The sequence below is a fragment of the Balaenoptera acutorostrata genome, chromosome 2 (genome assembly GCF_949987535.1).
Source record: "Balaenoptera acutorostrata chromosome 2, mBalAcu1.1, whole genome shotgun sequence".
Taxonomy (NCBI): Eukaryota; Metazoa; Chordata; class Mammalia; order Artiodactyla; family Balaenopteridae; genus Balaenoptera; species Balaenoptera acutorostrata.
Genome location: NC_080065.1, coordinates 160,661,222 through 160,805,400, shown reverse-complemented (window position 1 = coordinate 160,805,400; position 144,179 = coordinate 160,661,222). Strand labels below are relative to the sequence as shown.

Below are 144,179 nucleotides of genomic sequence, written 5' to 3'. Positions count from 1 at the left end.
TATTTCTGATGGGTGTGCATTTCTCCTTCAATTGATGATGCAGGGATTCAGATTCCTGCCATTCTCTGACTCCACCATCTTTAAAGCTTGACCTCCAATATGTTCGTCTGCATCAGGTCACAGAAGAGGAAGAATGGAGGAGGATGCAGGGAAGGGTATTATGGGTTGTGCTGGAGGTGACATGCATCACTTCTGCTCACATTCCTTTGGCCAGAACTCAGTCACTGGGCCACGTGGAGCTGCCTGGAACATGTAGCCTAGCTATGGGACCAGGAAGAAGAAGACAAGCCTTGGGGAAAACCAACAAGTTTTTGCCACAAGTATAAGTCATAAATAATGATCCTTCCCTCATCATATTATTCCAATCAGACAGGCTACTCTGAATAATTCTTTAAGCCTCATTTTCAAATATGACTACCTGGCTCCAAGTTTTTTAGGAAACTGCCTTTAGTTCTATGGCTTCTCAGAGACCCTCTACAGAACCAAAGCAAACCAAAATCTTACGTTGACTCTCATTCCATTCTTGAGTCAGGGTGGCATTTTCTGGATTCATTGACCAAGATCTATGAAGCCTTAGTGAAAAGCCCGTGAGGAAGGTGTTCTAGGCAGGCTTCATTTTAGAGACGCGGAGACGCAGAGAGGAGGTGAAGTCATGTGGTTGCACACAGCAGAGTCCAGATTTGAAACCAGCTCTGGTTGGCTCAGAGTCTTTGTACCAGAGTGTAGTTGCAGTGACTCTTGCTTTCAATAAGTGGGAGCCATTGTTAGAGGTTTTAATCTATCTTCGGTTAACAGGAATTTTTGGTTGAGTCTCAATTCTGCCCTTATTATCTATCTTATTGTCTCTTATCTCTTATCTAAGCTTTGTGGTCTTGGGTGGGTTTCTTTGTTGTTTGGAGACTTTTTGCATCTATTATATGGGAACGATAATACCTAACTCACAGAGCTTTCTTATGGGCTAAAGAAGATGGTACTTGTGAATGGGCTTTCTATAGTGCTCCGAGGACGTAAAATAGGGGACTTGGCTCACACGCCTGTTGATTTGAGGCTGGAGGTGGACATGTATACAGTGTAAGAATAGGAACTGTGGGGACTGCAGGGACTGGCGGACACATGACAGATGCCATTGAAAGAGACAAGGGGCAGCTGCAATTCATCCCCAGCTGACTGTCTCCACATGTGGGAACTAGACCTCAGGGTGTAAATCATCTATTTTCCAAGAGATGCCAAAAACCTCAATTTGTTTATGAACTCTCTTGACTTTCAAATGTTGGCGTCTTATTAAAAAAGAGACCCTGTGAACCAAACCACAAGTTCTTGACTTCAAGGGAGACAAAACTTTGGTCACGGAGCTCCTACAATGTGCCAGGCTCTGTGCTGGGCTAGCAGGAGACTAGGCAAGTCAGTCTGACCCCACCCCCACTCCCCCCCCCCCCCCCCCCCGCAGGGAGACTGTAAACCAGTGGTGAGAGAAGCCTTCTGCATTGGAAGGTGATACTATAATAGGATTTGGTGTAATGGGATTTGACCCACATTATCTTTGAACTCCTTAGCTCTAGGTCTGCAGAACGCTCTTTGTAGCTGAAATTGAAACAGTATAGCAATTTGTGGCACTCGGAGGGGATGTCTTGGGAAAAGTTTCCAGGGCTTTAGTGTTTCCTGAGGGCTTTCACTATCTCACTTGATCCATTCTGTTAAATGAACGATAATACAACTTTCCTGGTGGGGCAACCAAGGCTTATAGGAAATAAGGGTCTGAGAGTCACATGAGCTGGCCTGGCACCCAGGCCACACAGTGGCTCAGGTAGAGACTGGGGAAAGGAACTGACAAGATTTGAACACTGGGTGTTCGTACTGAGTTGACTGGATCTTCCCTCAACCCTGTGAGATCAGCCTCATTATCCCCACTTTAGAGCAGTGACTGAGGCTCAGAAAAGTGAGGTGACTCATCCAGAGACACAAGCCAGGATGCTCAGGAAAGGTACGAGAGTGTCCATGAGCTCTTTGAAGTCATCTGCAAAATATTTCATGTTTGCACTTTTGTCTGTTTCTCAGGGAAAAGGGCTAAAACCTTCAATAGATATTTGAAGGGGTCAATGATTCCAAAATGATAAAGAACCACTAATTTAAGCCAAGGTCTTTCTGACTCCAAAGCCTGTACCCTGAGATCCCTCCACAAGATAATGGTTAAAAGAATATTCTTTAAAGTCCAACTGAGGGACTTCCCTGGTGGTGCAGTGGATAAGAATCCGCCTGCCAATGCAGGGGACAGGGGTTCGATCCCTGGTCCGGGAAGATCCCACATGCCATGGAGCAACTAAGCCCGTGCACCACAACTACTGAGCCTGTACTCTAGAGCCTGCAAGCCACAACTACTGAAGCCCACATGGCAAAACTACTGAGGCCCACATGCTTAGAGCCCGAGCTCCGCAACAAGAGAAGCCATCGCAGTGGGAAGCCTGTGCACCACAACAAAGAGTAGCCCTCGCTCTTCACAACTGGAGAAAGCCCACGCGCAGCAAGAAAGACCCAACGCAGCCAAAAAAATTTTTTTAAAAATTAAAAAAAAAAAAGTAAAGTCCAACTGATATAAGCTCTGGGTCTGGGTCCCAGCTCTACCACTTACTAGCTACAAGACCTCATTTCCTCATCTGTAAAATTGGGATTCATTTATTCCACAAATATTTTATCAAGCTTCTGAGAACACAGCAGTGAACAATGTCCCTGCTGTCATTGATCTTATATTGTAGTGAGGGGATAAAAACAGCAAACAGATATATATGAGGTGGTGCTAAGTGCTATGGAGAAAAACGAAGTGGGGTAAGGGGGTCAGGTGTGCTGTGGGGTGGGGTTAGGTAGTGGTCAGGGAAGCTCCTCTGATGACCATCTAAGCAGAGACCTGAATGCAGGGAGTGTCACGTGGCTATCGAGGGGAGAGCCTTCCATGCAAAGGGGGAAAGAATGATTTGCCACAGGTGGGGGAAGATGAAGAAGTCTCCGTGGCCCACAGGATAAAGGCTGAGATCCTTAAATTGACATTCAGAGCTTTCCTCAATCTGGTCGCAGATAATTTTCTGATCCTCCTCTGGGTTTCCTTCCTCATCCCTCATGGGTTTGCTTGAGCTTTTTTCTTATTAGCCAATTCATTAAACATACATTCATTAATACCCACTCTGCGTCAGGCCACTACGGACACAAAGGAGCTCCCTGTCTGGTGAGGGAGGACAATAAGGACATGGTTAATTCCTTAAATGCCATGAGGCAGGGCCACCCAGGGCCTGAAGGAGCATAGGAGAAGGGATAACTGGCTCTGACCAAGAGAGAGGGGAGGTCTGTATAAGACTGCAGTGCAGAGGTAACAAAAACCTATCTGCAGGGTTCAGACAGGTGAATGGGTCCAGCTAACTTGGTAGGAACTAGGGAGATCTGGACAAAAAATACACTACCTAAAGGGGGTTATTGATTGTGGCTTTTCAGGAGTGTGGGTTCAATGTTGATAGAAATTACTTTTTCTTTTTTTTTTCAATCGAAGCCTAATTTACATACAGTAAAATTCATCCTTTTTAGTGTATAATTCAGTGAGTTTTGACAAAAATTATACAGTTATGTATCCACCACCACCACAGTCAAAATATAGAACAGTTCTGTCACCCCTCAGATGTTCTCCATGCCTTTTGTAATCAACCCTTCTCCCCACCCTTAGTGTCTAGAAACTACTGATCTGTTTTCTGTCCCTAAAATTTTGCCTTTGTGAGAATGTCATATAAATATAATCCTAACATTTAGCCTTTTGAGCCCGGCTTCTTTCATTTAGCATAGTGTATTTAAATTACATCTGTATGGAGAGGGAGATGAAGATGGTGGAGGGAGGATATTGAGCTCATATCCCCCTATGAACACATCAAAAATACATCTGTGCGTGGAGCAACTCTCACTGAAAACAACTTAGAGACTGGCAGAAAGGCTCTTCAACAACCAAAGCTGTAAAGAAAGATCCACAAAGAGTTGGGTAGGAAGGGAGGAGAAGTGATAGGATTAGGACCTGCGCTCCTAGCAGGGAACCCAGAAGAGGAGGGGGATATCATGGGCTTGGGGATCCTCCCTGGGGAGTGAGGAGTTCAAGCCACATATTGGGTACCCCAGTCCTGGAGTCCGACACCAGGAAGACGAGTCCCGTTAGCTGGTTTGAAATCAGTGGGACTTACTGGAAGGCTAGACTCTGCTTGTGAAGAGCTCATGCACATGCTTGCTTACTCCAGGGAACAGTGCGGAGGAAGCAGATTGAAAACTGCCTGAGGCTCTGGCTGGTTTCCTGCAACCACCCCAGCGTGCACCCCAGCCTGCACCAGGCGTCTGCTCCTGCCGCTCTTGCTCTGCTGCTGCTCTCCACTGGGGCGGAGAAGCTGTTGCCAAGGAGAGTGCACACACTTAAAGAGAATGGATATAAAACTCTTAGAGGAAAGCATAGGCAGAACACTTTTTGACATAAATAGCAGCAAGATCTTTTTTGACCCACCTCCTAGAGGAATGGGAATAAAAACAAAAATAAACAAATAGGACCTGATTAGACTTAAAAGCTTTTCCACAGCAAAGGAAACCATAAACAAGATGAAAAGACAACCCTCAGAATGTGAGAAAATATTTGCAAATGAAGCAACTGACAAAGGATTAATCTCCAAAATATACAAACAGCTCATGCAGCTCAGTATCAAAAAACCAAACAACCCAATCAACAAATGGGCGGAAGACCTAAATAGACATTTTTCCAAAAAAGACATACAGATGGCCAACAAACACATGAAAAGATGCTCAACATCACTAATTATTAGAGAAATGCAAATCAAAACCACAATGAGGTATCACCTCACACGGGTCAGAATGGCCACCATCAAAAAAAATCTACAAACAATAAATGCTGGAGAGGGTGTGGAGAAAAGGGAACCCTCATGCATTGTTGGTGGGAATGTAAATTGATACAGCCACTATGGAGAACAGCACGGAGGTCCCTTTAAAAATTAAAAATAAAAATACCGTGTGACACAGCAATCGCACTCCTGGGCATATACCCAGAGAAAACCATAATTCCAAAAGGTACATGCATCCCAATGTTCACTGCAGCACTATTTACAATAGCCAAGTCATGGAAGCAACCTAAATGTCCATCAACAGAGGAATGGATAAAGAAGATGTGGTACATATATACAATGGAATATTACTCAGCCATAAAAGGAACAAAATTGTGCAATTTGCAGAGACGTAGATGGACCTAGGGACTGTCACACATAATGAAGTAAGTCAGAAAGAGAAAAACAAATATTGTATGATATCACTTATATGTGGAATCTAGAAAAATGATACAGATGAACTTACGTGCAAAGCAGAAATAGAGACACAGACGTAGAGAACAGATGTATGAATACTGGGGAGGGGGGATGAATTGGGAGATTGGGATTGACACATATACACTACTATGTATTAATAGATAACTAATGAGAACCTACTGTATTGCACAGGGGACTCTACTCAATGCTCTGTGGTGACCTAAATGGGAAGGAAATACAAAAAAGAGGGGATATATGTATATGTATAGCTGATTCACTTTGCTGTACAACAGAAACTAACTCAACATTGTGAAGCAACTATACTCCAGTAAAAATTAAAAAAAAAAATAAAGAGAATGGAGCCACCTGGGACCTGACCCAGCCTCTGAACAGGGCAAAGATGGCCATTACCAGCATGTGCATGGAAACAACAGATTGAAAACTGCCTGGGGCTCTGACTGGCTTGCTGGGGCTGTCCCAGTGCATACGCCAGCCTGCATCAGGCACTGATTCCAGTCCCTCTTGCTCTGGCACTGATCTCCACTGTGGTGGAGGCTGCCATTGCCAAGGAGAGTGTGCACACTTAGAGGAAACAGAAGCAGCTCAGACCTGACCCACAGGGCTTCTGCTCCAAAGCCTTGGGCCCTGAACCCTCCTCTGATAGGGAGGTGACTGCCATTGAGCAGAGGAGAAGCTTTGGCTCACACTTGGCTATGGCTCTAGCCCCTCCATCTCCAGCCCTACCTCCCGCTAATGTGTAGCATACTTACACCTGTAGCATACTCTCCAGCATACTCCAGGAGAAGATGTGACCCATGCTCACTTCAGATACAGCTCTCCCACCAAAGCCACTGGGCACACACAGACTGCATAGGGTTGCTCCCACACAAAGACACCCCAAGACAAGGACAGGTAATTATTGTTTCACCTAATTTCATAGAGAGAAAGTCAAATGAGAAAACAGAGGAATATGTTTTCAAATTAAAGATCAATAAAAAAAACCCTGAAAAAAGTCCCTAATGAAACAGAGATAAATAACTTAGTAGATAAAGAGTTCAAAGCAATAGTAATAAGAAAGCTAACTGAACTTGGGAAAAGAATAGATGAACACAGTGAGAATTTTAACAAGGAACTAGAAAATATAAAGAAGAACCAGTCAAAGCTGAATAATACAATAACTGAGATGAAAAATACACCAGAAGGAATTAACAGCAGACTAGGTGATACAGAAGAACGCATAAGTGACCTAGAAGATAGAATAATGGAAATCATCCAATCAGAACAGGAAAAAGAAAAACAAATTTTAAAAAATGAGGATAGTTTAAAGTACTCTGAGACAACATCAAGCATGCTAACAGCATTATACAGGTCCCAGAAGGAGAGGAGAGAAAGGGATAGAAAAAGTATTTGATGAAATTATGGCTGAAAAATTCCTGAAGTTGAAGAAAGAAACAGATTTCCAGGTAGAGGAATCACAGAGTCCCAGACAAGATGAACCCAGAGAGACTTGCACCAAGACATATCATAATTAAAATGGCAAAAGTTAAAGAGTGAATTTTAAAGACAGCAAGAGAAAATCAAAGAGTCATATACAAGGGAACCCCCCATAAGGCTATCAGTTGATTTTTCTTCAGGAACTTTGCAGACCAGAAGGGAGTGGCATGACATATATATTTACATATATATATATATATATATATATATATATATATATATATATATATATATATATATTTTAATGTTTCTTCCATCTCAGCTAAGCACTTACCATGCACTGAGGCCATAACTTTTTATTTATTTATTTATTTATTTATTTATTTATTTATTTAATGGCTGTGTTGGGTCTTCGTTTCTGTGCGAGGGCTTTCTCTAGTTGTGGCAAGCGGGGGCCACTCTTCATTGCGGTGCGCAGGCCTCTCACTATCGCGGCCTCTCTTGTTGCGGAGCACAGGCTCCAGACGCACAGGCTCAGCAATGTGGCTCACGGGCCTAGTCGCTCCGTGGCATGTGGGATCCTCCCAGACCAGGGCTCGAACCCGTGTCCCCTGCATTGGCAGGCAGATTCTCAACCACTGCGCCACCAGGGAAGCCCGGCATGATATATTGAAAGTGTGAAAGGGAAAAGCCTACAACCTAGGATACTGTACCCAGCAAAGTTATCATTTAGAATTAAAGGAGAGAAAAGAGAACTTCTCAGACAAGCAAAAACTAAAAGAGTTCATCAATACTAAACTGACCTTACAAGAAGTATTAAAGGGTATTCTTTAAGTGGAAAAGTAAAGGTACAACAAGAAGTAAGAATTTATAGGAAAGGAAAGTTCCACTAGTCAAGGAAAATATATAGTAAATGCTATGGATCAACCACTTAAATAAGCTAGTACAAAGATTAAAAGACAAGAATTGTAAAATCAACTATAACTACAATAAACAGTTAAGGGATAGCCATGAAGATGTAAAATATGACATCAAAAACACAAAATATGGGTGAGGGGAGTAAAAAATGTAGATCTTTTAGAATGTGTTTGAACTTAAATGACTACCAGTTTAAAATAAGTAGATATAGTTATAGGTTAACATACATGAACCCCATGGTAATCACAAATCAAAACCTGCAATAGATACACAAAACCTAGAGAGAAAGGAACACAAGTGTAACACTAAAGAAATCATCAAACCACAAGGGAAGAGACTAAAAGAAGAAAAGAACAGAGAAGAACTACAAAGACAATCAGAAAACAAGTAACAAAATGGCAATAGGTATATACCAATCAATAATCACTTTAAATGTCAGTGGAATAATGCTCCGATTAAAAGACATAGGGTAGCTGATTAGATAAAAAAATAAGATTCATCTATACGATGCTTACAAGAGACTATCTTCAGAGCTAAAGACACAGAGAGACTGAAAGGGAGGGAATGGAAAAAGATATTCCATGCAAACGAAAATGACAAGAAAGCAGGTGTAGCAATACTCATATCAGACAAAGTAGACTTTAAAACAAAGTCTATAACAAAAGACTAAGGAGGGCATTATACAATGATAGATAGATCATTCCAAGAAGAGGATATAACATTCATTAACATATATGCATCTTGGGCTTCCCTGGTGGCGCAGTGGTTGAGAGTCTGCCTGCTAATGCGGGGAACACGGGTTCGAGCCCTGGTCTGGGAGGATCCCACATGCCGCGGAGCGGCTGGGCCCGTGAGCCACAATTACTGAGCCTGCGTGTCTGGAGCCTGTGCTCCGCAACAAGAGAGGCCGCGATAGTGAGAGGCCCGTGCACAGCGATGAAGAGTGGCCCCCACTTGCCACAACTAGTGAAAGCCCTCGCACAGAAACGAAGACCCAACATAGCCATAAATTAAAAAAATAAATAAATAAATAAAAATTAAAAAAACATATATGCATCTAATATAGGAGCACCTCAATATATAAAGCAGATACTAACAGACATAAAGAGAGAAATTGACAATAATACAATAGTAGGGAACTTTAACCCCCCACTTACATCAATGGAGAGATATCCAGACAGAAAATAAACAAGGAAACAGTGGCCTTAAATGACACGTTAGATCAGTTGAACTTAATAGATATCTACAGAACTTTCCATCCAAAATCAGCAGAATACACATTCTTTCCAAGTGCACATGGTATGTTCTCCAGGAGAGGTCACATGCTAGGCCACAAAGCAAGTTCGAACAAAGTTAAGAGGATAAAAATCATATCAATGAAACTAGAAATTAATTACAGGAAGAAAAATGGGAAAAATACAAACATGTGGAGACAAAACAACATGCTACTGAAAAACCAACAGGTCAATGAAGAATTCAAAGAGGAAATCCAAAAATATCTGGAGACAAAAGAAAGCAAAAACACAATGATCCAAAATCTATGGAACACAGCAAAAGAAGTTCTAAGAGGGTGGTTTATAATGATATAGGCCTACCTCAAGAAACTAGAAAAATCTCAAATGACAAACCTTTCATCTAAAGGAATTAGAACAAGGAGAACAAACAAAGCTCAAAGTCAGCAGAAGGAAGGAAATAATAATTATCAGTGTGGAAAAAAATAAAATAGAGACAAAATAATAGAAAAGATCAGTGAAACCAAGAGCTATTTTTTAAAAAAGGATAAACAAAATTGATGTCTTTAACCAGACTCATTAAGGAAAAAAGAGAGAGGACTCAAGTAAATACAATAAGAAATGAAAGAGGAGAAATTACAATTGATATCACAGAGATACGAACAATCATAAGAGAATACTATGAACAGTTATATACCAAAAAATTGGACAACTTAGAAGAAATGGATAAATTCCTAGAAACATACAATCTTCCAACACTGAATCAGGAAGAAATAGATTATCTGAACAGACTGATCACTAGTAGTGAAATTGAATCAGTAATCAAAAAAACTCTCAGCAAATAAAAGTGCAGGAACAGATGGCTTCACAGTGGAATTCTACCAAACATATAAAGAAGAGTTAATACCTATCCTTCTCAAACTATTCCAAAAAATTGAAGAGGAAGGAACACTTCCAAATTCATTCTAGGAGGCCACTCTTATCCTGATACCAAAACCAGACAAAGACGCCACAAGAAAAAGAAAATTATAGGCCAATATTTCCAATGACTATAGAAGCAAACATCCTGAACAAAATATTAGCAAATTGAATTCAACAATATATAAAAAGCATCATACACCAATGCACCATGATCAAGTGGGATTTATTCCAGGGATGCAAGGATGGTTCAATATCCACAGATCAATCAATGTGATACACCACATTAATAAAATGAAGTATAAAAATCACATGATCATCTCAATAGATGCAGAAAAAGCATTTGAAAAAATTCAACATCATTCATGATAAAAACTCTCATCAAATTTGGTATAGAGGGAGCATATCTCAACATAGTAAAGGCCATTTATGACAAACCCACAGCTAACATCATACTCAATGGTGAAATGCTGAAAGCATTCTCTTTAAAATCAGGAATGAGATAAGGATGCCCACTCTCACCATTTCTATTTAGCATAGTACTCGAAGCTCTATCCACAGCAATCAGGTAAGAAAAAGAAATAGAGTCATCCAAATTGGAAGGAGGAAGTAAAACTGTCACTATTTGCAGATGATAATATATATGTAGAAAACCTTAGAGTCTCCACCAAAAAACTATTAGAACTAATAAATGAATTCAGTAAATTTCAGGAAATGAGATTAATATACAAAAATCTGTTGCTTTTCTCTACACTAATAATGAACTATCAGAAAGAAAAAACAAGAAAAAAATCCCATTTAAAGTTGCATCAAAAAGAATAAAGTACCTAGAAATAAACTTAACCAAGGAGGTGAAAGACATATACTCTGAAAACATATTAAAAAACTGATGAAGGAAATTGAAGATGATACAAAGAAATAGAAACATATCATGTGTTCATGGATTGGAAGAGTTAATATTGTTTAAATGTCTATACTACCCAAAGGAGTCTGCAGTTTTAATGCAATCCCTATCAAAATACATGTGACATTTTTCACATAACTAGAACAAATAATTCTAAAATTTATATGAACCATAAAAGACTCTGAACAGCCAAAGCAATATTGAGAAAAAGGAACAAAGTTGGAGGTATCTGCAGACTTTAGACTGTACTACAAAGCTACAGTAATCAAAGCAGCATGGTAATGGCACAACACAGATACATAGGTCAATGGAACAGAATAGAGAGCCCAGAAATAAACCCACACAAATACGATCAATTAATCTATGATAAAGGCAAAAATATACAATGGGGAAAGGACAATCTCTTCAATACGTGGTGCTGGGAAAACTGGACAGCTACATGTAAAAGAATGAAATTAGAACATTTTCTCACACCATATACAAAATGAAACTCCAAATGGATTAAAGACCAAAATGAATTGAAGACCTAAACCATAAAACTCTTAGAAGAAAATGTAGGCAGAACACTCTTTGACATAAATTGTAGCAATAGTTTTTGGATCTGTCCACTCAGGCAAAGAATACAAAAGCAAAAATAAACAAATGGGACTTTATTAAACTTAAAAGCTTTTACATAGCAAAGGAAACCATCAACAAAACAAAAAGACAACCTACTGAAGGAGAAAATATTTGCAAATTATATGACTGATAAGGAGTTAATATCCAAAATATATAAACCACTTATATAACTCAATATCAAAAAAAAAACCAACCTAATTAAGAATGGGCAGAAGATCTGAATAGACATTTTTCCAAAGAAGGTGACATACAGATAGCCAACAGGCACACGAAAAGATGCTCACCATTGCTAGTCATGAGGAAAATTCAAATCAAAATTACAATGAGATATTACCTCACACCTGTCAGAGTGGCTGTGGTCAAAAAGACCACAAATAACAAATGTTGGAGAGAATGTGGAGAGACGGGAACCCTTACAGTACACTGTTGGTGGGAATGTAAATTGATGCAGCCACTATGGAAAACAGTATGGAGGTTACCCTAAAAACTAAAAATAGAACTACCATATGATCCAGCAATTCCACAACTGGATATATATCCAAAGAAAATAAAAAAACTAATTTGGAAAGATATCTGCACCCTAATGTTCATAGCAGCATTATTTACAATACTCAAGATATGGAAATAACCTAAGCATCCATCAACGGATGAATGGATAAAGGAGATGTGGTATACATATACAATGGAATATTACTCAGCCATAAAAAATAATAAATTTTCCCATTTGCAACAACATGGATGAACCTGGAGGGTATTATGCTTAGTGAAATAAGTTAGACAGAGAAAGATAAATACTGTATATTAACACATGTGGAATCTAAAAAATAAAACAAACAACTGTAAGAAAATGGAAACAGACTCACACATATAGAGAGCAAACTAGTGGTTGCCAGTGGGGAGAGGGATGGGGAGAGGGACAAGATAGGGGTTGGGGATTAAGAGGTACAAACTACTATGTATAAAATGAATAATATACAAGGATATATTGTACAGATCAGGGAATATAGCCAATATTTTATAACTTTAAATGGAATATAATCTATAAAAATACTGAATCACTATGTTGTACACCTGAAACTAGTAAAATATTTTAAATCAACTATACTGCAATAAAAAGTTGATAAATCATTATTTCTAAAAGCTAAAATAAATGCTAATGTCTAAAAAATACTGAGTCCATTTAGTGAGCAAATAAGACTATCTCGGCTAAAAACTAATGTAAAAATATTTTAATTATTGCAGTAGCAAAGAGATTCATGAATTTAGCCTATGGCTAATAACTGTGGATTCAAAGAAAAATCTGTTTTGCCTTGCTGTACTAGGGTAAAAAATGATTATGCGTGTGTATTTTTATATATAAAGTGTTATGTAACCAAAAAATTATATCTCTGTGTATTACTCATTTCTTTTATTCCTGAGTAGTATCTCATTGAATGGATGTACCACAGTTTGTTTATCCATTCCCAAGCTGAGGGACATAGGGACTATTTTCCAGTTTTTGGTGATTACAGAAAAGGCACTATAAATATTTATATGCAAGTTTTTATGTTTGAATATGGGTTTTCATTTCACTTGGGTAAATATGTAGAAGTGAGATTGCTGGGTCACATGATAAGTGTATGTTTAATATAAGAAACTTCCAAATTGTTTTCCAAAGTGGCTGTTTGTCTCATTTTGCATTCCCACCACCAGCAATGCCTGAGTCTTCCAGTTACCTGGTATCTTTGTCAGCACCTGATATTGTCACTATTAAAAAAAAAAACATTCAAATAGGTGTGTAGTGGTATTTCACTGTGGTTTTAATTTGCATTTTGTAATGACTAATTATGTTGAGCATCTTTTCATGTGCTTATTAACCATCTCTATATCTTTTTTGGTGAATTGTCTACTCAAATATTTTGTCCATTAAAAATTTTTTCTCATTGCTCTGTTTTTAGAGTTGCTTCTTTGAATAACTGTTTTATTGTGAAATATAATTTGCACACCATAAATTCACGCATTTAAAGTATACAATTCAATGATTTTTAGTATATTCAAAGAACTGTGTAACCATCGACACAGTCAACTTTAAGACATTTTCATCACCTTAAAAAGAAACCTCATACCTTTATCTATCACTCCCTACCCCCCCATCACCAATTCTCCCTCCCTGCCCTAAGCAATCCCTAACCTACTTTCTATCTGTGTGGATTTGCCTATTCTGGACATTTCATATAAATGGAATATAATCTGTGGCCTTAAAGATTTCAGGGTTCTTTACATGGTCAAGATACAAATTGTTCTAAGTCAAATATTTGATTTGCAAACATGTTCTCTCAAGTATGCAGTCTTTTAATTCTCTTAACAGTATCTTTGAAGAGCAGAAATTCTTAATTTTGATGGTGTCCAGTTTATCAACTTTCTCTTGTATTGGTCATTCCTTTAGTGTTGTAGCTAAGACATCTTTGCCCAACCCATGATCACAAAGATTTTCTCATATGTTTTCTTGTAGGAAGTTTTTCATCTAAAGAGAGACTAGAAATCTGTTTTTCGTGTGAAATATCTCAATTTGTAAGTGTTTTTAAGATAAAATATGTTGGGCTTCCCTGGTGGGGCAGTGGTCAGGGGTCCGCCTGCCAATGCAGGGGACGCGGGTTCGAGCCCTGGTCTGGGAGGATCCCACATGCCGCGGAGCAACTGGGCCCGTGAGCCACAACTACTGAGCCTGCGCTCTGGAGCCACAACTACTGAGCCCACGTGCCGCAACTGCTGAGGCCTGTGTTCCTGGAGCCCATGCTCCACAACGGGAGAGGCCACTGTGGTGAGAGGCCCGTGCACTGTGGTGAGGAGTGGCCCCCACTCACCGCAACTGGAAAGGGCCCGTGCGCAGCAACGAAGACCCAATGCAGCCAAAAATAAATACATAAAATAAATAAATTTATTTTAAAAATAAATAAATAATAAAATATGTCTATGGGCTAGAAAAGGACCACAGACTTCCAGTTTTCATATATTGGGACCCTCTGCACAGTTGAAAATCAGCTTATAACTTATAGTCAACCCTATGTTTCTACAGTTCCTCTGTATCTGCAGTTTCCCATCTGTGGATTCACCCAGTGTGGATTGTGTAGTACTGTAGTATTTACTACTGAAAAAAGCCTACGTGTAAGTGGACCTCTGCAGTTCAAGCCCATGTTGTTCAAGGGTCAGCTGTATTGTAAGCAAAATTGATTTTATTTGGCTATTTTTGATCTGTTAAAACAGGAGTTTTGTATGTTTCAACTTAATGCTCTTTGCAGGTTGTTAAATTATAGACAACTGAGTCACAGATGTCTGCATGGTACAGTGACACATCTTGGTCTGTCCTTTCATTTTTTTAAATTTTTATTTCTCTGGCCAAGTGCCTTGATTAGCCAAGGCATCCCATGACAGATGTGAAAACCAAAGCCTAATGAAGTGAAGCATCTTGCCAGAGGACACCCAGCAGGGCTCCACTTAGGTGCATGCATTATAAAGCTCACAGGTCACCTGGCACTCTGCTCTCCAAAGCAGAGGCCTCCACAAATATAATACTTGAACTTCACATTTTAAATACGTTTAATTATTTAAACATTGTAATCAATGCAACAAAACCCCTCAGATATGTTGCATGCTAAATATTAATATTTCAGAGACAACCAGCATAGTTTCTTATGCTCCCAGTTACCTGGGTTGTGTGCAAGCTTGACACTAAAGTTTCTCCTTCTGTCTCTGTTTGTGTAATTACAGAGAATACTGGAATTGCAAAGCAAACTTTTAAATGTCACTAGCATTTCCACCTCGTATTCCTTGCAACCTGGGATTGTCTTGGTATTTACAATTTTAAAAAAGGATAGGACTTTAAAAAGTCAGTGCTGAGGGTGAAACATGACTGCATCTGTCATCCATATCAAATATCTAATTTCCTATTCTTTTTGATCCATTAAAGCAACGTCACTGTTCTCAGTGATTGACCTTATAATAAGTAAATGTTACAGTTTGTGGCAGAGGTACCAAAAGTTTTATCATTTTCCTTTTCTTGGTAAAGGAAGATTGCATTTCCCAGAGTTCCTTGCATCTGAATTGAGGCAGGTGACTGGATGCTGAGGACCACTGGGATGTGGGCGGAAGTGCTATACACGCTTTCTTCCCCTTCCACAGAGGCCAGGGCTTTAGCATGGTGGAATCGTAAGATGGTGGTGGGGAGGGATGTGAGTTACTGGCTCAGGGATATGGAAATATGCCAAGAGGCAGAATTTTGATCTATAAAAGATCAAAATCAGTGATTGAGTTTAATACCTAAGTTTTACAGGTGAGGAACTAAAGGACCGGAGAGAAGCAGTGACTTGTCCAGGGTCACACAGACGAGGCAAGGCTAGAATCCAGTGTAGTGACATCTGTAATTTTAGCCTGCCCTTTCTTTTAGTAATGGCAGTCAAATTTTCCCACTCTCATACTCTGGCCATATGCTTCATACAGGACTCATCCCATCCCTCATCTTACGTAATCTATCACTCAGGCTTCAGTGATTAACTTGATGATGGACATATGACCCAGTCTGGACCAATCAAAACTAATTCCTGGATTTTTGCTGGAGCTGCTGGAAAATAGTCACTCTTCATGGGTTGTTGAACCAACAGGATATGTCTTGAGCTGCTGAGGGCCATCTTAGTACATCTAGGTTGAGAATGAAGGTAACACAGGGGAAAGCAGAACTGAAAGATGAAGAGAGAGAGATGAGGTTTGATGACGTTGTTTGAGCACCTGAATCCAGCCATGTCTGAAGCCCAAGCTTTTATTCATGAACCAATAAATTTCCTTTTTGTGTTTATGCCAGTTTTGATTGATTTTCTGTCAATTGCTCCTGAAATTCCTATGACTTATACAAACTGTTTTGTGCTTTCTTCATTAACAAACAGGAATTACTGTATTTTTCTACTTTACTGATATGAAAATGGAGGCCCTGTCCATTTGTAATCAGGTGCTTCACGTCTCATAAGATTCAAAGCTTGTTTGCTCCCTTTTGTCTTGGGAATGCCACACACAGGCACTCTTTGTTGCTTCCAGCCTCTGCCTGGGCATGGACATACTTTATCCTGCTTCACGAGAGGTTGTTGAACACAATATCCACCCCAGAGTAGGTGCCAAAACACTGTTGAACTGAAACAAAGAGAGAACACCCCCCCCACCAAAAAAGTGTACAAAGTGTATGAAGAGGCGGTTCACAGAAAAAACACAAATGACAAGCACATGCCTGAAAGATGTCTAACCTCACTAATAATTAAGAAATAGAAATAGTAATGAGGTACCACTTTTCACCCATGAGTTTGTCAAAGAGCTAAAGGTTGCCTCATACCTGGGGATGGGGGAATAGGCACTTTCCTGAGCTGGCGATGGTGGTGGTTGGGTAGGACAGCACAGCCTTTTTGGAGGGTAATTTAGCAATTCTGTTAAATGTGAGCATGCACAAGCCACTTGGTCTCCTGCTTGAAATTTATTGTACGAATCAACTCCAGCAAGTATGCAAAGATGCAGGTAAAAGGACATTCAGTACAGTATTATTTGGAATAGCAACAAACTGGAAACAAATGCCCATCAAAAGGGGACTGTGTAATGAATCACAGTATATCCAAACTACAGAATAAATTTCAGCAGCTGAGAAGCACAAGGTGGCCCTGGGTGTGTGGGTGTGGAAAGGTGTCCTGGGCATACATGTAGGCAGAGGTGAGCAGGATGTGTGCCACATGATGCTATTTATGCTGAAACAAAAATGAAATCTTACCCAAGTTAACATGAGGTTCAGTTGGAAAGCAGGATCGGAGGGTCAGGGGACTTTTATTTTTAACTGATTCACTCTTCTTTACAATTTGGTTTTATAAAAATTATGATCAACTAAAAAAAATGATACAAATGAACTTATTTACAAAACAGAAACAGACTCAGACTTAGAGAATGAATTTATGGATAGATTGGGAGTTTGGGATTGACATATACACACTGCTATATTTTAAATAGGTAACCAACAAGGACCTAGTGTAAAATAAACAAATAAATAAATAAATAACCCAAAAAATTATGAACATATATTTCCTTACAGTTGACTCATTTGAATACCTAATAATGCATGAGGTAAAAGCATTCAAAAGGCACAAAGAGGAGGGGTACAATTTTCTGGTTTCCCTCTCCCCTACCTGATGTAGAATTAATGTATCCTTAGCATTGTGTTCAGAAGGAGGAGAGGGAGCGGAAATGAGCGAGAAGGGTGGAGGGCGTTGTCTGCTACTCTATGGCCAGACGTAGCAGTGGGCTGCCCTTCCTGCAGTCTCTGTCCTTGACTTCCTGGCCTCAGGCTTCCTGAGACCTCACTGAAGCACAGGCGAAGTCCTTCAGGGATGCCCCAGTTGTGGGTCTTCCAGGTCTGGGTCCTGCACCCCAGCGCCCCAGAGAGTGAGACACTGGGGTCACCTGATGCTGGCCCCTTTCCTGCCAGCTCCCTTCGGGCCAGGTCTGCCTGGTAGATGCCCAAATACTCATTAGGAGAGATGGGGCTGTAGGCAAATATTTATCCCTGTGCAGCTGCAGGCTGAGCCGAAGTGGCAGGTGTGGGGCAGAGTCCTGTTTACCCAGCGCTGAGCCGGGCGGGCGCTGCCTGTTTGCTGAGCTCCCTTCCTGGCCTGGTTCAGGTGCCCGGGAGGAAGCTGGGCAGCAGAGGAAGTGCCAGGCAGGGAGTTAGGGGAGACTTCTGGCCACCAAGCCCTGCACGGGCCTCAGTATAAAAGCCTGACTCCTGAACTGGTCCACCGGGTTGTATGAGGCTGGCCTCTTCTTCTCCCCTCTCCTCTGGCTGTTCTCTAGGGGTGGGTCCTTCTTACTCACCTCTGCCCCCGGCTGACTCCTGCTCATTCTTGGGTCTCCCTGGCCACCTCCCACCCCAGAGTGGTGGCCCTGTTAGTGGTGGTTATGTTAGCCGTTGCCATGGCCCCACAGCTCGTGGAAATCACATACTCATTTCCCCACACATTCCTGGTTAATGTTTGTCGTCTCTGCTAGATGCCAGAAGAGCAGGGATGGGGACAAATGTTCCCATTTCCCCAGCACCTTCCATTGGGTCTGACACCTAGCAGGTGCTCACCAAATATTTGTTAAGTGTGAGCCTGAGTGAAGCCAGGCAGAGAGAACTGCACGGGCAAAGGCATAGAGGTGGGATGGAAGGCATAGAGGCATAGAGGTGGGATGGAAGGGTTGAAAGGGGGGCATGGGGAGCAAAGAGACTGGAGGCTGGAAAGTTACATGGGGGACTCTGAAAGGTCTTGAATGCCATGCCAACGCGTTTGGTTTTATCTAGTCAGAAATGGGAAATTGTTGGAAGGAAAAGGTGATGTAAATAATACAACAAATGAGGAAATGATAAACTATATCTTTCAAGTTGAGCAGTATTAATTCTGAAGCTCTTATGATGGCCAACAAGGCCCTATATCCTCTGCATCCCCACTGTACCCCCTTTCTTATCATTCTTCCCTCACTCACTCTAGCCACACTGGCCTTGCTATTTCTTGAACACCAAACGTATATTGCTGCCCAGGGCCTTTGCACTTGCTGTTTCCTTGGTCTGGAATGCATTTCCTTTCGATATCATGATTTATGTTCATACTCTGTTTAAAACTCAGCCTCCAAGTCACCTTACCAGAGAAACCTTCCATGACACTATAGACAATAGAGTCTCACTCCCCACTGCCCTTATCCTGCTTTGTTTTCCTCTGTAACACTTATATCTGTTTATCTATTGTCTGTCTCCTCTACAAGGATGTCAGCTCCAAGAAGGCAGGAGTGTCATCTCTTTTGTTCACTCCTGTATCTTCTAAGACTAGAACATGTACCCTTAGGCATTATGAATGCTTGTTGAATGAATGAATGTGTAATATTAAGCCAAGCCACCCAGGTCCTGTAATGATGCTGACCGTTGTTTCCCTGCACCTAGCCATTTCCTATTTCCAAAGCCCTCACGCAGCCTTTAGCTCCTTTGATCTGCACATCAGCCAGGTGGGGAGCACTGGGCCGGGATTATTATCTGCCTCAAACAATGATTATCTGCGGCACAAAAATATCGCAATCACATGGCCAGAAACCAGAATGAAATGCCCGCAGGCTCATGACTTGGATAAGTCAATTTTTAAAATTTGATGTGCAGGAATCGTGGCAAAGAGGAAAGAGTCTTCATTTCGAGGCTGGTCTTCCTTGCCTTTGATTCCCAGCTTGGCTGTGTACTTACCCTGTGACCTGGGACGAATCGAGTCCCTTCTCCGAGGCTTGGCTACCCCTTCTGTGAAAGGGAGACAAGATTACCTCAAATAGGTAGAGTGCAGAGGCACTTGAACATAGGCTTTCCCTGGGCCACACTGTCTTCTGTACATCCTTTTTCGTAGCTGTGTAATATTCCACTGAGTGGAGTCACAAGGCTTTGCTTCATCAGTTGACTATTGCTGTGCGTAGTGACAGTAGCTGCTGGTCACTGAGCACTCACTGGGTCCTGCTGGGTGCCAGGCTGAGCACTGCACTTTCATGAGCTCATTCACTCCTTGCAACTCAGGTAGCTGCTGTTTACTCTCCCATTATGCAGAGGGTAAGTGGCTTGCCCGAGGCCACCTGGCCCCTAAATGGGGGAATTGGAATTGGAAGCCAAGTTGTCAAACCTGAGAGCTTTAAACTAACTGTGCTCTCCTGGGATCTTTGCTCCCATTTCTCAGATGAGGAAAATGAGACTCAGGGAGGCCAACGCTTGCCCCCAGGCAACACTGGCCAGGGCTGGGATGAGGCAGAAACCCAGTCTTCCGGTCCCACCGTGGGCTCCTTTGCATCCTGGGGCAGGGCCCGCACGTCTCATTCCTCCGGAACTGGGGACATTAAGCACCCAGGGAGGGAGGAGCCTTCTAGTTTATGCCCCATAACTGGCTGCAGGCTTAAGAACCTGTCACTGGTGAGCAGAGGAAACCTGTTTCTACTCTGGAAACCACACTTCTCTCCCTTCCTCTCTCCTTTCTTCCCTTTCCCCCTCCCCTACCCTCACCTCCCTCCAAGAGCTCTGCACAAATTAATCAGCAGACATCCGAGACTCCAGCTGGGACAAAGTGAGCCGGACTCATTAGCATAGAATGATATTAATATCAAAAAAATGTTGAGACAAATGTGGTGATTCAGGGCAGGCGCCTGCGTCGGCCTGGCTCTGAAGCTGGTGCAGCCCAAGGAACCATGGTAAGAAGCAGAAGGGAACGATGTATACGTGGAGAGCCAGGCCAGGTCTCCTGGACGCCCAATGGGAAGACTGGAGAAAAGCCACAGGGTCTGTTCTCTCGTGCAGTCTGACTTGTCCTCCCTTCCTGCTCAGGGGGCCTCCGTGGATTGTGCAAAAAAAGCATCCAGGGAACAGAACGCCCCTTCCCCGATGGTCATCGTAACCTGGGGCCAGTTGGCGAGGCAGCGCCGTGCATCCCAGCCCTGTCTCCTCTCACCCCTCACGGTGTGACCTTCTGCAAACGGATCCATCTCTTTGGGGCTCAGTTTCTCCATCTGGACCAGGAGGTCATAATAGCTGCCTCTCAGGGCTGCTGAGAGGATGGTGACGTGCGTGTGCCTTGTGGGATGTGAACCAGAGAGAGGAACGGCATGTTCACCTCTTCCTCCTGCTTCTCCTTCATCCTTCTTTCCTCAGCAGCGCCAAACGGCAGGACTCTTTATCTTTAGGGAGGATAGGGCTCAAACCAGCCCCTACAGAGAGCCTTAGACTAGAATTCGCTTTGTTTCCTAAGCTAGTTAATTCTTTGCTCACTCACATATGCACTTCATTCATTCATTCACATTTACTGAGCACCTCCCATGTGCTAGCATCGACCAGGCACTGGGGATAAAAAGGGGAACGGGACACGATTCCCACCTTGGTGGGTTCCCTAGACTAGTGGGGATGCCTGTAAGGGGAGAGGTAATGGCTCTGATATAGGGTAAGGAGAGCTGTTGATTTCAGGGACTCTGCAGCCTGGATTTTCTCCAGATATTTCAAATCTACTGTCTCATGGTCCTCATTACCCTGTGGCTCATCCCTGTCACATTTTTTTTTTTTTTAATTTAGGAAATGTGGCCAACGTACCTGCAGTTCTTTGGAGCTGTGGGAATGTATCAACCAGGACGGGCTGGATCGTGCTGCGACAACGGGCGGCCCCGGCCGCGGGGAGCGCAGGCGAGGGGTGGCGTCCCCTGCCTGGAGCCCCCACGTGTGGTCAGGAGAGCCTGGCGGAGGAGAGGCCCAGCGGGTGTCCCTGCAGCTTGAGGAGGAGTCGCCAGGCCGCCTGGGGGTGGGACAGCAGGGACACCATTCATTCCAAAACTAGTTACTGAGGACCTACGATGTACCAGGCACAGTGCTAAGTGTGGGGATAGAGTTGTGAACAAAACAGACAAATCTTTGCCTTTGAGGAGATGGCTTTCTGGGGGGAGGGGACACGGGCTGCGGAGAAAGATAAGGCAGAGCACCGATGGTGCTCCCTATTTGGTGTCGGGTGGTCAGGGCAGGCCTTGGTGACAGGTTCCATCTGAGCAGAGACCAGAGGAGGCAGGGAGGTGGGCCAAAAGGTGATTTAGGGGAAAACTCTGTAGGCGGAGGGAACCGTCCCTGAGGCAGAAGAAACGCTCGAGGGGCCCTGGGGAAAAGTCAGCCAGAGCTGCAGGGGAGGGTGGGGGTGATGCAGGGGGGAAGGGGGAGGGTGGCGGAGGGACGTGGAGGTGGGCTCAGATCATCCCGGGCCTTTATGTCTGGCTGCTGGAAAAATACAGGACACCCAGTTAAATTTGAATTTCAGGTAAACAATAAATAATTACAAGATTTTTTTTTGTCTGCCTTGGGTCTTTGTTGCTGCACGTGGGCTTTCTCTAGTTGCGGCGAGTGGAGGCTGCTCCTCCTTGCAGTGTGTGGGCTTCTCATTGCGGTGGCTTCTCTTGTTGCAGAGCATGGGATCTAGGTGCGCCAGCTTCAGTACCTGTGGCTCACGGGCTCTAGAGCGCAGGCTCAGTAGTTGCAGCGCATGGGCTTAGTTGCTCCGTGGCATGTGGGATCTTCCGGAACTAGGGATCGAACCCGTGTCCCCTGCATTGGCAGGCAGATTCTTATCCACTGCACCACCAGGGCAGTCCCAATAATTTTTTAATAAGTATGTCCCAGGAAAATTTTGCCTTTCTCTGAAATTCAAATTTAACTACGTGCCCTGTATTTTTTTTTTTGCTAAATTTGGCCACCCTTACTGTGGGCCACTGTAAGACTTTAGCTTGACTCAGAGATGGAACCCGCGGGAACGTTTGGAACAGAGGAGGGACAGGACGTGGCCAGTTTTAAAAGGATACCCTGGGGGCTATGTTGTGACCAGACTGAGGTGGACAGGGGTAGAAGCCAGGGGACCTGTCGAAGGTGAGATGGGACGGCAGTGTGGAGTTGCTGAGGGCGAGTCCGGATGGGTTTGGAAGATGGAGCTGGTCCATTTGCTGATGGGTTGGTTGGGGGATGGGAGAGGAAGAGAGGCGTCAAAGGGGACTCCAGGGCTTTTGGCCTGAGCAACTGGAAACATTGAGATGATAGCAGGAGGAAGGTGGGTGCATGTGTGTGCATGTGTGTTTGTGCATGCATGAGTGTGCATTTATGTGCATATGCGTGAGTATGTGTGTGTGCGTGTTTGGACACATTGTTGAGATGCCTACTTGACAACCAAGATGAGACATCGAGTTAAGAGGTTGGACTCATGGGCGTGGCATGCAGGAGAAGATGCCATTCATCTGTCACCAGCATAGGTGTCATTCAAGGCCATGCCCTTGACTGAAATCACTGAGGCGTACTGTAGACAGAAGTGACCCTACAACAGGCATCTGCAAAGGCCTGGAGGCTTGAGAGTCTGGGGTGCGCTCGGGGCACCGGGAGGGGTTGAGCACTGATGGCTGGGCCAAGTTGGAGAAAATGAGGTTGGCATGGTCTCGAGGACCGGAAGCCAGGGAGGGTCCTAATCAGGAGATCACTGTGGTCAGACCTGTGTGTTACGGGGGGGCCCCTTAGGAGCAGGACAGAGCTGGACAGAGTGGGGCCGGAGGGCAGTGAGGAGACTGGGGTGCCAGCCCTGGCAAGAAGTGGTGAGGCCTGACCCAGGAGAGCAGCTGGGGGCCAGGACCGGGGCTGCAGAAGGGAGGGCTGGCTCGTTGGGACTGAAGGGGCGGGGTGGCAGGCTGGACGTGGGGAGTAGGAAGATGTGTGTCCAGAGCCTTGGGGTGCTGTCACAGGGCTGTGGGGGGCAGGAAGGGGAGCACAGAACCTCCCCCCTCCCCAGCACCCCATGGCCCCTGTGCTTGTTAGCAAGGAACACTCCTCAGAGGGAACATGTGTGCTGTTATTTTTAGGTGATTAGCCACATGTCTTGAAACGTTTGTTTGCCAGTCGTGGGTAAACAAAAGCCATTTGTCAAAATGAGATGTTCTAGCCTCTCCTCCCCTCCGCAGGCCAGTTGCCCGCTGTGAATTCCTGTTGCATCAGCAGCGAGGCTAATTAGCTCCTCCGCTCCTGAATGATAATGGCTGCCTTCACGGAGAGGTGTCTGCCTGCCAGGAGCCGTGCAAACCTGGAAGCTCCACAGTATTGATGGTGCATCCTTATTGGAGTTGAGGAAACTGAGCCTGAACGTCTGTCCTCCCCCACCCCCTGAGTGGGACTCAGCAGTACCACCAGTCACCATGCAGCAGCTTAGGTAATCAGACTGACATTCCTAGTATGGAGCCCAAATCTGGATGCTGTGAATTCCATGAAGAGGCCTGCTCGGTGTCTCTCCTTCTGGCTGCTGCACGTGTGGACTTTTTGGGTCTCTGGGTAAAAGAGACCTGACGCTCTAGAGGAAGGCGCACCGGCTTTGGGCCAGGACAGCAGTCCTGCCATGTGTCTCTGCCTCTCGAGCTCAGGGAATGACCTTGGGCTGGTCTCTGTGATGCAGCATGCAGGGGGGTTGTTAGGCAACGCTCTTGAGATCAGTGTCTTTGGAAGGGAGGACAGACACAGGACCGGGCAAAAGGGATTGCCGACCTATGATACCGTCTCGATGGAAGCTCAGAGGGCCATGCAGGGAGGTCTGAGGACAGGATGGCGTTTCAGGGGTCCTGAGTTGAGGCAAAAGTGCTGGGCCTTTGCACCTGTGTGTCGATCGGTCATTGCATGTAGGTTCCCCCACCCCGGGAATGAAGTGGGAGGGGCTGACAACCATCTGCCAGTGGCCGCCCGCTGCCTGGTGATAAGTCCTCTCTTCCTGCAGGGAGACCTCGGAGGTACCTGAAAGAGCCCGCTGCAGTCCAGTCCCGGACCACTTCTGGGAGATGCTCCTCTGGGGGGAATTTGAAGGGAGAGGCTAGTAGATGAACTACAGCTCCCTCGCTGAAGCTTTTGTGGTCTCAGGGCTGCAACCGACACTCCTCAGCAGCCCCCTCCACTAACCCTCACTCTCAGGTCTCATCTCTGCAGGGACTGAGACCCTGGTCACCCTGCTCTTTGCAGGCTGGGATGGCTGCACCTGCCAATCTACTGTCCAAATGGACAAGGAAGCACCAAGGGGACCACCTAGGTGTCACCATATTCTTCCTTGTCCCCAGATGTGACTGCCTTCTGATGACCAAGGTCAGTTGCTCTGGCCAGGATGGAGACTCCTCTTCTTGCTTGCTGGGCCCCTGACACAAGGAGCCTGAAGTGCCAAAGAGGCAGCTGTAGCTTATAGTTTAAGGGACTCTTGCTGTGTCCACTGGCAGAAGTGTCCTCCCTTTGGAAACGAGGGTGTCTAAACCCACAGAACCCAGAGCTGAGGGATGGAGAGCAGAGATTCCCTAAGTGGGTCACTGGGAGGGATGGGAAGCAGGGCCTCTTTGGCCTCCACCCCTTGGTTCTTAGACCCACGTGTCCTACCCACAGGGGACGCAGTATTATACAAGGGATTTGATCTAAAGTGATACTGCATCTCGGAGGACGGTGCCAACGCCTCATGAAGTATTGTCTCTGAGTTGGCTTTTCCGCTGCGTCTTAGCTCCACCCTGGTACACTGCTCCATCTGGCCGCAGCTTTTGGGTGGTGGTGGTGTGTGTTGTTACCTGTGGATCCCATGGTCGTGGGCCAGCCCACTCCCACAACTCCCAGGTTACTGCTGTTAAGGTGGGTTGTTTGATCTGATGTGATGTTATGTAGGTTCACGTGGCACTGGATCAAATATTTCATAAGCCCTTGGGTAGAGAGCCGTGGGCAGGAAAGACAAGTCGATGCCTGAAACATATCTCTATTCCTGGTCTTTCCAGGGTGGAGGGGTCCAATGTAGTCATTTGCCACATACTGACCCAAACCAATCTAGGGTTTTGTCCTCCTCTTCAGCTGGTGGCACAAGATCCCTGATGTGGCGGTTTATACGAGCTGAGGGTGCTGGTGCGATAGTGGTGGGTGACAGGGGTCTTTCTACCTGCGGTGTAGCTTGCTGTGAACTCAAATCCGGCTCATGTTCAGTTCAGGATGTGCCCACTTTCTGAGTTGGTGGGTCTGACAGACCCAGCTCATGAGGGGCACTTCTGGCCACATGATCACTTGGTATCTCGTGATTGGGTGCCCTGTTTTTTGGGAACACACCATGACCTGTTTTTCAAAAGGTGTGTAATTCTTTACTGTAAAATATACACTTGCTTAAAAGTCCCCAGGGTCTCCATTGTGGTTCTCTCCTTGGAGTTTGCCATACTTCATGTGGCAGCCTTTCCTATATGCTAAGTTGGATGGCCCAAGCAATAAGGCTGATGATAGCAGCAGCTGGAAACTTGTGTGAAGTTCTTTCTTGCTCTGGGCCTTGGCAGCCCTTCATGTCACTGGCATATAGGATTGGAGCAGTACTCCCAGCGAATGGAATATGCTGTTGCTTCCAGACCCATCCATCAGGTGTTGTATTTTCTTCTTTATGATGGGAGGTGAAAGGTGAAAGAATTTGTCTTTATTGTAGAGGTATACCCCAGTATTTACCAGACCACTAGATCCCCAGAAATTTTACTGATGTGGTGGGTCCCTGGATCTTATTGGTTTTCTCTCTCACCCTCTGGCCTCCAGTATGCTGGCATCTCTTGCTCATCGGCCCGATCAGCATGATGTGGTCTGTGTAATGGATCAACGTGACATTCTGCAGCATGGCTCAATGGTCCTGATCTCCTTGGACCACCAGGACAGAGCCCTGGTGAAAGTAGTGAATGTATATTGTCATCTGTTCCTTGTAAATGCGTACTCTTTCTGACTCTCTTTCTTGATTCGGATAGAAGAGAATGCATTTAGCAAATGAATGGCTTCATAACACGTACCCGAGTTCATATTAATCTGCTCTAGCAGTGACGTCACACCTGGCAAGGCACCTGCAATTGGGAATGCCACTCCTTGCATTTCTGGTACTCTACGGTTTCCATGGGGGCCAGACTGGTGAGTTACATGGAAATGAAGATAAGAATGACCACCCTGCATCCTTTAGATCTTTTTGAATGACACTAATCTTTGTCGTCCCCTGGGGATGAAATACTGTTTTTGATTTACTATTTTAGCCAGAAGGGGCAGTTTCAGAGCCCCCACTCATCCTTCCCATCATGACAGCTCTTACCTCATAGGATAAGAAGGGTGTGTGTGCCAATTACTAAATATGTCTGTTCTAATTTTACATTTGGAGACCATTGGTGGGGGGATGCAGTTGGACCCGTTGTGAGCTGGTCCTGGGCTAGAACTCCATTTATCACCTGGCCACCTTAGTAGGGAGCATGATGATGCTTAGTTTTCCAGGTATCAGTGTGAATTTCAGTTCTGTGTCCAGGTGTCCTAGAAATGCTTGGGTAAACCTTTTCCCCAGCATTCAGTTATCTGAGTAACTTTGAGGAAGGACTGGGGTCCTTCCTCCTGGGGACATGGGCTTTCTTTCAGCTAATGGGTTCCAGGTCCAAAAATCTGCTCAGGTGTGAAACTGGGGAAGGGATTATTATTTCTTATTGGGGTGACCATTGTCAGCCTCCTGACCACCCATCCCTGATTTTTTTTGAAGTTGCAGATGTACCCTTGTTGGCTGCCCATCTGTGTTGCCCTAGGGATGCCGTGTTCCAGTAACGCCATAACTCTCTGCAGGCCAGGCTCCCGTCTGCCTCTCTACCTTACCACTCCTCACAAAATTGCCTCTTCCTGCCTTTGGATAGCTTCTGTTTTTGCAGGTTCCTATCATCCCCATCGCTGTGAGCAAGCCCAGTTACGTAACAGTGTCTCCTATCACCAGCCCCAGCCTACACGGAAGAGCCATCGTTGAACTTCCAAGTGATGCAGGGGGCCGCTCTTCACAGCCTGGCTGAGCAGTGTGTCCTCTGGGTACCCTGTGTAACACCAGCCTCTGGAGGTGGGGCGGGGCTTCCGGTCTTACATAGTACATCTCCTCTGGCGTGCCCACGTCTCTGAGTCTTTCAATCCCTTCTTCCCCCATCTGCCATGGCACTTCTCATTTCACGTGGGCCACTACTTTTTCCGTGCTTCTAGGAGCCATCGCAGTAGTGAGTGTGGATCATCTCCTGGGGTACTTGTGAGGGTATTAAATCCTGCATCCTGGGAGAGGGGGGTGTTGGATGGGAGCGGGGGATGGGGGCAGGACCTCTGCAGGCTTAGAGGTTCAAGGGAATCTGAAGAATCAGTTCAGATGTCCCCATCCCATGTGTCATGGCTCCACTCTTTCCTAACTGGGGCTCTGACCTTGGCATAGCAGACCTACCTTGGCTGAAGTCAAACATTCTTCGGAACCTGGGATAAGTTTCCACTTTCTCTGTTCTGCTGTGGAGGGAGATGGCAGTCTTCCTAAATGCCAGTGGACGGGCCTCTGGCTTTCCCGCTTAGCTTTTAATTGCTGATTAACCACACTCTGCTCTTTGTTATCTTTTTCCAGATCAATTGGGTTTAACAGCCACCCATTTCAATTGTCCTGATAATTACTGTTTCCACCATATTTCTCAAATGTATCACACCAGTTAATGAATTCTCTTTCCCAGGCTGCCATCTTAATTTATCACCCAGGCCAGGGGCTATCTGTGAGGCGGGTTGGCACTGCCAGCTGGGTAGCAGGTGATTCAGCTCTGAACTCTCATCCCAGTGTCTGCTTTCCTGACCCACTTTTGGTACCAACTGTATGTAACAAGTTGGACTCTCCAAAAGCAGACTCTGTGACAGAATTCAGTATGTAGGATGTTTAATTAGAATTATTCTTAGAATCAACACCTGCAGAAGGGAAGGGACAGAAGCAGGACTGGGCAGAGAGGGAAGTCGGGTTGCCATACTCTGCCAATCGAAGCCTCAGCTGACCCTGGGGTGAGTTCTGTAGGTGGTATATGCTGAATACCTTTAGAGCTGTCTTGAGTTGGGGCAAAAGGGCCTGGCTTTTATACCCCCATGTTGATCGGTCACTGGATGTGGGAAGCCCTGGGAACAAGGTGTCACCTTAGGTGAGAAGACCCTCTTCTCCTGAGGGAATCCCTGAAGGTGCTGATAGCTGAAGGCTGTCTGATGGTAGCACTTTCTGCAGCTGGGGTAATAGGTCCTTTATTCTTAAAGGGGTACCTGAGTGGTTCATCACAGTATCCACCCCAAGGAGTTCACTTATTTGTAAAATAAAGATGAAAAAGTCCTTAGCTGGTGTTTGGCTAATTGATAAGGACTCCATAAAATATCCCATACCTTATAGGTGGTTATTTGAGGATATGTACAAATGATAAAACTTCAACTCAAAATAATTTAAGTAATAAAAGAAATACACTGTTCACATAATTAGGAAGATGGCATGGACTTCAGGAATGGATGGATCCAGGAGCTCAAAGGATGTTATCAGGATGGGTCTTAATCTCTCTCTCCACACTCACATACCTGTCTCTCCATCTCAAAGTCCTGATCTCCTCTGCGTTGGCTTCAGTCTGAGGCAGTCTGGCCTTGTGGAGCTACAGATGGCCCCCAACAGCTCCAGGCCCACATCCTGCCAGTTCAGCAACATTGGCAGTCATACACACACCCCCCATCCCACCCAGTGATGAATAGTTCTAGGGTAAATCCCAGAGCTGACACTCATTGGCCAGGCCTGGGTCATATGCCCATCCCTAGAGCTAGGGGGATGAGGTCAGCCCGTCTCGATGGGAAGTTGGGGAGAGGAGGTTTCCCAAAGGAAAACTGAGAAACTGTGAGCAAAATAAAAGAGAGATGCTAGTTAAAAACAAAAACACAAACAGGTATCCATGCCCTCTCCACCTGGGAAGATCTTTTTCATTCTGTCTACAGGATGAAGGGCATCAGACTGGTCTTGCTTATGTAGGGGCATGTGCTGAGTCCAAGAATGTGTCTCACGTGGGAAATGTGTGTGTGGCTTCCTGGCCCACCCGCCATGATGCTGGGAAACGTCAGGCTGGATCCAGGGACCGAGGCTGAATGCGGGTGGATTGAGAGGCCACTCCAACTCCAATTTGTCTCTAAATCATTCTTTCTGACACTCTTGCATCCTACTCAGTACACATTTTTTAGCATCTGCTTTTCCTAGCCCCAGTGCTGAGCCCTGGTGGTGGCGGCTGATGGCCCCTCTCCAGCGAGAGGCCAGGGGTGGCTGAGGAGCCAGCCATATTGTGTTCGCGGGACAAGGTAGCACAGAACTGGCTGGCTGAGGGGAGTCAGGCCCAGCAGCCCCGAGCCTATCTGGCCCTCGGGTATGCTCTCTTTGGCTGGCAAATATTTTAAAACATGTATTTACGTTATCATTACTGTATTATTTCATCAAACGTACTATAATACTGATTGCAAGGTGTGCTTCTATTTTATGTGCCATTAAGGAAGAAAAGCTCACAAACGCTGACACACCAGCAATTGCAAGATGAACCCCAACTTCAGTGATTTTACCATGTGAAAATATGTGCTGTATTGATGAAATACAGTAATCACCAACATTTAAAAATGGGGCTGGGCTTCCCTGGTGGCGCAGTGGTTGAGAGTCTGCCTGCCAATGCAGGGGACACGGGTTCGAGCCCTGGTCCGGGAAGATCCCACATGCCGCGGAGCAACTAGGCCCGTGAGCCACAACTACTGAGCCTGCGCGTCTGGAGCTTGTGCTCCGCAACAAGAGAGGCCGCGATGGTGAGAGGCCCGCGCACCGCGATGAAGAGTGGTCCCCGCTGGGCTTCCCTGGTGGCGCAGTGGTTGAGAATCTGCCTGCCAATGCAGGGGACGCGGGTTCGAGCCCTGGTCTGGGAAGATCCCACATGCCACGGAGCAACTGGGCCCGTGAGCCACAACTACTGAGCCTGTGCGTCTGGAGCCTGTGCTCTGCAACAAGAGAGGCCGCGATAGTGAAAGGCCCGCGCACCGCGATGAAGAGTGGCCCCCGCTCGACGCAACTAGAGAAAGCCCTCACATAGAAACGAAGACCCCACACAGCTAAAAATAATAAATAAATAAATTTATAAAAAAAAAAAAAAAAAAAAAAAAAAAAGAGTGGTCCCCGCTCTCCGCAACTGGAGAAAGCCCTTGCACAGAAACGAAGACCCAAGGCCATGAAGAACCTAGTGGCAAGACGGGAATAAAGACACAGACCTACTAGAGAATGGACTTGAGGATATGGGGAGGGGGTGGGGTGAGATGTGACAGGGTAAGAGAGTGTCATGGACATATATACACTACCAAATGTAAAATAGATAGCTAGTGGGAAGCAGCCGCATAGCACAGGGAGATCAGCTCGGTGCTTTGTGACCACCTAGAGGGGTGGGATGGGGAGGGTGGGAGGGAGGGAGATGCAAGAGGGAAGAGAAATGGGAACATATTGTATATGTATAACAGATTCACTTTGTTATAAAGCAGATGCTAACACACTATTGTAAGGCAATTATACTTCAATAAAGATGTTTGAAAAAAAAAAAAAAAAAAAAAAAAAAAAGAAACGAAGACCCAACACATCCAAAAAAAAAAAAAAAAAAAAATGGGGCTATTTCACATTAAAGTCCTGTATTCTGTTTTCTTCTGAATAATTGCAAACTCCAGTAATGCAGGGCGCACATCTTTGCATGGCAACAGTCAGCTGGAGATGAGTGGGGCTTTCCTCTTTTGATATTTAACATTTTTTATTTGTTTATTTTAAATAGACAATACATTCTTAGAGTTCCGAAATCAAAACAGTACAAAACAGAATAGAACGAAAAGTCTAAACTCCCACACCTGTCACCATCCACTCTGTTCTCAACCCCTCACCACAAATAAACCCTTGTATTAGATTCTCGTGTATCCTTCCAGTTTTGTTAAAGGAATACATACAATAAGAATTAGATATTCTTTCGACTCTCATTTATAATAGGTTCTGCCTTTGCTTTAGATCACTTAATGATGTATCCAGCAGATATTTCCAAATCTGTAGAGAGACGCTGGCCACCCACAGGGGCCGGTTCTCCATTAACTGAAGTCTCCCTGCCACCAGCTTTCTTCTTTACATACCCAGTGGGCCCCTGGGGCATTAGAGTTCACTCTCCTCAGTCTGTGCTGGGAACACTCAGTGAATGTCAGGGCCAAGCAGGTTGGGAGAAAAATGGCTAGATAAATAGGAGTTTTTCTTGGCGGTCAGCATGTGCGTGGATGTTTCCGTCTGGTGTAGAGGCTCTAGGGTGAGTGGATAGGGATGCAGGGATGTACAAGGTCCAGGAGTTCAGAGTCTTGTTGGGGGTGGGGAGAGGAGAATAGAATGAAGCAAAATGGACAATGATACAACCAGGATGGAGGGTATGATCATGGGTAAGTTAATTAAACTCTGAGTTTCTGTTGTCTTATTTGCAAAATAGGGATATTTTAGTCCCTGTCTTTTAGGATTATTGTGCAGGTTACATGCAATAGCACAATGCATGGCATATAGTAAGCACTCAATACGTATTATCTCTGTGCGGGCAGAGTGGAGGGAATAATAAGACTGCTTGGAGGTGACAATAAGTGGGGTTTTGAAGGGTAAGTAGGAGTTCACAAGGTGGACATAGTACATTCTAACCAAAGAAATAGTATGGGGTCTCCTGGCTTGCCTTCAGGTATTAACTCCATTTCAAAAAGAATATAACTGCCTTTCATACAGAAGATGTGGCTTACCCGAGGTTAATTAAGCATGCAGGAATGCAGAGCTGGGTCCCACACCCAGTTCTGTCTGACTCTGAGCCTGATGGTCAACGCTCACTTCAAAATGTGAGTGCTGTCACTCCCAAGACTCATTCATGTTGCAGCTCAGAGTTTATAAGTTTTGTTGCTGTGGGATGTGGGGCGGCCTTGCTCTCTGAAGGAAGGGAGATTGCCTTAAGGGCTCGAACCAGTGTCTCTCACCATAGCTCAGCTCTGTGCTCCTCTATGTGAGCTGCCCTCCCAGGTGGGTTTTCCTCAATAGGAGGTAAATGGCTGCTGGCAGCTCAAGGCTCTTACTGGGCCAGCTCAGCCACTGCACAGGAGAGATGGAGCCTCTTTCCTGGTGGTTCCAGGTAAAGTCCCAGGTAGGGTTCTCACTGGTCAGACCTGGGTCACAGGCCATTGCCAAGTCAATCACTGTGCCTAGGGGAATGGGGTCCTCTCATTGGTCAGACCCGGGTCACATGACCACCCCTGAACCAATCAAATGGCCAGAGGGTATGGCCCTCTCACAGATCAGACCTGGGCATCCAGAACTACAGGAGCTGAGAGTGTAGGAGGAGTGGTTCTCCAAAGTAACATTGGGGTCCTGCACCCAGAGGAAGGGGAGATGACTTGCAGGCAAACAGTGGGAATTCCTCACAGAACCCCAGGGGAGCTCACAGACTGGTTTGTGGAGACAGACCGGTCCATGGGTCTCGTATGACCCAGGCTGAGGGAAGTTGGGTGGTCAGGAAAGCCCTTGCAGTCCTTCAGGGAAGGTAATCAGGGTCCCGGCAGCACACCTGGGGGTACCATAGCCCTTGCTAGTGTACTGGCACGGTCACAGTCAGCCCCGTGGATGGGGTGGGTAGCATCCTATTTCCTCCCCACTCTGTCCGGATTATAGTTTGGAGTAAGGAGGTTTAATGGAAGGATCTGAGCTTCTATGACCTATGGACCCAACCATCGACTCCGCCTGATGAAGCCCTCCAGGGATTTGCAGTGATTAAGCAAGAGGAGGAAAAGGGTTTTCCGAATTAGTACCAACCCCTAGAGGGACGGGAACCAGCCTAGGGGAAGCCAGAGAGGAGAGTCCAGTCCCGCAGCATCCACTGACCCTTTGTACAGAGAAACCTATGTTTCCAGGGCAACAGCCACATCCTGATTGGACACCTGACCTTGCCAGGGAGTGCAATTTGAAACATTCTGGCATATAATTTATTGCAAACATTCTGTGCCCCAGGCCCTGTGTCAAGTGTTTTACATATATGACCTCCTTTTATCCGTCCTGCGTGGAGGAGTATCATCGTCCCCATCTTACGTACGAGAGATCCAAGACTCCAAGAAGATAGGAAGCTTCTCCCAAGGTCACACACTAGGAGGCAGAGACATCCATTTAATGTCCAAGTCCTGGCTCTTCTAAGCTGGGACTCCTTTGGTGCTGGGGGCCAAAGACCCATTTATAGCCCAACGCCCCCAGAAACGTGGCGGGTGGGCTGTGCTGCCTGTTTCCTGCAGCCACGCTGCAAATATTCCGAGGACACTCAAGCATGAGGCAGGGACTTTCTGGCTCCAGGATCCCCTGCCCCAGACAGTTTCCTCATCTTGAAGCCTCTCCCGGAGCCTGGAGCTCCCTTTGTCACCTAAAGCCTGGCAATTTGGGGCCCAGATGGAGGCCCCCAGGCCTGAGTGCTTCAATGCGGAGAGTGGGAGGTTTGACAGGAGGGGTGGGAGTAGGCTGGGGCTCAGAGCCTCAGGCCAGGGAGGAGGCGGGAGGCAGCTTCATTAGTCTGTCCCCAGGGGACTCGGCAGCCAGTTAGTAAATGCTCTCTAAGATGGCGAGCTTGGCGGAGGAGGGAAGAAAGCATCCATGGGAGTTGCGGGAGGTGGGATGAGGTTGCCTCTGCCTCTGTCCAGACCAGGGAACCCCTTCTTCTCATTATGCGAGGGGAAGGCTGAGGTCGGGGGTTCTCCAGGCTCTAAACCTGTCACCATGGTATCAGCACTGCCTTGGCAGCAGGGGTGGTGTCCTGAGCATCCTTGGATGCAGGCCGGGAGGGGGATTGACCCCAGATCTGGACCCTAGGCCTGTCCAAGGTGCACTGCCATCCTGGGGGCTCCTTGGCTGCCACGACGGCTGTGCTGGGGGCTGTAGTGTCCACTGGACTCTCAGTCTCCGTCCCACCTGTCTCTGAGTATCCTGCCAATTCTCTTTGTAGTCTTGAGGTGTCTTCCTGCTCCCATGTTGTAGAGAAATCTGTTAAGTGACTGAGTTGCCCAGGCCTCTGCTCTTCTCCCCTCCCACCACCCCCTTGGGCTGTTGGCTTGTAGGGCCTTGAAGCTCATCTGTGCTGACTCAAATGTCCCCCTCCCCCCCTCCCCCTGCCACCTCAGACTCCGCTGAGCAGCTGCCTCCTGGACACCTCCTGGGGCTACTTCCAGGTTCCACTGACTCTACCTCTTCTCCTCAACCCTTTCAAGCCTGTTCTGCCTCTGTGGGACCCCATCTTGGAGAAGGGCTCCCACTAGAGCCGACAAGGAAATGCAGAGTCATTCCCAACTCCATTCCTTCCTGGACCTGCCATCAGCAAGCCACACATAGCCTGTTCCATTCTTCATCAGCTCTCCAGTGTCTCCTTCTCTGCTCCCTTCCCCATGGCCGTGCCCTAGTTCACACACCACCCTTCCTTCTTTCCTGGAGTGTCCACGTTGGTCTCTGAGCCTCTGGTTGACCCTCCATGCCACATGTCCATATCTCTCTCCTGCTTAAAATTCTCAGTGGCTCCCCACACTTGTGGATGAAGTCTATATCCATCCTGGCATTCTGGGCTCTACATGGCCCAGCCCCTACTGCAGCCTCTGCTTCCATACCCCTCCAACCCTTTGAATGCTCCAGGTCCCACAATGTGCCGTGTTTCCTCACACTCTGAGCCTTTGATTCTGCTGTTTCATCTGCCAGGAATGCCTTTCCCTGCTAAGCTTTTGACTCCTCCAGAAAATGCTCCCTGAACATGTCCCTTCTCCCCATCTTTGGCAGGTTTAGGTGCCTCTACTCTGGGGTCTTGTAGCATCCCACACACTTCTTCATCATGGCATTTAGCACTGCCCATCAGACTTGACTACAGATCTGTCCCCCGCCCCCTGCTGGCTGCGGGGGCCTGGAAGTCTGGGGTCAAGTGTCTGGTTGGTCTTACTGTTCCCAGCATCCAGCTTAGAGTCAGGCATATGATAAATGCTCAACCAGGGCTACAGGAAGACATGGAATGTTGACCAATCTCTCTAATGCAACATCAGGGTCCTTTGATGTGTGTATTAGTTTCCTATCACCCAAACTTAGCGGCTTAAACAACACACATTTATTCTCCTACAATTCTGGAGATCAGAAATCCAATGGGGCTCAGTCTCGCTGGGCCAACATCAAAATGTGGACAGGGCTAGGTTCCTTCTGGAGGCTCTAGGGGAGAATTCATTTCCTTGCTTTTCCCAGCGTCTGGGACCTTTTCCGCTTTCCTTGGCTTGTGGTCACTTTCTTCATCTTCAAAGCCAGTAATGTTAGGCTGAGTCTTTCTCATGCCGCTATGTCTGTGGTTCTCCCTTCTGCCTCCCTCTTCTTTAAGGACCCTGGTGATTACATTGAGCCCAACTGGATAATCCAGGATTATCTCCCATTTTCAGGTCAGATGATTAGCAACCTTAATTTCATCTGCAGGATTAATTCCTCTTTGCTGTCTAAAGTAACAACATATTCACAGGTTCCAGAGATTAGGATGTGGACATCTTTGTGGGGGGGGACACTGTTCTGCCCCTCACAATGAAGAAGCAGTACCATGTGCATTTAGGGACCATGCTCTGTGGAACTCTAAGAGTTGGGGAGACCAAGAGCAAAGGGCAGGTGGGGTCAGAAAGCAGGTGATGTGATGCAGGTAAGAGAGTTGCTGGGAGAGCCAGAAAGGGATTCCTGTCTGTAGTGGTCAGGCTTGCAAGTAACAGAACCCCAACCCAAACTGGTTTTAAGCACAAGGGGGATTTATTGACTCATGAAGCTAAAAAAGAAGCATAGGTAGGAATTCCTCTAGGTATGGCTTGGTAGGGGGTCAGAGGATGTCCCCACAACTCCATTTCTCTTCATCTCTCAAATCTCCTCTCCATCCCAGGTTGGCTTAGTCCTCAGCCCAGATGAGATGACCACACGGCAGCAGCCATTCCCGCCCCATAGTCCCCAGGTTCAAGTGCACCAGAGAAGCTGCCGGGTCTCAGCCTTGCCTCGCCTGGCTCCTGAGTCTAGCCCACAACTGATCACAGGGCCATGGGAATACTTGGTGCTGCGTGGATTGGATTTGACCAAAATCCTGGGTAGAGAACAGAGGAAAAGTGGGTTCCCAGAGGAAATTCTGGGAGCTGTTTCACCAGATGAGTGATTTTCCCTACTCTCTCTGAGGGAGGCAGGACAGAGAGAGCACTGGATTGAGAGGAGGCCTGGGTTCCCATTCTGGTTCTCTGTGGACGCACTGTGTGACCTTGAGCAAGTTACTTATTAACTTCTCTGGGCCTGGCTGTAAAATGAGGGGTTGAGGTGGGATGCTCTCTAAGGGACCATCCAACATCAACAACCTTACCACTCGGGGGCCTTTCCCAACTGTTTAGTCCATCTGTTTTCTTGTGCCTCTAGATTCTAGTAGTCAGAATCCTTAGAAAACCCGGTGGGTTTTTTGTAGGGAAAGTTTCGGAGAGTAGGGCTAAGTTTGGGCTCTGTAGCAGGGCTAGAGAGGCTTAAATTTCCACATGAAGTACTGGGTTCATGGGAGAATTTGGGGCCTGAGCAAATGGCCAGGGGCTACTAAGATTTAGGGCTTGTCCGCCACTGGGGTTAAACCTCACCTTGTGTCTGGTGTCAGGGCTTAGTGTGTGGCCAGTGTTGGGGTCATTGTGAGCGTTGGGGTCATTCATAGCTGAGGTGGAGACTCAGTCTGGGTTTGGCTGAGGGTCAGTAGCTGGTCAGCAGTAGACAGGGCAGCTGCTATAAACTGGTGTGTGGGTGACCCAGGTGTCATACAAAGGTGACATTGACCACATGTCACCTTTCAAGCATTTATTCTCATCTAGCCTATTATGTATTTTCCTTATTCTTTTGTTTCTTATATGCCTCTTTGACCAGAATATCAACTCCATGAGGGCCGTAACTTTATCCCTTGTGGTGTCTCCAGCTGCTAGAACAGTGCCTGGCACATTGTAGGTGCTCAATAAACAACTGGCGAGTGACTGAATGAATGTGGAGGGACATGTGTCCAGGTGAAGCCACTGCTGTGTGCATGAGACTAGCAGTTCCCCCACCTCTGCTGCCCATTAGAACCACCAGGAGAACTTATAAGAACCCCAGTGCCCAGGGTGCACCCCTTACCGATTGGATCAGAATGTCTGGAGGACTGAACCAGGCACTGGCATTTTTTTAAGGATCCCCAGGTAGTTGCACTTTCTGCAAAATTTGAGAGCCACTCACTGCATTAGACCACATGCAGCGCGGGTGTGTGTGTGTGAGGGGGTGGGGCGGGGGGCACATGCCTCCCTGTGAGGACACACACAGCAGGCCGCACACAGGCAGGAGGAGGGAGGGGGACCAGAGACGAGCTGCAGTGAGGCTAGGGTTCTGGGTGGTAGGATGGAGACTTTTTTGTCCTAGATCTCTATCACAGTCTCCGGACACCCGCCATGTAGGTGATTACTTTGCTATCACAGAATGGATTTTGGCTGCGAGTCAAGAAGAGCTCTCGCTTCCCAGCTAAATGATGGCAAATCATTTGAGGTCTCGGCTGGAGCTTCTGATTAGGGCTGACACCACGGAGCCTCTGGCTGTCAGAGCCACGGCAGGGCTCAGCTAGGCCTTTGGGAGGAGGTGACAGGCAGGACCCAGAGGGCAGCCTTGGGGTCCAAGAGCCCAATCTTCTCTTGGGGGGGCAGGGGAAGCCTAGATGGGGCTGCTGTCCAGATCTGGGAGTGCAATCTCCATTTATTTAAAGTAATAATATTGGAAGTATTAGTCATCATTTATTGAGAACTTGTTATGTGCTGGGTATTTTAATACATTTGATGCAATTGCTGGGCAGTGCAGATATTATTATCTTTTTGTATGGAAGCCCTGAGGGGTAAAATAATGTGCTCAAGGTCAAATGACTTCAACATTACAAGCCAGGCTTGAAACCAGCACTGATGGGAAAAATCCAAATGTTTGTTCACAGTGCTTTGCTGTGTGTTGGTGTGTGTCTGGACTCTGAGCTCCGGTGACCATGACAAATTCAGGTTGGAAAAGCAGTACCTAGCCCAGTGTTTGGCCATGGGGAGGCCTTTGGGAAGTGTTTGCTGAGTGGATGGGTAAATGAAGGAGTGTTGGTTGACTGGCGGCTGAAGGTGGGCTGAGGTGTGCATTGTGAAGTAGGCATCCTTCAAGATACACACACCGCCCCCCCACCCCAACCTCCAATGACCTTTCCTCCTGGTACCCATGTCCTGTGTAGTGTCCTCCCACATTGAATCAGAGCTAGTTTGTGTGACCAACAGAATATTGAAGAAGTGATGGTGGGTGACTTCTGAGGCTAGGTCATGAAAGATGTTGCAGCTTCCACCTTGCTCTCACGGATTACTCACTCTGGGGGAGGCTAGCTGCCATATTGTGAGGACACTCAAGAAGCCCTCAGGAGAAGTCTGCCTGGAAAGAGAGCCTCCTGCCAGCAGCCAGCACCAGCTTGCCAGCAATGTGACTGAGCCGTCTTGGAGGTGGCTTCTCCAGCCCCAGTCAAGACTTCAAATGAGACTGCAGCCCCAGCTGACATCTTGACTGCAGCTTCACTGGAGACCTCAATCCAGAACTACCCAGTCAAGCCACTCCAGAATTACTGACCCACAGAAACTGTGAGAGAAAAGAAATGTTCATTGCTTTAAGCCACATAATTTGTTATGCAAATTACCCATATTGCTAAGAGTCTTTTGAGCTGAAGAGAGCTTCCGGGAAAAGGCAGTTACTCCCTTCTCATTTGTGACCCTTGCCTCTCAGATTGTCTTGTATTACAGTGAAAAGACATGAGACAGATTTGGTTTTAAATCCAGGCTTCCCAATTTACTCTTTGGATGACTTGAGGATTTTTATGGAATTAATTCTTCTCCTTCTCCTTTCCATGTCTTCTCCCTCCTTTCCTCTCCTCCTCTTCTTATTTGTCTTCATCAGTCTGCCCATAGTAGTAGTAGCATTTTGTAGTAATGGCTGTCACTTTTTAGGTACCTGCTACATGCCAGGCACTGTGCCAGGGGACCTACAGACATTATTTTATTTAATTCCCTCAGAATTACCACCTGGTGGTGGTAGTGGGGTTAAGCATTATTATACTCAATTTTTTTTTTTTTAAAAAGATAAGGAAACCAAAGTTCAGACAAATTGAGCCATCTGCCCAAGACCAGACAGAAGGAATCAGGATTCAAAGCCATGTTTGTCTGAAAATGAAAGCCTATGCCTATTCCCATTATAAGCCTCTACTTCTGAGCCTCAGTGTTCTCATGAGTAAAATGGGCATAATCCTGACCTCAGAGATTCCTGTCAGGATGAGCAGTGGTGGTGCCTTTAAAGCAATCAGTCCTGTGGATGGCATGTAGCAGAGGCTTAGTAAGTGGAAGCTCCCTCCCCGTGCCCCCTTGTACTTTAAGGTAGGCTGCCTTGACCCTCCTGTAGACAAGGTCATGCCAAGTGCCTCTTACTATGAGAGCAGTGGGGAGTTAATGTGGCTGGAGACCACTGGGCCTGTCCCAGGACGGGATGGATACCCTGAACCTGGTGTCCAAGGAGGTGGTAATATTAGCCCTAGCCCCACCCACTCAGCCTGTACCATGTGCCTGTACTACTCAGCTCTGTGCTTGGAGTGGGGAAGGACCCTGCCCGAGCTCACACAGAGAGGAAGGAAGGGCAGGAGTCTGCATTCATAGCCAGGGCACTATGGAGAGGCCAATGTGTAGAGACAGCTCCAACTGGAGGATACCAGCTAAGAAAACATTGCCCTTGGGGGGGATTGAATCACCTCTCAGATCAGGCAAGAAGCCCCAATTAATTACAAGTGCTAAGTGAGTGGTCTAGAAGCAGAGTTTTGCAGTCAATTAGTGGGATGCCTAGGAGGCTTCATTAACCCCCTGCCTCCTGGCAGCTCTCAGTTTTGGAGAAAGAAGGGACCTGTCCTCCCGTAGTGTGGGAAGGAGCTCTCCCACACTACGGGGAATGCAAGCACAGTGCCCTCCACCAAAGATGGCACAGGAGGGACTCCTGAGTTCCATGGGAGGATGGATTTGACTTTAAATCCTCTTCCCATTCCAGGTTTCTTGATTTTGTGTAGCTTTGATCCCTGTGGTGAAGTAAATGGTCAAGACGTCACCCCATCTGAGGGCTATCCCACTGAGCACATGGTCTGTGCTTCTCCTGCCCTCCAGACTCCCTACTGGACTCTCCGCAGGCGCCTCAAACCCAGAAGCCCCAAACCAAAGTCATTATCTTCCTCCAAATCTATCTCCTACCAATGTTCTAGATCTTGGAGAATGGAATCACACAATATGGAGACACAGGCATTGGCTTACCCCCCTCCTTCCTCCATACCCCTCACATCCAGTCCTCAAGTCCTGATAATTTGCCCTCCTATATGGCCTTCTGATCTGCCCACTTCTTCCCACTCCTTTGCCACTGCCTGAGGTCAGCCCTCACCATCTCTGATCTTGACATTGCACCATCTCCTCCCTGGGCTCCCAGTTCATCCTCCTCACAGCCCTAATGACCTTCCTAAACCTGCACATCTGATCATGTCACACTTTGCTCAAGACCTGCAGGAAGAGCCCAAGCTCCACTGTGTGACGTCCCCCCCCACCACGCCCCAGTGGACATCCCCAGGCTCTCAGCTTTTCACCAAGAACTCAAGTTCCTGCAGACATCCCCCACCTCTTCCTCCCCTACTCCCACCACCCATGTCAGACTATGCCAGCCCCCCTGCCTTGAGTGCCCTCCTTCTCCACCAGGTTGACTCCTCTTCATTTAAGACTCATCTCAGATGCCACCTCCTCCAGGGAGCCTTTCTCAAGTGCCCCGAGTTTCCCTGTATCACTGCACATGGTGAGATGGGTAACTGATCTGTTTACTTGCCTGGGTAGATTCCTGGATGGAAGGAGCTGTTGACTGGTGTTCTTGGTGCCTAGTACAGTGCCTAGCAAGTGGTAGGAACTCAGTAAGTACAATTTAACTGACTTTTAGGAGAAGACATTCAGGACCCAAAGTGAGAGGATGGTGGCATTTCCCACCAGGGCACTTTGGGGTGCTACTGAGTGTAAAGGAGAGGAGACGGGGGCAGCAGGGAATCATCTGAGTGCCTGGGGCTCGGTTGTTTACTTAGGAGGGACCTGGACCTTGGGAGGACAGTGGTTGGCATGCAGGTGGAGCACACAGATGGACTCCCAGGGAAGCCTGAAGCCCTCATTAGCCCTTTTTCTCCAATCCCCAGCCCAGGAAGGCCCTTGGAGCCCAGCCTCCAGCTCTGGGAATGGCCTCAGTCTTGCAGAAGCCCTAGGGGAGCCTGCCACTGATCCCTGCCCTGCTCGGAGACACTTCTGCCACCATCTGGGCCTGAAGAAGTTTGAGGTTTGGCTCCACTGAGGCCCTGCTCCACTCCTATTCCTTTGTAGGGAAGGAGTTGCCTCAGCCTCTCTGGGGGCAGACTCTAAGATGGCCCCAACGATCCCTGTCCCAGTGTTTGCACTCTCGTGTAATCCTCTCCCTGTAACTGTAGTTGGGGCCTGTGACTTTTAACCAATAGAATATGGCAAAGGTGATGGTCTTTCATTTCCAGGATCAGGTTACATAACACTTCTATCTTACTAGCCAATGCTCTCTATTGCCTTTTTGGTTTACACACTTCGATGAAACAAGGTGCCATGTTGTGAGCTGCCCTAATGGAGGGGCACACATGGCAAGGAATGGAGGACAGCCTCTGGAGAACAGCCAGCCAGGAGATGAGGCCCTCAATCCAACAGGAGCTAAATCTCGCCAGCAAACACGTGAGCTTGGAAGTGGTCCTTGGTCAGCTGAACCTTCAGATGAGACCTCAGCCCTGGCCTGCACCTTGACTGCAGTCTGGTGAGAGATCTTGAAGCAGAGGACCCAGCTCAACTGTTCCTGGACACCTGGCCCACAGAAACTGTGAGGTAATAAACATGTGTTGTTTTAAGCCACTAAGTTTGTGGTCATTTGTTATGCAGCAGTAGATAACTAATACAGCCTCCCATTGCACACTCCAAGAGTCCAGGGCACATGCTACCCATAGTGGACTAGCCCAGGCTCCTGGAAAGATCTGGTAGAACAGGCAGGAGAGGTGATGTCAGCACATAGAAGAGGGAGGGGTCTGGTTTTCCTCTCCTGCACTGTCCAGTAAGTGCAGAGAGCTAAGGGAAAAGTGGCTGTGGCCACCAAGTAAAGGAGATGGAGATTGTGCCGCTCATGTGGCTGAGTCAGCACTGGGGTTCCTGAGCACCCAATGTAGGCTAGATTCTGTGGTAGATGCTGGGAGGCATTGGGGTACCAGCCAGCTCTGCCCTTCTAGAGTTCCCAAGTTAGTGAGAGAGATGTGCAGGGACCTCAATTAGAGCAGAATTTGCACAGTGCCTCCATTCATTGAACGCTTGGCACATGGTGCTAAGAGCATGCGGGCAGCACCCCATTCATTCCTCACAACCGCAGTGGAGGTCAGAGCAATTCTTATCCCATTTTACTTACAGGAAAACACTCACAGGGGTTAAGTGGCTTCTTCGAGATCACTCTGCTAGGTGACAGAACCCACCAGCAAACCCAGCGCTGTCTGAGCGTTCAGCCATGATGCTCTGTGTTGTGTGAACACAGCAACAAACTCTGCTGTGGACACGGGGGCGGGGCTATGTCAGGGTGGGCTTCACACAGCAGGTGACATTGGAGCTGGATCTTGAGAAGTTGGGAGTACACCAGAAAGGGGAAGGGTACCTTTCATTTCAGGCAGAGAAGCCAGAATAGGCAAACACAAAACAGCATGGTATGTGTGGGGACTGGGGGAGCTTGGAGCAGACTTAGATGGGTTTGGACCTAGCCAGCTGGGGTCATATCACACAGGCCCATTTAGCTCTCTGCACTTACTGGACAATGCAGGAGAGGAAAACAGGACCCCTCCCTCTTCTATCTGCTGACATCACCTCTCCTGCCTGTTCTACCAGATCTTCCCAGGAGCCTGGGCTAGTCCATTATGGGTAGCATGTCCCCTGGACTCTTGGAGTGTGCAATGAGAGGCTGTTTTGATATTGTCCTATAAGCCATTGAAGGGTGTTGGCAGGGAAGTGACATGGTTAAGTTTGAATTTTAGATAAGTCTTTTAGCTGGGGTGGGGTGGTAGGGAGAGGATGGGTGGAAGGGAAGAGATACAGTCTAGGAGAGCAGTGTGTGGGGAATGAGAGGTGCCTATGCAAGCAGAGAGAAGAGGCCTAGCTTAAGGCATGGTGATGGTGGGGGACAGCCGAGTGTGGTCTATTCTTGACTCCTCAACAAGGTCTGGGATGTGTCTGTGTCCAGGAGAAATGCATCCTCTCTCTGTGTCCCCAGCCTCCTGCACACAGACTAGCAGAGGTAGGAACTCCATCAATGTTGGAGGGACAACCAATGACAGACCTTTGCCTACCCATGTGACTTGACTCTGTGCCAGGATGCCACACTCACGGGGCGTGGGGGGAAGGGTGGCCAGAGACAAGGTGTGGGGTGTTACAATCAGGCTGGACTACCAGTTCCTGGGATTGTCAGTTGGTTTTGAAGGGCAGGACGTGAGTGGCCCTGAATCTCTGGGGCCAGTCCTAACTCTAGCCTCGGCTGGTTTCTGGGGTCATTGCCAGAGTGTCCTGGCCAGAAGCAAGGGTAAAACTGAAGGTTTTCTGGGACCTCTTGAGCTCTGTGGGTTGGCCCCCCTCCTCTCAGCTGGCATCCCATGTAGCTCTGGCAGTGCTGATGGACAGAAGAGGACAGACAGACCGAGAGCTGCTGTACAAGGTCTTTTCTTTGTTGTCATGGTTGGTTTGGTACATCTTAGCATCTGCGTCATACAAAGGGGGAGCAACAGCCATGGCTTTTGGTCAGGTTCAGGGGGGCATGGGGGTTGCCCCTCCCCTCCCCCCAGGCACTGACACATTTAAAGGAAGCAGAGCAACAAGGACACAGCACAGTGGGAAATGGATTTCCCCACGCAAGCAGGATGGTCATCCTCACCTGGGTCTCACTAGGACCCCCATCCCCACCCGAGGGCCAGCAGGAGCACCTCTCATTCTCTTTCCAGTGAAGAGGGTGTGACACAGGAGTGGGGAGGAGAGCAGGGGACATGTGGCGGGGAGTCATGTCCTCAGGCCTGAGAGATGTCCCGTCATCTGAGCCAGTCTGACCCCCAGCCCCCGTGCAGTCAAGGGTTTGAGGAACCTAGAAGGATGGAACAGTTGGGTGGTGGTGGTGGGCAACCCTGCTGGCTGGGTGGCAGGGGCTCCTGGGGCTGGTGGTTCACCCCATTTTACTCTAGCTCTGAGCCTTTGGGGAGGTTGCTTTGTCCACCAGCTGTCCCACCTGAGCGGGACCTGGGCTGAAGAACTTCTGTTCTGTTTCTATTTCCCTTTCTCTCTCTCTGGCTCTCTCCCTCTCTCACAGCTGGGAGGGTCTCTTGACCTCCTGCTTACCTTTGGAGGAAACCCCTTTGTAGTTAAGGACACTTTCTGGACCTGGAGCAGAGGATGTACCTGTGTGGAAATTCTGGACATTGCCAGTGCCCAGCACAGGAGATCCAGAAAAGCACTTCCCTTCTCACTGGTGGTTAGCTCCCAGGCACACAGCACAGCAGTGGCCATCCCTGGCGAGCGGGCATTTTGTTCTGTCTTCACCCATATGCAATGATTGCTTCTTCCTGTTCTCCTAGCTGGGAGAACAGCTCCCTTGTATGTTGTGTGTGCGCATGCTGAATTCTGGGGCCACTCCCTCCCTGCCCCACCTCCTAAGTGTGTCACATGCACACTGCCCCATTTGTGTGTGACACATTCTTCCCCCTCCCATCAGTGGGCCTTATACACCTCCCACCCCAGGTACTTCATGTGACCATCCCTTCCCTGCTAGAGCACCTCACAAATATTTTGTGCTCCCACAAGTGTGTTTGCACATGACATCCTCTCTGGGTCACATATTAGCCTCTCTCCACAGGAAGGTCTGTGTCAGGAATGGTGGTCATCGTGTTCCCCTGGACCCAAGAGTTATGGTGGTATGCCCCAGGCAGAAATTCTCCCCCTGTCCCTGCCTCCAGGAAAACCTCCAGTCGTCCTGCTCAGAAGCAGGCTGGAGGAGTCTAAAGGAGTCCAGGATGTGCACCAGACTAAGCCAGCCAGCCTGGAAGGCACTCTCATATGGGAAAAGCCCTGAGCCTGCTCTGGGGGTGCAGAGGGGCTGTGAAGACTGTGAGGGATGCCGCTTGGGGACCTGGGGTTCCTCAGGCCTGCCTGCGATGTCTTGCATGGCTAGGTTCCCCTGCTCATCTGAAGCTCCCTGGGCCTCGGTCTTCACTGTCCATCTGGCACTCTCTGTGCCCTGGCACCACCTTTGAAGTCTGCGGGCCCCTGTCAAGAGGGAGACCTTTCTGAACACTTGGGATTCACCCCTGTGTCCAGGTAGGACCTACACACAGGGTCTGGGGAGGCCTGGGGCCCAGGACTGGGCCCTGCCTGTTTCTGCCCCAGGACCCCAGGGCTCCTGAGAATGACCATCCTGCCCAGGATAACAGGTACAAACAGACAAGCAGACAACAGGGGTGCAAGGTGGCTCCCCATCACAGAGACAGGCACAGACACAGACACAGGCCCCCTGGGGGGACGGGACACGGGGCACAGGGGAGGGGGTGTGGGCGGGAGAGAAGGGCAAGTCCAGGGAGCTGGAGCTGCTGAGGCCCTGCTCCCCAGAGAAGGGACAGACCAGGGGACTTTTCTGGTTCCCTAAACATATGGATTGTTTTGTCTCATCTTTAAAGTATTGCAGTCTAACTGATATGGCTTTAACTATTGGAAACAGACAGAGAAGACCCATGTCTCTCTCTGAAATAAAAGCGTAAATTCACTAAAATGGAAAACCTGCAGAATGCAAACTGGGGCCAATGGGGCAGGGGCTTCGGGACAGGCAAGTCGCCCCCTCCCTGTCCCCTGCTTTTGGGGTAGGCCCTGGTGGGGGCCCACCATGGCTTCTTGGGGCACTGCCTGGGTCTGTCCCAGTGGACTTCTGAGGACTTCAGGCAGGAACCCCCCAAGGGCAGGAGGACTCTAGGCCAAGGACAAGGTCTCCTCTTGGATGTGGCCATCTGTGACTAGTGGTTTGGGGGCCAAGAGGGGTCATCTTACCTATGTTCCTTCTCCCCAAGCACACGTCCTGCACACAACTGCCTTTTCAGAGCCAAACACATGCACACAACAGTCTCAGCATATCTGACAGCTCTCTCAAACACATACTTCTACAACATCTAACACATTCTCATCACTCCTGACATACCTGCTATTTTTGAAAACAAATGCAGATACTAGCTAACACATGCAAGCTCTAACACACATATGAGATGGTTAGTACACACATATGACACAATCTCAACTCATACATACCACCTCAAACAAGCATACATACACAAGGCTGCCTCACATACATCACACAGGGATGATGACTAACACACACACACAATCTCAAGACACTCTAATCATAGGCTTATATGTATAATCTCTGGACATACAATTGCTGATGCAGTCTCTGCCATGCACATTCATGCATGCCTGGGCAAACACTTTCCTCTCTCATTTGCTCCATGGCTTCCCAGTTCTCATACAACTTACTGAGAAGGAGGCCTTGACAATTTGGGATGGGGGGAACAAATGCCAGTCTCACACATCCCAGAGGAGAGTTTGTTCTTGGCCAATAAGATGAAAGAACAGATGCCTTCTGTCAACTGGGAACTGGCTTTTCCCAAAAAGTTTGGGGCTTTGGCCAGGAAGGGTCCTCCTGTGGACCGTGGGGCCCTGGAAGCATATGAACAGGACAAGGTGAGGAAGAGGAGTGGATAAGAATGGGGGCAGCTTGGCTGTACCAATGGGGGAGTCCCATGGCATGGGCCATCGCTGCCCAATGGCTCCAAGTATTTTCTGGGGGGCCTGGGCAGCCCCTTGGCTGGGCAAGCCGGGCCCAGCCTGGCAGTGGGGCTCCAGGACCTAAGTGGAGTGGGGGGGAGAAACAAGGGGCTGCCCTTCCCTGGGGCCCCTCCATAGATGAGTTAAAGTCCATAGAGGATCCATTTGGAGGGACTGGCTTGGCAGGGGCTAGGCCTCTTCAGGTGGGGGTTGGGAGAGGAATGCTCCTAGACTGGGTGTCATCAGAGGGAGGAAAGAAGGAGAGCCCCAGCCTCCTGCCCAGACCCAGGCCTGGCCAGAACAGAACAGGCCAGCCTCAGGCTAAGCCCTAACAGGACAGACTTACCCTGACTCCCTTCCTCAGAGCCAGGCCACTCAACGCCCCTGCCCTGACCTGGAGGCCCACTGGGGTTTAGAGGCCAAAGGTCAGCATGCTGGGCAGGGCTGGAATGTGTCATTACTTTGGCTGGCTGGGGACAGTGGTCCTCCTGGCAGTGGGGCACATGAAGGAATGTATGGGGATTACCACACCAGCCCAGACCTTAGGCTTCTGGAGGGGGCCCCCAGTGCTTCCTGCACTGGGTTCAATACCCCCTGCTGGAGAAAAGCTGTCTTCTTCTTTTCAAGCAACTTGGGAGTGAGGTGGAGGCTGGATACCCTGGGATGAAGGGAGTGTGAAGAGTGCTGAGGGGGAGGAGCCCCTGGCCAGGGAAGGGGGACAGAGGCCAACTGAGGTTTTCCCCTTCAGAACTGAGACTTAAATGAATAAAAAGAAAAGAAAGAACCAAAAAAAAAAAAAAAATAGTAACAAGTGGAGTGGGGATGCGGTGGGAGGGCCGGTTACTTCTTGAACATGTCCTGCAGTGGCCCGGGCAGGTATTTGAGCACCGTGTCCAGGATGCTCTCCTCCTCCTCCTCCTCCTCGTCCCCGCAGCCTGCCGGGATGGCCTTCTTGGGCCGGGTCAGGCTCCCTTCGCAGGGCTGCTCCAGGGCTGCCTTCTCCTCAGCCTCCTTCTCTTCCTTCTTCTTCAGCCCATACTGGGGAGGGGAAGGGTGAAGAGGAGCATGAACAGGGCAAGGAGAGAGCTGGATCTCAAGGTCATGCACATGTGGCTGGGGCAGCTCATGGGAACTCCCTGTGAGCCCATGGGTCCTCTCATCTATAAAATGGGGATAAGGGCACCTTCCTTGTGGGATTGTGCTTGTCTTCAGTTGGTATTCAATAAAAGAGAGATGGTGCATGGGGTTTCCTTTAAAATTAATACCTGCCCACATAATTTCTTTGCTCTTTTGAAATCCTCCAAGATCTGAAAACTGAATGTTCTCTCACATGCGTTGGGCCAAATTTTGGTGACAAAACTTGACTTGAACTGATGGAAGGCTACTTATAGCCTTGATTTATTGCAGTTCGAGCAGACAAGTATTGAACCGTTTGGCATAGGGTGGCAGCTGCAAACTCACTGGGAGTGACACATAACAGTGCTCAGGACACTATAGTACTTTCCAAAAATCCCCAAATTCTGGGTTCCAAACTTGTTTGGTCTCCAGGATTTCGGGTACAAAGTTGTGGACCTGTAGCAGCAAACATTAGGGAGCACTTACTATATCCACTAACTTTTTTAATCCCCATAACGGTCCTTGAAGGAGGTGTTCCTTGACATGCATTATTCTGATGAAAAGAGTGAGACTCAGAGAGAACTAGGTCTAAGGTGAGAGCTGGGATTCAAGGGAGCCCAAGGTTTTGGGAGACCCTTTTAACCCCCTACATTCCAGGATGGGGAAGAGGGTGGTGCTGACCTTGTCTCGTATCTGCTGCCGGACCTTCTCACGCTCGGCCTCCATGCGTGCGTGCTTGGCCTTGCGCTCCTCTTCTTGCTGCCGAAGTGCCTCCTGCCGCTCCTCCTCCTTCTTCTGTGCGTCAGGGTCCTTCTCCTCCTCTCCGCCCAGCATCTTCCCCATGTCCTTGGTGGCCCCTGTGGGGGATGGGTTGGGGAGGAAGAGGACAGAGTCATGGAGGCAAGGCTGGGGATGTGGGGGCCTGGTGTGCTGAGGCCCCTCCCACCTGGGTCTGGACTGGGTAGTGGGCATAGGGTGCAGGGCTAGGGCCTCACCTCCAAGGGCCTGCTTCATGACGAAGTCCATGCCTACAACTCTGTTTAGTGTGCCCTAGCCAGCAGCCAAATTTGCATGCAGCGCTTCAGGCAGGCCTGGCTTGGGGAGATGTGGCAACCTGCAAAAAGAAGAGTTTTGGGTTAGATGGGAGAAGCTTCTGCACAGGCAGGGCAGTGGAGTTGGACAAACGAGCGGTCATCCTGGTTCAGGCATCAGGTACCATCAGCCAGAGGCCAAGACCCAGTGCCTGGTACCACACGGAAAGGGATGGAAAAGGGCTGTTTCCTGAGCACTTGCTATGTGCCAGGCACATATGTGCTGCCAAATGACTTCTGATCCCTATTTTAAAACCTTCATCTTGACCATGTTGCTTTAATTTGATCAAAGCCAGGAATGTTGGAAAAAGCCCGGAATTTGGATAGAGGCAGAGCTGGGTTCTAATGCCACCCTAACTCCTTATTTGCCATGTGACTTCCACGCAAGTTATCCAATCTCCTTGAGCCCCAGTTTCCTCCTCTATAAGATAGAGATGACCGTGCCTCCTTTCTCAGGGATACTGTGGAGACTGGAGAGAATTCCAGCCTGGGTCACTGCATCAAGCCCTAGAAGGAGTGAGCTGCACTCGGGGCCCCAGCAAATAAGAGGTAGGTGAAAAAATGAGAACAGCCAGCTTACATGAACATATCCAGACTTCTGAAATTAGACAAATGGAGAAATAAGTTATTTTTATTGCATAATACATGTAAGTTTTATGTTTTATAGCTTAATATTGATTTTTATTTTGAATTACACAGAGGGGATTGGAGACACAATAATCTTCTTGGGGCTAAGGGCCTTTAAAGTACCAAGCACTGAGCCTCATAACCACTCAGCTTATGTTTGTCCTCCTTTCCCTCTCCCTAAATCACCAACTTTCAGTTTTTATTATATTTTTATTGTTATTTTTTTGCCTCAGAAGATTTTCTCCAAATAAAATCTTAATGGGAATCTCAATATGAAAAATACATAAAAATGGAAATATTCCAATGGTAGTGGGAGGGGAAGGGTAGTGGGCCTGGAGCCTCCCTCTATACTTGGCCTCCTTCTTACCCCATTCTTCTCGCATCCCTGAGAATTTGAACCCAGATGCTCTAACTCTCAGAGACTTCCTTTTTATGTTAACCAATCAGTTTCACTGGTGCTTTCATAGGCAAAGCCACCGCAAATCCTTTTTCAGGTATGGAGGGAGATATCCATGGGGATGGGGATATAACAGCCAAAGTGTCATGTACCTTGATGGTCAACTTGGGCCAGGCCTACTCCCCCAGGCCTTTCATTCTACATAGACTTGGGGTCTTTTTGATTTGCTAGGAGGATAAAGGGGTCCTGGGAAATGGTGGTAGAGGAGTCAGGCTGGATATTGTAACCAAGTTGGGTTCAAGGTCACTGGCTGTTCATTGATGATGGATTTTCCTCATTTCTTTCAAAATGAGAAAACATATCGGCAGACTGAGATCTTTTCATACCATGGGGCCTGACAGTTTGAGGACTTCCATGTGATCAGATCACCTGATAGGTTGTTTTGAGGAAAGTCATGATGAAGTAGAAAACCATCCACAGGGACCGTGGTATCAGACACACCTGGTTTGAAATCTTGGCCCCAATCCTCACTGGCTTTGGCTCCCTGGGAAAGCTTCAGTTTGTTCCCTGCAAAATGAGGGAGTATTAAGTCTACCCTGTACTGATGTTTGAAGGGGAAGAGAAGATACTGGTCGGGTGCCTGGTGTGTAGCAGGTGCTAGTTAATGTCAGCCATTGCTGACTGCATGTTTATGAGGACATGCCAGAAAGGAACAGGATTTCCAAGAAATGCAGAAGAACCCACCCTGATCTAGAATTCTGAGTTTGAAGGTGGCTCAGCTCAGTCAATCAAGATATTTTCATTTGACTAAAAACATTGTAAAGAGACAGCATTTCTAAGAACAGGAAAAGAATAATAACCGAATGATTTCAGGAACTCTTGGGTTCCTCCTCTGTGTTTACGTTTAGCTCAAGGAATTGCCAGGTGGTGGTGGAGGACGCAGGACTCTAATTTGAGATGTTTCAAATTGGTCCACAGGGCACCTAACTTGCTGCTCCGGCAAGTGTCTCTCCTGAACCAGATGATCTTCTGGGCCCGTTTCCCAGCTCTTCTGCTGAAGCAGTTCTGCAGCATTTGAACTGCTAGCCACCCCACTGTATCCTCCAACCTCTCTCCTTTCTTGCTTCTGTGACTCAGTTCTTTCCTCTCCCTCCTCTCCTACTGCTCCTTCTCCCCTCCCTTCCTTTGCTGCTCCTTTTCTTCCTCTTGCCTCTTCAGAAGTGTGTTCTCCAGGACTCTGACCTCAGTCCTTATCTCCTTTTCATCTCTAATCTTTCCCTGGGAGAACTCACCCTTTCCAGGGGCTTTATGACCGCTAACACTGATGACAGCTAGATGTCTTATCTGAGCACCAGACCCCTATATTCATTCATCCAATAAGTATTAGTTGAGCACCTACCATGTGTCAGGCAGTGTGTTAGGCACTGGGGATATAACAGTGAACATGACAAAGTCCTGTGCTCGTGCAGATTACATTCTGGGAGTGTGTGTACTGTGAGTGTGTGTGTGAAACAGGCAATAAATAAGTCAAGAAATACACTTGCCTCCCTCTTGCCTGCCTCCCCCTGGATGTCCCACGGCACCACTCAAACTCAACATGCCACCTCTCTGTCACCAAACCATCTCCTTCTCCAGACTCCTCTGCTTCCTGTATTCATTCAGAAAACTTTGATTACCAACCCCAAGCCCCCGCATGCAAAGTAATCTACTCAAGGGCTGAGTCTTCTCCATGTTTACATCCTGTCACTCCAGGTGCTTCTTACTCCCAGCCTGCTGGGATTACTTAGCCAAACTTCTTGGGTCCACCCCAAGGTCCTGCTGCTGGCTCCCAGCATGGCCCTTTTAGATGTTAAGCAATTTCTTCACCCTATGGAGAGATTCCCCTAACCAATTTCTTAAGGCCCCACCTACTCCTACCCCATCCCTCTCAGCAGGTGATTTCCTTCTCACTTTATGTAGTGTGGTGCAGCGGAAGGCTCATGAGCTCTGGTGTCAGACACATCTGGCTCACATCCTGAATCTGCTGCTTTTTAGCTGTGTGATAGTGAGTAATTGACTTAACCTCTCTGAGTCTCGTTCTTCTTTATAGAGTGAGGATTATAATACCATTTTGAAGGCTTAGAAATAATCTATGAAAGGTATTTTGCATATGATGCGGGCTCAGTAAATGGTGGTTGTTATCATTATCAAAACAATGAACTCCCCTCCTAACTCCCAAGGAAGAGGTCTCCCTCCTTCCCCCTGAAGCCAATCCATCTGCCTGAGCACCAGATTTTCCCTCTTTACACCTTCTCCTTGATCCATTTTTTACTCCCTCTTCCTCACACCTTCAATCTCTTCTCCGTACATCTCTTTTATCCCCTTCCTTCTCCAGCTCCTGCTCTGAACCCTACCTTTCTCTTAATCTCTGCCCTCTAGCTTCACGATCAAGTAGTTTCCACTTGGTGTCATCACTTCCTCACCTCCCAGTCAAACCCTCTGGCTCTGTGAGATCGGAGAGCTGCAGCCCCTGCACTGCTGCTGAAGCTGCCATAGGCAGGGTGGCCAGAGTCCTCCTAATCACCAGGCCCAGGAATGTTTTCACAGCCCTCCTTCTCCTCCTTCTCCATCCCTCTGCAGTATCAGATGCTGATGAAGACCCCTTACCTCCCTCTCACCCACCCTGCTTTTCTTCAGCCTTCTTCTTGAATTTCCTGAATTCCATGACACATCACCCTTGTGGTCATCAGCTTACTTCTCAGATGGTCTTCCTTCTGTCTTTTGCTGACTCCCCCTCCCACTGCCCCTCCCTCTCCCACTGTCTACCTGGGAAACCTCACCTACCCTTATTGGTTTATGCGCTTCTTCAGTCACAGATCTCTCACTCTCTCTCTCCCCGAACCTGCACGTTTAACTCTTTGCTGGATATTCTTAAATTCATTCTATCCAAAGATCAATCTCATCCTTGCCTCCCCTCCCCACCAACGATCTTTTCCTTCAGCATTCCTTCTTCCAATTGCCTCAATGGAAAACTCCACAGTCAGGGAATTCTTCATTCATTCATTCATTCATTCACTCACACTACAAATATTCTTTGGGCATCTACTCTCTGCCAGGCATTGTTCTGAGTGCTGGGGCTGTGGCAGGGAACGAGGGAGTCATAGCATTTGTTCTCACAGCATTCAGTCAGCTGGGGAGGTAGAGAGGCTGGGCAAAAACCACACAAGGAATTGGCAAGTTATAACTGGGACGGGGTGCTGCGGAAGAAGTCCAGAGATTATAGCCCCACAGTGTTTCCTGCATCCACACATCCCCTCTCCTATGGCTGCTAAAGCCTTGGTTCAGGGCCTCGACGTTCTGAATTTTTGCATAACCTCTAACTCTGTCCCTCCCCTACCTTACCTCTATCCTCCACAAGGCTGTCCGATTAATCTTCCTAAAGGGCAGATCTGCTCATGCAAACACATCCTGCAGTGGCTCCCCATGGCCTGGTGAAACCAACTAGAGTCCTTGTGCTGACCTTCAAGCCCTGCCCAGTCTAGCATCTGCCTGCCTCACCATTCACTTCCCATCCCTTGTATGTGGCTCTGTATCAGCTATACCTCCACACATATTCTTTCCAAAAACTCCCGGGCATCTGTTCATGCTATTTCTACATCCTTGGAACCTCTTAACCTCCTCTCTGCCAGTTCAGTTCCTGGCCCCACTACTTACTAAGTGACCTTGAGCAAATGACTTAATCTTTTCTCATCTGCAAGATGGAGACAATAACGTCTATACCCAATGCATGTTGTAAGCATTAAATGAAATAATGCAGATGTGATCAGCCCAGCATTTGGCACATAGTAGGTGCTCAGTACATATTCGCTGTCACCGTCATCACCATCATCATCATCAGCAGCAGCAGCAGCAGCATTAATTTTCAAAGGTCCACTTCATACATCACTCCTCCCATGAAATCTCTCCTCGGTGAGATGTGATGGAGTCTTCCTCTTCTGAGACCCATGGCACTTTCTAGGGCAGCCCTGCCTGCCTCCAGCTCATGCACTCTGTCCAGCTATGTGTCTTTCCCTTCCCAGTCACTCTGAACTCTTCCCAGGACAGGGCTTGTATCTTGTGCTGTTCTCCTGTCCCAGCATCTACAACATCTCTTAGTTCATGGTAGAGCCTCAGGACATATTTGCTGGATTGAATTTAATGTGTGTCAGCGAGTATGTGAGAGTGTACTTGTTCAAGGTATGCTCCTGCGTGTCTAACTCTGAACTTAGGCATCGTTGTGATTCTGCGTGAGCGTGTGTGCAGGCGTGTGTGTAGATATTTTGCCATATGCCTGTAGGAGTGCTGAGGTCCAGCAGGTTGCCTGCAGTTGAGGATTTTGGCCAGACCGCCAGGAGGCACTCCTCCGCGGGTCTGCGGGAAGACTTGGTCTATCCCTGCGCGGGAAGGGCGGTGGTGGTGGTGGTGGTGGTGGTAGTGGGGACTCTAGGCTGGGGGAGGGGACACAAGGAGGGGTGGGGGAGGGACGCTGCTGCAGCACCAGGTTTCCTTGCCTTCAGCGTGCCCGGGATGCGCCTTCAGCTTCCCCTCTCAGACTCCCTCCTAACCCATCCTACGCCGAAGGCAGCTGAGGCACCTCCTCAGGCTCGGCCATCAGAGCCCCGGGAGGTTTTCAGGACTGGACCCCGCCATCTGACAAGCAGACTCGGGCACCTGCAGGGTTTGTCCTTGTGGCTGTTTATCTGTTGTCTTTTTTTTAAATAGCTCATGTCCAGGCCATATTCACTGCAAGTCAGTTCAACACTCATTTGCCTTTTGAGGGGGACCCTACGCTAATGGCGGTGCAGTGACAGGGGATGTCCCTCTACTCCCCACCACCCCCCATGCCTCTAGAAGGGAGAAGCACTGGGGGAGGGAAAGGAGCAGTGGAGGATGGGAGTGGGTAAGGAACTGGCTCCTGCAGAAAAGCGGAAGCGGCGGGGGCTTCGTATTCTCCCGGCAGAAGAGGGGGACAGGAATCCTGGCGTCCCTCTATCGGTCCCCCACTGAGATCAACGTAGCCGGCAGTTCTGCCTCGAGCTCACGGTTGGCCACTGAGAGCACCCCTCCCCCCCAACACTTAGAGCTCCAACCTCAAGACCTGGCCTGGTCTCAAACTTTGCTGAGGGAGGGGGCAGAGTGGGGCCGGCGAGGGCGTAGAACTGACCCTTCCTAATGACCCCAGGCAGCTGACAGGTGCAGCCCAAACCTCGGCTCCTCCTCCTCCCATGACAAATAGAGTCCTCTTGGGCCCCCACCCCCAGTCAACGTTTAGGTTCTCCTCCCCTGCACCTTCGGTTTGTCCGCCCCACTCCCGCCGCCCTCTGACTCACTCCGGTACCCGAACTGTACCCCTCAGGGGCGGCTCCGTCTCCCTCGGCGAAGAGGGCCCTGGCGGGCTCCAGGTTAACCACAACCTGAAGTAGCTTAGATCGACGTCCCCCCATCCCTACCCCAAGAGCTCGAAGTTGTTCTCTAGGTTCAGACTTGAGTCTCCCGCCGCCCTCGGGGCGGTCCTGGCTCCCCGGGAGCCGGGCAGTCGGGCTTCTGCCCGAGGGTCTCCAGCTCGGGGGCCCAGCCCTCCTTCCCAGTTGGCTTCCGCTTCACTCCCTTGCCTCCGCCTGCTCGCTTCCCCCTTGCGGGGAGCTGTCCTTTCAGCACCACGGCGAGCGCGCCCTGCAGAGTCCCTGCTGCCGCGGCGCAGCCTCCCTTTCTCGCGCCCGGGCAGTCTCGGGGAGCTGTGCCCCCGAAAACCATACCCTGCAGCTTCCCGGGCTGCGCTGCGGCCTGGAGGCGAGAGCGCAGACCCTGTTGCCCACAGCCCGGCTCCGCCCTCCCGGCCCGTGGCCAGCACCGACCTGGAGGTCCTCGCAACCGTCTGAGCCACTGCAGGGCTCCGGCCGAACTCAACGAGGCGGTTCCTTCTGCTATTCCAGCTCCCGCTGCCGCCTCGTGCAACTCCGCCCGGTGAGCTGGGGCCGCGGCTATTGCCTCGGGCGGCTGCCGGAGGCGCCCTCCAATCGCGCCCGTCAGCCAGACCCTGACGTGCTACCTCTCCCCTTCCAGATGGGAAATTCAAATCTCTCTCTCTCTCTCTCTCTCTGTCTGTCTCTCCCTCCCTCCCCCTTCACTCCCCCCTCTCCTCTTCCTCCTCCTTTCTCCCCCTCTCTCTCCTCCCTCCCCCTCCCTCCCTTTCAAAGTCTCTCCCTCCCTCCCTATTTCCCTCTCTCCCTCTTCCGCCTCCCCCCTCTGTTTCCCTTTCCCTTTCTCCCTCCTTTCCCCTCTCTTAAAAAAAAAAAAAAACTCCACTCCCTTTCCTCCTCCACCTTTTCTTGTATCTTCTCCTCCAGACACCCCCAGCAATCCCCCCTGCAGCTGCATATCCTGGCCACAGCTCTTAGGACCGCAAGCTTGCTGCTTCGATGTTCCGAGGGGCAGTGCGGGTCAGGGGATGGAGGGAGGGTTTTTTTTGTTGTTGTTTTGTTTTTTAAAGCAGAAATACAAGATCGCCCGCCCAGGAAAGCCCACCTTGATTCCTCCAGGCGGAACTGGTCACACTCTCCTCAGAGCTCCTGCCACCCCCAGGCACACCCCTGTTTCAGGGTCCCCTGTTCCTCTGTTTGCATGCCTCTTACTTGTGAGCTCCTACAGAATGACAGGACCACCATCAGATCATCTTTGCAGCCCCTCAGTATCCTGTCCTTCCACATGAGCACTCAGAAAACATTGATGCATCATGTGGATAAGGCCTCCATAAGGGGTAAGGAGCATTCCACGTGGACCCAGAGGGAGAAAACTGCTGCAAAATTGCTGTGGACCTTGGGCAAGTCACTTGCTAGGCCCTTCTAGATCTGATAGCCTGTGAAGAATAAGGAATTCTTTGGCAAAACTTATTCTAGAAGGCCATTTTTTCTCTCCTTTGCCCTGGGAAGAAAGGGGACCACCAAGGGGCAGGGCAACATCTGCCGCTCACCCCAGCCTTTCCTCCTCTCCTCACACTCATTTTTCATTTTATGACTCTCTCCTAATGAGCCTCTCCATTCTGATTGCCATCTTTTTGGCTCTAAAATGCTTCCTTTAATCCAGCCCAATGTGTAGGAAAATGGCTTCAGAGAGGAGGAGCCTTGCACCAGGCCTTTGAAAGATTCGCAGGAGTTTATGCATCAATCAGGGTTATGTCAGAGTGGAGATGACTCCTGCTTCTGTAAGGCGATGGCTTCCTTCCAAGAAGGGAGCGGCCAGAGCTGCAGAAGGACAGGATCTGGGAAAGGAAGGAGGCATGATTTTATTCCAACAAGGGGGGACTATTCCTTCACACATTTTCACAGCAGAGGTCTCAAAATGGGGGACTCCCCACAAATCAGAAGCCATTGGTGGACCCACCTTCCTCATGGAGAGAGTCACCTTCTGAAGCTCACCTCTGTTTTCCCCTTACAGGCTGTGGGGCTCTGTGTAGGGGGGGTCCCTTCCTTTATGGCTGAGTTTTCCATTCTGTGTTGTGTTGGCCTGTCAGCTCATTTTTAATTTTTCTTCCCTTTCCAGAGGCAGACACTAATGGAAGGGGCAGAGGGGAGGCTGTTTGATTAGAGTGACTTAGAATTGCCACTAATGCCTGAGGGGAGTTCTGGGACGGGAGATCTGACATCCCATCATTTCAAGAGTCCTCCTCTTTCCTCCTCCCTCCTCTTCCCTGTTCTCCTAGAACAGAAGCTCAGTGAGTGGGACCTGGCTGGCAGCACTCTAGTTACAATTGGGGTTTTTCCACAATGGGCATTGCCTTTGACATGGATGTTGACTAAGCTGGGTTAAAAATCCAACTTAGCCTTCAGAAAAATACTAAGCTCAGTTCTGGACACAGCACTTTAAGATGGACTTTAGTAGGCTCAAGTATGGTTAGAAAAGAAGGAAGTGGTTTGGTGGTGGGTGTCTGGAAATCAGGTTCAATGAGGGATGGTTGAAGGATTTAAGGATGTTTTCCCTGGAGGAGAGAATGCTGAAGGGGGATTAGCCCTTGAAGGACTGACAAGTCTTGCTCAATTTGTAATTCCAGCACTTAGTATGGTGCCTGGCAAAGCAGGAGCTGAAGAATGCTTGTTGAATGAATAAATGACCATTGCAAGGAAAGAAAAGTACTACTGTTTTTACTAGTGTTGAAGACGGAATTGGGGCCATGGAGGAAAGGTAAAGGAAGGCAGACAGAAGCTCTAAGAGGATGAACTTTCTACCAGCTGGAGCTGTCCAACCATAGTATGGACTGCCTCATGTGAGGTGCTGAGTTCCCTACCCCTGGAAGATGGCACTTGGGTGGTAAGCGACAGCTAAAGCACCCTTTGAGCCCCAGTTTCTATGAGCCTATTAAGAACTGCATGAGCTGACATGAGTCATGTCTAGCTGCAGAAAATCTTACTGGTGAATAAAAGGACAGCTCAGTCATGTTTTGGTGGCTTTATCCTTTGAACAATTAGGGTATGACATGAGCCACTGATGCTTCCTGTCAAAAAAAAGGTGGTGAAAAGATGAATACTTGTTCCTCTTCAGTGTTACCAGCCTGGACATGGTTCCCAAATACTGTTTTATAACTGCAGAAATGTTGCTAAATATTATAAACATTTCTTACTGATTATAATATTACTAATCATACAACTATCAGGCCCCCATTATGTCTCAGGTGCTCACTTTGGTGCTTTGCATAAATTACATTCTTTCCTTTAGTTCACATAAACCCCTATTTTCAAGATGGGGAAGGCAAGGCCCAGGGAGATACAGTGAGTCTTTGGCAGATCCAAGATTCCAGCCCATGCCTGCATGACACTGAGCTCTGGGGTTCTTCCACCAGGCTGGGCTGCTTCTCTTCTGACACATCCCACAGCCTATGGAAATGTAACTTTTGCTCTGCCGATATTTTTTTTTTACATTGACATTTATCATCTTCCCTGTTCTCCAGTTTCTCACTTAAAAAAAAAACCTGCCATGAATTCACACTCGGATTGGGGTCTTCATGTCATGTGGGTTGTCAGAATTTCCTTCGTCTCCTGCATCTCTAATCCAGCCTGCTGCAAGTCCCCACCCTCCACGCTGAGCCTTGGTCCTTGCAGACCCTGCTTTGTAGACAGCTTCTAAGAGTCACCCGGTAAAATATGAATGTGGCTCTGCTTAAGGTGTCTTACCCTGGCTGGTGCTGAATTTCCACTTTTATTGATGAACCCTGTGGGCTGGGGCAGGGGGCCAGATTTGAACAGATTTTTAAAATGATACGTACATGCCTTGAATGTTCACTAAGAAGCCAATCAAGAGAGCTAATGTCAGTAGTTTGTGTGAGGATTGAGCAAGAGTGTGTGAGGAATGACAACTGTCACAGACTATAAATGTGATCAGTGAGCATGGCTCTTGTCCAAAGGTCAGCCCATTTCTTCCCCGCAGCTGCCTCCGTCCAAAGGGCACGTTGGCTGCCATGTGGGAGATGAGGAAGAGCTTGCTGGCTGGCCCTGACCTCAACTAGGAGTTGAGCTGGTCAGTGCAGAGAGACTTCTGAATGCTCCAGATGCTGACTCCACATCCTGTCATTCTAGCTTGAGCCTGCAGGGGCAGAGTTGGTCTTGGTTTGTGGGGGTGGCCGTGTTCCAGAGGCAGAAACAGAACTATGGGGGTGGTGCGGAGGGAAGGGCTCTAGGCCACCTTGCTCATCTGATGAGCGCCTCCCCTCTTGTCACTAACAAGGCTATGGTGCTATCACTGTCAGCTTGTGAGGTCAGGGTCCCAGTCTGTCTCCTTCAACATGCAGTGACACAGTGTGAAGGCAAACCACTGGTGTGCAAAAGTGACTTTGTGTGTGTGCCCACCTCTGGGGGCCGTGCAGGTGGCAGCGGGCAGCATCCATGTGGAGGGATACAGGTTCTAGTAGGGCAGGTGTGGTTTTGTCACCATGTGACTCTCAGTGCGTGGTGGTGTATCCCTCCCGATATGAAGTGACTCTGGTGCGAGTGTGCTATTGGGTGTAGAGCTAAGTAGGTTGTTGTTACAGTGGAATACGGTAATGGCATTGCGTGATGGTTTGGGTGTAAGGCATGGGTACTATAGGCAGCTCTGCAGGTTGCGCATGGTACAACTACAGAGGGTGACATTTACTTAGACTGTGCCAGATGCAAAAGTTCGGGGCACATATCACCATTTCTGTGCAGTGGTGTATGTCCTAAGTGTTGCTGTCAATGAGAGAGGACACATAGTGTGTTAGCATCAATATGAAATGATGCCATCATTGGTGGTAAGGGTGCAGGTGTAAGTGTGTCACAATGGGCTGGCACATGTGTCACTGTCATTGTGTGGGGCAGAACGGGTTTGTATGTGCAGCCAGGAGTGTGTCATCACCACTGTGCAGACATACAGGCTAAATGTGTCACCAAGAGTTATTGATCCTTTCTTTTCCATTCTCCCCCCCACCCCCTCCAGAGAAACCCTTGGTAACCCAACCTGCCCCATCTGGGAAGCTGGAAAACTTTGGATTCTCCATTCTCCACTTTTGTTTTCAGAAAGAGGGTCTCAGGTTCCTCGTCTGAATCCTGACTCATTGGTGGTACATAGAGTGTGTATGGGAACCTCCTGAGGAAGCCCTCTCTATTCCAGACCCTGTCCCCAACTCAGAGCCCCTCCCCAGCCCAGCATCTGCCTACAAGCTCCTTAGAGGTCCTCTGCTACCCTTCATCCTATCCTTACCCTCCAAGATCCAAGCACTCATTAGCATGTCAAGGTAGTCCTCTTTCAGCCCACACACTACACCCTGGGATATCCCCACACGGTTAGCTCCCTCTCAGCCTGAGTTTTCCTGAAACCTTACATTTTCATGTCTGCCAAACCAGTCTGCAGTTCCCCTACCATCCGACACAGGCACGGGGAGGATGTTTTGCGGATAAATCCTTCCTCCCTTGCCACTGGTTCTTTTTCGAGCTCTCTGCTGTGATTTCTGCCTCCCCTCCTCCAACCTCAGCCCTTCCAACTCTCCAGGACATGGTTGGATCTTCCTGTCCATCCGGAATTCCTCCTGATGACCCCGGGTGCTCATGTCACCCCAGAGCCAGCCAATGCACCGCACCAAGCCTCTTCATTTGAGTCCTAGCACTGGACTTGCTCAGGCAAATCGGTGCAGCATCAACGTTTGCTCTGTGCCTTCAGGAAGTCCCCCTTCTAGACTGTCCCTCCAACCTCGTGACACTTGGTTTCTTTTCCCCTCCTCCATGTGAAACCCTTGCTCAGAAAGATAATCTTTACACCTTGGAATCTTGTCCTTAGGCATATGGAAACAGAATAAGAGTTCCAGAATGCTAGAATCATAAGCAAAAGACCATTTTAGAATCACATTTAGAATCACAGAATCTAGAATGACAGGCTCTCTAAACACTGTATGTCCAAGAGTGACCCCCTCCTACTCAGATCCACTGGGGTTGGGGGGACCTGTTAAAAAGATTGCAGACTCTTGGGGCTCATCCCACGTGGATGGACCAAAATCTTGGAGATGGGAGCCCAGAAATTTGCATTGGTTACCAAGACCCCAGCTGTTTTGGATACACCCACTAGTTGAAAAACCTTTGTCTTGGGTCAATAGAATCTGAGAATCATAGGACCCTGGTCTTGTAGGAAAAAATATTTAATCATGGAATCATATAATATTTTAGGACTAATAGAAGCTTAGATTCAACTATTTACACACATTCACTCACAACTTTAGAATCTTAAATCCTATGAATCTTAACGTCTAGAATTGTGGAGTTAGAAGTGAAACTGCCGTGTAATTTTGTTCCTGTTCTAGGAAGAACTTTTCTATTTTGGTCTCGCCACACCTTTTGGAATGGAAGGCTTTTTCCCCCGTCCCTTGCAGGGCTGCCTCCATGGTGTTGCCTACATTTGTGAAGATAAATGTTCTTTCCATCTCAGTGCAAAGGCAGCCAGCAGAACCCCTGCATTTACGGAGCAAGTGAGCTGGAAATGACTTCTACTTTCCATTTAGGACCAGCACACCCTGGCCCACAAAACAGATTTTGCTCTTTAATAAAATGAATCTGAGGGGACATTATTGCTGTTTTACTAAAGCAGGCATAGCTGAGGAACATGGACAACAAAGTTTAATAAGCTCATGGAGCTTCTGGTCAAGAAAATGAAAGACAGAAAGTGCCGAGAGGCAGCAGAACTCTGTCTTGGAGATTGACGGGCATGCACGTGAGGTGCGTGTGTGTGTGTGTGTTTGGGGAGGAGTTGGAGCGAAGGGAGGAGATGAAACATGCATAAAAAGTCGGCACTGAAAAGGTATATTTCTGGTCATCTAATCCAGTGTCTTCAACTTACAAATGAAGAAACAGAAGCCCAGAAATTGGAAGGGACTTTCTCAATGCCACACAGCAAGTTAATGAAACTCCTAATTCCTGGGTAAGTATTCTTTCCCAGTTGTAACTCAGCATTACATTCTTAAAACACATCCAGTATGCCAAGCACTGTTCTAGGGATGCTATAGATCTCAGCCCTTTCAGCTCATGACAACCCTATGTGGTAGGTCCCCTTTCACTCAAATCTTCATTTATCAAACACGTGTGGCGAGCCTATGACACACCAGGCACTGTCCTAGGCAGACAAAGATGTATAAGAACTTTTGGAGTTTCTCTTCCCCCTCTTTATTCCACAGTAAGAGAGGCGAATACTCCACAGAGAGATAACACATGGACCAATTCACATGCTCAAGATCCTTTCAGATCAGAGCCTCTGATTTGAAGCACTCAGGAGTGAGCGGGGAGAGATGCCCACCAACAGTCAATGATAATACAACACACTAAGTGCTATCCTAGTGAAGAGGCAGCTTTGAGGAGGAGAATCAAAAACACACAGCTTGTAAGCCAGATGGGATTGGAAGTCCAAAGCAGGGAAGGGACAGGGAAGTTGGCTCCGGGGCTGCCAGAGTCATCTCAGAGGCACTGTGGAGGAGATAGCAATGAGCTCTGGTCACATAGAGACATGGGTGAAATCTCAGCAGCTCGCTGCCCCTTCCAGAGAGTGTGGTTTTTCTCTGAGACTCAGTTTCCTCCTCAGTGAAATGGGTCAATGATCCCAACCTACCAGGGTGATTGTGAGACTCAGATAAAACAATGTTTAGGGAATCGCAGCACAATCTCAGCAAGTGTTAATCGTCTTTCCCTCCAACACCTGAGCAAGTCGGGGATTCTGGAGTTTGGGGCTGTGCAATCATTAGACAAAGCCTACTTTTATGATCTTCTTTGCCAGAGAACTCTGCCTCCTGAGTCCCCTGAGTTCGTTTAAGTTAGAGTGAGAAGGAAGAATATGAAGTTTAGAGGAAACTAGGGGTGGGCGATGTTTCTTCTACTTCTTTACCCCCTCTTTGGGCTTCCTTCCTTCCTCTCGACCACACAAGGGACTGGAGTATCATGTCCCCAAATGGGAATCGCCTGAAGGAAGTCCAGAGGGGGCTTAGAGTCCGGCCTGAGAACAAGAGGACTTTTTTCTACCCACAAATCTAAAAATGGCTGGTCTGTGCCACTCAACCTCCAGTTGTTTCTTTCTGGCAGAAAAAACAAAATAAAACAAAACCACCTTTTATTTGGCAAACAAACAAGGGGTTGGAGAGGTGTTGGGAAGAAGAAACCAGGGAAAAACTGAAAGGTTTGAAGAGGAAGGAATTTTCATCTACTGAGCCTCTCACTGTGGTAGGTGTTTCATATCTTTATCTGATTTAATCCCTACACCAACGCGTCCCTTACCCTAAATGTCATCATCTCTACTTTATATTCAGATAGCGATATTCACGCTCAGAGAGGTTAAGGGCCTTGTTCAGGGTAACACAGCTGAGAAGTGGCGGCATCAGCAGCATTGGAACTTGGTATGTCTCTACAGGTGGCCACATTTTTAGAGGGGGATTAGGTGGGTTGCTGGCAGCCAAGCCGGGATCTGCAGCTTTGGGGCGACTGGTCCCAGAGTGTAGGTGACCCTGCTAGGGCACTTATACGGGGACCTTGCCACAAGCTGGTCCTTAATGGGGCTGGGTGTTCCAAGTCTGAGGTGATCAAAAGTGATGGTGGCTGTAGGTCAGGGCCCTGGAACTCTGTCCTAAGGATGTAAATTAAAACATCCCCCTCTGTCACAGTCCTTTGCTCACTTCCGCTCAGTTCGCTTCAACCTGATTCTTAACACCAGCCATCTAACCATGGCTCCTGCTTCTGCTCTTGCCTTCAGATTGACTTTCTAACTGGCTTCCAAATCTGTAGGAGAATCATAGCTTTCTAAAACACGGGTCCAATTGCATCACTCTCCTCCTTGAAACACATGGTGGTCACAGCTTATTTTGCCACCCAGCACCCGCTCCCTCGTGTGGCATCAGCTTTGGGGAGCCAACCAGTGTATTTCATTTGGAGCCATGGATGGATCACGTGACCTGGGCTAAGCCAATCAGCACTTAGGTCTCCCTGGCTCTCCAGATCAGTTCAGGGGTAGTCACATGACCCAAATCAGACCAGTCAGGGCCAGAGAGACTCAATTCTGGGACTTCTGCTTGAGCTAAGGGACATGGACTCTCTTTTTAGCTTCACTGGGCTATGAATTGGGCTTCCCAGGAGCCACCTCAGAATGGGGAGAGCAAGTAGAGCCAAGAAAAGGAGAGGGAGAAACCCTAGCCTGGTGACATTGTTTCCGCCTTGGATCAAGCTGTGCTTACAGCTCTCCTAGGTCTTGTCATTTTTGTGAGCCAATAACCGCCCCTTCCATTTTGTTGTCCTTAAAGCTGCTTTAAGTGGCTTTAGTTTTTTTCTTTTCTCACAAGCAAAAGGATCTTAACTGACACAAACAGAAAGTGCAAATCCTTTAAATTGGCCCTTAAGGCCCTCCAGGACCAGAACCGCTCTCTCCAATTCCATTAATAGCCACCTATGCTCCATCACTCCAGTACATGCTGCCACCTGGTGTTTCTGCACCTTTGCCCATACTGGTTGCTCCCAGAGGAGCTTTGCCTGCTCTGTTTTACTTTGACCATCATGGTTCAGCTAAAGTATAAAGGAATCCCTTCTGGGAAGCAGGGCTGAGTCAGGGGTGTCCTATATGCTCCCACATGGGCCTCTCATTGTAGCACCATTGAAACGAAATTTTACACTTGACGTTGGCTTTGTTGTCTGACTTTCTCCCTAGATTTTGAACCCTTTGAGGAAGGGAACTCACTGAACATGAGGAATTCATTCACTCAGCAAATATGTTCTAAGCTTCTACTACAGGTCAGGGACTCCTCTAGGTCCTGGGGGTACAATGGAGAGAAAAAAAACCCTGCAAATTTCTGTCTTGTGTGATGGGGGAAGCAGATGCTGCTCCAGTAAACACACAGGGAGCTGGGTTGTTTCAGAAGGTGGTAGGGCTATGATATAATAAGACAAGGGGAAGCCTGATCCTGTCTCTGGGCTCAGAGCCTAGAGGACGGCTAGGCTCAAAGCAGGCCCTCAGGAAGTGGTCTTTTCATGAATGTATACGGAACATCCCGAGACGCCCTGGTGCCCCTCGGTCTTCCTTTACGATGACCACTCAGAACACTACCAGAACCTCTTTATCAGTGATTTATTCCCCATTTCCAGCCTACACCCCCTCTGGGGGGTGGGGATCACAGTTATATAAATGACATTTTTTGTATGTGTGACACTCACTTTCCCAATGAGAGTTAAACAAAGCAACATTCTCAGTGACTTCACGGTGCAGCTCCATCCGTGTCTTGGTCTAACGTCAGGAAGCGGTGTGCTCCTCTGCCTGACTTAGATCAAGGCTGTGCTTGGCCTTCATCTTTCCAGTCCTCACTCTGTCGTCTCCCTCCACAGGCCTGTCCCCAGCCCTTTGATCATCTCTGTGACTCTCCTCTGGGCTTTATCTGGCTCCATTAAGATGATGAAACTTCTTCCTGCTGTGTCACTCCTGTGCTCAGAAACCTTCAATGACTCACTATTGCCTACAGCAAGTCCAGACCCATGAGGGCCTCCCTTGGTCTGCCTTCTACCTCCTCTGCCAGCCTGTTTACCATGATTCTTCTCCTGCAGAGCACTCACTGTTCTGGTGCACTCCACGCCTCTGATGTTCATTTTGTTCCTCTATTAATTTATACATCCTTGGTTGTCTCCTCCTACTGAAGTCTAAGCTGCTTGAGGGCGAGGGCTGTGTCTTGCTCGTCCCTGAATCTCCAACATCAAACAGTGAACTTCCTCACTGTGAATGCTCAACGACTATTTCCAGAGGCAAAACTTGGGCATTGCATAGCCCTACAATCTGGGGGTTGAAAGGGTTGTGGGCCTTAAGGTCCCCATCTCATGTCGGGGAACTTGGAGACCTAGGCTCCTTGCTGGGCCACAGACCACAATTATAGTGCTGGCATCCTCCTTTAAATCTTGTACTTGCGTCCCCTTTTTTTTGCATTTCTTTGTCCATACACATAACCCCAAGATTTCCTTCCATGCTTTGGCCCCATCACTATGGTATTTTGTCATTGGGATGTTTTGGGTGTTATTTGCTGTGCTGACACACATTTTGGCCTGTTTAGTATCACTTCGGCATCTCTTTCTTCCCCGCTTTTAGGCTTTATGGTCTGGGTGGGGCTGACTCCACATCCCACTTCCATGGGTGAGCATTAGACCCACAGCTGGCCAATCAGATGACTATTAGCTCTGGACACTGTGATTGGCTCAGGGTTGGCACTTGACACAAGTTAAGCCAATGAGAGTCAGCCCTAGGACTTCAGCGGAAACCAATGAGAAATAGGCTTTCTATTTCTATGGGATTTGTAAGGCTGGCAGAAAGTTGGCCTGAGCAGCTGGACCTTTTTGTCACCACCCAGAGAGAGCCTGCCTGAGGGTGATGCCAAAACAGAGTAGAGCAGAGCCAAGAGAAGGGAAGGAGACAAATTCCTGATGACAGTGTTTGAGTGTCCAGATCCCAATGTGCCTTTAAGCATCATCTGCTCATGTACTTTTCCATTATGTGACCAGTAAATACCATCTTTCTACTTAAGTTGCTTTGAATGAGGTTTCTACCTTCGCCACCTGCAAGAGACCTGCTGGAATCTGTAACGTTGGAGCTGTATGTCCCCTCCTTCAGAAAACTTCTAATCAAGCAGGCTCTGACCCTGAAAGGACCCTCTGTTTAATATTCTCACATCCCAAGAAGGAGCTGATCATCCTGGTCCCAGTTTTCTGTCTCTATGACACCTTCTCACCTGTGCAACAAGGTCCCCACGGTAATGTTGACTTAAGTGAGAGAAGGAGCTCACACTGTGGGTCCCTGCTCAAAGCTTTGCCAAAGCTCAAACTTCATATCCACAGATCCTAGTTCATATATCCACATCCCCTCAAAAATGCACGTACTTTTGGCCAAGAGCTCTGCAATTTCACCCTTGAGTGGCATCAGCATTCTTGGGCGGGTGCCATCCCTTTCTGGTGATTTGTCTGCATCTCGTTTGTCAACTGGAGTCGGAACATTTGTCCGACAGAGCAGTGCCTTTGGCACCTCTACTTCCAAAAAGCAATTTGGGAGCAAGAATTTCCCTGAGGTTCTCCTTAGTCAAGGCTGAGGCCGAGGCTCTCTCAGATGTTCCAGATTTCTCCTTTTCATCTCTGAGCTCTCTCCCAGAACTGTGATCATTGAGCATCTTGCCGGTCTTTTATCTGACCTCTTTCCATTTGATGGATTTGAAAGACCTCTGATTCTTGTTCCCACAGTCCTTCTCAAGGTGACTTTTGGGGTGTCTTTGGACTGCATCATTTCAAGGCCTCACTGCCCTGGGTAAGCTTCCTGATTCTAAGTCATCAGTTTTTAAAGGGTTTCCAAAAGATGCCTTTTTCCTTGCAAAGTCTCTAGGACATCTCTCTTTAGCTTGTTGTTTTATTCTGTTTTGTTTCTGACTGTAATGGTCAGACCACACTGGGCTGTGGCTGGAAGAGGAAGATTCTATGCAAGGTTGATGAGGCTCATGGAGGGCTCTACCATCTTGATGATACCACCAACTCAATATGTGGCTTCCAGGGTCACTGTGGCAGGAAGGGAGAGCTGGAGTATCACAGAGGTCCCCACGGCCCCAGCTGGGAAGTGATCTTGTGGGCTAGCTCCTGGTTGCTCCTCCAGATCCATTCTTCCCCTCCCCACCCAGCTCTGGGCCCAGGAGGCTCATTGATATGGACCAATCTACAGGCTCCCTTTGCTCTTGGGCTTCTGGTTGGGTTTTATCAATGGGAGTTACTGGCAGGGATTAGAGGCGGGAGAAGAGCAAAATGAGAGTGTCCCTTGGCTGAAGGCCACTGCTGCTGTTAAGTGGTCCTTTCCACATATGTACCCTCTCCAGGCTTGGCAACTACTCCCTCCTTGCCCTTCAGGCTTAGAGGTGGTGATGGCTCCCCACCAAAGCTGGCCCCGGGGAGCTGCACTGTCCCTGTGGGACCTTCCTGTCCTGGCTGCACCTTCATGAAGCTCTCCTGAAATGGCCCACGTGAAGTGTTCCATGCTTCTGGCCAGTATCCTCACTGATATTGACACTTCTGCTCACCATTCGTTGGCCAAACCTAGTACCTTGGACTCACTGACTTCAAGGAACTGGGAAGTGTGCTGCTACTTGTGCTCGAGGAGAGAGGTAAGTAGGGTGTGGGTGTGCTCTGGCCACCTCCACCTCAGGCACGCAGCTCCCAGCCTTGGCATGGAGCATTCTGGGATCCTGGTAAGTGAGTTCCCACACCTCTTAGGGTGTACTGCCTTTCACATCGTCTCTCCCAGGGCATGGCAGCATGGAAGGAGCTGGGTTCTTATCCCGACTGTGGACTTTGGGCAAGTCAACCTCAGTCAACCTCCCTCTCGAAGCCTACACTTCCTCCTGGCAAAGTGGGGTATTGCCACTTTCCTTGAGGCTCACTGTAGGCCTGCAATAGTGCACGTATAGGCCCTGGCACGTGGAGGCATGCAGGAAATGGCAGCTAGAATTAGCCATCACATCCCTGCCTTGGAAAGGTCAGCATCCATGCACTCATTTAACGCTATTTCCTGAGCACCTGCTCAGGGCTGGGCGTGTCTCGGTGCTGGAATGGGGGGTGGACAAGACAGAAGAGGTCCCTGCCTCATGGAGTGTTTCTGGTGGGAGTGATCAGGCAATTAACAAGTAAAGGGAAAGACAGAATTCAGAGAGTGGTGAGTGTTCTGAAGAAACAACACAGGGAGATGTGAGAAAGAAAGATGGGGCAGGGGTGTCGGGGAAAGACTTCTGGGGATGACACTGGAGCTTGACCTGAATGTGGGAAGATCTAGGGCAATAGGTTTGGCCTGAAGGACCTCCCCTGAGCTGGGTGTGAGAGTGGCCTATTCCTGGGACAGAATGGAGCCCAGGTGGGAGGGAGTGTAGGGAGTGAGGGGCAGAGAGACAGGCGGTCCTGTGGGTCCTTGTCAGCTACACTGAGGGGTCTGGATGTTATCAAACTGGGACGGGCCATTCGCTGGGAGGTTTCAAGTAGCAGGTCAAATCCACAGAGAGTTTCTGGTTGAATTTTCCTGTCCCCAGCCCCAAGTGCTCTGATCTCATTAGCCCGGGCAATTTCTTTAACAAATTGCCATTTTTGGAGAACTGAGAGACTCCGTTGAGGATCTAAGCAGATTCCTCCCTCACTTCTAGGGAAACTGAGGCCCACAGTCCCTGGGGTCAGGCCCTAGTCCTTCTGGCCCCCCGCCGAGGGAGATCACAGCCACCGAAAACCCGCTGTGCTCCAGGCTTGGTGTGGGCCCTGCACGGGCGCTATTTCCTTTTCTGGCTCCATCTCCCAGAGAGGCTGGCATGATTCTCAGCTCTGTAGATGAGGAAACTGAGGACCCAGCATCTCCTGTTCCCTCCTCACCTCAGGACGTCTCCCTCTCTCCTGCAGCAACCCACACTGCATCCTGTAAATAACTGCATGTTCCCAACACCTCTCCTCCTTCTCCTTGGAAACCTGCTCTCTCTTTGGATTTGGGCTGCCGGTTGGTAGATTCCCGGCATGGTTCAGTGCTGAGCGTGGCAGGCGCTGCGACGTTGCATCTAAAGGCCTGGAGCGGGGCCCCTGGGTTCTTCCTTCACTAGCTGTGTGACCTTGGGCAGGTCACTTCACCTCTCTGAGCCTCAGTTTCCTCACCTGAAGCTTGGGGCAGGGGATGGTAACTAATGTCGTGATGGAGGTTAATTGAGGACCTGTAAACAAGGGTCCAGCTGAGTGTGGGACATGCTCAGGGTGCTTCGTGAAAGTGAGTTTCCTCTTTTCATCCTACTCTCATCAGTTTTTCCTCCTAGATGTTTCAGGGAGGGGATGGCAGGGTCCTTACACTGGGACACCTGCAGGATCAGGCAGGTGACAGACAGGGCATGCTGCTAAACCCCTTGGAAATGGGCTGGGAAGAAGCTGGCTTCCTGAGCAGACCTGCACAGACTGTAACCTGGGGGGAGGCTGGTCACTGGGAGGACATGGGTGGTCCAGGGGTCTCTGATACCTCCTCCTAAGAGCTCCCTCCAACTCAGGGCTGGCCGCAGACCCCACCAGATTGCAGGATCTACTCAGATTTCCTGCTGCCCCTAAGTTTCATATTTCCATCTAATTTCACCAAGTGGAAGGGAGAAGTTGAATGTGGCCTTTCACTGTCTTTTGGTGGATGTTCTGGAAGAGGTGAGAAGGGGCTTTACCTGTGGAGAGGTATAAATCAACATGACCCCTGAGGTTCAGAGCCTGTGGAATGATGGTAATAATAGGAGCTAACCTGACGGAGCTACGGTGTGCTAGCCGCCGTTCCACATGCTTTATACATACTACCTTGTTTACGCTGCACAACGACCTTATGAGGTATTACTGTTACGCCCATTTCACAGATGAGGAAAGAGGCAGAGAGAGGACACGAAACTCGTCAAGGTCATGCAGATGAAAGGTGCCATTCAGGATCTGCATCCCACCTATCTGGTCCTGGAGTCTGCACTCCCCTCTCTGCTCTTCTGGGACCAGGATGTCTGCCTGGGAGATGGGGCTCATTCTATGGCTGGTTCAGGCTGAGGAGACAGTGATTATTGAGCACTGTCAGTGTGTCACCGACTGCTGCAGCATGGCCACCCTGTATCTCTGTGTATTTGCTACAGTAGACATGGGCTACCTTAGCTTGTCCTGTAGCTTTGATTCCGTTCAGCATCTTAGTATTCCTTTGAGGATCCACCCTTCTCTTGTTCTCTGGCCATGTGGTTTGAATGGAGTCCTCCAGTCCTCTTTCCCTCAAGCTCTAGGGATTGGTACATAACCCAAGCATAGGATTTAGGGATGGATATGTGACTCAAGCTGGTCCAGGGACACTCAGTCCTGAAGCTTGTTTTGGAAATATTAGAAAAATTCTCCTCTGTTGGAGTTACTGAGCTGAGAAAATATAAGCCTGGAGCTTCAGGGTCACGGTGTGGAAAGAGCCTGCTTAACGGGGAAGCCAAGCCAGAGAGAAACAGAACTGATAGAGAGAGAGAGAGGAGAGAGAGAGAGAGCTCTCATGATATTGCATGACTCCTGGATCAAGCCCTTCCTGAAATCCAAAAACTGCCCTTGAATTGTTCAGTTACACGAACTAATACAGTCCTTTTTTGCCCTTGAACAACTTTAATTTTTCTATCATTTTCTATCTCTAAAATTGGATTGACTGGCATTGTGCTAACTACTCCAGGTATGTTATTACATTTAATCCAATGATGTAGTTGGCATGGTGCCCATTATGCAGATGAAGGAACTGAGGCTCAGAGAGATTTATTATATTGGCTTAGGTGTCACAGCTAGTACGTGGCAGAGCTGAGATTAGGCCCCAGGCATTTCGACTCTAAACTGCACCTTGATCACTTTGCCTTATGGTAGAAGGCTGATTTTACCCCCTAAATATCTCTTGTAATCTCTACTCTCCAGATCCTGCCCTCCCCACTTCTCCTCTGATCCTCTTTAATCCCCACTTCCTCTGGGAAAGAAGCCTTCCCCATCTACACCCTCAGACTAAGCTCTGTTTCCTGGTAGGAATTTTTATGGCACAAGGTACTTTTTCTTCTTAGCTCCACTGAACTTCAATAATGATTTATTCCAGGTTTATCTCTTCTACTGGGTGGGGGTCCCACGGAGGCAGAGATGACGTCTGTTTGGCCATTGCTGCAGCGCCGATGCCTGGCACAGTGCCTGGCCCGTGGTGGGCGCCTGGTAAATGTTTGCTGAATAAATGAATTGTGCAATTTTTTTCACTCCCACTGTGGCCGTGGATCATTGTGCACCTGTTTGACTTCAGTGATGTATCATTCTGACACTGCAAAATTCACTCGTGCTCTGCTCTATTATAGGGTACCTGTGATTTTGTATGCTTACTTATCTTTGTGTACATACTAGACAGTGAGTTCTTTGAAGACTGGGGCAGTGTCTCTGACCATCATCCCTCGAGTAGTAGTAATAATAATAACAACAACAATACAAGGAATAATACTAATAATGAGCACTTACTATCTACTAGGCACAGCTCTGAGGCTTTAACATGCATTGTCTCATTTAATCCTTACATCAACTGTATGTGTATACTATTATGACCCCACTATACTTAAGGACAAACTAAGGCTCGGAGAAGTTATATGGCCTCTTTTGCTTCTCTAGTTTGAGTTGAGGTTCTGTCTCATGCAATCAAAAGAGCACTTGCTCTCCTAGTGACTTTAATGGGGGAATGTGGGCTGGGTTGGAAAGCAGCAGGAGTAGCAGAAAGGCTGAAGTGGAGCTAAAAGGTCGACCCAGCAGATGGAGGCCTGGCTGTACCCTCTTGAAAGGAAAAGCATCTTCATTGTGAAGGTCAAGGGAGGGATGAGCAGTGAGGTGAGAGGGGGACTCTGAGGGCAGGGAAGTGAGAGTGGGGGGAAAGCTCAGGTGTGCCGTAGTAAGGGCACCAGGCTAAGCTGGAGAAGCTGGATTCCTCCCCTGGCCCCAGCACTTCCTGGCTGTGTGACCTGGGGCAAGGCACTGCACCTCTCTGAGCCCACATTGCAGGGCTGATGCCAGCCTTGACGTAACACCTGGAAATTGCCTAGCCAGTGCCTAACACAGAATAACAGGCACCATGTATGGGGTGCAAGCCACGTGCCAGGGCTTCTATAAATTCTTCACCTGGCTGAATTCAGGTGACCCTCCCAAGAACCCTAGGAAGCGGGCCCTGTGACGATCCCACTCTGCAGAGGAGGGGCCTGGCCGTCAGTGCAGCCACTTGTTCAGGGTCACCCAGCACGGGCGAGGCAGCTGGACCTGAGCTCTGGCTGTGTGTTTCCAGAACCTCCCTTTACCACTCTGCTCTCTTCAAGAAGGTTGAACTTGGATCTCGGTGGGAGAAGGGGTCAGGTGGACAGTTGCTTGCTTTGTACTTTTGCCTCTTTGAGGTTCCAAGTTTCTCTTTTCACGGTTCTTCCCTTGAGGGCCAATTTCCCTTCTCCCCAGTGCATCTCAGGGGGCAGCAGACAGACATCTGTCAGCAAACCTGCTCTGGCCTGTGCTGGCACTGGGGCCCAGGACAAAGAAGACCTCATGCTCAGCGGGAGGAGGGGTGCTGGAGACGGTTTCTCAGGGGTCCCACCAGTGAGTTCTGGAGACACCGCGTGGAGCTAGTGCCAGGCCCGGCCCAGAGGTGAGGAGCCCGCCTGTGCCAGCCTCTCTCCCTGGAGTAGAACCTTCACGGGTTTGTCACATCTACATACCACCTCTGCTATTTACTTAACATCACTCTCTAATTCCACTCACTTGCAAAAATAAAACCCTTCATTACATTTATTTAAAAAGGAAACCTCATCTTGCCTCTTCACACCGGAAAACCAGTGCCACTTGCAGAGGGGTAATAGTACACATACACGCAATGAAAAGGAACCATGTGTGGGCGTCCAGCTCTGTCCAGCTCTGTGCTCTGGGGGCCTGGAGCCGCCTGAGTCTGAGGTCAATGAAAGGGAGGGGCTGATATTGGAGAGTTGTAAGGACTCGGCCCGAGACTGTCTCACAGGCTCAGTGGAAACATTGAAAGAGAACTGCAAAGGAGAAATAAACTCAGTGAAGGACTTGCTCTCTAAACTGGTACCTACCGAAGTACCTGCAGTCACTGAAGGACCCAGGCTTCTGTGCCACGGAAAACGCTGGCAGACACCTTAACCACCCACCCTGCTTCCTCTGGGCCACCCTCACTTCCCCTCCGTCCTGAGCCCTCCTTGGCCTCGGCTCCTGCAGCACCAAGGAAGCAAAGACCTTGCAGCACAGTTGCCGGATGCAAGACCCCAGGTTGAAACCGCTTTCCTTATAGACAAGCAGGAAGGCACTTTGTCTCTCTGATCCTCAGTTTCCCCATCCAGAAAATGGGGATAACAATTCCTATGTCCAGGACTGTTTGGGAGATTAAAGTGACATGCTCTCTGTTGGAGTGACTTTGCATGGTGCCCATCACAGTGAACCGGGACTCAGGTGACACGCCTTCCTGCCCTTTGATCCTGATCCAGTGAAATTTAGAAACTCTGCAGCCACCTTTGCCTCAATTCCATGTCCTCTCTCCCAGGCTCTTTCTTTTCACCAGAGACTCTGACAGCCTTGGACTCAGATCTTCTCTCCTTCATCCCCTCCATGGTCAGGTCACCTCTCTGAGCCTCAGTTTGCTCATCTTTAAAATGGGAACAAGAGCAGCCACCTCATCAAGTTGCTGTATGGGCAAGAAAACACTGTCACTGGCCAAGTTTTGTACACGTGGAAAGCCTTCGTTTTATGATTTGGGACCCCCTGGGATGGGAGGGTTGTTGGAGTGTTCCTGAGGTTAGACTGCTCATACCCTCGGGGGAAATTATCTGAGTTTGATCCCACACAAAAGACTTCCTGAGTTCACGACAGGCAGCGAGCTGATGCCTCTCTTGAGGGGAATGTCAGTGAGCTCCAGCTGAGGCAGCTTCTGTTTTTAGCTGGAACCGTTGCTGCTGAGTCCCCACCCCCATCCCCCCATGTGGGCAAAAGGAACATGGTGCAGAAATAGCCCGTCCCAGGGGCTGCCCGTGAGAAGGGCTTATTTTGACTCAGGATGCTGTAGGAGCTGTGGCAGTCTTGTCAAAATACATCTGCCTCTTCCCGAGCGGCCCATGGATCCTCAGACTCGTGCCAGGACCGAAGCGCGGCTGCCAGACTGGCACATCTGGAACCAGGCCCCTGGGAGCTGAGGACAGGCCTTGCTTTGTTCCCAGCAATAACCCCCTCCCAAGCACCAGAGGTAAAAAATAGCCGTCTGTCAGTGGCGTGAAGGAAGCCACCTGGGTCTCGAGGTTTATTCATCTCAGTGACCCCCGTGGCTTGTACAGGGCCTGGCAGGGCCTGGGAAGTGGACGAAGGAGTGTCAACAGGCTTTCCTCTGTGGACCTCGCAGAGGAAGCTAAAATGGGGGTTGTTACACCCATTTCACAGGTGGGAAACCTGAGGCCTAGGCCATGAAGTGTCTTCTTGTGATGAGATCTCACTCCAGCCCTGTGTTTCCTCATCTCCAAGCCTTCCTCTGCACCTTGACCTGCTGTTGTCTCTGCCAAGGGTGCCCTTCCTCCTCTTACGATTGTTCACGACCCAGGACACGTGTCTCCTTCTCTGGGCAGAGTTGGTCCCTGCCCCATCGGGACTTTGTACAGGCTGCCAGGTAGCTCTTATTTGCCTGTCTGGTGACTCCGCACAGCCACTCGTCTCAGAGAGGGCAGAGTCACCTCTGCGGCACTGGGCTGAGCCTGGTCTGCCCAGGATGGGCCTGACAAATGTTTACTGAGGGAATGAATGGCGTTGGAGTGTTTCATCCAGGGGCTCCCCACTTAAACCACAGGGGGTTGACTGAGTGCTCAGTTATGGAAGAGAGGATGTAGGACCTCCTTCCGGCTCCCTAACCTGAGGGTAGCTTCAGGGAGACAAGAAAACAGGCTCATGGCTTTAGAGGGGTACAGCCACCAGCCCACAGGCTCTTCGCACGCAAGGTGCCTCAAACTGGACTCCTTCATCTCCCATCAGAACTGTCATAGGTGGCAGCTCTGCCGTCTCCCTGGTTCCTCAAGCCCAAAGCCTTGGTCAGCGTGAATGTCCAAGTCTGACTCCGGACTACTCACCCCATGCCATCTCTTGCCTCCCTCCCTCCCTCCCTCCCTCTCCTCCTCCTTCCCTCCCTCCCTCCCTCCCTCCTTGTGGATTCCTCAGGCCTTACCAGCTCCCCCTGCACCACGGCCCAGCCTCCTGATGTGTTTCCCCACCTCTGCCTGGTTCCCTCAGCATCATTTTCATTCACATCCCTTTCGTGAGGCTGACTCATAGCTCCTCTGTGAGCTCAGCTCTGACCACGCAGCGCTGACCCTGCTCGAAACAGTTGGCGACTCACTCCTTTCTCCACTGGCATTTTTCAAGTGGATTGTGCAGGTGTTAACAGGGGTTCTGTGAGTAAAGCAGTCCTTGGGCAAGTGGGTGGGGACTGCTGGGCTAAATGAAGTCAAACAGATTTTTCCCTGCAGGAATTTTCAGGGCTTTTGATGTGCTATTTGGATTATGATTTTCAGAGAGGTGACATAGCGTGTGGCATTTCTAGAGTTTATTTGATCATGGAACTCTTCAGTGTGGAACATCAAGGCAAGGGGTGTTTTGAGGCACGTGCTTTGGGAAATGCTGCTGTGTTGGCTGGAGCCTAAGTGCCTTGCCTTGGTGGTCAAGGTCCTCCACAGCACAACCCAAGCCTACCTTTCCAACTGCTGCTCTGGCCCATCCACTAACATCCAGAAAGTTCCAGCGAAAGAGAACCTCCAGCTGCTCCCTGTGCCTGCTGTGGCTTTCTTGCCTCTGTCTGCCACCCACTCATCCACCTGCTGGCTCACTCTTGCCATCCATCCAGACCCGCCTTTTCTTCAAGGCCCAGCCCAAATGCCAGCTCTGCCCAAGTCTTCCCGAGTGATGCAGCATGGGACACCTCTCGCCCACCTCTGGCCCCATGGCAGCAAATCTTTCTGCCCTTATCATTCCGAGTGTGACGTTATTATAGGGACATCTTTGGATCCCCTCTAATTTGCTTAAAAAAAATAGGTAAACTTGAGTTTTCTATTCAGCATCAGCGCAGTTCTCTCACGATGAGCATCTGACGTATCTTGCTGCAGTGGTTGTGGCCGTTGCACAGACAGAGCAGCCCCCAAGGGTGACATGCGTGTATGTGGGGCACTGGGGACCCCTGATTCACGTGGCAAATGGAAGGCATGCAAAGCCACGCTTCTGATGCTCAGAGTCGCAGGTTCATTCCCCCTAAAGGGATGATTTTATTAATAGTCCAGGAGGGGCTGACGTTTACTGAGAGGGCACTACAGGGCACTGTAGTGGTGCTTTACACATGTCACGTCACCTAATGACCAGAATGGTGCCAGGAGGGAGCTCCCAGGAGGAGCGGAGCCGTGGAGCGGTTGAGGGACCTGAAGGAGGTACACAGTCGGAAAGAGAGAACGCGGAGACGTGAACCCAGCCCAGGGCAGCACCAAAGCCCGGTTTCTCCTATAAGGTCTCCAATCAGGACCCGCGTCACAGGACTCCATCTCCAGGAGCCTTCCCTCGTCTCACGGACCAGGCTCCCCACGCTCAGCCAGAGCCTCTGCTCATGTGTTATCGCCCACACCGGGCTGGGAGCCCCTCAAGGTCAAGTCTTATTTGTCTCTGCACCTCCAACCTCTAGAATGGGGTTAGTCTGCATTGCATGAGGTCGTGTGCATGAGGTGAGGGATAAATACGCCCAGGCCTAGGGAAGATTCTGGGCTTTTGTGGGAATAGTCCTAGGAAGATATAGGCTGAGGTCCAGTGCTCTGAAACTCATCATCATGCATTCCTATGGAATCAGCAAGTCCATCCCTCTCCTCTGGCTCAAGGGTGGCTGGCCTGGCCGATGACTAAGAACATCACCTCGAGCTGCATACAGCCAACTGGAGGTGGCTAGTGACATCAGACAGGTCAGCCCTACCCAAACGAGCAAACTGACTAACTGGTATTCTCTGTCGGTACCTGCTGAAACGTGGATGTGGTTATAGCATGCACAGCAACACCGGTTGGCATTAAAACACACCAACACAGTCTTCCTGGTATGCGGAGGAATCCTGAGAAAATGCAAATTAGATCATTGCCTGCCTCTGTTTAAAACCTTCCATTAGCTTGGAACAAAACCACCGCACTTAGAATGAAATTCGAAGTCCTTTCCTGGCTCTCCAAGGCCCCACGTGAGTGGGCCCTCTTCCCTCTGCCTTCTTGCCCACCACTCTCCCCTTGCTAGCTCCACTGCAGTCATACAGACGCTTTGTCTTCCTTGGGCTGCCAAGCTTGTTGCTGCCCCAGGACTTTTGCACTTGCTGTTCCTTCTGCCTAGGACACCTTTCCCCCACATCCTTACCTGGCTGCCTCCTTCTAGGTATTCATATTTGTCTCAAACATCCCCTCCTTAAAGAGACCGCCCCTCTTTTACTCTATCTAAATTCTATTTAAATGAGAATGTCACTTCCTATCTCTGTTTAACGGTCTTCATGGCACCTGCCACTGTCTGAAATGATTTTATCTTTATTTGTTTATGTGTTTATTGCTTCTCTCTCCAGCTAGAATAAAATCTCCACGAGGGCAGGAACTGTCCCGCCGCCTGTATCACCCACTGTCGACACGAGGACAATCAGGAGACAGCGGGGCGGTTTAGAATGTGGACTCTGGGGCTGACAGCCAGGGTGCAAATCCCAGCCCTGCCATTTACTGGCAGATGACATCCCCACTTTACAGATGAGGAAACTGAGGCATGAGGAGGTTACGTAACCTGTACACAAAGCACCCAGGTAGCCCTGGGTAGGGGTCACGGGTCCCAATAGCTGAGGGGCCTGGACAGCATGAGGTAGAAGCTGGTGGTCTGGGGAGTTTGAAGCCTGTGTCCTTACCCTGCTGCCTGCGGCCCCCTTGAGTCACAGCCTCCTTTACCCACCGTCCACCTTGTCACCAGGCCACTACTAAGTGACCAGACCCTCTGCACCAGGCTGGACTGTTGTCCCAGCTCCCTAGCTGGACTTGGGTCCCTCTAGTACCCTCACCCCCAGCCCCAGATCTGATCAGTGGCACCCCACTGCACAGAAGCTCTCAGGAGCTCCTCCCTACTTTCCACATAAAATCCTACCTCTTCCACACGGTGGGCACGGACCTCTGCCATCTAGTCCCTGTGACCCTCTAGGATCTTACTCCACACCCCCCACCTCTCCTTTAGTTACACCGAACTACCTGCAATTTCCTGAAAACACCCCATTCGTTCTTGCCCCTGTGTCTGGGCACCTGCCCCTCCTTTGCCTGGGACGCCTTTGTTTGTCACCTGGCTCTTGTACCCCTGGCCGACTCAGCTCAGCACCACTTCATCGGGGCACACTTCCTGAGCAACGGGCACTTCAGCCCGTCAACAGCAATCTGTCCCTTCTGTCCTAGGGCCCTGACACTCCTCCCTCTTCCTTGCCCATCTCTGTACCTGGCTCCCGGGGCCCCCAGCTCTCCGAGCAGGCGTGGTGGGCTCTGGGGAGCCGTCCTGAGTTCGCCGGCTGGACGAGGCACCCCTGTCTCTTGCAGCCGGCTGTGTACCTCCATTGCACACTTACTATCCTGCAACTTCCTACATCCCCCACCAGCCTATGGGCTGTTTGAGGGCAGGGATCTGTCTAAATGTCCCTTGGTCTCCAGGACCATACCCAGGACCTGGCACTAAGCAAGCATTGAAGACAGTTTGTTGAATGAATAAGCAGTGATCATTAGAGCCTCAGTCCTGGGAGGCAGCTGCCAGGTGGGGGCTGGGAGTAGCACTGACAGTACCCCTGGCCAGAAAGCTCATTGACAGCAAGAAGACCTCAGCCTCACAGGGCACCGCCATCCACGGGGATGAGGGGCTCCCAGGCAGGGCCAGCAACACCCTCCCCTCCACGGCGGCTGCCTGTGCCCTCCCCTTTCCCCTGCTGACGAGTGGGACCTGGGGAAGCCAGGGTTAACTCCGTCGTGATTGGTACCAAGTGATGGGGCCCGCCTGGGTCTGGGCAACTTTTGTATCTGCTGGCTTGTGCCCCTCCTGGGGTGGAGGGCCTCGGGGTGAGCAAGGCTTCCCACTCTGTCTAACCCTGCCCTGGACTGAGGTGAGGGCAGAGAAGGCCTATCTGAGGCTCCGACAGGTTTCCAGGCACTAGCCCATTTTCCCCTGGAGTCTCTGGGACTCTTTGTGGAGGGGCACTGGACTCGCTGTCCTACAGCCCTCTGTTCAAATCCCAGCTCCCAGCTTCAGCAGCAGCTCTGAGCTGGACCCACATGGCAAAAGGTGATGTGCAAGAAAGTGCTTTATCATTGCCAAGGGGCTAATGCAGCTCAGAAGTGGAGCCAGTTGGAGCTTCCCTGGAGCGTGCCCTCAGCCCTGGGGCCATAAATGCAATCTGGGTGGGGGAAGAGGAAGCCCCCTGCCCTAGCCCTGCTTCTCAAACTGCCTGGGATGCTGGAGGGCTGGGGAGAGAGGGGGGGCCTCATTTACACGCGTTTTCCAGGCACAAATGCTGCTCACACTCCTCCACACAGCTCTTGCAATCCAACCTGTGCTGTGCTGCCAGAAGAATCTTCCTAAAATACTCACATCATATCACTCCCCTGCTCAGAAGCTTCCCGCGGTGGTCCCACATTGCCTGGGATGAGCCCATCTCCTTCGCCGGCACCCGAAGCCCCCTCCAGCCCCGCGTCTCTCTGTTTCTGTACTCAGGGTCCTGTCTGGAGTCTCCTTCTGTGTCCTTGGCATCATTGCCTCCTAGATTCATCTCAACGTCCCCCAGGATAAGAAGTACCCTCCCCATGTTGGGTACAAGGAAGATGAGGCTCAGAGAGGTGGACTGATTTGCTTTGCCCTTTCTATCTCTTGGGAGCCGGAAGATCCTTCAGAGATCATTAAATCCACCCTGTTTTCCTTTTGCAGATGAGGGAATTGAGCTTCAGAGGAGGGAATGACCTGCCCAAGGTCACACAGTTAGAGGCGGGCAGAGAAGCCTGGAGTTTGAGTCCCCGGGCTCCTCACTCAGCCCTGTGGCCTGGTTACCCCATCGCAGGGCTGACCGATGCTCCCTTGAGCCCCTGGGCACCCAAGGGGTGGAGAATTGGTGTGTCGTGCTTGTCCTGTAGAGTCGCAGACTGGGATTCTGGGGGCACAGGATGGCTGGTGCTGGGCCCTGCACCCACCCCTGGGGAGGACTGGCCTGGCACCAGGCTGAGGTGCGCGTGGGGCGTGGTCAGCGGTGAGTAGCTGCAAGGCAAGCCTCAAAGCGAAGGGAGGAGAGAGCCACGGGAGCCACGTGGCAGGAGGATTGCTGTCCACGATTAAGGTCTAGCCCCAGTGATTTTAGGAGGGGGAGGGGTGGGCGAGGAGACGGGCCATTGTATCACTCAGACTGAAGAGGATGAAGTCACAAGTGGCTCCCTTCACCTGCGACTAGCACCACCCATCCCGAGTTCCCTCGCCGTCCTAGGGCCCTGAGAAGATCTCTGGCCTTAGAGGGTCAAAGTCACCCCTCTGTCGGTGCAAGTCATGCCTCTGTCACTTGACAGCCATGTATGGTCACGTGGTCATACAACCATGTGACCTTGGACATACGTCTATCCATTCATCCCACAGATATTTCCTGGGCTCTTATTCTGTGCCAGGCAGTGTGTCAGGCCCTACCAATGAGAGCCTTGCCCTTAGGAGGCTCTCAGTCTAGCAGGGGCAACAGACAATGCCTAAACAAACAAAAGTCAAGGTAATTTCAGACAGTGATATATGCTCTGAAGAAAATTAACACAGAGTTGTGGGGAGGGGCCGTGAGAGGGGTTATTTTAGAGAGATCAGCCCTCCTTGAGGAGGTGACATTTGCCAAGGGGAGGAAAAGGCAGGTGCAAAGGCCCTGGGGCAGGAATGAGCTTGGTGCTTTGGAGCCGTGGACAGAAGGCCAGTGTGGCTGGAGCTGGGGGAGCAGGGGGAGAGTAGGGGAAACAAGCCATGAGAAGCCAGCAAGGGCCTGGCCATGCAAGGCCAGGAGGGTCCCAGAGAGGACTGTGGATTTTAGTGTAAGAGTAGTGGATCCCTGTAGGGTTATAAGCAGGGGAGGGACAGGTTTGATTGCCTTTTAAGAAGACTTCTCTGGCTGCTGTGTGGAGAACAGTTCAGGGCAGGGGCCTGAAAGCGAGGAGGTGGGTTAGAAGGCTGTTGCTGCTTCCTGGAAGAGACAGACAGTGAAGGTGTTGAGAAATGTTTGGCCTCTTAAGATCTTAGAGCTTAAGCTTTATGGTCCAGAAAAGGGATCTGCTATTGCCTCTCGCATAGGGTGGTTAACAAGTTAAAATGAGAAAACATTCAGGAGCGTGAGCCACTGGCTGTGGAATCTGCAGCCAGACCCAGTCAGGGCGCCGGCAAGGCCTCCGGGAGTCACAGGTCAGGTTTGCCTGGGGTTTCCCTCTCTAAGAACTGATCATTTTAGGGGATGTTCTAGGCAGAGGGGTGTCTCGAAGCTCACCAAACCTTGTCTCAGTGTCTGTGCCAGTCTCTTCCACCTTTCCCCAGGGGCTCCTGCATTGAAACAATGTTTAGGGTATAATCCAGCCCCCAAAGAGAGACTCATCTTCTCAGCACCTGCAGCTGACAAACACCCCATTTGGTCGTCCTCAATGTCCTACATAACGTGGTCCCTTCTGTCTTCTGTAAATGCACTTTTCTACTCCCCCTTTTATATTCATTCACTTTATTTCAGCCTCATGGGGTATCATTCCATTTCTCCAAGTATGACAAGTTCATTCCTGCCTCAGGGCCTTTGCATTTGCTGTTCTCTCTGCTTGGGCTGTTCTCCTTTTTTGTCACATGGCTGGTGGCTTCTCATTCAGCTGGCAAGACAATTTCAGGCCACCCCCTCAGAGGCCGTCTCTGATTTTTCCTACCAAACAAGCTACCTTCCTAGTCATGGGTGATAATCTGTTTATTTTATTTTTCCCGAAGCACTTATTGTCAAATGGGACCATCATCTGCATGCTTGTGGACAGTCTTCTTCCACTAGACAGAAGGCCCTCAGGGCAGGCCTTTGTCTGGCTCTGGTGGCCTCCGTAACCCCAGTGCCTAGTACATAGCAGCAGCTCAATAAAGGTTTGTTGAATGAATAAATGACCAGTTCTGTGAGATAGACACTCACTTTCCTGATGAAGAAAACAGAAGCTTCTTGCCTTTCTGAGTACCCCATTTCTTTCTTTTTTTTTTTTGAGCAGCAGATATTTTATTTCATGTTAAAGAAAATTCAGAATAAGAAATCGTTTTTTATATGACCCAGGATTATCTGGGTACCCATATAATCTGACTTTTAAAAAAAAATTACAGGAATTTTTTTGTTTGGTTATTATTAATTCACTATTCTCTTTTTTTAAAATTGAAGTATATTTACAATGTTGTGTTAGTTTCTGGTGTACAATAAAGTAATTGAGTTATACATATATAAATATTCTTTTTAAAATAATTAATTAATTAATTAATTTTTATCTTTGGCTGCGTTAGGTCTCCGTTGCTGCACGTGGGCTTTCTCTAGTTGCGGCGAGCTGGGGCTACTCTTTGTCATGGTGCACGGGCTTCTCATTGCAGTGGCTTTTCTTGTTGCAGAGCACGGGCTCTAGGCACGCGGGCTTCAGTAGTTGTGGCTCATGGGCTCTAGAGTGCAGGCTCAGTAGTTGTGGCGCACGGGCTTAGTTGCTCCACGGCAAGTGGGATCTTCCCAAACCCGGGATCGAACCCATGTGCCCTGCATTGGCAGGCAGATATTTAACCACTGCGCCACCAGGGAAGTCTCTATATATACATATTCTTTTTCATACTCTTTTCCATTATGGTTTATTACAGGATATCAAATATAGTTGCCTGTGCTTGGACCTTGTTATTTATCTTGGGCACCCCCATTTCTCTTGGCGCTCCTTCCCCACCCCCACTGCCGCCTTCCCACTAAGATTCAAAATTGTGACACAACCATTGGCTACGTTGTTGCTCCTTTTGCCCCGCCCCCGACCTCCAGCTGGCCACTAATAACTGCCATTTGGAGAGTGCTTTCAGTCTGCAAAACTCTCCCAAGATAGCACTGCACGTAAACCCACACCTCCTTTTAACAAGGCTCATTAACCTTGTCCTACAGACAAGGAAACCGAGGTCAAGAGCGATGCTGAATGTGCCACACCAGGCAAGACCCCAGGGGAGGACGCAGTAAAACAGACCTCTTGTGTGAGGAGCAGTGAATGGCGATCTCAGGGATGGAGGGCGGGGTGGAGCCCTCTGTTGCTCTGTGTCTCCTGCACACCCTCTCATTGCCGCTTTGCCCAGAGGCCCCCTATAATTTTAAAGGGTTCTTGCTGGGCCCTGCAGAGGCAGTCACCCCCGTCTTGCCCTCTTGATCTCTCATTAACCCCTTGCTGGTGAGGAGTGACCTCCTTCTTCCCCTAAAAGGCTTCTTCTATTCTTTAGGTGACAGATTTAGGCGGGGAAACCTGAGTGCCTTCATTACAAAAATGTGAACAGGTAGGAGGTGGCATGTGTGCTGTGGTGAGGATGTGTGTACATGCGTGTGTGTGCGTGCACGCACGTGTGTGCCTGGGTGTGTGCTTGTGTGGGCGCGCACGACTCTATAAGTGCATGTGTGTGACATTACACAGTAAGCACGTGCGTGCGTGTGTGTGAGAGAGAGAGAGAGGACAGGACAAAGAGAGAGAACACCGTGTGTGCTCCTGGGGGCCACTGTTTACAGCTCAGGGCTTATCTGGCTGATACTCTAAGGCCTCATCAGGAGCCGAGGAAGGTCAGGCTGTCATAGCGATATGTACATCTGAGCTTGGTGCCTCCTCCCAGAGCTCCCGAGGAAGGCAGAGGTGGAGAGTGAGACTTGGAGGAGGGTGTGAGCCAGGGCTGGCTTGTCGTCCTCTGACCAGCTGCCCCTGCCCGACTGACTCAGAGACTGCCTGCCAGACAGTGATGTTATCTGCCCAGCCCATTGACCTCCCCGGTCGCCGGCTGCCTGACTCTGCTGGGCAGGCAACTCGCCTCTCTCAGCAGCCCATTCTCTGGGAAGCCTGGTTGAGTCATAGCTCAGCCTGTGCGCTATTTGCTGTTTGGAGCTATGACTCCTGATTCCCTGAATGCAATAAGGAGAAGGGTCTTTAGACCTTCAGATCCACCGCTTCCCCAGGGCCTCTGGCCCTCATTTCTGGGATCTCTGGTCTTACTTTCCTCAGTTTCCTCCTCTGTGAAATGGTTGTCACAAGTCAGATGTACAGTGAGAGAGTCTAAGAAAGGCAGAGCTAGCAGAAGCCCGGGCTCGGAAAGGCTGCCTCAATCCCCAGAAGGCGAGAGCCACGCTGGGGCCACTGAAGAGCCGTCAATTGCAGGTGGGCAAGCAGGGCCACTGAGGCCAAGGGCCAAGAGGGGCCAGAGGAGCAGGGCTGGGGAACCAGGGAGCACCGACCCCACGGCCATCCTTCCATACGCACTGAGTGTTTGAAGAGATGTCAGGTCGGGAGGATGCCTTGTGGCTTCCCGTGAACTTGGGGAGGAAGACAGTCAGGTCGTGGGGGTCCCTTTGTGACAGCAGCTGAGAGGGGAACGTAGAGGAAGAGCTTAGGGTTTGGAGTCAGGCTTGGCCCAGATCTCTGTGACCTTGAGAAGATCCCATCCCTTCTCTTGGTTTCCTTTTCTGTAAGATGAGATAATAACAGCTTCTTGGCTGTACTGTTGGGAGCACTGATTCATTGAACAGGGATATGTATGTGAAGTGCCTAGCACATACAGGTGCTAAAGAAGCAGCAACAGTGGGGGTGGTCGAGGAAATGATCACGAGGGGCACTAGGAGGCCTGCTTCTCTCGATTGTAATGTGGCCCTGTAGCGCCATCCTACAAGGCAGCCCCAGTATCGCCCCCTCTGGGCAGCCTGCACTGCCACTTCTTCCTCCCAGCTCCCAGAGTGCCCTGTGCCCCCTCCTTCCCACCACTTCCTGTTAGACAAGTATTATCAGTTTGGACCTCTATCTTCTCCATAATTCTCCGAGCTCCTGGAAAGGGGAGACTAGTGGAGGAATGCCCGTGGCTGACTGGAAGGTGTGGATCTGTCTGCTGCGCTGAGCAGTGAGCACTGGAAGGGCAAGGTCAAGGGGAAGGTAATCAAGTTTATTCAGCTCCTACTAGGTGTTCTACATACTTCATCTCGTTTCTCACTAAAACCTTGCAAGGTAGGTATCATACCCCCATTTTGCTGATGAGAAAACTGAGGCTCAGAGAGAAGGGAGACTAGTCTGAGGTCACTCACAGCTGGGCAGGAGGGGACCTGGATTCTCACTCAGTCTGTGCTTCTAATCACCATGCCATTCTGGTCTAAGGCAAAGAAGGGAGACCCCTTGACAGCCCACACCGTGCCCCTGAGGCACCATGGCTCTTGGACGTGTCTGAGAGCCACCGCTGCAGTAGAGGTGCCCTTGTGTCCCTGCTGAGCCGGGACCTCAATCCTCTGGTGCTGCAAGGGGCAGAGGTGGGGCGGGGAGGAGGAGGCTTGGAGTACCTGGAATCTAGGGATCAGAAGTCGGGGTTTTGCCTGAAGCAGGAACAGGCACACAGCGTTTCCATGCTCCAGTTGTTTCCACCTGTAGGTTCAGGCTGTGTGTTCCTGGTGTGTGTCTCCTGTGTGTATGTGCCGTCTCCATGCACGTATGTGACTGCTCCCTGGGCGGGCCTCTGTGTGTCACTGTGTTTGTACCAACATAAGCACGTGGGTAAGCCTGTGTGCACCTGCTGGGCGTTTCCACAAGGCACGCACCTGTGTAGCCATGGGTTCTGACTGTACGTCTGAGTGTCTGTATCTGTGTAAAAGTTTGCAGTTTTGGGGTTATGTGTGGCCATGTGGGGGGGCTGGGGTATAGGGTGAGAAGCGTTCCGAGGAATGGGGGCTCCCAGCAGCCACTGTCTGAGTCTCATCGTCCCCCTCAAGCTCTCTGCTTCCTGAATCATTCACGTGATAAAATGCAATACTTTCCTCATCTCTACCTTCAAACAACCTCTCTAGTTAGAGAGTTCTCAGTTCGAATCCCAGCTCCACCATCTGCTGTGCGGGAGGCTGGTAAGTTACCCACTTTCCCAGGCCCTGGTTTCCTCTGTCTAACTGTAGTGACGACCAGAGATGACACCCTTGTGTCCAGAGCAGAGGAGGTTCTTTGAGCTCAACGTGCTATATAGAAAGAAGTCTTGTCACACACATGTGATCCCTCTTGCTTCCCCACACGTGTGGAAGCAGAGGATATTTCCGAGACATCACTGCAAGATAATCTCCTTGCTTCCTGGCCACGCTCATCCTTTTCTCTGGCACCAACTAGTAAAGAAGTGGCGAGACCCTCTCAGCTGTGTCTCAGAATAACTGCACACCTTGTCATTGGGGCAGCATGGCTTGTGTGGGCTTTCTCGATTTAGCCCTGCCATGAGTTGTGCTGATTTTTCACCCTGCATGGAAGGCTAGACATTAAACTCTTAAACTAAAGAGAGAGGCATCTCCTATTTTAAAATGAATGGGATACACAGAATTTTTGAAGTTACAGCCTTGATAAATTAAGGTGTGAGTTTGTTTTGCAGATCTTCTGACCTTTTCAAGCAGGGTTCACCTGGTGGTGAAGTTGGACATCGTAACCCAGCTCTATTCTATCTTGTTAAATACTCAGGGGAAAAGATTCAGACTAAAATATGTTTTTTGTGTGCCTCCACTGAGCCAAGCACTGCTCTGGGTTTGTCTCCGTGTGGTCTCATTCTTCTGGTCAGATGGCAACCCCATTTTATAGACAAAGCAACCAGCCTGCTAGGGGTCATTTGCTGTTAAGCGATAGAGTCTGAATTTAAGTCCTGGTCTCCTGACTCCAAGTCATCTCCACGAAGATGGCTATTTTTCATCCTCTTTCAAAGAAATGGAATCCTTTTTTCAGATAAATTTGAAAATAGATAAGAAGTTTGGAATGCAGCTGTGCTGGCTGCGGTGGTGGGGGGCCTGGACACCCCGCATGGGTCCCTTCTCACCCCTGAGTTAGCCCCCAAGGCCTCTTGTGGAACATTGGGGTTTCAAAGAACACAGCTGGAAAACCACATGGCCCCAGCCTCCGACTCCACAAGAAAGGCCTGGTTCTGGAAGCCCTGGGGAAGTGTAAAGGTGACTGATAAAAGAGGGGAGACATGGAAAATGCTAGAAGCAGCCATCTCCTACCTGGGAACGTAAGGGTGGAGAGCTGCTGTTGCCCTGGATTTGCCAGGATATATTAGGGTGTTCCCAAGCACAACAAAATTCCTGGGCCCATGATTCTGTCCACTGCGGCCACTCCCTCCAGTTTGGGAACATATCTCTGCTTTCTAGATGAATGTTGCAAGAAAAATAGGAGTCACTTTGAAACAGGAGGGAAAGGGACAAGGCACAGTCTTTAAAAGAATGACATAGCCCTTGAGGATATGACATAAACTGGTTAGAACAAACTAGGTCCAAGATGGTGGAAGATTCAACTTCCAGTGGACCTTGAGCCTCATTATATGCTCATTGTAATACATTAGCATATGCAAAATGACACACCCACCAGCATCATGACAGTTCTGGGGCCAACCATAAAAGGCCAAAAAGTGGACGGTGGCCCAATTCCTGGAAATCTCCACCCCTTCTCCAAAAGAGTTGGAACAATCCTCCCACTTATTAGCCTATGAAATTACCCAGCCCATAAAAACTAACCACCCTGTAGTTCAGGGCCGCTATCGCCTTTTGGGATGGACGGCATTCTGTCCATGGAATGTGTATCTCTCTAAATAAATCCACTTCTTACCTATCACTTTGTCTCTCACTAACTTTTCTGTGGCAAGACATAAAGAACCTGAGCTTCAGTAAGTCCTGACACCAGGTGAGCAATTTTAATTAGAAAACAGTGGGTTCAAGTCCCAGTCTGAGTTTTGGCTGGGTTCAAATCCCATCTGAGTTGTGCGGTTTCAACTTAATCACCCAGAAGAATTTTGAGGTGTATCATGGTTTAAAAATTGCATTGACAAATTGTTTCCTAACAACTTCACTATCACCAGCTGTAATTATCTTGCTTGATCTGTCTCCCCAGCCAGACTGTGGTCCACGAGGGAGCAGGAACCTTGTTTGTCACGTTCAGTGTGGACTCCCAGGGCCTGGCCTGTGGCCGGCATGTGGTGGGTGCTCACTAAACATTGGTGAATGACTGACTGAAACAAAAGGGAACATTATTCCCATTTTACAGATAAAGAAACCAAAGCTCAGAGAGGTTAATGGGCTGCCGGTGATTAAGCAGCTGGTAGACAGCCAAGCCAATTTGGATCCAGCTTCGGCTTTATTGTTAGCTGTGGAGCAACAATGAATTGGATGAATTTATTCACCCACCCCCGTCCTGCTGAGTAGAGACGGAGGTTGACTAGACTCTTGCCCAGTGAGCCCTGAATCCACCCTCAGCCTCCTGGTCCAGGTCCCATCAGCCTGTCTGCCGAATGGGGACATACAGACAGAATCTCTCTGGGGCCTGGGGAGGATTAATCAGCAATTAGCGTGCAGAACATTTTCCAGACAAATGTTAAGTATTATTAGTATTTAAATTTAGTTTCATCTTCCCCTGCATCTCGACAAAAGGGAACAGATGGCCCTGCCTCCAGGTGGAGAGGGGGAGGGCGGGGCTGCTCTGCGCCAAGAGGGAAGTTTTCAGCGCTCTGCCTTCCAATTAGCCCCTGCCTGATGTGGCAGCCCAGGGCATCGCGCTGCGGGTAGCAGGGAGGTCTTTCTTCTAAAAGCCGAGTGAAGGTCATGGGAAAGCAGGGCTTGGGGTCTAAATTCCCCTTCCTAGCTGCCTGACCTTGGCCAGGTCAAAGCTCCTCTCCAAGCCTCAGAACAATGCTATCTGCTTTGCAGGTTTGGAGTGGGGAGCGAATGAGACCCAACGTGAAAAAGCGCTGGCTCTGGCACCTGGGCCGTGCAGGCACACAATGAACCATGGTCCCCTTCCCCTCGACTCCTTTAGGACCCCAAGCTTGGGCCTGGTTTCCTCTGGAGAGGTTTTCTGAGAACTGAAAAACCCTGGGACATGATATCTTGGAGATCTGAACACAAGCTATGGCTCCACAACTTTTGGGTTCTCCTCCAGCCTGGACCATGTTCCTTATCTGTAAAATGGGCATGACGCTGGCATCTGCTCTCCTGCCTTGCACGATGGAGATCAGCTGAGACAGTGGCTTCGTAAACTCTAAAGGGTGGTACATATGGGAATGATTGCTACTGTTTGCTTCCTGCTTTCTGCCCCAGGTCTCTGTCTTTCAGGCTGTGGAGGACAGTAGTAGGAGGTAGGAGGCTTGGACAAAATCCACATGTAACTCACCCTGGCTGAATCCCACTTCTGGGCTCCATCTCTCTACCTGCCCTATTCATTTAGGAGAACAGAACCCAGAACACAAGTGTTCACAAGTGGGCTCTGGATTCCAAGTTGCAGGGGAATGACCTGAGCAGGAAAACCAGTGTAGCCAAGAAGGCTGTACCATTCAAGTTTTCCTCGGGGCTAGAAAATATGCCTGAAATATCTGGGGATCAGAGGGACCAACAGGGCAGCCTGGTGACGTGCAGTGAGAATGGGCTTTGGAGATACCAGGGCTCAAATCTAGAATCTTCCCCTTCTAATATCTGGGCCCCTGGGTACGGGGTTTTACCTCTCTAAGCCTCCGTTTCGTGATCTGTAAAATGGGAATGATAATACCCTCCTAGAAGGGCCACAGCAAGGATCAAATTAAATGAGAGAAAATATGGAGCCCAAAGCTGAAATGCCTCTTGGGATGACTGAGCTTTCTCAAAGCAGAGTAGAAAGGGAAAGAACTTCTAATTTGGTACATTGTCTTTACCTACCATAATCTTTACCTCCCTATCTCCTGTGCCCCTTCTGGTAACAGCCCCTTGCTATATAGTCTAGGGAACTACCATAGCCCTGGTGTCCCCCCAGGTCTAGCCCATCAGATCACTGCATTCCTCTAGTTTAGGGAGGCCATGTGACCTAAACCAAGCCAATCCGAATGAAACCTAGGGCTTTTGTGGACGCTACGAGGAAAGAGGTCCTGCCTTTCCAGCTGACTTGGAGCTGACGGACAAACACTTGGTATTAATGGCAATATTTTGCAACCTGAATTCTTGTTTTGGGCCGCACCAGGCTCTGACAATTGTTATATGATCTAAACTTATGTGTCATGGTTTTGTGTTTTTACTTTTTAAAAAAATCAACAAATTGTTTGCAATCTGCTTAAAAGACATCAACATAATATAGATAACTTCGATCTTATCTCAAAGAGGATATGCCCTGCTTAATTTTCAACTTCTTCTTTCACTCTGTGGTGTCTCAAATTGACCCCTTGGTCCTGCCTCCCGGCCTTTGCCTATGTTGTTGCCTCTATCTGGAGCTCTCTTCCCAGACCCTGCCCTAGCTTATTCACTGGGATGTCACCTCTGCAAAACTTTTTTTTGATTTCCCAGGCTGAGCTAGTTGACTGTCCTGGCTACCTTCAACCCCTGTGCCTTCCCCCACCCAAGCACAAATCATCTTATTTTGAACTTGTCTATGTCTATCTCTGTCACAGATGGTGAAGTCCTTGAGGGCAGACCCCGCATCTACTCAGTTCATTGTTAGATTCCAGCTCTGAGCACAGAGGCTGGCACATGGGCCCTTGATATATACTTGTTGAATGAATGAGCATTTATCGCTATTCATGACCACAATCACGGCAATAATAACACCTAAATGTGCATACCTCTGAACAGTTTACAAGCAGTTTTCACATGCATTGTCTCATCTGACTCTTCAGAGAATTCTGTGTAGTTGGTGTCATTGCCCGATTTTATATTTGTGTGGACACTGGGGCCCAGAGAGGTGTAATGACTTGTCAAGCTATGTAAGTAGCAAAACTGCCTTTCAAAGGCGGGTCTTCCTGACTCCAGACCCAGCGATTCCCCCTCCATCTCAGTTACATGCCAAGATGCTGTTGGTTTGGAAAATGTTTTAGGATTTACCCCTAAGCGAAATCTTGTGCTGAAACTGTGGCCATTGAGGGTGTTCCAGGGAGGAGTGCTGATCTGTGACGGGGGCTGGAGCCAGGTACACTGCAGAAGCCTGGGCTTCTAGGTTTGATGAGTCCACAGCTCACCATGAAAGGAGACGTGATACAGGAAAGCTGGAGCAGGCACCAGAAGGCAGGCAGCAGCCCAGCCCAAGGTCTGAGTAGGGTTTCCAAAGAAGGGGTCGGCTATTACAGGGCGGGGTAGAGAGAGTCCCCTCTAGTATGGGGACCAACTGACTTTGGAGGTGGAATCAGCTATCCCCTCTTTGGTCTCCCATCCCCACGCCAGATTCTTGTAGCCAAACCTTTTCAGACCACACCCATCTAAGGAATGTTAAACCAAGGCTTCTAAGAGACCACGGGGTTGAACTTGGGCTTTTGGGCTAGAAGCTTTGTTCTATCGCTTACCACTCCTTCCTATTCCCATTTGCCTACCTCACTTTGACTCATCCTCAGGTCTCAGTTTAGATGTCCCCTCCTCCAGGAAGCCTTTCCTAATTCTTCATGTTGGAAAAGGAGTCCCTCCTGTGCTCCTATGCTTCCCCCTCCATGCTTATTTTTATCACAGGCTTGAGCACCCTAGAGTCTCACTGTGTGTTCACGTTTCTTGACTGTGATTCTTTGAGGGCGAGGGCTGTGTTTTGCTCACCTCCACATAGGCAGAGCTTCTCATCTGTGAAATGGAGGTGGCAAATCCTAGTCACAGGGCAGATTGTGAAGTTTCAGTCAGAAATAAGATTTTGAAAACCTGCAAAACGTTATGGCTGACATGCAATCTAGTCATTTTTTTCTTAGCTAATGTTATGGAGAGCTTACTCCAAGTAAGCAGAATGCTGAGCGTTTCTTGTGCGTGGCCTTACTGGGTCCTCTCAGTGCGCACTTCCTTTCTTGGTCTGAGAAGTGAAGAGTTCTGGGCAGAGTTGCTTTCTTAGAAGGCATGGAAGACTAGGAGGTCCAGCCATGTCCCCTGAGTCCTCTCAGTGCGCACTTCCTTTCTTGGTCTGAGAAGTGAAGAGTTCTGGGCAGAGTTGCTTTCTTAGAAGGCATGGAAGACTAGGAGGTCCAGCCATGTCCCCTGAGTCGTCCCCCTGTACTCTGACTTCAAAACTGCTGGACCCACATTGGCTCCTTGGAGGAGGGACGTTCAATCCCACTTTCTTTGAGCCCAAGGGCAAGCAAGCCCCCTACTGCCTGGGGTCCTACTGCTGACTTAGCTGGCGCTTCCAAAAGTGAAACAGGAGGGAAGGGGGCAGGGCACAGCCTTTAAAAGAATGGCATTGCTGTAGGACATGACAAAAACTGGTTAGAACTAACTAGATCCAAGATGGCGGAAGAGTTGACTTCCAGTGGGCCTTGAGCCTTATTATATGCTCACTGTAATACATGAGCATAAGCTAAGTGACACACCCACCACGTGTGTCACTGCCATGACAGTTCTGAGGTTGACCATCAAAGATTAAAAAGTGGGTGGTGGCCCAATTCCTAGAAATCTCTGCCCCATCGCCCAAATAGCTGGAATACTCCTCCCACTCATTAGTTTATGAAATTACCCACCCCTATAAAAACTGACAACCCCATACCCTGGGGCCACTCTCGCCTTCTGAGATGGCCCACACTCTGTCTGTGGAGTGTGTTTCTCTCTAAATAAATCCACTTCTTACCCATCACTCTGTCTCTCACTGAATTCTTTCTGCAACGAGACGTCAAGAACCTGAGCTTCATTAAGTCCTGAGACCAGGTGTGTGATCTCAAAAGACCATGGGTTCAAGTCCCAATCTGGGTTTAGGCTGGGTTCGAGTCCCGGTGGGTGGGTTCAAATCCCAATGTGAGTTGCACAGTTTCAAAAGGAACATAGCTGAAAGCTTACGGGACCCAGTAAAGAGATGGCTACAAATGAAAGAGCAGCAGAAACAGCAGTTTCCAAAGCCCATGTTCCTCGTTATGCAGGCAGTCAGCTGGGCCTGGCAGAAAGAACCCAGAGTCTAGGGTCCCACAGACCTGGCTTGACTTTGCACACTGTGTGCAACCTCAAATAAGTCATTCCATCTCTCTGAGCCTCAACTTTCTTTTCCAGAAATGGGGCCATCAGGACCTAAGTTTCCGTGTTGTTGCGGGGACTCAACGACACAGCATAGCAAGGCCCTCAGTGAGCTTCCTTCCTCTTCCCCATGGTCTCATCCCTTACTGCACTGAGCACAGGACCAAGCACACAGAAAATAAGGAGCTGCGGTTGGTTGACTGTTAACTACTCCCATCTCCTGCTCTTAGAGACTGGGACTGTGCTCTATTCCCATCTGTATCTCCCATACCACTTGCAGGGCCAGGTACTTTTTGGTGCTCAGGACATGTTTGCTGAAGGAATGAGCAAGTTCCAGATGGTGGAGATAACAGGAGCACAGACAAGAGACATGGAAGGCAGACTAATCAGATGGTTAGCATAGACCAGGAAGGAGCTGGATCCTGCTAGAATAAAGTATCAGGAAGTAGATAAGATACGTGTGTGTAAGCTGTGCCCCAAGCTTGGAATGCCCGTTCTCTTCAATGTCTGACATACTTGCTGACATACCATATTGTCTCTCTCAAATCCAAACTCAAATGTCACCTCCTCACTAGCTTTGTTCAACCCTCTGGGCCGAATCACTTGCCCCTGTCTCTGTGCAGAATCCTTCAGGAATCTGTTCACGCCTCAAGTAAGCACTTTTAACTCCAGGTCATAGTTTTTGGTTTACCTGCCTGACCTCCTGCAGACTCCTTGAGGACAGGCACCGTCCAGCCTCTCTTGGGATCTCTCAGGGTTCAGTAGCCAGTCACTCAGCTCGTGCTCTTTCCCCACAGCAAAGGTGTATTTTACTAGTGAATGTTCTACTCAGAGCCCGGAATAGATGTACTTGTGTCTGGGTACCTCTTCCTTCTCAGCAGCCAATTCAAAGCCCAGTGGAGATGATGGACTCAGTTGGCCCTTACTTGCATGGAGGCAGGGAGACAGCAGCTGTTGACCTTGGAAATGAAGCTTGTGTGGAGTGTCTGGGTAGATGGGTTTTGACAGCCAAGAAGGGACCCAGGCTCCAGTCCTCTCTGCTGCTGCCTGCCCTCAGGCAAGTCCCTTCCCTTCTCTGAGCTTTGATTTCTCCTTTTGTGACTTGAAGAGTGGGGAAGAGGGGACTGAGCTCTAGAGATAGCTTATGCTCCTCCAGCATCTAAAGTTATATATATTTACCTCCTGGGCTTCCTGGAGACTGACAGACACACATAAGCACTCATGTGTATACACACCTACACACAGAAACAAGCAGACACAGCTTACTCAGACACACACACAAACACACACAGCCTACTCAGACACGCATACACACAGTGACATCAACATACTGATCTTCAGAAGCACAGAGACACCCATGTGCCTAAATGTCACACTTGCACAGGACACAGAGACACCAGCCCCAGATACACAAGACTCGACTTTACAATACTCGACAGACACAAAACCTCACTGACACCTAAGAGTGTGTGACCACAAGCACATACATATTCCCTTTGGGGAATCTAAGGCCCCTTCCAGCTGGTAGGGTGGGAGTGATTTGGATTTGACACACATCTCTTCCCCTGGCAGGTGACACGTCCCCCTGCCCTCTCTCCCAGGCCTGGGCCAGGTGGAGGAGCTGCTGGCCTCTTGGCTGATGAGTGAGCAGGAAAAATGTCGCTCTTGGCCAACAGGGGTGACGATTGGGTTGGGGACCCCTCTCCCAGGTTACTGCCTATGGATGCTGCTTTTAAAAATAGCTTCCTGCTCTTTCCAGGAAAGCTCTGGGGAATAAGGACTCCAGAGATTGGATTTTATTTGTTCCTCGCCTGCCTGTGGCGCTGTGTGCAAAGGTACACCCAAGAGACCTCCAGCATGTCGCCCAGTCTCCCTGGTCATGCCCTGTGACAAAGAGGCAAAGGCTGAGGGTGTTTGGATGGCTGGGGGTAGGGTGTGCTTCACCGATGAGCTTCCCCTTCCTGGAGGAAGGCCACTGGCTCAGCAACCCTGGGTGGGCACGTCACACACCTCCTGGGGGCGGCATGACATAGTGGTTTATACCTGGGCTCTGCCACTCCCTGACTTTGTGACCTGGGGCAAATAGCTTAATGTCTCTGAGCATCAGTGTTTTCAACTGAAAAATGGGACAAATCACCTCTCTCTCTCATGAGTTGTGAAAATTAAGCCACAGAATATAGGTCTAGTCCTCTCTCCCCTGCTTGGTTGCTTCCCTCCCCACTTTACTCCCCGCTGAGGCCCTGAATTGTCTCTGTGTGTTCTGGGCAGTCAACATCAGAGCGTTAAGGGTCTGGGCCTCATTCGCGGCACTGTGCCTTCCTGACTGTGTGCCCTTGGGCATAAGATGCAGCCTCTCATTTCTTCATCTGTACAGAGGGACCTCTATTGTCCACGTCTCAGGGTCATCTCAGGGTGGACAGGCCGTGGGAAATACTCTGTCAGCCTGTATATGGCCAGAAGACATCATCCCCACCCAGATGGAGACCTGGGAGTGAGGAGACTTTGGACCATGGAATCCTAGAATGTTAGTGTTGGAGGGACTAAGTCGGCCCAGAGAAGGCAAGTGGCCTCTCCAAAAGGCCCAGCAGAATTCAGAGAGCAGGTGTTGCTCCAGGCCCAACTAATCCTCACCATCCTTTGGCAAACACTGACAGTGGGATTTGAGGTTCTGATCTGTCTCTTACCAACTCTCCTGGCAAAGGGGCACTTTCCTAGGAGGAGCTGATGCTTCCTTCTGGAAGGTGAGCTTATGAGCATCCTTGGGGAGGGAACATGGTGTGGGGCAGGTGGGCCTTGTCCGGTGCCCTCTCCACTGCTTATTTGCTGGCTAGCCTCTGACAATTGGCAGCTTCTCTGAGCTTCAGATCCCCAACAAACTGGGGAGAGTAATGCTTCCCTTGCAAGGCTGTCGTAAAAATCAAATGAGAGAAGACTTAAGACCGCTCATGAAAAGATAGAATGAACATTCCACCTCCATGATGTTGACTTCTGCATCAGCCTCTGCTGTCCTTTACCTGACCGGGTGGGGCAAGGCCAATGCCCAAGATCGTCTGTGGATTGAGGGTCAATCCTGGGACAGAGAGATGATGCAGTGCTAGAGGCCAAGTCAGGTGTACTGGGGATGCATCCTGCCCCAGTGGCTGGTTTCCTTCCCCAGACCTGCCTGTCCCCATGGCTATGAATCACAGCATTTCTAGGAACAGAAGCTGCCTCACACCAGTAGGTTTGCTGGCCCGCTTTTCTCAGGCACTAGGAGCCTTGGAATATACATGGAACAGAAATTGCCTGAGTGTGCAGAGGCAGGTGTGAAGATAAGGGGTTATCTAGGTCACTGAGGCTCAGAGAGGGGCAGGGCCTCACCTAAGGCCACACAGCAAGACAATGACTGAGGTAGAACTCAACCCATGGTTCAGGAATCTCCTGGTTGGAAGAGGTTGAGATCATTTGGTTCAACTTCTCATCCAAAAGTCCCTGCTTACATGACTCCAGGGATGAGGAGCTCACTACCTTATATGGCAGCTTATTCATTTTGTGATAGCTCTGGTCCTTAGATATTTCTCATTCACATTGAGCTAAAAACTTTTTCCCAATCACTTGAACCTCTGCCCTCAGGATCAACATGCATTACTTCCACAGGTAGCCACTTGACAATAGAGATCACATACCACCAGTATTATGTTGTCTGGACTCCAGTTTTGCCCCTGTTCTAACAGGACAGACCTTTACCCTCTTAGTCCATGAAGGGACCACCACACCTTCTCAGGGCTCATATTCAGATTTCCAAAGAAAAAAGTCATGAAAACACCAGAGGCTGCCTCAGTGAGCATGTTCAATAAATGTAATAACAATTAGATTTTTTTTATTAGTGAAGACAAAATTGACTCAGAAGTAAAAGGGGAATTTTAAAGCCCTTTTCAATTTGTGATTTTCATGTGAGGCAGTTAATCTAAAAGCAAATAAAAGCATCCAAGTGCCAGAAAAAAATATGCAGTGAAATGTAATTTTTGGAGGGTAAATCTGACTCTACTGAATTATCAGAGAATTATATCTAAAATAGACTATGAACTCCTTGGGGAAGAGTCTGAGTCTTTCCATCAGTCACGGCAGCCAGAGTTGGCCAGGACACACAGGAGGCCAATGATTCCATGAATGAATAGTTTCAGTTGGTTGTTATTTTGAATGTACAAAAGGTCAAGTGCATCTCCTTGCTCATTCATCTCCTAAACCTTAGAGATGGGTTGAGCAGGCCTGGGTACAAGACCATAATATGGATGTCAAACTCTGGAAAGCATTGTGGCCCTTCTGGATAGCTCCAGGCTGCTATGGAAAGGAGATCAAGAGGATAGCTGGTGGTTTTGTATTCTAAACATCCATTTCCCTTTTTTTCAGTAAGGAACCTCCATTTCCTTTGAGGGAACTCTCCTTTCCCAATCTCCTTCCATGTGGTTTAGGTGGGCTGAGCCCCCAGCCTGAGACTCCAGTAGAGGGCACATGACCAGGGTTTGGCCAATCAGTGCAGCCCATTCTTCTGGGCTACAGTGATTGGTTCAAGGATGGGCATGTGACCCATAAGAAGCCAATGAGACTCAGCTCTGGAACTTTTGTTGGAGCTGTTGGGAAGCCTCCTTCTATGGTGGGTTGCTAAGCTAGTGAGGTCTAAGTCTGGAGCTGCAGGGGAGCTGAACACAGAGGAAAGCAGAGCCAAGATGTGGAGAGAAACTGAGCTCTGCTCTCATCATTTGAGTTGCCTGATTCAGTTGTGGTGGAAACCAATCATCCCTTGAACTTCTCATCTCATATGCTAATAAATTGCCCTTTTTGCTAAAGTCACTTTTTTTTTCTTTTGTCTTGTTTTTTCTTTTTTCTTTTTTTTGATGTGGACCATTTTAAAAGTCTTTATTGAATTTGTTACCATATTGCTTCTGTTTTATGTTTTGGTTTTTTGGCCCTGAGGCACGTGGGATCTTAGCTCCCTGACCAGGGATCAAACCCACACCCCCTGCACTGGAAGGCGAAGTCTTAACCACTGGACCTCCAGGGAAGTCCCCTTTTTTTCTTTTTTAAGTTAATAAATTTTACTTTTTAGAGCACTTTTAGGTTCACAACAAAATTGAGCAGAGAGTATTGAGTTCCCATATACTCCCTGCCCCACACATGCACAGCCTCCCTCATTATCAGCACCCCCCACCACAGTGGTACATTGACACATCATTGTCACCCAACGTCCATAGTTTACATTAGGGTTCACTCATGGTGTTGTACATTCTATGGGTTTTGACAAGTGTATAAAGACATGTATCTACTATTATAATATCAAACAGAATAAATATGCTGTCCTATATATCCTTCATGCTTTGCCTATTCATCCCACCCTCCCCCTAACCCCTGGAAACCACTAATCCTTTTACTGTCTCCATAGTTTCACTTTTTCCAGAATGTCATATGGTAGGGATCATATAGTAGCTAAAGTCACATTGAATTGAGTTTCTTTCACTTGAAACTGGAAGTGTGTTGACCAGTAGGAGAGTACAAGAGGTAAACTTCCTTTTCAGTTTTGGAAGACAGCTGACAGAAAGCCATCCTTCTCCAAGCTTCCCTGGGAACCTGAGTTGGCCTGGACAATGGTTGGCGAAGCAGAGTAGAAGGGCAGGTAGATCCCAAAAAGCAGGCTGCCTTCCTGAGAGATTCCTTCTTGTCTCTCATCCCCACATCCAACTGGCCATCAAATTCAATCCATTCACCCACCACAAAACCTCTCCAGTCTAGTTCAAGGCCCCTCTGATTTTTGCATGAACTGTCACTCGTGTTTTGGTACATCTGCCTCCGGTTTTGTCCTTGTGAATCTTTTTTCTACAAACAGAGAGATCTTTCTTAGATGCTAGTCTGACCACGGTCACTCTTGTGCCATGGCTTTCCATGACCAAAGCCTGGAGTCCACTGGCAATGGTGTTCAAGACCTTTCACTGTCTGACCCAACCTAGCCTTTCATTTTGTCCATCCCCTTCCATTTGTTCAACTTAGAATCCTCCTTAAAATGCTTTCACACAGTCCTATCTTTCCATCTGTCCCACTGTCTGAAGTTGCCTTTTATACCAGGTTCAGCATAAAGGTTGATCTTTATGCTGAGCCTAAGAAGCTTCCCCACGCTTCTCTCCCAACTCAAGTCAGCCGCACTCATTCCTGGGCTCCCACACCCTGCACATCCTTCTATCACAGTCCCTAAATTGCCTGGTGGTCCTAGCTTGTCTTTGTGTCCATCTCTCCATCTAGGCTGGGAGCTCCTTCAGGGCAGAGCCAGGTCCCATTCATCCCTGAGTCCTCAACACCCAGCTCACTCCTGGCACAGGGAGGAGACTCACAAACCTCTGATACATTGCATAATGCCCAAGGAATTCTTAGTGTTCCATCCTACTTATCATGTTTGTTGAACTTAATCATTTAAAACCATTTCAGGGTGAGAGGGACCAGGGAGTCAATTACTCAACCTCTACCTTGTCCAGGGGAACAATTATGACAGGTCCGGGAGGTCACCTTCTCCAGCTCCTGGGAGCGGAGATTTCCACTTCACCTTCATTAGGCTGCCTTGGGGAATAAATGGGGTTTCCAGGAGGGTGGGGGGAATTGTTAAGACATCTCGACCTGATGCCACAAAACCAGACGTGGAAACAGATGGCGATGACCAGGGGAGCATTCACACGGGAGGGAGAGAGCCTAATCCTACCCTTGGCTCTTGTCTTAGAATTATTGAACCAGAAGAGGACAGTACATTTAATTGATAACAGAGAGAGAACAGGGCAATGCTTTCCTAATCCCCAGCCCAGAAGATCCCCAAAGACATAAGCAATCAGATATCTCACCCTGGCTTCTGCCAACTCAGAGGATTTTTAACAAAAAAAGGGGAGGAGGAAGGGAGAGGAGGCCATTTCCAAATGCTGTACCCCAAGCTCTGTGCTGGAATCTTGAACCCTCATCATCTCTTCTTACTTTCCACAATCACCCAAGGAATAAGATGCTATCCTAGTTCCCCAGGTAAGGAAATGGAGGCTCAGAGAGGTAGATCATTAGCCAAATACACATGGCTGGTAAGTGGTGAGCAGAACTTCAGATCCAGTCTGAATAAGTGCCTCGTTTCCCCCTAGCCAGGCCAGTGAGGTAGAAAGAGTGTGAGTTTCACAGTCAGTGTATGAACCTACTGGAATACTGATCTTTCACTTTCCAGCCAAGTGGATTATGTAACCCTCAGAGCCTCTTTGATGCTCAGTTTCATCATATGCACAACGGGGCATGGCAATCCCACCTCTCAGGACCACTGTGTGAGAACAAAGTAGGAGAATATATCTACTGGGTTAGGTGCATAGTAGGGGTGCAGTGAAGGTGCTGGCTATGAGGCTTTCTCCCCCTGCCATATTCTTTACTTTCAGATCCCTATCTCATTGCCGAGTTCTAAGCCAGCTGAAACTGGAGAGGTCAGGCCTCAGCCTTCAGTTCCCACTGATCCTGTGACCTCAGGCAAGTCCATTCACCTTTCTGGGTCTCAGTTTTCTCTTCTGTGAAATGAGAATGCTGGACAGAATCTGTGTTCCCCAGTCCGGGGTTTTCCAAAGACAGTAATGAATGGGGGATGGGGAGAGAAGGCATTTTTCCAGCAGCAAGGTGGGCCTGGCTAACAATGTTGTCGTATTTCTCAGCTTTGGGTTAGAGTGATATCACCTCGTGACTTACCTCTTGCTGAACAAAACTCTGAGTGGCAATTAAGTGTGTTTGATTAGTAAAAAATGGGGGAAATGAATTAATCATGACTTAAATACAGTGTGTTTGGGAAACAGAATCTTTAAAAACTCAAACCTACTGGGACCAGGAGGGGTAAAAATAGTGTCCTTGATGGTGAAAGGTTGAGGACCCCTGGGGTAGGTGTCTGGGGTAGAGGACTGTGTGGTTGGGGTCTGTGGGTGCTGCAGCTAGGGACCAGAGGCTTGGTCCCTTTAAGGCTCTTCTCCCCTCCACCAAGCCCCAGGCCTTGTGGAGGAGGACATGCATTATTGAAAGCGCATTTCAATACCTATTCACTCTCCTCCTCCTCCTGTGGGTGGCAATCACAGTTTACATAATCTGTCTCTCTGTCCTCCCAGGCAGCTGCTCCCTTCTGGCTGAGCGGTTTGAGGAGGGGGAGGGAGGGGAGAAAGGAGAGATGTTAATTCTGTGCTGCCACTTCAAGTAGTGGCCAGCTTGCCTTGGAATGAAGGAATGAGAGCAGACATTGACACCACACAGCCCTGAGTTCAAGTGTCACTTATGTGATGTGTGACCTTGGATGCACCGTTTGCCTCCTCTCTGGTGATCTTGATCCACTTCCATGGCCTCTATGACAGTCTCCATGCTAATAGCTCTCAAACCTCTATCTCCAGCCCAGACCTCTCTCCTGAACTCCAAGTTCATCTGTCAACAGCTTGAGGGACATCTCTTTGTGCTCACAGGCAGCCTAGGCTTAGCACATCCCAAAATGGTCTTACCAGTTTTCTCCTAAACCATTCATTCATTCATCCATCTAACCAATCATCTATCCATCCATCCTCTCATCCATCCATCCATCCTCTCATCCATCCACCCATCCATTCATCCAACCACTCGTTCATTTATTCACTTCAACCATCCACCCATTATTCATTCATCTAACCATCTAATCATCCATCCATCATCCTTACATTCAACCACTCACCCATCCATTCATCATACATTCATCCATCCATCCATCCACCATTTACTAAGTGTCCAACATTTGTCAACATGAGGGCTACAGCAAGACAGGTACCGTGTTTTTCTTCCCAATACTTAGAGTACTGTGAAGGAGACAGACAAGTAAATAGAAAGTTATAATAAATGTGATGAGTATGATGATAAGGGAAGTGTAAGGTGCTGCAGGAGCACAAGGGTGGTGGTGGTGGTGGTGGTACCCAATACAGCCTTGGGGGATCAGAGAAGACTTTTTGGAGGAGATGACAACTAGGCTGAGACCTGAGAGATAAGAAGGAGCAAATCTTCTTTTCCTCTGTGTTCTTTGTCTCTATTACTTAAGTGAACTGACACCCTGCACCCATTACCCCTCCTACTTGTAATAGTGTAACAGCATCTCTTGGGAGGACCTACTCCCTTCCCACTTGTGGTCCTTATGGATTGGGTGGGAGGATCACGTCATCACCAGCTCCAGGGGTCAGTGTGTGACCCAGCCCTGGCTATAGGTATGGGTTAGGAATCAGTTCACTTAGATTCAATCCCAGAACTTTGCTGGAACCATTGGGAACGGGGTATCCTATTTCCATTGGAGTCACTCAGCTGGTGGAAGGGTTGTTGCTGTGTTGCCACTCTGAGGGGGAATGCCTGCCTGAGAGTGATGCCAATGTACAGGAGAGCAGAATTGAGAGATGTAGAAAGAGTCTTGAGGTCATCATTTGAAACCTAGATCCAGGTGTGCCTGATGCAAGCCATGTCAGACTTTTCCTTTTTTTACTTTAAGCCATTTTGAGTTGGGTTTCTGTAGCTTGCAGTCAAAAGAGCCCTCATTAATAGTAAAGAGCCTCATTAGCAGTAGGAAAGCATTTTCACATCCTTTGTCTTATTTGATTTTCGCAACAGCCCTAGGAGGCTGTTTACAAATGATGAAATGAAAGCTCAGAATGTTGAGTCAGTGAGACTCAGACCCAGGTCTTTCAGACACAAAGTCCGTCCTATATTCAGGCTTCCTTGGAGACTAAATAATAAGGATGCTGGAGAGTAGGATTTTGATTTGAGAGGAGAGGGCACTGAGCAGCTAGTCTGCGGGAGATGACCTTCCTCCCCATGGTCAGCCTACTTTCCATGGCACGACCATGTTTTAAGGTCTGACTAAAAAGTCACCTCCTCCATGAAGTCCCCAGGAACCCCTCTCCTTGATGCTCTTCAGCTCCCATCAGTGTCTCCTTTATAACATCGGTCACTTTCAGCCTCCCCATTTCACTTATTTAAGCACATGACTCATCTCCCTTCCAAGGAAGTCTGTGCTTTACTCATCTTTGATTAGACCCAAGCTCCTTGCTCCATGCCTGGCACCCAGCAGGGGCTCAATGCATTTTTTAAAAATCAGTATTTGAAGTAAATTAATGTCCAGATAAGAAGTACATTTAGGATGTGAATTAGAGTGACAGGGAAATGGGAAAATTGAAATGAGACAGAGAGAAACACACAGAGAAAGAATGAGTCAGTGAAAGGGTAAAAGACAGAGGGAAGGGACAGCCTGAGAAGGAGAGATGGAGAGAGAGTCCTGGGTGTGGAGATCTGGGAGGGTCTGCTGGCCTTGACTGGGGCTCAGTGGGCCTTACCTCTGTTGCTTTGTTGGGGGATCCATCTGGAAAGGACTCAGTTTGCTCTGAATCCAGTAGAGTTGGCGGGATAAATCTATGGGATGGGTAGGGAAAAGCTGGTGGATCGAGAAAGAGTTCCTGTGACCCCTCTCCCTGCCACTGGGGGGCAGGAGAGGCAGACAATTGTGAGGAGCAGGCAGGCTCGGTAATGAGGCAGGGAAGGGGGCAAAGTAGTTGGGGGTCAGCAGCAGCTAGGACCTTCTGGTGCTACATCTTGGGACCTCCCCCCAGTGGTAGCTGTGGTGTGACCCTTCCCTCCAGGAGCTGAGTTTGGAGCTGAAACCAGAGAAGGACATACCCTTGCAGGCAGCAGGCCTGTGACTTTCCCCACTCTGCTCTGGGACCGAGTGGTTACCCAGCTGCCCTTCTCCATCAAAGCTTCCCCCTTCCCATCTCCAAGGCCCTGGGCACCATCTGAAGCGATCCTATTTTCTGTATCCATCGGCTTTTTATTATCCATCTCTCCCCCTGCAGGGGAAACTACGTGAGGACAGAGACCCTGTGGGTGTCCCAGTGCCTAGCATGGTGCCTGGAACGCTCACTATGAACGGAAGGGCAGGCAGGATGGCACTGCGTGGCGTGTGTGTGGCGGGGTGGGAGGGTTGCTTGGAGGTGGCATTGACAAAGCACTTTACCAAGCAGAGCTCCCAAGATAAAGGCGTCTGGGCTCTGAGATGAGAGCCCTTGAGAAGAGAAAGGCCCTTCTGGGGCTAACCGTGTGGCTGTCAGGCTGAGTGTGGGCTGCTGTGGGGATGGAGCTCCTGGAGGGAGGGACACGCTTCCTGCCCCTGCTACACCTGTTCTCCAGCAGTGAGGACACTCTCCAGGGCCCAGCTGTGGCTGCATGAGACAAAAGGATGCTCCCCCTCCTACTCAGGGAGGCAGGATGCAAAAGGACTGGGCCCTGGGCAGCATGCGGAGCTCCACCCCCAGTCCTGGAAGGGTCAAGGGAAGGAACAAGCATATGTCACCTAAACCAGGGGCCGCCTTGTGCCAGGCAGGGAGCTGGCTCTCTGACTCCTCTCCGCAAGGCTCTGAGGAAGGGATTACTGAAACAGACAAACGCCTCAGGCCCAGGGAGGTAAAATGACTGGTCTTGGGCCACACAGTGAGCAGTGGCTGGCTGGGATCTGACGCAGGTTGGCCTGATGCCCCCCTTCACATTACTGGGCATCCAACACAATATTGGGGTTGGCGGGCACTAGGCTTCTGATGACTGCTCATCTCTGCTGGACTTTTGGGGAGATGCGAGGAGGAAGGAAGAGGGGAAAGGGAGGGAGAATTTTCTCTTGTGGAAAATGAGTGAGATAGATATCTTTGTAATTGTCTCTTTACCTTTTTTTTCTGTTTCTTTCTATTCTATTTTTTCCCCACAGCTTCCTGTTCTGGTCTGAGACTGATGAGGAAATGAACTGAGGGTCTGAGGCCACCACTGTGAGATCTTGGGCAAGTCATGCCCCTCTGTAAGCCCAGTCACCTCATCTGTGAGATGTTGATAACAATTTTGACCTCTCAAGGAGACTATCAGCATTTAAAGAGGCAGAGGAAGTAGAGGAAGCCCAGTACCTAAGTGAGTTGCCATTGGTACTAGCCAGAGGTTCCAGAGAACCTACTTCTACAATCCCAGTTGCCCCACTTGGCCACCCAAGATGACTTTCTGAAATGAAATGTAGACGTTGCCTCTCCCCTCCCAGGGACTTGAACAAATACTTCAGGAAATATCATGTCCAAATGGCCAGTAAGCATATGAAAAGGTATTCAACCTCACTAGTCATCAGAGAAATGCAAATTACATCCACCATTTTAACCATGTATGATCACCAGAATGGTTAAAATGGAAAAGCCAGAAACCATCAAATGTTGGTGAGGATATAGAGCTACTGGAACTTTCATACAGTATAGTAGGGAGTGTACATTGGGACTACCATTTTGGAAAAAAACATTTGTTCTCCCCTGGGAACCTGCATCCCCTATGATGCATTGATTCTACTCCTTGGCATAAACCCAACAGAAATGTATATAAATATTCATCCAAAGACATGTACAGGAATCCTTATGGTAGCACTTTTCATAAGAGTCCCAAGCTGAACACAACCCCAGTGCCCATCAGCACCAGAATGATGAATGGATTTCGGCACAGACGCACAGTGGCATAAAATTTAGCAGTGAGAATGAACACCATGCAAGAATGCAACATGATGCAACAATAGGAAAGAATCTCAACCATAATGCTGATTGAAAGAAGTCAGACAAAAACACCGCATGATTTCATTTACATGAAGTTCAAAAACAAGTCAACTAATCCATACGGTTAGAAGTCGAGATGGCGGTTCCTTTGGGACGATGGTGATTGGGAAGGGGAGCAAAAAGGGCTTGTGTAATGCTGGTACGTTTCTGTTTCTTGCTTTGTTACCGGGGTATGTTCACTTTATGAAAATTTATTGAGCTGTAAATATATGATACGACCACTGTTATGAGTGTAAATTGTATTTCAATAACAATTTTCTGCAAAGCCTCCCACCTTTCCATGGCTCCCTCCTGGTCAGGGGCAGGGTCTCAGCTCTGTGGCTGTCATTCAAGGCGGTCTGCTGCCTGCTCTGGCCATCCCATCATCATCCTTTGCCTTAAGTAGTAAAGGACAGTGGGTAGGTCTTTCCACAGGCCAGGCTGTTTCTCATCTTTGTGTCTTTGCCCATGTTGGCCCTCTGCCTGGCATCCTTTCTCCCCATTTTTGTCCACCTCCTCATCCTTTCCTAAACACCCCATCCCGAGGTGGGCTAGGTACCCTTCTTCTGAGCTCTCACAGTCCCCACCCCACACTTCCCTTTATCTCAGCAACCCCCATATGGTTTTAATATTATTATCACATGTCTGCCCCACTCCCCCAAGATCAAGGCCGATGGCTGCTTCATGTCTCTGACCCCGGTGCTCAGCATGGGGCCTAGCACGGTGGGCAAACAGTGAATGTTTGCAGAATAAATTATTTTGGAGCCTTTATTTTGAGCTCCTATTTGCTCCCTGCAGCTTCCCTCATTTCATCTCAGGCTGGATCCCCATCATGGTCCTGTGATAGTCTTCCAGAGATTTTCTTCTCTGGGATCCTGTCTCCCATGTGATGGGTTTCTGTGTCCTCTCTCTGTAAACAGGAAATGGACACATATTCCCCTACTCTGAACCCCTCACTGCCTTCATTCTCACCACACTCAGTTTCCCCAGATAGCCCCTGGGGGCCGAGGCAGTGATAAGTCATCCAGAGAGGGGAGTTAGGCCAGGCACCTTTCCCTCAAACTCTAGTCCCCAGGGACATCATATCCTCTCATGACAAACACCACTGGAGTGGTTCAAACATGGAGCAGGATGCTTGGGGGTTGTGGGCAGGGGGCTGGTGTATAGTGAGCTTCTTGTCACCAGAGGCATGCAAATGGGAACAGGCTGACTGAACTCAGGAGTGCTATTGGTGGGAGGTTAGATTCAGTCTCTCCAACCCAGTGGGGAAAAAGAAATGATGTCAATTGAGGTACTACTGAGCACCAGGCCCCTTACACGTGTAACCTCATAGACTGTGCACAGCTGTTCTGGGAGGAAGGTGCTATTGTCCCCATTTTAGAGATGATGAAACTGAGGTTCAGAGAAGTGAAGAGTCTTGCTAGGAGTTTGACTTATTAGGAAAGAGCTGGAATTTGAACCCAGGTCTTTCTGGTTCCCAAGCTTGCCCTCTTTCTAGAGCATGTCTACCACCTTGTTATTCCATTCCAAGGAAACATCTGTGGTTGCATCGTGCCCAGCCTGTAGAAGGCATGATGTGTGTCTCTGAGCCTCTGGGGGTGCCCACTGACTCACCTTGGCTGAGTTTCTGGCCAAGGGTGACAGCGAGGGTCAGGATTCTTGAATGCATTGGCATTTAATCACAGAAGAGAGACCCTTTGAGCAGCTGCAATCATTCCCAGGTCCTCATGAATCTCAAATGAGATACCAAAGAGCCAGTGTGATTTCACTCTAAATGGTTTGCTCATTAGCATTTGACCCCTATTTTTCCATCAGTTTGATTTTCTTTTCCGGGTGTTTACTGCTTAGAAAAAATGAGAAAATGTAGAAAGCTCAACTAATGAAATTCTCTCCCTACTTCTTTCCTACTTTTCTGGATGTCACTAATTAAGAGGTACTTCCATTCACTGACTGTAAGAGTTCCACTGTTTCCTGTAAATGATGGGCCCTGGCTGTGTTCCAACCATATTTCCAGGCCCTTATAGTGAGACAGGTCATGGGACTAGTTCTGGCCAATGGCTGTGAAGAGAGCCAATGAATGTCACTTCTAGGCTGAGGTATACAAGAGTGGATGTGAGTTCTCCCTGGCTCTCTTCCCCTGCTCCCTAATGATGGAGCTAGCCTGGATCTCTGAGTCACCGCTTGGAAGGAAGCTGCCTGGAGAGTTGTTACTCCCACAGCAGACTTCACATGAGAGAGAAACAAGCCTTTGCTCTATTGAGCCACAGAGATTTCAGGAGTGATTTGCTACCATTGAAAAACCTAGCCACCTTGACAAATGCAGTCCCCAGAGCTCCCCTTTCAGCAGTGCCACAGCACCTGTATGTGTCCGGCACTGTGCTGGGAAGAGACAGAAGACATGGTGGGTGTCCTCATCCTGGAGGAGACAGCAGATGAAAACAAATGAATTTTTATCATGCAGAGTGTCAGTACTGTGACAGGAAAAAATAAAGGGTCTATAGGAGGCTCAAGAAAGGGTAGCAAGGTAGAGGGAGGGGCAAGTCACAGAAGGCTTCCCAGCTGAGAAGTGACTTCTTAGTTGGGTTGTAGTGGATGAATAGAAGTTAGTCCAATGGCCGCAAACTGGTGGTTTATACTGTTTGGTCAGCACAATATTTAAAATGTTTTTCTGGTAGTTAGCAATATTTAAAAACGAGGAATCTCATGAAATTCTGGATTTGGGGCTTCACTTTAAAAAATCAGGATATTAATCAACACTGGGTGGGTCCACGTGCTTGTATGGCAACAATTGGCTGGAGCTGGCAGTTGCATCCCCTTTAGACAGGCATGCATATTCCAGGTCACCTCAGTTACTTTCATGCATTTGCTCTCTGCCAGCCAGCAGACAGTTGGGTTTGCAACCCCTGAGTGAGCAATTCTCATTAGATTTTCTCAGCCCAGCAGATCCTTTTCGGCTACAAAAAGGCTGAAGAGTCACAGACCAGGCTTGTCCAGCCGCTTCCCTTCTGCAGACCATGAGAGGATCCAGGAGCCCCTCATGGGAAGCATGAGAGACCCCTGCCTCAGCTGACTACTGGTCCCAGAGTGGGATGCACCCTGGTCCAGCCAAGGGTGGGAGAAAGGAAGCCCTAGTTATGATCCCAGAGAGTCAGGCCCAGGGGACCACATAGCCTGCACCTCCCTGCCCCTTCCCAGCTCCTTATAGTAGACATTTGCTGGTTTTGGCTACTCAGAATCCATTCCTCTTCCTTTTAGTAACAGCCCCTTGATTTTCTTTTTGGGAAACACCCCTTCCTCAGTATTCAAACTTGGAGGGAGTCTAATGAAGCCTCCATGCTCTCTGTTGGCCAAGAGGAGGACAAAGGACACGTGCCAGGCTAGCTGGTGCTCCTCCTGGGGCTGTGAAGCACGAGAAGACTGAGGCAAAGACGAAAAAACAGTTGTGGCTGATGTAACCCAAAGGGGAACTTTGAAAAAAAAAATGGCCTCAGTTCCTGCTCCCAAACTCCTGGTCTGCTCTGGTTCCTCTCTTTTTCTGAGCCTGACCGCCAGCCTGCCTTTTGATTCTGGGTGCTATCTGATAATCTTTTAAAAACCCCTGCTTCTGTTTGAGTGGGGCAGATTTGGTTTCTGTTGCTTGCTACCAGCACACCCTAACTCATACACAGCCCCTCTCAAAGGCTGGTGTGACTAGTTTGGGTTCACACCAGATTCTGTGGAGTCAGACCTTGCCTGTTCCTGATCCTCAGTTCCTTCCTCCCTCTCTGCCGGAGGCACTGGGTCATCCTTTGCAGGCCCAGCCTCACTGGAAACCAGAGGCCTGGGATCCCTTCCAGACCCACCCTCTGGGGGCAGACCTGACTATACCGACTGCTGGCCTGTCGCTGCCCTGGTCCCTGGACCCCTGGCTCATTCTGGGAGCTCAGGGTCTGGGAGCCCAGCAGTCTGACTCCTGCTTAGGATGGGGCCTTGTTTGCCCTCCCCAGCACAAAACTTGCCCCAAAGCTTGTGACTGAGTCGGGAGACATCCTGCTTGTGGGCCCAGCATGGGCTCTCTAGAGCTGTGCCTCTGCCAGGATGGATTTCCTCTTGGTCAAGGACCACCTTTATCTGTTTCTATGTATATATCCTGCTTGAACTATTATTCACTTTATGCTGAACAGAAGTAACACACTCACTTTTTAACCTTTAATACATATATTTGAAAAGGGAACATGAGATCATTCTCATGAACAGAACACCTGTATCGTGTTCTATACATGGAAGGTAACGGTAAAAATAAATACATGGAAAATACAACATTGTTATTCATTTTTAGTTAGATACTCTTGCCAACTGAAGGCTGGGCTTCTGTGTTGAAAAGGAAGATCAGCAAGTGTTAGAGAGCCCTCAAGGAGATGCTAACCTCCAACTGAGACTTTCTCCTTGATGGAATCAACCGAAAAAGGAAGTAACTCTCTCCCAGTGGTATTTGACTTGTTCCTGAATAACTCTTCAAGTGATCTCACAGACCACTCATGGTTGGTGCCTCTGGATGATGCTTCAGCAGCCTCTGCCTGCTTCAAGATCCTGTGGCCAGCTGGCTGCCAGGGCCTGACCACTGCTCCTCTCCTGGACTTGACCACTGCTGTCTGCTCCAAATTGACCACTGCTGCCTGCCCCATGCCTACCACACACTGTATTCCAGACTGACCAGGCCTGGGCATCTACTTTGCCCCAGTGGATGAGCTTGATTCTAGGCTCAGCCATCCCAGCGAGTTAAAATGGAGAGAAGGGTACAAGAACGAAACTTTTTGGGCCCTTCCTAAATGACAGACACTGTGAGAGGTGTCTTCTATAGATTATCTCATTTTTTCCCGCATTTCAGTCATTCATGTACCACCGTCATGATTTCTGCTGTATTAGTACTATTCATTTACTTAGTGTTTTTCTTTAAATCAATTTGCCTTTCAAAAAGCACAGAATTTTATTTTAAAAGGAAATGCTGTATTATTTCCATAAATCATGGAGTCTAATGTGATGCTTATGTTTTTCTAACATGCATCAACTGTGAGCTTTTAAAATAATAAATGTTCATCCATATACCACCTAAAATCATTGTGCACACCATCAATCACACACATGCCAGCCTTTGGGAAATACTGTATCATCTTAGTTAATGTTCACACATCGCTGGAAGGATGGTTTATAGATAAGAATGTGGAGGCTTAAAGGGGTCCCTTCCTGAAGTCCCATAGGTGGAAAGGCTTGGGGCTGAGATTTGAATGCAGACAGCCTAACTCCAGATGCCTAGGCTATTTCAACACTAGTGCTTCCCAAATGCATTTTTTCAATCCAAAGATTTCTTTAAAAATGAAAATGTGTGTGGAAATCCAATATATAAAAGAGATAAAATTGCAACTTTTAAATTTAAATGAGATTGTTTTGGGGGAACTTCTCTTGCTCACACTCATTCTATGATGGCCCCTGACAGCCTGTCTCAGAAGTCTGGGGCTCTGGGGAACATTATTTTAAGCCTGCACTCCACCACCCTGTCTTGACTCCATTTAGTCCAATTTTTCCTGTAAGCCACACTGCTGAGGGGCAACTTTTGAATCTATGCTATCTTTTCTGGCTAGACATCCTTACTTTGGACTTTTGCCATCTTGAAATCTTGAAATTTTCCATCTTTCCCTCTTGAAATCTTCCACTGGCATTGTAAGCCTTACTCTGACCTAATTATTCATTCACTGAACACTGATGTCTAACCTGTACCCAGAGTTTTTGGCACAGGGAGGACTGAGAAGAATAGATGTAGTGCCTCTGATGGGTTCCCAAGCTAGTGTGGGAGATGGATACACACAGACACAGCTGAATACAATAAAGGTTTGAGCAGCCACTGCTCACCTGAATCTCATTTAAACCCTCCATTCTTTTTTCTCTCGAATGCCTGGTTGTATTCTGTGATGGGCAGTGACTAAGATGGAGTCAGCAACATGAGCCCCAGTGGTGCTGACTGACCTCAGTATTGTGATGTCACAGGTCTTGTCTGATTCCCCACTATGGTTCCTGGATCACTGTTCCCTTTAGCAACCACTACCTGATGAAAGTCTAGAGTTAGAATCATACCTCACTCAGATCCCTAAGCCCTCACTCCAACAGGAGGACCAGTTTATGACGGTGCTAGCAACTGCAGTATGGGGCTCTGCCTAACTCCTGGCCTCTGCCTGCCTTCTCCCCTCATGGTGGAGTTTATTTGACTCCCTCAAAGCTAGAGGCCATCTCCCACCGAAGTGGGTAACCCCAAAGGTCCTTTGTTCACCAGGAAGAGAAGAATCTGTTGTCCTAAAAATATGGAAAGATCCCCACAGAGTTCCAATAAGTTTTAAAGATTCCTAAAGGACATTCAGCCTTGTGGTGCCCCCTGACCAAGCCAAGACTGCTGCCCTTTTCTCTCAGTCTTGGCTATGGTCCTGGTCCTCTCTGAGAAGCCTTCATCTTTGGAAGGCTCTGAATGTCCCCAGAACATCACGAAGATCTCCCCTGTGCTGTGGGACCAGGTCTAATTTAAGCTCGAGTTCTAGGAAGCTTCTCCCTTGGTACACCCTAGAGTTGGGTCCATTAGTGAACTCAAAACAACTCAAGTTAATTCAAGTCAAGTCAACAAGTCAATTCTACTCAGCTCAACTCAACCCAACTCAATGCATACTTACTGCGTATCTTTGTCTATTCCTTACTACCCTGAGCCAGGCTCTGGTTTGGGTAAAGTTAGAATCTGACACTTAAGGCACAACATTTATTCTCAAGGGGTTTTCTATTTTGAACCTAGATTTAACACTCAAATTTTCCTCGAGCTGAGGGAATCCCTTCCACAAGGGACCACAGAAAGAGCATCCCTTTCTGGCTTGGAGACAGCAGCTTACTCCCTGGGGTCTGTTTCACAAGACTTCTCAAACTACTCTCCTGAACTTCTCTGACTTCAAGCCTTCAGACTGCAGCATTAGTTGGTCTCTCACCCTTCAGGATATGATAAGTCATAAGGGTCCTGAGTAATTCATTCATTCACAAACGTATATTGAGCACTTATATGTGCAAGATACCTTACAGACATTATATCATTCAATTCTCACAGCAATCACTGTGGATGCAGAACCATTAAGAGGTCAGCTAAGATGTAACCCAGTCCTAATTCCAAAGCCCAGGCCCCTTCCATCTCATCCCACTGTCTCTTAGAACAACTGAATAGAATCCATAATAATGGATAGAGATCACCATAATAACGGATAAAGATGGATAATAATATCCATATCTCTATCCATAATAATGGATAGAGATCACTTTAACAAACACATTCTATAGGGAGGGAAAGAGTAGATTAATGAATATTTTATGTAAGGCGAAATCCCATTTGACCAGTTAAGCAGAATTCTTTGAGAAGTGAACTATATACGGAGATAAAGGGTGACTTTCACAAAAAGCCTTTGTTAAGTTTCCATCCCAAAGCCTGTTAATAAAATTGATTCATTATAGAATTGGGCAGAGATGGGTGGTGAGTGGGAGGGAGTCTATTTTTGCATGGATAGAGAACTGGCTTAGAGAAAAGAAAGAGAGGGTGGAGATAAATGGGTGCCTTTTCAAATGGAGAACTAGGGTTCCCCAGGAATTGGTACCGTGTTTGGCTTTATATAACACCCAGTGCACAAGCTTTGAGAACCTAGTGTGTGCAGGTCCTGCATTAAGCATGGGGGATACTCGAACAAGCCAGACTCAGCTCCGCTCCTAGAGGAGCCCAGGGAAGGTAGTGCTCAGGGACAGCTCCGAGTTTACAGGGAACAGAAGCTCCTGAGGGGCTGAAATGGCACGACACTGGAGAGAAACTAAAGAAGGTTGCTGGGGGTTGGGAGAGAGCCCCAGATAGCAATCAGAAAATTTGAGCTCTGGGACCAGATCTGCTACTGACTTGTGTGTGACACTAAGCAACTTCCTTCCCTCTCTGGGTCTCAGTTTTTGCTCCTATACAATGAAGAAATTGGACTAGATGATCTTAAAGCATGTGGTGTTCTGGATGAAGGACAATGGCTTGAAATAGGAACTGATTATGAGAAAGTCTTCGTATACTGTGGCCAAAATATCTCCTTCCGTCCCTGCACTGTGATGGGAGACCACTCTCTCTCTCTCTGTCTCTCTTATTTGTGAACAGTGAGGACGAGGCAAAGAGCCATGAGGTCTGTGATGCTGGGGCTCTGAGCCCAGCCTGGAATCCCTCAGTGGCATTCTCTGCGAGTGACTCAGCATCATAAATAGCTCCCATCTGGATGAGCAACGATATCTATAGCGATCGGGCGATCTCTATATCCACACACACTCTCTCTGTGCAAATATGTGGCTCACTGTATGCTAAATACGAGGTGGCCTGGAGACGTTCCTCCTCTTAAAAGACTATTTGGTATGAAACTCAAGACTGTTTATTTAAAGAAACAAGTTTACAACTATGCACGTTGGATTACTGGTAGTGGGTGGTGGGGAAGAGGCGATGTGGCTGGATGAAGGGATGCTGGGTGTGATCCAAGCTTGGGGGCCACCTAGAAGAGTAACCAAGGCTGACTGGTCCACCTTTCATCTTTTTGTCTGCAGCGGGGTGGGGGGGTAATGAACATCACACATGAGATGTTTGAGATCCTGGGGTAAGGGTGCAGAAGAGAATGTTGAGCTCATCAATGCAGAAAGCCACAGCTCAGCAGAAAAGCATAGGAACTGGGAACGAGAGGAGAGTGAGCTTCCAGCCCTGCTCTGCCCTGCCATTGATCTTGGGCAATTCATTAATTCACTCATTCGTTCATCGAACAAATACCAACCACCTACAAGGTGTGTAGACCACTTGGGGATAGAGACAAGAAAAAGTGGGTTGGAATTCAGGCTTAGCCACCTTCCAGCTGTACGTCTTTGGGCAAGTTGTTTCCCCTCTCTGTGCTTCAGTTTCCTAATCAGTAAACTGGGGATCCATCCCTCAGGTCTTTTGGGGAGCATGACTGAATAAGGTAGCACGCACAGGGAAGGGTTTCTCTGTTGTAACACAAGCTGACTCCGTTCTAACAAGTTGCCAGACTGACCCCTCTCATTCCCACTTAGGAGTGCTCTTGGCGACTGCAAAGGGGAAGTGATATCATGGCCCCCTGCACCAGGAGTGAGGGGCACTCTGAACACCGCCCATGGGTGGGACCCTGGGTGGTACCCTTACCTTTGCTTCCTGGCCGAGCTCTGATGGGGGAGCAGAGCAGGTAGCATGCCAGAGACGCACAACTTCCTGGGGGAGGAGAGAGGGTGTTAAGGGCTGAGGGGAGAGAGCTGCGGGGGGAGTGGCTTCCTGAACCCCAGACCCCCTGAGGGCATGCCCTCGACTCTGTTGAGGCCACACTGATCCTCTGGATTCCAGCAAAGGGCTGGGCAGGATGGGGCCCTGCTTGGCATGAGACCCAACCCCTGGGCCCACCTCGCCTACTCCTGACAGCAGTTGCCAATCTTGGTCACTGGTTCAGGCAATGCTTCTATGGTACCAGTGACCGCACTGTTTTCTGGCTTAACTGTGATCTCTGACGGGTGTCAATGGATGGGATTTACTGTCAGTCATATCTGGGTTTGAATTCTTGTTTTGGGGAAATCCATTACATTTCTCTGAGCCTCAATTTCCTCCTGTATAAAACGGGGCTACTAATAGCACCAGCCTCATAATGAAGCACCATCTAAGTGCGCGTTATTATTACTGGTGGTGGTGTTAAAGGAGATAATGTCTGTGAAGATTTCTGTTATATGGTAGCCGCTCAAATCCTAGTTACCGTCCTCTGCTTTCTCCTGGGAGGCACCAGGCATTCCCGAAAAGGCAATGGGCACCCAGTAAATATGGGTCGACCGAGCAGTGCTCGACAAATTTGCTACATTTGCTTTCACACACTTAGGAAGAATGAGGTCAATGTCTCACGCGCATTTTCTAGATGAGAATACAAGTGCCGAGAGGGGAAATGATCCGCTCAGTTTCCCACGGGGGCGAGTGTGGAGCCAGACGAGCGCCCACAGCCCCGCTCTTCCTGCCCTGCTGCAGTCAGCTCCCCTCCTGGCTGGACGCCAAGGCCTCAGCAGCTGCAGGGACCTGAGCACCACCTGTCACCTCCGCCGCGAATGCTTTCTCTTCCTTCCATGACCACGGTCTTGCCCATGGTGACTCACGAGGTGGAGATCCTGATCTCATCAACGGAGTTGGGGGCTGGGGCTTCGCCCCAGGTCAGGGATTCCAACAGATCAGCTGACTCAAGGCCCTTTACATTACTGGTGGTCTTCTGGGACCACCCTGGGTGACACAGCACCTAACCCCTCGGTCTCAACTGCTCCGCTTCACCTCGTAACGCAATCTCCTCCGCCCCCCCGATCCCTCTACTAAGATAGGAGCTCAGTGAGGCAGGGCTGCACGGCTGGTTCCCCGGAGTCTGGCACTTAGCAGGACTTGATAAATATCTGTTGAGTGAGTGAATGAATGAGTACATAAGAGGCTGAGTGACTGTGCCAGGCCATGTTCTAAACGCTGGTGACACAGCCGTGAAAAGGGCAGGCGTGCTCCCTGCTCTGAGGGAGCTGACAGTGTTTGAATTTAAAGCTAGCAACTGGATTGGAAACAGGGCAGAGTTACTGTTTCCAGACTGGCAACGGGGGGAGGTGGGGAGGAAGAGGGTACGCAGGTGGAGACTTCTGGCTACCAGGAACGTCTCTGAGCAAACGGCAGCCTCCCTGGGCTCAGGCAAGGGCCCGCATGCTGAGTCAGGAGGCTGAACTTTACTGGCAGTTTGGGGTTAGTAGATGCAAACTCTTTCATTTAGAATGGATAAACAACAAGGTCCTACTGTAGAGCACAGGGAACTCTATCCAATCTCCTGGGATAAACCATAATGGAAAAGAATATAAAAAGGAATGTCTATATGTGTATAACTGAGTCACTTTGCTGTACAGCAGAAATTAACACAACATTGTAAATCAACTATACTTCAATAAAAAAAAAAAAAAAGGCAAAGAAAGAAAGGTAGATGTTGCAATTAAGTATTTCGTGTCTACCTACTGCTGAGTCCCAAAGAGCTAGCATGTTGCCTGGCACATAGTAGGTACTTAATAAATTTTGTTCAGTGAATGGGCGTGTCGGAATGACACAGGTCTAGGGGCTTGTGGGAATCAAGAGTGTTAACTATCAGAATTATTACGACTTACACTTGAATGGGGCTTTGCTCTTTCTAGAGCCCTTTCAAGCCATGGTGATTATTGTCACTGAGCAGGTGAGGGACCCATGTGGCATACGTTTACGAGTGAGCCCTCTGTGTTGATGTTAGTGGTATTGACGTAAACAACAGCACAGTGACAGCAGTTTCAGTGTACTTGTGTTGTGTAAGCTCTTCACATCCAAAATCTCTAATATTCCATTAGCCTGGCAAGGCCAGGGTCATAATCCCCATCACACAGAGGAGGGCACGGTGGCTCAGAGAAGTCTTGATTTTGCACAGTTGGAACATGGGTTAACTCTAGGAGTGAGAGGTAAAAACCTCTTAGCCTCATGGGGACGCAAACAGGAAAGTGGATAGTTGAAATATGATGTGACACCCACCTGAAGCAGCAGGGTGGGCTTCTCTGAGAGGGTGAGTCTGGAGCTGAGGCTTAGAGGACAGTGGAACAAGACGGTCTCCCAGGCAGAGGGAACAGCATCTGCAAAGGCATGGAGTGAGCACAGTCTACCCAGGCACTTGGAGGATTAGGTTTGGCCAGAGCCTTGGGGAGAAAGATGAGGCTGGGTGTTTGTTGGGACCAGTTTCAGGGTCTAAATTGAGCAGGGTGTGGGCTTCACCCCAAGGGTGATGGAGGGCACTGCAGAGCTTGGCATTGCACTCTAGAGAGCTCCTTCTGGAGCCAGAGTTGATGGGGTTAAAGGGCATGGGAGGAGTAAGCAGCAGGGCTTGTGTTTGATGAGGTGCAGGATAAAGGGAGAAACGACCTGGCCTCCTGGCTTGGGTGGTGTTTCGAGGGTAGGGATGAGGGGTTGTCTGTGAGAGTCAACCCTGCCGTTGGCTGACCCACCCTGTAGAGTTAGAAGTCCTCCCCCAGCTCCAAGAAGAGCAATGTCAGGTCTCGGTCTCTGGCCCAGCACCAGCCCCAGCTGAGCCCTCTTCTGCCACCTGACTGCTCCCAAACTCTGTCCTAGCAACCTTGCAGGCTTCACCTTGGCAACTCCAGCCTCTGCACTCTTGTCCTCTGATTGGAGGAGCTGGGACACCGCCTGTCCACTAGACCTGCCCAGGGAACTAGCCCTGCACCCCTGGCCGCTGGCACCCTTGGGTTGATCAGGTGGAGGCAGGCCTATCAGATGAGGGACGTGGGTCTGGATACTGGACAGGACCCTGGACTGGGAACCTTGTGAGCTGGGTTCTGACCCCAGGGCTCGTGCTCTGTTGGAGTGACCTTGGTCAAGGCTCTTCCCTTCCCCGGGCCGTAGTTTTCCCTTTGGTAAAATAAGGAGATTGGACAACACCATCTCTAGAGTCTAATATTGTCTTATTCCAGTTATTCTAGTTTTTAACCTTTTCCATGGTTATTGGTTGGATGCTCTGTTGCTGGCATGGATTTTAGTGTTAGACTCCAGGGACTTAAATCCTGGTTTACTTGGACAAGTCACTGCACATTTCTGAGCCTAGATTATTTTCCCCTGTAAAGTAAATAAATCTCATGCTATCTCACCCAAAGGGTTGAGAGTCAGGTGAAATGGTATGAACGAAAGTACTTTGTAAATGGCAAAGAGCTATACAATTGTTACCTATTTCATCACATGAGCTGTGCGCAGTGATGACATATTGAACCCCACTTTTCTCCCCCTCCCACCACCAGCAACAAGAGCAAGCATTTAGTGAGCACCTACTGTGTGCCAAGCATTGTGCTGATCTTCAGCACGACGATAATTTTATCTTCACAACAATCATTAAGATCCTTGCTATTATTATCCCCATTTTCCACATAAATGGAGGGCTAACATGGTTATGTACGGAAGGAGCTCAGCCAGACTCCCTGGCTTCAAAACTAGACCGTTTAAAATTTAACGAGGTGACCACATCAGGATCTCTCCTCTCCATCTTGGGATTGTCCTCTTGCCTGAAGTCACGATCTACTCAGGGTTTGGTGGGTAGAGGAGCAGCCGTATCATTTACTGAGCACCTTCCATGTGCCAAGAATTGACCACCTTCTCGGGCTTTCAGGGGCATGCCAATCCCCTGGGTGTCTTGTTAAAATGCAGATTCTGATTCAGTGGGTCTGGGAAGCAGCTGCCATTCTCCATTTCTAACAAGCTCCCAGGAGATGCTGACTTTTCTGGTCTGTGGACCACACTTGGAGTAGCTAGATCCTAGAGGACTTTAAATATTATCTTATTGAATCCTGGGGATCAGGTCTTATTGGCCCCAGGGTCACAGATGGGGAACCGGAGGCTTGAGAGGCAACGTGCCTTACTCAGGGTCCCACCACATACAAGGTGTGGGTTTGAACTGCCTGACATTATGTAGTGCTCTGGGGTTGCAGGCCTAGCATTGCCTCCTAGCTGTGTGGTCCCCGCTTGGGCTTCTGGCTCCACAACTGAGGCTAGCAATGATCTCTGAGGCCCCCTGCTAAGAACTGTTTCTTTCCGTTCATCATGAACAGACCAGCTCTGGGTGCTGGCTCCCAGTGGGAACAGGGCCCTGGCCGAGGAAGTGTCCCTGCAGGGGAGTGAACATCTCAGGATCGGTATTAGATCCTGCACACGAATGACTCACCCCTCAACCTGACTCTTTTGGAATCTTGTCTTTATTTGAAAATATTTTGTATTTTATTCATCACGGATTTTTTGCATTAGTTTGATTAAAAATATTGCACAAGATGTTATTTGTCTTGATGGCTGAGTTTCTTAGCATCCCCTTACATTTTGCACCTGAGGCCGGTGCCTCTCCCACCTGCCTCACTCCAGCCCAGGCTGGTCCTGTATCTTCTCCCTCCCTCTCCTGCCTCATGGCATTAGGATGCTGCCTGCGAGGCACTGTGGTACCCACCCGACAGCCAGCCCGCTGATGGATTTATTTCCCAGTGGGGGAATCCATCACTTTGCTTGCCCTTTGGCTGACCTTCTCTGGAGATGGCAGCAGGGGCTGTGGGCCTGAAGGGGTCCAGGAGATCACTCTGATGCGGGCTTTGCCACATCAGGTCCCTTACAGGTGGGGTGATGGAGGGAAGTGACACAGAATATAGATTCTGTCACCCCTCTGCTTCAATGAGTCTTCAAGGCCCTGCCTGCTCTGGCCCTGGTCAACCTCTCTGTCCTCTTCTCTACCACCCTCCCCCTCACTTACTAGGTTTCTGTTCTGTGACCTCGTCAGGCTTATTCCTACCCCAGGACCTTTGCACTTTCTGCCTGGACATTTGTTTCATGGCCAGCTGTGTCTCCCCATCCAGATGTCAGCTTCAATGCCCCTTCCTTCAAGTCTCCTCTGCCTGCCTTATGTAAGCAGCCCCCACCCTCCTTAGCACACTCCCTCTTTTATTTCCTTCCAAGCACTTATATAACTTGGTGGAATTATATTTGTTTACTCGCTGGTTTCCTGTCTCCCCACTAGAATGTGAGCTCTGCAAGAGATCGGCCTGTGTCTTGTCTATCTTTTTCTTCATTGTCTCTCCAGCTCCTGCAATAGTTATTGGCCCATCATAGGTGCTCAGTGAGTATTGAGGAATCAATGAGCCATATCCTGAGCTTCAGTTTCCACACTTGTGAAATGAGGTCACAACCCTAACCCCACATTGTCAGAATCAAAAGAAAATGACCCAGGTGGGCCGGCTGTATTATCCCCATTTTATATCTGATGAACTTGAAGCTCAGAGAAGTGCAGGGACTTGCCCAAGACCACCCAGCTTGGAAGTGCTGGGGCTAGGATTCTCTCCAATTTGGAGAAGTGCCTGGTCCCATGCCCAGCTCAGAGTAGGCGGTCAGCAACGTGAGAGCTGGATCTGAGTGCCTCTGAGTCTCTTGTCATCTGCTGCTTGAACTGCAAGACCCTACTTGTCCGCCCGGCTGTCACAGCTATCTGACAAGTCAGAGACAGGAATTCTAATGGCTGGTTTTTGTGGAACACAAAGTCCTGCCTCTTGCCAATAGAGACATACATTTTCTCCTCATTGGCAATTACCACGCTGAACGTCAGGGGAACAGTTCTCATCTTCCAGGCACTTTACCAAGATTAACTTCTGAACCCTATGCAGCAATGCTTGCTGCTGCTTGAGGGGGCACCTGGGGGAGTGTGGGCGGCAGGGTCTCTGTCACAGGAGAAGCTGGGGTTTGGAAGGGCCCCAGTCAACATCTCCAGGAATTTGATCTATTTTCCTGAGAGCAGTTTCTCTGCTGTCCAAAATGCACTGACCTTCTTGAGGATTCAAGGGTTCTGACTTTCCCTGACTTATTTGGTCATTGATTCAGCAATGCATCCATAAATATTTACTGAGAATATCCTAGGCATTCTTCTAACCCCGAGGCTGCAATGGGGGAACAAAATATATACTGCCCTTGCCCTCCTACAATAATGCATCTGTAGGGGAGACAGACGACAGTGTCCAGTAACTGGCTGTGTGACTCTGGGTAGGTCCTTATTCTCTCTGGGCCTTTGGGTTTTAGCTTATTCACTACCCCTAATCCCCATGCTTAAGAGTCTTTGATGGCCCCTCGTTGCAAAAAAAGCAAGATGGGTATCTCTGGCCTGATCTTCAAGGCCCCTGAGCTCTGGACTCTAGTCTACCTTCCTCAGCACATGCTTCCTGCTCTCCCACCCCCATTTTGCTCCATTTTTATTTAACCAACACTCATTTGTCGCTTTCTAAGTGCCAGGCGCTGTCTAAATGCTTCACAGATTTTAAGTTGTTTAATCCTCACAGAAACACCTTGAAATGTGTTGTGATTCTCAACATCTCCATTTTAAAGATGAGGACATTGAGACACAGAGAGGTAGATAACTTGCTTAAGTGCACGCAGCTGCTAGACGGTATGGCTGGGATTTGGACACAGGCAGCCCGGTTCCCACCCCATGCACTCCACTGTTGCTATGTTACTTCTCTGTCTGTGTTGGACACCAGCCCTACTACTCTCCTTTTCTAGATACAATTCAACAGCCATTGCCCACTTCCAGGAAGCCTTCCCTGATGCCTCCCAGGCTGAATGAGTTCTTCTTGTCTCTTGGTTCCCACAATGCCTTGCACATCTCTCCCCACAGCAGACCTTCCCGTGGAATACTGTTGTTCTGGTTTGTGTATTGTCTTCTCTGCTGGATTCTGAACACCTCAGTGGGAGGGGCTGCATCTCACACTTCCTACCCCCTCTTGCCCAGCCCAGCATCCCCATATCATCCACACTCCATGCAGCAACCAGCGGCAGTTTTAAAAACAAACCAGCTTATATCAGTCCCCTGCTTAACCCATCCAGTGACAATCCATTGCATTTAGAAGGCTTTGCATGGTCTGGTCCCTGCCTTCTCCCCGCCCTCGTCTGCTGCCACTCTCCTTCTCACTCACTCTGCTCCAGTCACACCGGCCTCCTCTCTGTCCCCAGACAGTCCAAGCTCTCAATAGCGCCTCTGCCAAAGCTATTTCCTCTGCCTGGAATATTTCATCCCACATCCACACATGACTGACTTTTTGTAATTTGGACCTCAGTTCCATGTCACCATTGCAGACAGACTTCTCCTATTGTTTGTTTGTTTACTTAAATGTTTTCATATTTACCTTTTAATTGTTGTTAATGACTGTGTCTACTGCAAGTCTGTAAACCCCATGAGAGCAGGGGTCTGGGGTGTCTTGTTCAGCACCTGGAACAGTACCTGACATCATAGCCACTCAATGAGTATGTGTTGAAGGAAGATTAGATGCTCTCCAAGGTCCCTTTGGGATCCTACAATTCGACTAGGCCCAGATAATATAATATAATTTATCAAAATTGGTCTCATCTCAGGCTAAAAGCTGAGATAATTTCACAAGGTGAAATTCACTACCTTTATGACCTTCCTATGTCTTACCTGCAATCATACTCTCAGAAATAAGGCAAATTTATTGACTATTCTCTACTGACTTCTCTTTATCAGGGATGCTTAGAACTTCTTACACACGTTTTAATGTGTCCGCCTAAGACTCAAGGAAACTTGTGAGATATTGTCCTCACCATTTTGCAGGCAGGGATATCCCTGAAAAGCAAGAATGCTGACTTGAGAAGTGCCCAGAGCCCAATGGGAGCACACACACCCGTCACGGCCGTCACATTTCATTAGTAACAGGAGATACGTGATGCTCCAGGAAGGCACAAGAGCTCTGAGTCCTGCCAGGGCCTGGGCCTCATTTAACACCTCAAAGGAGTGGCCGTCTGTAGCCTAGAAGGACGTGCAGCCAAATTCAGGGCAAGTGGGAAAAGAAAGGCTTCACATGCTTCTGGTTAAAGCAAGCAGGATGGACAAAAGTGCACAGAAATAAGGTCTGGGTGCCTGACTGCAGAGCCATTGCTAATGTGCAGCAGCCAGAATAGAGGTACCACCATCCTCAACTTTCTCCAAAAGGATATAGGAGGGAAATTTGTCAGGGTACCTCAGAGACCAACTGCCACACATCGTCATCCTCTTGAGAACCAGGAAGGACACTTCCTGCCCCACTTTTGCCTCTTCCTTTCGCTTCTTTGAGATGGGGAAGAAAATGGCATCCCAAGTGTAGGGGCTGAGAAAGTCTAACATTTAATCTTCCCGGCAAAATGGTGACCTGAATAGAACAGTTGATTATAAGCTCAAAGCCTTGGCTCTGTCTCGGTCCTATGGAAATTTGGATACATTCCTCCCCATCTCTGACCCTTATCTTCCTCATCTGTAAAATGTAGCTGTTGGGTTGGATGATTTCCAAATCAACGACTTCCATGACTTCACAGTTTCTATATTCATGAGCTTATGATTCAGATTACTTTTCTTTTTCTTTATGGGGCTCAATTTGTCTTTTGATCAGCCTTGCCACTAGTCATTGGCCTGTAACCACAGTGTAGGTAGTGGAGATCATTCTGGCTTGGTAAAATCTGTTGAGGATTGACGTACCCATTGCTTTTTCTGAAATAGTTTCTCTAATGCATGTGGCATATCACCATAGTGTGGCCTCTCTCAAAACCTTCTGCTAAGGACAGGAATGTTCAGAACATACTGAAGAGAGAAAGTCATGATTTGAGTTAGTGACTTCCAAGGTGGAATGGCATTCGAATGGCAGAGGTTGTTATTGATGTTAAAAATCCTTTTGCATGAAATGATACGATGGCTTGGGTTTGCTTCAAAAGAAGTCTGTGTGTGTGTGTGTGTACGTGTATGTGTGATGAGAGTGGGTGTGGGTATAGATGAAACAAAACTGGCCAACTGTTGAAGCTGAATGATGGGTACGTGGGGGTTTATTATATTATTCTTTCTATTTTAAAAAATGTGTTTGAAATATTTCATCACAAAAGGCCCTTTGGAGACTGACTCCAGCTTTCTCTCCACTCTCATTTCATAGTCCCCATCCTGAGGACCCTCTGGCACAGTGATACCACCCTGGTGCCTGTGATTTCACACTTCTAGGCCTTTACACACTGTTCCATCTGTCCAAGGTAGCATTCCTCCTTCCCTCACAGTTCATCACTCCTGCCTCTGTGATCTCACAGCCCTGTATACTCACCTTGATTATAGCACGTATCACATCATATTGCAGTTGTTTTCTTTTCTGCTTCCTGTGCTGGTCTGTGTCCTTTTCAGGACACTTCTCTATCTCCCCAGTTCACAGCCAGTGCACATAAGAGTCCTCAGAACATGTTTACAGAGAGAATAATAACAGGAACGGTAGCTATTATTTTTGAGCACTCACTATTTGCCAGGCACTACCCTAATTGCATTATACAGGTATTTCGTTAAATCCTCACTACAAGTGGATACTATTAACCTGTCTTCTCAGAAGGTCACTCTCCCAAGGTCACATGCCAGTAAGTGACAGAGCTGAGATTTGGACTCAGAACTGAAACTACTTCTCTGCGCATCTGGGATTTTTCAGACTTATCTACGAATCTTAACATAACAGGTCCAGGATTTTGGGAGCCTGAACTTTAGGCTCAATTCTGCTACAAAATTGCTGAGTGACCTTGGGCAAATTACCTCTGCCCCCTAAGCTCGGTGTTCCCATCTCCCGGTGAGACTATCAGTGAGCGAGAGGATCACGTGATTCAAGGGCCCTCCCAGCTTCAGCTAGCAGAGAAAACATTTCCTCTTTCCACGTTTGGTCTCCTGCCTCTGAACTGGCCTCCCTATTCGGGAACCTCCCAGCTTCTCAACCTCTTTTCTTGCTACTTGCAGCCTCCCAGAGCCAAGCCGTGTTCACAACCTGTTGCCCAGGTCCCCTCCTTCTCCCTTCCTTCCTTGCGGGCTTCACTCTGGAGGTGGGGGCGGAACCCTAGGCAGGAGGGAGGGGGAGTATGTAGCTGCCGTGAGGCTTCGTGAGGCTTCCCCGCGGTTTCTCGGCCCCCTCCCCCCCACGGAAACTCAGGCTCACACTTTCTAGGGATGTTCCGGGGACAGCCAGAGTCAGTGATTGCAGCTGCCAGCCTCAGGCATCTGCGTTAGGTTCTCCGAAGGAAGTCCGTGGTCCTGAGCTAGGGGTGGGGGCTTGGAGGAAAAAGGGGGCGGCGCACTCCTTCCTCCTAGCCTAGGCCTAGCCTCCCCAACTGCAGCCCGGGACCCTTCCGCGCCTGTCTCCCCTCCCACCCTCTTTCCGACTTCCAGCTGGGACCCGCCATTGCACGGCCAGGCCTCGGTGAACTGCAGACCTAAGCCAGAGACGCGCGAATGTGACTAGGCCCCTCCTCCCCAGCTCGCCCCTGACACTGCTCTGGGGGAAGTCGAAATCCCCCCATCGACTCAACCACCCACTCCCAGGGAGCGCGGGAGGCTCCGGCCCCTTGTCTTTGTTCGCGGCTCGCTGGGAAGCTGGAGCCCGGAAAGACCTGTCCGCCGCCGCGGTGCTGACGCGGAGAGCGGAGCCGGAGGGGGCCAGGGACTGTCCTCCGCCGCCGCGGTACTGAACCAGAACCGAAAGAGGAGAGGAGCCGCCCGGGCGGCCTCTGTCCGCCTGTGCAAGTGCCGACCCGGGGAGGGTACCACGCCAGGAGCGGGAGCTGTCCCTGCGGTGGTGCTGAAGCGACATGGAGCCTGCGGTTCCCTCCTCCTCGCCCCGGAAGAGCCGGCGGCAGCTGAGAGCTACTGGGAGAAGGAAGGAGGGCGGAGGAAGCCGCCCTCAGGGAGCTCTGCAGCGCGGGGCCTATGGCTAGGGTCCCTCCGGCGAACCTGCTCCAGCGGAGGAGGTGGCGGCTCAGCGACAGAGAGCGAGCGCGCGTTCTACGAACCTGTTGGAGGCTGCAGCTCCTCCGCGGCCGACCAGGGCGCCCGGGACCGAGATTCTGGCGCGTCTCTCCCTCCCCCACTTCCTGGGCTCCTCCGCAGAGGCGCTCCCTCGTGCCCGGGCTAGCACAAGTGCACGCAGGGGCCGCCGAGCCCCTCTTCGATCCGCTCCGAATGTCAGTCGGGCTGCAGGGCACAGAGCCGAGAGGCCTTCCCCAAGGGCAGACCCGCTCCCAGGGAGACCCAAGCTTCCTGAGAAAGGAGGCGGGGGCTGGCGACGGGGACGAGAGAGGGCGCCAGCAGAGGTGTCTGAAACCAAGAGGGAGGCATGGGGGAGTTCCCCATACAGTCGTTTCTGCCCTGAAGTTTGGAGACTAACGGGGTCCTGTTACTTAAGGGACAAAGGGCATCCTGCTTTGGAAATATCTCTCCCTCCCTCTCCATTTCTGTGACCAGGGACCAAATGCAAATCTTGTACCTGCTCTGTTGCAAACTCCACTCAGTGGTCCAACTGCCTCTAGTACCTAACTCCAGTCCATCATCTATCATTCCCTGGAGAGAGCTTTCTAAACCTTCCATATATACCGTGTATCTATAATAAAACGCAAGCTCTTTGGTGTGCCGTTTAAAGATCCTGTACCAGGAAGACCCAGGGCCTCCTCTCCAACTGTGTCCCCATCAGGACAGATGACCACTCCTTCTGAACAGGCTCACCCCAGTGCCTTAGCACCTGCTGCTCTTTGGCCTGGAACATTCTTCCCCCTTACTACTTATGCTTTATTTGCAAGCAAAAGTGTCTTCATTTTCAATGGAAATTTCCCTAAGTCCTAAGGCACAATCACTCTCTTTTCTAAGCTCCCTCAGCCTCTAAATGCCTTTACTAGACTACTTGTCACATTGTTTTGTAATTACTTACGTGTCTATATCCTCTGCTACCAGGCTCATAAAAACTGGTTCCATGTTTTATCTTTGTATCTCCATCTCCTAGCACAATAGAACTGTTGAATTGTTTAATTATGTATGCTGAGTGAATGTACACGTGAGAAACAGAAGTCACAGTAACTTCCTTTCCTTCATGTGATTGCTCATTTGAATATATATGCATATATATTCAATATATATTCAACACATGAATGTATATTCAAATGAGCAAGGAAAGGAAGATATTTATTTATTTATTTATTTATTTATTTAAAAAAAATCACAGCGTGCGAAGCTCCACATGGCAGCCTTCCATCAACTCTCCGTTGACTCAGTAATTCCACCTACAGTGACTTCCATTTTGTACCAAGCTGATTTTTTTTTTTTTTAATTTACTTATTTATTTTTGGCTGCGTTGGGTCTTTTTTGCTGCGCACGGGCTTTCTCTAGTTGTGGTGAGTGGGTGCTACTCTGCATTGTGGTGCATGGGCTTCTCATTGCATTGGCTTCTCTTGTTGCGGAGCACAGGCTCTAGGCGCTGGGGCTTCAGTAGTTGTGGCTCGCAGGCTCTAGAGCACAGGCTCAGTAGTTGTGGTGCACGGGCTTAGTTGCTCCGCGGCATGTGGGATCTTCCCGGACCAGGGCTTGAACCCGTGTCCCCTGCATTGGCAGGCAGATTCTTAACCACTGCTCCACCAGGGAAACCCTGGCAGGCGGATTCTTAACCACTGAGCCACCAGGGAAGTCCCCCAAGCTGCTTTAAAAAAAAATTTTTTTTTTTCCTGTTTTCTCTGTTTGGGACCCTCATAGCCTTGATCCTCACATGGCTGAATCTTCCTTGTCCTTTGGGTTTCAGCTCAAACGTCACCTCCTAAAGAGGCCTTTTCTGGCCATCTAATGCTTGCTTTCTGAATTACTCTTTAACATTGTCTATTTCATTTTTCTTAGTAATTATTACTCTTTAAAATTTGTATGTTTTCTGGCTGATCATTGACTTTCCCTCAACTGGGATTGAAACTCTAATAGGGCAAAGATCGTGGATGTCTTACTCCATGCAGTATTCTCAGTGGTTAGCTTTCTGAGAGGCACTTACCTCACCCCAATGCATCTATAGTCCCTTTCCCCTCGGAAAGGTTTGAGCTATCGTGCAGGTCATTGTGCAAACTTCTATTAGGTGTAAATTAACTGAGAATATTTAAGGAAAGGCGGTCACACTGATATTCCATAGGATGGGGAAGAAGAGGAAGTGGAGGGCCATAGATATGTGGCTGTGAGATGACAGGCCTGAATCACAGCCCCCTTTCAGCACAGCAACTCCCTTCTCCATACCATAGAAAGCACTTTCACATCCAAAGTCTCATTTGATATTCATAACAGTCTTATCTGGCAGGCATTATTCTCCCCAACATCAAAAATATCTGAAGCCAAAAAAGCAAGACTCATTTGACCAAGATCACACAGCTTGTAAGTGGTGATTCTATTCCTGGTACTGTGCTATGTACTGGGGATCTAGAACTAAGACATAGCTTCTGCCCTCCGGGATTTCACATTAGGAAGACATGGCACAGAAACAATGGATCATAACACAATTTTACGAATACTCAGCAGTGGTTCTCAACCTGGAGATGGATGGGTTGGAAAAGAAATAGATATGCTGCCAGGGTCAGAATACACTGACATTCTTTTCAATAGCAACTTCAATTTGTCCAGCCCTTCACAGGTATCAGGCACTGTACTAAGTGTTTTACACATGTTGTCTCAACTTATCATTCCTGCCTATTTTTTTCTATCCCCATTTTTCAGAGCTAACAAACCTTAGGGAGGTTAAGTAACTTGGCCAAGGTCATGAGGCTGGTAAACAGCTGAGCTGGGACTTAACCTGAGTTTGTTTGACTCAAAGCCTGAGTTCTTAACCATTATGCACCCCAAACCTACTGAATCTGAATGTCTGGTGAGCAGGGATGGGCCTGGGATTTGAAGATGATTCTTAGGTCATTCTGTTATATCTTAACTCCTTTGAGAAACACTCATGTAGAGAGTGCTGCAGAAAAAGAGGGAGGAGGAATGAAAACTATCTGTGGGGAGGAGTTACAGGAGGTTGAAATTGGATCTTGAAGGATTGAGTGGGAGTTTTGAGGCAGACAGAACACAGAGTATTTCAGGCAGAGGGAATGGAATATTCAAGGTCCTTGAGGCATGGAAATTAAGGGACGGTTAGTGGTTTGGTTTGAATGGAGAGTAAGGCTGGTGTAAGGGATGAGAGATGGGAAATGAGTCTGGAATTCAGTTTGGACTTGGCTGTATGCCTTTATCCTACAGGCAGTGGAGAACAATTGAAAGGCAAGAGCTCTGCTTTAACAACATCACCTTGATCATCTCACAAGAGCAACATTGGATAAGTCCTTTACAATTTGCAAAGTGCTTTCTACTAACAGCAATATTGCTCTAGAGTGATGTGAACCTGACGCTCCGTGAGGGCACCATATTTTTGGGCTTTTCTTACTGTTCCCTAGCACTTAGCAGAGAAGCTGGTACAATGTAGGAGCTCAGTAAGTATGTGTTGAAGAGGAAGAAATTGGAGGAATCTAGTTTAGAGGTTGCTGCAATAATTCAAGTAAAAGAGAAGTGATGAGAAGCATCACTTAATCCAAGACTGCAGAATTCTTTGAACTACTGACTCTGGAAAGTAAAAACCTATGGCCCCCTACCCCTGAGCACCTTCAAAAGGCTGGAATTTAGTTATCCAAAATGGTTGCTGAAATAATTGCAACAATTTCCCTCTCCAACATACAGAAAAGCACACTGGCATCTAGGCGACCAGCACACAGCCAAGCCAGGATTTCCTCTGTTGTATGCACTTTATGTCTTTTGGCTCCTGAATTTTGGTCCCGATGGTCTCTATTATGTGGCAATAACATTACGTGCCATCATTTGTTTCAGTGTTTTAAAGGGCAATCACCATGCTAATGAAACTCAGTCTTGGCTCAAGAACTAAAATCTATTTACCTTCTGTTTCTCCACCCCTCTGGGAAGTCCACATGGACCCTGATAATGGCTAACTTACAGACCACTGACTTATATTAGGTCCCTTTATAGCCCTTGACATATATTAACCCTGTGAGGTAGGTATGACTCATCCCCACTTTACAGATGAAGAAAAAAGAAGTCAAGAGCTTTGCCTGACAGAGGCAGACTTCAAACCCTGGCTGTTTGGCTTGAGTCTGCAGGCTCCAACATTATACCTGACTGCCTCCCATTCTGTTTCCTCCCAGACCTGTGTAAGCCTGGCAAATAATTTTAATCTCTGAGACCCCCAGTTTCCTCTTCTGTAAATTGGGGATAAAAATAGCTACTAAGGAAGGTTGGTGGGGAAATAAATGAGGTAATATATGAAGACATCTAAATGGTGCTGCTTCCTCTCCTGGTCTTCCTCATCTGGACCAGGGGTTCCACACCTGCCCAGCTGCTTGGGTCACTGGCCACTGTTGAAGTCTTCCTTTTCCTCAGCATCCAATCCATCAGCAAATGATTTAAGCTCTGCCACCAAAATACATCCTAAATTAGTCTACTTCTTTCCCTCTCCACCACATCGCATCTCATCCACACCATCATCATCTTCTGCCTGGGCTACTACAACAGCCTCTTAACTGATCTCCCTGGTTCCACTCTTGCTCCCCAAAGTGATTTTTAAAACATATATCCCATACAGAAAAGAACACAAATCATGAAAGCAGTTTGATTAATTACCACAAAGTGATCACAACTGTGCAACCAACGCCCAGATAGTGAAATGGAACATTATAAGTCCCCTTCATGGCATCCCAGTTATTTCTCCCTTACTCTGCCTCATAGGTAACCACAATTCTGACTTCTGACACTACAGATGAGTGTTGCTGACTTATAAAAAATCATACGCCATGTGTTTTGTGTTTGACGTCTTTTGCTCAATATCATGTTTGTGAAATTCATTCACGTCATTGCCTTTGTCAGCAACGTGCTGCTTTTCGTCACTGTGTAGTATTCCACTATATGACTATATCTCAATTTGTTGATGGATTTTTGAGTGGTTTTCAAATTTTGTGTAGATCTTTTGATACATATAAGTTTTTTTTATAGTCCCATGAATGAAATAAATGGGTGAGGTGTGTATATATTCAACTTTAGTAGATATTGCCATACAGTTCTCCAAAGTTGGGATACCAGTTTATACCTTATAAGCTGTGTATGAGAGTTCTGGTTGGTCCACATCTTCACCAACCCTTGGCATCGTCAATCTACTTTTGCTTTTATCCATTCTATGTACGTAATGAGTATGTAGTGGTTTTAATTTGAATTTATCTGATGGCTAATGAAGTACTTATCCACATGTTTAATGACTATTTAGAAAATTTCTTTTGTGAAGTGCTTGTTCATATCTTTTGTCAATTTTTCTATTGTGATATCTGTTTTTTCCTTATTGATTTGTAGGAATTCTTTATATATTCTGGGTAAGAATCCTTTAAGGCTAGATATATTGTAAATATCTTCTCCCAGCCTGTGGTTTGCCCTTTGCCTCTCTTGATGGTATCTTGTGGCAAACAAAAGTTGCTAACTTTATTGTAGTTCAATTTATCAATTTTTCCTTTACATTTAGTGCTTTTTGTGTTCTGTTTAAGAAATTTTTGTCTATCCAAGGTCATGAAAACATTCTCCTTGTTATCTTTTAGAATCTTTATTGCTTTAGTTTTTATATTTAGATTTACAATCCACATAGGATTGATTTTAGTGCATGGTAGGAAGTAGGGTTTAAGATTAATTTTTTTTTTTGACTGTATGGCTACCCTATTGACACAGCACCATTTATTGAAAGAAAGATCATTTTCCCTTGCACTGCTCTGCATGCTGTCTTTGTTATAAATCAAGTGTTCCTATTTGTTTGGGTCCAATGTGGCTTTTAAAAGTATGAAACAGATCAAGTTATTAGCCTCCTACACATCTAATACATCTTTCCTATTGAACTCAGACTAAAACCCAAACTTCCTATCATAGGCTTTAAGGTTTCACATTGTCTGGCCCCACTTATCTTTCAGATCCTGTTATTCCACCACTTACCCTCTTGCTCTTGAGTATTCCTCAATATTCAGGCATTTGTACAAATGTCTTCTCTCGGAAGTTTTAGCTGCCTACATTCTCTAAAATAGCCCCTCTTATCCCAAGTTACACTCTATATGATTATCTTGTCTTGCTTTTGATAACACTTATTGCTCTTAGAAACATTTATTTTTTTTCTGTTTCTCTCACCAGAATGTAATCTCCACGAGAGCAAGTCAATTACTTTTATCTCTGAGCCCACAGTGCTGGAGAAACTGGCTCAATGGATGTCTGTTGATTCCGTGAGGATGACACCTTCTCCACTCTATTTCTCATGTCATCCAACTCTTGTGTCAGTGCAGTGCGCAACATCTCAAAAGTTGTAGCATTGAGTGACACACTGAATAGATAGGCTGAAAATTTCCAACATTATCAATTTTACACCTTACTTATTTTCCTATTTTTATTGATGTTCTTAAAATCCCAGGCATCATTATTTCATCAAATCAATTTATATTAATTTTTGAGGGGAAAAGAAGGAACGTTGATATTTCTTGAACACTTATTATATCTCATTCAATCCAAAACAGCCATTTGAAGGGAAGTGTTATCACCCCCACTTTACAGATGAAGAAACAGGGACTCAGAGAGGCAAGTATAGTTAAGTGCTCATAAAAATAGTTTAATCAGATTGCATAAAAGTTACTCTAATGAAGCCACTTCAAGCCCATATCAGAATATTCCACAGACTTCATGGCACAGGCAAATGAGGCATTTAGCAGAGGATTTAAATTTGGTTTTGGGGAATAGAACTTGGGTTCTAGGCCTGGTCTTACCCCTCACCAAATTTGTGACATTGGACAAGCCACATAAACCAAATTTCCTCATGTGTAAAGAGACAATAAAATAGAATCTATTTTTTAGGATTATTGAGAGGATTAAATGGTAATACGCCTGTAAAGTGCTTGTATATAAAACAGCTCAGTAAATGTTGGCTGCTATTATTATTGTTGTTTTGAATAGTAATTCAGTTTGCTCTTTCAAGATGTTGCTGAGGAGTTGCAACAGGAGATAAGATGCTTAGAAGTAATTCATGTAGAATTAAAATGTATGTAAAATCCTTCAAACCAGGACTTTGAGAGTAATCTTCTTCTGGTGGGGAAGAACATTCTGAGCATGTCTCCGCTTGCTCCTACAGAGAAAGGTAATAGGCTCAGAGAGGTGAATTGACTTGTCCAAGGTCACAGAGCTTGGATCCAAACCCAAACCCATTTGACTCTCAAGCTTTGGTACAATTCAAGTCACAAAGGTACTTGGTCCCCTCCCCTGGTTTCTGAAATCACAGCCCCTCCCCTCTCCATTGCATCTGCCATAAGGATTGAGAAAATCCAGAGATAACCCCAAGCCTCATTTGAGCTAATAATCACATCCATTTATCTCCCCACCAAGCTACTTATTGCAGCGGTAGACAACGGTCCAGCTGATCAGGGTCAGCGACTTCTCTGGCACTGCCTGGTTGGGGGTAGAGAATGTTCTAATGACTGGGTGGGAGTCAGAGTCCTACAGAGAAAACAGCAGATAATCAGACACTGACTCACTGGATAGGGGTGGCATCCAGGGGCTGAGGACAGCATTATCCATAGCTCTCTGGGGCAACTGAGAGACTACTTCATGAGCATTTACTCAGTCTCAGAGACCAGAGAGGAAGGACTCTCTGAGCTTCATTTTCCCTATCTGCAAAATGGAGATAAAGTCATCTATGTTGCAGGGTCCTTGTGAAAATTCAATGATATATTGTATGTGTTAAAATGGCCTGTTTCCAGCTCAACGTCAGCTGAGGCTACAAAGTCCAGAAATAAAATATAGGTGACAAGCACCCCCAGGCAACGTGAGGTCCCAGTCCACCCACGAAAGATATACTAATCGATTCTGAAGCAAGTTTGGCCATACTTACGGGCATAAAAAGGTTGAAGTTAAAAGGGAGGAAGAGAGAGGATTTCTTCAGAGTTAGTGGTGTTCTGGGTACTACCCCACCCTCCCACTGCCATGGGGGAGAAAGAGGAGCACCTTACGAGTAAGAAGGGCTCTGCGGAGATTCCCCTGGAGAGTCTCATCTGGGCCTTCTGACATCAGAAGGCACTTAGGCTGATATCATCCATGTCTGGAAAACCCTAAAGGCAAAAGAGTATGGCTAGATGGCTGTACTGATAGCATTCATTATTTCAACAAATATTTACTGAGCACCGACCATGTGCCAAGAATAGTTCCAGCTTCTTAAAATTCATCAGTGAACAAAACAGATATAATCCCTGCCTTTGAAGTGCTCACCTTCTCAAGGGCAGGGAGATACACAATAAACATATAAATGAGTAAGGCATCTGTTGTGAACATTGTTATGGAAAAATTTTAAGCAGAGATGGAACTGGGGAGAGCTGGGGATGTTAATATTTTTTCTGGTGGGTCAGAGAAGGCCTCACTGATAAGGTGCTATTTAAGTAACAGCTTGAAGAAAGCAAGGGAACAAGCCACGTGGGCATAGAACAGGGACTGCAGAGGCCCTGGGGTGGGAGTTTGCCTGGCATATCTGAGGAATCGGAATCCAGTTGGAGATCCAGTTGGTTAGACTGGGGTGAGCAAGGGGAAAGTGGTTGGAGGGGAGGTAAGAGTAATAGAGGTGGGGGAGCTTGATTGTTATGGTGAGGACTTTGGGTTTAAGTAGACATTTGATAAACATTGGATGAAGAAAGGCAAGAACAGAAGAAAGGACTTGGGGTCCAATGGAGTATCCAAAGAAGCAGGGAATCTGAAACAGTAATGCTGTCAGGGAGCCTTAGGGCAGGACACATCATCCCCTAGACTCACAGATGGTGGAATTCAGAGTTTTCAGAATCATGAACATAAAACTGGCTGTCCTAGTGGATATATTTGTGTACTGAGTGGGGGACCAAAAACTTAGGCCTGGACCATGTTTTGCCATTTTGGGGGCAGGTTTGAATTTGGTTTTCTAGAAACTTATCTTGTAAGAAGTCAGTGGCATTATCATGAAAAAATATAGAATTTAAGAGTTCAAGTCACATCTCCACTGCTGACCTGTCATGTGTTCTTGGCCTGAATGTCAGTTTGCGCACATGGACAACAGGGTTACTAGTATTTACCTTGCAGAGGAAGAGGAAGTGTGAGTCTCCAAGGAGGTAACGGATGAAATGTGAAAAGGTGTGCAGACACAAATTGTTATCACCGCCTTGGGGGCAGTTAAGTACCTTTAACACACCCTCCATCCAGGAAGTATGTGGGACTTGTGGTCTGGAGTCAATTTTAAGCCTTCCAACATCCATTTCCCCCTTCATAAGAGTAGCTTTCATTTCTCATCTTGTCTCTCATCAGTGTCTTTCATCTCCCTGGTCACAGAAATTACACAAGGGTCAGCCAGTGAAATAATCAAAGTCAGCCAACCAGGGCCAATAAGACTCAATATTTTTTCTCTTGTTCAGCAACCTCTACCCCCCTGCCCACCGCACCCCCCCCCACCACCTTTTATTTATTCCTGGAATATTTTAAAGCAAGTCCTAGAATCATATCATTTGACTTAGTATGTACCTCTTACCAATAAGAATTTTTTCTTTCTTTTAAGTATAACCATAATGCCATTATCAAGACTAATAAAATTAACAATAATTTTATAAAGTTTTTTGACAATAGCAGACTGAGGCATTGGCTAGGGATTCCAAATAAAAATACTGGTGGTTAGGAAGCCCATAAAGAAGTGCTGATACAAGGGACAGAATTAGATGGTACCCTTAGAAATTATATTGTAAAAGAATATTAATTAATATGAGGAAAAGTTCAAAATGAGTATATATAGTAAACATTTTGTTAAGTATAAACTATGTATAACATTTTTGTTGTGTACAAACATATATACATATATATAATCTATATCTCTTTCTACCTAGCATATATATATATATTTTTTTTTTAAGGTGAAAAAGCATATACTAATATGTCCAGGATTCTCTGAGAAGTGGGACAACTGTTTATTTTTTGCTTTACATCCCTTTATGCTTTTCAGTGTGTGTGTTTGTGTGTGTGTGTGTGTACATGCATGTATTGGGGACCAGGGGGCAGGAAGAATGTTGGGGGAAGGATTATGGTCTCTCTGATGGGGCTAAATTAATATAATAAAGACTCATTTCTGAGACTTGTATAGAGCTGTTGGTGAGTGAATTTAGTAATGTTTGGAGATACTGACAGATGTCCTCGGACAAGAGAGGAGCCAGCTTTAGGATGAAGATACTGTTGCAGAAGGCAGAGAGGAGAGATGGCATGAAATTGGATTCTTTGTGGCATCACTTGAGAGTCTGAACCAAGCCTTACCTGAAGCTAGGCCAACCTCTGCCCTTTTTGGTTATGTGAGACAAAAAATTTTCTTTATGGTTTAAACCAGTTTGAGTTGGATGTTCTGATACTTTCAACATAAGGAATTCTAACCACTGTGTAGTGGGTTATGAGCCCCCAATGTCTGATGAAAAAAGGTTGGTTTTGGAATTTCCTAATGTGAAGTCCCATTCACAAGATTCCTGTCCCAAGATGTAGCCCCAAGGCAGAGTCGTTTGTCAATCTCAATTTTCCTTGAGAACGCATGGTTAACTGCTACCTCTTTCTCTTGGTGATAAGTGGGGCCAATCTGGCAGAAACGTCAGCATTGTGAACTGGCGTTGGGGACTGGATGGAATTGGTCTGGGTTATTCCCTGGAAGAGGCTGGTATAATCCAAGTAGACACCTGGAATGAAGAGGAGAGCTTAGGACAGCACAGAGAAGAGGGTGAAGAAAGACAAAGAACTAAAGAGGTGGAGACAAATGGAAAAGCAGAGTGGGAGGCAGGGTATGAGGTAGTGCAGGGCATGGTGGGGTTGTGGAAAGAGACAACTGTCCCTGAGGTCCTTTCTCAGTGCGTACAAGGAGGTGGGCATATACTGAAGGGTGGGCAGGCTGGAAGTGGGAGGATATCCTGGAAGATTGAGGTCTTCTGGTGCTAAGGAAAACGCAAGTCTGGTAGCCAAAGGACACAACAATAACATGGTATGGTCAAGGCAGTTGAAGAGGATCTTGCTTTCCCAAGAATAATTGGGGACCAGAAAAAAAATATCCCATTCAATATGAACCACTTCAAGTAGGGACTACCATTTTGTAGTAAATACAGGCTAATAGATTTGATTTGGAATTTGTCAAGAGTTTAAAAATGAAATAAAATTAACAAGAGCTTATATTTAGAAAAACACAGGTCATAATGGAAGCTATGTGTTGATTTTAAGGACAAACAAGAATTGAATCAAGTGTTGAATTTAAGGGTGTTTTTTTTTTTTCAGTAAAACTGGACAGCTCATTACAATCTTCTTTATTTTTCACTTGACTTTTGCAGTACATTTATCAAGAGGCTTATTTTTGAACAAATATTCATGGATTAAAAAAATATTCCCAAGGGTGTCTCTTAATACTTTGATATCAAAATTATTCTCTTTTGAAGTGCCTTTGCATCCATTTGCATGGTGTTCCAGTTACTTTTGCTACATAATAAACCACTTCAAAAATTAGTGGTTTGATAAGAAACAATCATCTATTTAGGTCACTAATCTGCAATTTGGGCAGGGTTTGTGGGGAAGGCTGGTCTCTGCTCCATGTGGCATCAGCTGGAGATACTTGACTGGGGCTGGTGACTTCACCCCCGGGATTGCTTACTCACATGGCTGGCAAGTTGGTGCTGATGGTCCGTTGGGAGCTCAGCTGGGATTGAGAACTGTTGGTGCCCCAATATCTCTCTACTTGACCCTGCCACAGGCTGGTCAGCCTTCCTCTGGTCTAGATTCCAAAAGTGAGCATCTCAAGAGAACCAGGCAGAAGCTGCATGCCTTTTCTAATCTAGCTTCAAATGTCAAATAGTGCCACTTTTGCCATCCTCTCTTGGTCAACCAATTACCAAGTTTGGCCTTGATTCAAGGGGAATGGACATAGACCCAACTCTTGATGGGAGGAATGTCAGAGAATTTTGGGGCCATGTTTTAAAACCATCATGGTCTGCTCCTTAATCAGAAACTATTTATGTTTTTCCCATATGCAAATTACATTCATTCCTACTAGTACTTTCCCTAAATCTCATCAATTTTGTTGTCAGGTACAGGCTCAAGGTTTAGAATCATGTCATCTAAATCAGGTTCAGGTGTGGATGACCTCCAGTGGCATCACTTGAGAATGGGGCTGGGGTTCTTTCAAACTTCCTGATTTGTCCAGAATTGGAACAGAACTGGGTCCGTAGAGTGGTGGTCAGTGGGCCTCAGCTATGAGGATATGAGGAGAGTAAAAGCTGGTATCTGATGCTGGGTGAGAGCAGAGACCACATCCGGAGCAGATCCATCTCAGAACACGGAGAAAGATGAAGGCAGGGGCTGGACAGTTTCAGGGGGCAGGCAAGCAGGGGAGTCTTGAGTTCTCAGAAACCCTGTCTGAGTGCCAAGAGCCTTCTAGGTACAGAATTGTTGTAGAAGAGGCTACATGGGGAGCAGTGGCTCACAGGAACACACAGGTATGATTTATTATGTGCCTGTGAGGATGACAGTGATGACAAAAATGTTAATAATGACAGTGATAATAATAATGATGATGATGTTGATGAGGATGAAAATTAACCCCATTTGGTGAAAATTAACAAAGCCTACACATGTTTATTGGTCTGTTGTTTTGACATGTCCAGTATCATTCCACCTTTTATCTATAGTAGCATCTTGATTTTCCTTTGGATACTTTTTTTTCTCCATGATCAGTCCTTGTTAACTGGGTGGAGTTAAGCCAACCTGGAACCCAGGGTTTCAAACCTGGACACACTACTTAAACTTGGCTGATGGGAATATGGTATTTCCCTGGCTACAGTGATTGGTTGAGGAGTAGACATTTAACCTAAAATGTGCCAAGCAAAGCCCAAAGAGGCCAATCTTAAGACTATTGGTAAAGAAACACTCTCTTTCTGCTGGTAGAATATAAGTCTAGAGCTGCTTCAAGAGAAAGTTTATCTGAAAATAAAGCAATCTTGGAGGACAGTAGAAGAGAGAGACAGAGACAGAGAGACACAGAGGAATAGAAACATGAGAGAGACAGAGACAGAGACAGAGAGAGATTTCTGATGATGTCATTTGAGAACCTGGCTTCTGAAGTTAGATGTACTCTTAAACTTTTCAGTTACACCTTGAACCAATAAATGCCTCCTTGTTTTTTCCCCTTAAGTTGGAATTCAGTTAATGTCTGTCATTTCCAATCAAGAGTTCTAATAGTGTATCTCTTACACAGTCTGTACAATAACTCTATGAGGTAGATATATTAATATATGTGAGACATAATTTGTCCCTTTTACAGATAAGGAAATAAGCTCAAAGTGAAAAGTGTCTGCCTCCACCTGCAGAGCTTGTAGAGGGCCAAGTTCACTGAAAATCAAATGTTTTTCTGGCTCCAGGTTTAGTGAGATGCACATTCCATGCCCTGGATGATTTCCACGTTCCTTCCCAGCTCTCAGATTCTATTTCTCTGTCCTCACTGCCTCAGAGTTGGACAGGTGCCTGGTCAGGGGCAGCAGGTAGTGGACCAGCTGCTGCCTGGGTCAGGAGCCCAGCATGTTCTCAAGGACACAGATGGGCTGGAAGCCTTGTGCATGGGCAGGGAGCCTGAGGCGGGGGTGGACACGGGTTCCTGGAGAAAAAGCTCATTCAAGACTCACTGATGCCCAGCATTGGGCTCTAAGCCCGCAGGGTACCGGCTTGGTACGACTATTCTCTATGTGCCCAGTGCCCAGCGTGCAATGTCTGTTTAACTCAGCCCTTGAGAGCTCTTATGCAACTGGGGGGAAACCTCCTTGGAGATCGTGACTGTCTCCTTGGATGTGTGTGTGTAACAGGGAGAAACATGGCAAACTCTGGAAGCTCATCCTAAATTTTTAGCACGCAGGGGAGCCCTGGAAAATCTTGTTGAACTGAGATGAATAAATACCTTAAACTCCTTGGAGTCACTAGACCCACCACTCTAGAATTACAACTCTTTGATTTCTATAGGATTAATAAAGTAATAGATGCCATTTTCTAGATTACAATTAAAATACCACTACTAATTACTAGTTAGCACCATTTATTGAACAACTACTATGTGCTAGGTACTAGCTTGGGGCTTTACATTCGTGATCTCATTTGATTCTCAATATAGTCCATGAAGATGTATTTTTATTTATTTCCACTTGATAGATGAAGAAATAGAGGCTCAGAGACATGAAATCACACATATGCAGAGCCTCATGGAATGCATATCAACAGAGCTAGGAATTTCTACCCAGATCAGGATGATCTCACAACCATGGCTTTCCCTCTGTGCCTGTTCTGCTACCAATTATTGAATTGAGCCAGAGCAATCAAATATCCTCAAGGCAGAGTGTGGCTTTCACTTGATTTAAGCAGCTAGAACAGATCCGTTTCTAAGATGCCATCTCTTCCGTAGGTCTGAATGTCTCTGGAAATCTTCTGGCTGCCTCTCAAGCTTATTAAATGGTCAACACAGAAGCGTTCATCTTTCTGACTGCAACCCTTCTCCTCCTCCTGTCTTCCTCATCTTACTGGGGGCAGGGTGGTGACAGCTGGTCAAGACAGAAACCTGGATATCATCAGAGACTTTTTCTTTTTCATTCCTCATGTCTAATCCATTGTTAGGTCTGGTATGGTCCCCCCATCCCCACCTTCCTCCCCGTGTTAGTTTAAGCCTCATCATCTCTTGCCCAGGTGACTGCAGCAGCCTCTTCCGTGGTCTCCCTGCCTCCTTTCTTCTCCGATTCTCCGTTCTCCATGTCAACTGCTCAGGTGACCATTCTTTAGCACAGATTCAACCTCAATCAATCCTCATTGCCTGGAAGATAAAGTCCAAATGCCTTAGCCTGGTATCCAAGACCTTCACAGACTGACGCCTGCCCACTTCCCAGACTCCTCTTCTACCAGGTCCTCTTCTCTCTCCATCCTCTCACAACATATGCTCTTACAACTTCCCGTCACCAGTGTGAGACAGGAGACAAGAGAGGAGAGCCCTGAAAGTGAGAGAAGAAGAGATGGCTGTGACAACGAGCTGTCTATTTCTGGCACAGTGGCCCTACCCAGTAGTAAAAATAGGCTGTTCAGTGTTTGTAGGGTCTTGCTAGTTCTTTCCTTCCTTTTGGGAGGAGAAGGGGGACGAGGAGCAGGCCAGAGCATGGGCAGGTCCCCACCCTACATGGACACTGTGGGAAGGGGCTCAGAAGTATAAAATAGTGTCCATCTGGCTTCCACTTAACCGTCTGCCTCGATAAATGACTCTTCCCTATTCCTTGAAGCTGGTGGTGGGCGAAAGCCAAGGCCAATAGCTTCCTCTCCAGTTGAGTTGACACAAGTCTTTATGCTCTGCCAGTTGAGCTGCAGTGTAGCAGGAATCATTTGTATTTGCTACCTTGAAATAACTCATTTTTATGGAGTGTTTCCAAAGCATTCAACTTCGCTTTCATAGGAATGACCACTTTCTCTTTTGTGCACTCATACTTTATCACTTCACATCATATTTAACTAAATAACATAGTTACAATAAGGACTTCAATACAAGTAAAATATAGGGAAGAAAGTTCTATTTCTATGAGAAGTAAGTTGAATGAAGTTGAATAACTCCATAAAGGTCAGTTGCTAAAAAAATTTTTTGTCCAGTTACGTGTGGGTGAGAGACCTGTAAAGTATCAAGAAAATAGGCAGAAAAATCCAGAAGGTTTCAGCACTCGGGTTGCTTTTTCTTCTTTCATTTTGAGGGTGCCTGAAGTATAAATGTTAGACATATTATGGCTATGGTTTATGGAGAAAGAGATGCAGAATTCCATC

General features: G+C 48.1%; 1 protein-coding gene across 7 annotated transcripts; it reads right to left on the bottom strand.

Annotated features, from left to right (window-relative positions):
- Positions 1–48,458: 48,458 nt before the first annotated feature.
- On the bottom strand, positions 48,459–128,526 carry CPLX2 (complexin 2). Of its 7 annotated transcripts, XM_028168553.2 has the most exons (6): positions 128,279–128,526; positions 119,447–119,544; positions 117,047–117,112; positions 49,851–49,969; positions 49,537–49,712; positions 48,459–48,777 (listed from the first exon to the last, which is right to left on the bottom strand). In XM_028168553.2, exons 4-6 carry the CDS (start codon positions 49,879–49,881, stop codon positions 48,580–48,582), a joined length of 405 nt encoding a protein of 134 aa, XP_028024354.1. In that variant the 5' UTR covers positions 49,882–49,969; positions 117,047–117,112; positions 119,447–119,544; positions 128,279–128,526; the 3' UTR covers positions 48,459–48,579. The 7 variants fall into 7 exon arrangements, with proteins under 7 accessions (XP_028024354.1, XP_028024353.1, XP_028024355.1 ...); XM_028168552.2 differs by lacking the exon at positions 117,047–117,112; XM_028168554.2 differs by lacking the exons at positions 117,047–117,112; positions 119,447–119,544; positions 128,279–128,526 and adding exons at positions 51,472–51,537; positions 56,844–57,071.
- Between the last annotated feature and the right edge of the window lie 15,653 nt (positions 128,527–144,179).

Excerpts from the sequence above, each read along its gene's own strand:
- CPLX2 (XM_028168553.2), bottom strand. The coding sequence starts at position 49,881 with ATGGACTTCGTCATGAAGCAGGCCCTTGGAG. Across the intron at positions 49,713-49,850 it reads CATGAAGCAGGCCCTTGGAG|GGGCCACCAAGGACATGGGG; the intron begins GTGAGGCCCTAG and ends CATCCCCCACAG. Across the intron at positions 48,778-49,536 it reads GGCAGCAGATACGAGACAAG|TATGGGCTGAAGAAGAAGGA; the intron begins GTCAGCACCACC and ends TCCCCTCCCCAG.